Genomic DNA, 144,179 nt, shown 5'->3' on the forward strand with positions numbered 1-144,179 from the left:
GGGTTGGCAGTTTGGCAGAAATGCGGGCCGTAAAATCAGTGTCTGAGGTACACTCAGTGGTCACCAAGCGGTTAGCTGGAAAGGCACTGGGTGGGTTTCTACCCCATCTGTAGCTACTTGCAGGGTCGCTACAGATGGTATCAGAGCGTTGGTTGTAGGGATTTAGAGTTCATTAGTGTCAACCCCGAGTCATAGGGTACATTGATGAGTCTAGACTACAACCGGCATATAGACTTGAAGTAGGAATTACTTGACTACTTGTGCATTTATACTCGAACGCTTCTACTCATATCTACTCTTAGTTCATCTTAATCTCACGTTGTTTAATTTGATTGACACGCCACCTTGACTATATGAAATGATGTCGAATGCACATATGAATCAGGGTAATATAATTTCCGGGATTATATTACGGTGACTCATATGAACGTTCCGACATTATGGCATAAAGAATTTAAGGCGAGTCGAGGAAAAACTTCTCTTTATCTTTATTCTATATCACGGTTAGTATTATTGAGAATACTAATCAATGATATTCTTGTGTCTTGAAGGAACAATGGCTCCTCGTCGTGTACGCCGCAATGAAACTCCCGAACAAGCTCTCGAACGGATGATAGCTACCGCCGTAGATGCGGCCATGGCCGGTCACTCATCCAACAACAATAATAATAACAACCACAACAACAACAACAACAACAACAATGGAGCCGGAAACTCAAACGAGGGATGCTCCTATAAAGCTTTCATGGGGTGCAAACCTCACACTTTTGATGGAACCGGGGGACCGGTCGTGCTCACCCGATGGTTTGAGCAAACGGAAGCCGTCTTTAGCATAAGCGGTTGTCGAGACCAAGACAAGGTCAAATACTCCACTCACACTTTCTCCGGAATTGCTCTAACATGGTGGAACACCTATGTTCAATCGGTGGGTACCGATGAAGCTCATGCCCTCTCTTGGACCGATCTAAAGGAAAAGATGATTGTTGAATATTTTCCGCGCGAAGAAACCCGAAAGCTTGAGGAAGAACTAAGAGCTTTGAAAGCGGTCGGAAACGATCTTAAAGCTTATAATCAACGCTTCGCCGAACTATCCTTGATGTGTCCTAATCTTGTTAACCCCGAATCTCAAAGGATTGAGCTCTACATGCTCGGTCTTCCAAAAAGCATCAAACAAGGGGTGATGTCATCCAAACCCACTACTCATCAAGCCGCTATGAACATGGCTCGCCAACTAATTGAAACGGTTGACGAAATCGTAATTCCGGCACCTAAGGCCGAGGATAAATCGGGCGGCAACAAAAGAAAGTGGGAACCCTCCCAATCAAGCAACAACAACTTTGCCAAGAAATCTTTCACTTCCGACGGCAAGAAGGGTTATGCCGGGAACCTACCTCTTTGCAACAAATGCAACAAACATCATTTTGGCGAATGTAGTAAGCTAATTTGCCATCGGTGCCAAGGAATTGGTCATAAGGCCAACGATTGTAAAAGTGCCACTCCCGTCGCTCGAAAGTGGCCCAATGCACCAAAGACGGGCACTTGTTACGAATGTGGCCAAACGGGTCATTATAGAAATGCATGCCCAAAGAAGAAAGATAACCCCAATACGCGCGGCCGAGCTTTCAACATCAACACCGAGGAAGCCCGGGATGACACTGAACTAGTCACGGGTACGTTTCTTCTCAACAATTCTTATGTCTCTTGCTTATTCGATTCGGGTGCCGATAAATGCTTTGTATCCAAGGCTTTGACTCATTCTTTTAGCACTCCACCTCTTCCATTAGATACCACTTATACCATTGAAGTGGCTAACGGGAAACTATTAAGTGCCGACACATATTACCGGGGGTGTACGTTAAACATTTTGGGTAAGGAATTTGAAATTGACTTGATACCCATGGAACTAGGAAGCTTTGATGTAATAATCGGTATGAATTGGTTAGTCAAAACGAAATCTCACATTCTTTGTGATCTTAACGCAATCCGAATTCCTATCGAAAATGGTGAACCTTTGATTGTTTATGGCGATAAGAGTTGCACCAGACTCAACCTCGTTTCGTGCCTTAAAGTTAGAAAACTGCTCCGTAAGGGTTGTTTTGCGATCCTTGCCCACGTTAAGAAAGTCGAGTCCGATGAGAAGCACATCGATGATGTGCCAATTGTTAGTGACTATTCCGATGTATTTCCCGACGAATTGCCGGGTCTTCCGCCTCATCGACCGGTTGAATTCCAAATCTACCTTATCCCGGGAGCCGCACCCGTAGCACGTGCACCATATAGACTCGCTCCATCTGAAATGCAAGAATTGCAAAGTCAAATCCAAGAACTACTTGATCGTGGTTTTATCCAACCTAGCCATTCACCTTGGGGCGCTCCGATTTTGTTTGTTAAAAAGAAAGACGGATCCCTACGAATGTGCATTGATTATCGTGAACTAAATAAATTGACGGTTAAGAACCGATATCCTCTTCCTCGCATCGATGACCTCTTTGATCAACTACAAGGGTCTTGTGTATATTCGAAAATCGATCTCCGCTCGGGTTATCATCAATTAAGGGTTAAGGGGGAAGATGTCTCCAAAACCGCTTTCCGAACTCGTTATGGTAGTTATGAATTCCTTGTCATGCCATTTGGTCTCACTAACGCACCGGCGGTGTTCATGGATCTTATGAACCGCGTGTGCAAACCGTATCTTGACAAGTTCGTTATCGTGTTCATCGATGATATTTTAGTCTATTCAAAAAGCGAAGAAGAACACGAGGAACACCTCCGACTTGTGCTTGAACTTTTAAGACAAGAACAACTCTATGCCAAATTCTCCAAGTGTGAATTTTGGTTAAAGGAAGTTCAATTTCTTGGTCATGTTGTAAGTGATCAAGGCATTAAAGTCGATCCCACAAAAATCGAAGCCATTAGTAAATGGGAGACTCCTACTACTCCTACTCACATTCGTCAATTTTTGGGTCTCGCCGGGTACTACCGTAGATTCATCGAAAATTTCTCTTTGGTTGCACGTCCTCTAACCGCATTGACTCACAAGGGAAAGAAATTCATTTGGGCGACCGAACATGAATCCGCATTCCAAATCTTGAAAACGAAGCTAACCACCGCCCCTATCTTGTCACTTCCCGAAGGCAATGATGACCTTGTTGTATATTGCGACGCCTCGAAACATGGTTTTGGGTGTGTATTGATGCAACGAACGAAAGTCATTGCTTATGCTTCTCGACAACTCAAAATTCATGAACGAAACTATACGACACATGATCTCGAACTCGGAGCCGTTGTCTTTGCACTTAAAATGTGGAGACACTATCTTTATGGAACCAAGAGTACTATCTTCACTGATCACAAAAGCCTTCAACACATTTTCGATCAAAAGCAACTAAACATGAGACAACGAAGGTGGATTGAAACCTTAAACGATTACGATTGCGAGCTTCGTTACCATCCCGGGAAGGCAAATGTAGTAGCCGATGCCTTAAGTCGAAAAGAAAGAGCGGTGCCTCTCCGTGTCCGAGCTTTAAACATCACCATTCACACCAACCTTAATAGCCAAATTCGGGTAGCCCAAGATGAGGCTCTCAAGGATGAAAACATCTCTCTCGAACACTTGAACGTCCTCACCTCTCGATTCGAAGTTAAAGAAACCGGACTCCGATATTTCGCCGGAAGGATTTGGGTGCCTAGTTATGGGGACCTACGAAGCCTTATTTTAGATGAAGCCCATAAGTCACGATACTCGATTCACCCCGGTGCTAATAAGATGTACCACGACCTTAAACAACTATATTGGTGGCCGAACATCAAAAAGGACGTAGCTACTTATGTTTCCAAGTGTTTGACATGTTCCAAAGTCAAAGCCGAACACCAAAGACCGTCCGGACTACTTCGACAACCCGAGATCCCGCAATGGAAGTGGGAAAGGATAACGATGGATTTTATCACCAAGCTACCAAAAACGACGGGCGGTTATGATACCATTTGGGTTATTGTTGACCGTCTCACCAAATCCGCACACTTCCTTGCCATGAAAGAAACGGACAAAATGGAGAAACTTGCACAACTTTACATTAAGGAGATCGTAGCCCGACACGGTGTACCTTTATCGATTATCTCCGACCGAGATGGCCGTTTCGTTTCTAGATTTTGGCGTACATTGCAAGAAGCGTTGGGAACGCGTTTAGATATGAGCACCGCATATCATCCTCAAACCGATGGACAAAGCGAACGTACAATTCAAACTTTAGAGGACATGTTACGAGCTTGCGTGGTTGATTTCGGAAAAGCTTGGGACAAGCACTTACCTCTCGCCGAGTTCTCTTACAATAATAGTTATCACGCGAGTATAAAGGCAGCACCTTTTGAAGCGCTATATGGCCGCAAATGTCGTTCACCTCTTTGTTGGGCCGAGGTAGGCGACGTGCAAATCACCGGACCCGAACTCATTCACGAAACCACCGAGAAAATCGTTCAAATCCGAGATAGGCTTAGGACGGCCCGAAGTCGTCAAAAGAGCTATACCGACAAACGACGCAACGATCTCGAATTTCAAGTCGGTGACCGAGTAATGTTAAAAGTCGCACCTTGGAAGGGTGTAATCCGTTTTGGAAAACGCGGGAAGCTAAATCCGCGGTATATTGGTCCTTTCGAAATCTTGGAGCGTATTGGAACCGTTGCTTATCGTTTAAATCTTCCGCCTCAATTGAACTCCGTTCATCCTACCTTCCATGTATCCAACTTGAAAAAGTGTCTTGCCGAACCCGATATCGTCATTCCTCTAGAGGAGCTTACCATTGATGACAAACTTCATTTTGTGGAGGAACCGGTTGAAATTGTGGACACCTCCGTCAAGACATTGAAACAAAGCCGAATCCCGATTATTAAAGTCCGTTGGAACGCCAAAAGGGGACCCGAGTTTACTTGGGAAAGACAAGATCAAATGCAAAGGAAGTATCCTCATCTATTCGTGAATTCGGAAACGCAAGATCTCGAGGAAGAAACAACGACTACTACGCCTACTTAAATTTCGGGACGAAATTTCTTTTAAGGTGTAGGTAATGTAACATCCCGCCTTTTTCTGTCAACTTTTCCGTTTAACTATTTAAGTTCCGTTAGATGTTTATAACACATCTCGTTAATATGCGTTTGAATTATCTTGTTAGGTAATTCCCGCACCCGATTTAAGTTGAGGGACCAATCTTGCCAAATGTTGAAACTTGTGACTAGGTCAAAGAGTCAAACTCTCATTCTATCCATTCATTCATCTCTTCCAATTTCTTAATACTTCAACTTTTCCTCTCAACTTCAAGAACAAAGATTCATCATCCAAAACCGAGCTAGTGATCTTCTTGCCAAACAAAATACATATTTGAACTCCTCGTGATCTCCTCTTCGATTTCATACCGGTTTCATCAATTTTGGGTAACTTTCTAAATCACTAATCTTTGTGTTCTTGAGATTTTTAAGTTATAAGTTTGTTAATTAGTATCTATGGCTCAAGTCTAGTTTGTTTATGTGTTTTGTATGCTCGTTTTTGATATTTTGGAGTAACTAGTTCATATGGAAAGTTAACATGCTTAATCTTGAGTTTTAAGTGTTCATGTGTTGTTAGATGCTAAGACTTCATGTTTTAATCTTGTTCCTAGTGTTACTAGCTTCATTATGATGTAAAGATTGATCAAAGAAACCTCTTAAACTTGATTATGAAATTTGGTAACTTTTGGTTAGGGTTTCATGAACTAGGAATGGATATTGAAGCATTAAATGACATGAAGTGTTAATTATAAGTGTTAGGTTGTGTTGTATGCTTAATTACCTTCGAAACGGCATATTGTTCATGTCTTTTGATTACCGAATCATTAAATAGCATTTATGACTTATATGCATTGAATGAGGGTCACTAAATGCGGTTTTTGGTTGTTGTATGCGAAAGTTTGATTGATGATAAGTGCATAGTTGTGTTCCTCGTCAAAATACCTTTCCGGTGATATAAAATACATGTCTTGAATGTTTGCGGGTTGTAATTTGTGTTGGTTTATGTTTGGACTCGTGCACTTAGGAGCTTCAGCAACCAGGGTCTGGAAACAAGCCAAGACGCCGTCCCAATACCCAGGACGACGTCCTGACTTTCAAACCTAGACGCCGTCTAGGGGTCCAAGACGCCGTCTTGCCCTTCAAAGTGGGACGCCGTCTAGGCCTTTTGGGACGCCGTCCCATAAGCCTAAAGTGGGCTGTTTTGGTTATTATTTAACGAAAAATGTTTGGGACGTTCTAGACCTCCGTTTCACATGAGACTTGTTCCAACATGCTTATATATGATTAAAAACTTCAGAAAATTCGTTCGAGGCCCGACCCGAACGTGTTGACTTTTTCGTTGACTTTGACCCGACCAAGTTTGACTTTTAATCAAACTTGACCAATTACTTATGTAATCTTTCTAACTTGTTTCTATACGTGTACCTTGCATGAAACTTGACTATTTGCTTCACAGGCTTCGTAATCGAGTCGTATTGAGCCATAGGACTAATTGAACAACTTTGACCCCTCGTGACTTTCGTTATTGATACAACCTATTTGTTTAGGTCAAGACTAGCATTGTTACTGCACGTTTACTTGTCGAAGTACTTTTTGGTTCGTGCATACAAGGTGAGATCATAGTCCCACTTTTACTCTTTTTGAACTTACATTTGGGATGAGAAAACATAAACATTTCTTCTACTAAGTGAACACAAGTACAGGAAAACAAACATTCTACATACGAGTTTAGAACAAAATCCTCAATTCGATTATCATTAGTTACACTTGCCGGGTGTAAGCGAGAACTTATGTTGTATGGATCCATATGGGTTTGACAAACCCTCATTCAAACGGTTCGCTACCGTTTACGAATGAAATATATTTTCGAGAAACAGTGTATGTTCTAGCACTAAGTGATGGGGTTCAATGGAAGGAAATGTTAAGCATTGATAATTGGGTGCTCGTGAAACAAACTTTTGGAATGTATTACTATTATTTCATTGATGCAAATCTTGTGGTTCACTTGTACTTACTTACTTAAACCTATGATTTCACCAACGTTTTCGTTGACAGATTTCTATGTTTTTCTCAGGTCCTTGAACGATACATGATACATGCTTCCGCTCATTATTTGATACTTGCATTGGATGTCGAGTATATGTGCATTTCATGGAGCGTCTTTTGACTTTACTTTAAACCGTGTCGCCTAGATTTCATTCGTATTATAACGTTGTAACTTAACTATTGGTTGAACAATTCTTGTAAACTTTGGGAACAATCTCTATTATGAAATGAAGGCGACATATTTTGGTCAAACTTTGTCTTAAAGACTTATGACCACGTAACGGGACCTAAGTAGACGGCGCCGTCAAACAGGATTTGGTCGGGTCGCTACATTGTGGATGTAGGTATAAACCCTCGGTTGAGGGTGTTGAAGTCGAATTCTCTTGTAGAGAGTGTATGTTGATTGTGTGTATATCTATATGCGTGTTATAGGTAAAAGCTTGCTCGGTTGTGTTTAGAGACGACTTACATGTATGACTTATGCGGGCATCCCAAGGTGAGTGGAATGATTATACATGTGTGTATATAATGTATTTACTTGTACGAGGTTCGATGTGGGTTTAAGTTCGGGCGTTCGATACCACATCGGGTCGATATATGATATGGGTTTAAGTTCGGGCGTTCGATGCCATGTCATATATGTGTGTGTGGGCGTGTAGTATGGGATTAAAGTTTGGGCGTTCGATACCACATTACGCGTGACGGGTGGGTTTAAAGTTTGAGCGTTCGATACTACCCAGGGGTTAGTGATATAATTCGTTGTACACTAACGGTTGTTGGGAACACAGATGGGAAATTCGAAGTACCATTCCCTTGTACGATTGGTTAACCATGGTTGTGTGTTGTAGTGTAGCATATTATATTATTCGAGTTATATATGCTATTGTTGTGCTAGCTCGTGATCTTGAAGACTTAGCGTTATACCTTGCATTGGTGTGCTATATATATATATATATATATTGCTAGCGTGTATGCGGTAATTGAGTAAGTGTTTGCAAGTAGGTATATTATATATGTATATGTATAATTATTGCATTCACTAAGCCTAGGCTTACCCCTCTCGTTGTTTACCTTTTTACAGGTATTGTGGTTGAAGCTAGCTAGTTTGTTAAGCTAGATGCTTAGGAGCGCTTGGGCTCGATGGGGTAGCTTTTGGACGTTTGGACGCGGATTGGGGATTTGGTAGTCCCCGGGATTATGCTCTTGGTATTGGGTTGGGTTATAGTGTCCTAATCCGTCTAAAGAGTTAAATGGGTCGAAATCGCCATATTATTTGTAAAACGGGTCATTGTGGGCCCGGTGTTGTAAAACTTATTTTTATTGTGGAAATCTCTTAGTTTTACTTAATATGATGTGCTGTGAAAGTCGTTTCGTTTTAAAAGTGTCGGGAAGCGGGTTTTCCGCTTGCGTGAAATTGAAATACTGATCAGTCCACTTTAGTTCATTTGGACGCCGTCCAAATGACTGGGACGCCGTCCTGGTCTTCGATACTGGACGCCGTCCAAATACGTGGGACGACGTCCAGATGCACTGTACTACAAATTTTTTTAGGCGTATTTTTGGTAAAACGATGTCGGGTTGTTACACATGCATAGAGACAAAAATAATCATTCATATGGATTGAACACCTGGTAACCGATATTAACAAGATGCATATAAGAATATCCCCTATCATTCCGGGAAATCCTTCGGACATGATAAAAACAACATCGAAGTACTAAAGCATCCGGTACTTTGGATGGGGTTTGTTAGGCCCAATAGATCTATCTTTAGGATTTGCGTCAATTAGTAGACTGGTTTACTAATTCTTAGGTTACCAAGTAAAAAGGGCATATTCGGCTTCAATCATTCAACCATATAATGTAGTTTCGATTACTTGTGTCTATTTCGTAAAACATTTATAAAAATTGCGCATGTATTCTCAGCCCAAAAATATAAAGGGTAAAAAGGCAAATGAAACTCACCATATTGTATTTTGTAGTAAAAATACATATGACAATTTTGAACAAGTGTAGGGTTGGCATTCGATTCACGAACCTATATCATTTGTATATCTATTAAAACATATAATCGTAATCGAACAAGTTTAATAATTCGTAATCGAACAAGTTTATATATATTAATATTAATAATATACTTGTTATCTCATATGTTATATATATATATCGATAAATTTAATTTATTTAGTTTATATATTTATATAGCTAATATAACAATTTATTTTAGGGTTTATACATGATAAAAATATATATTTATCTATAAAATGTTAATATGTAGTTATATGAGATGTTAATATCGTTATAGTATATGTACTAAATATATTTTGTATAAAAATATTTATTTGTTAAAAATGATAGTTTTTTTATATTAATGAGTTACTAATAATAATAACCTTATTAATAATGATAATACTAATAATAATAACGATATCGTTAATAATGATAATAATAATCCTAACCATGTTAATAATAATAACACACATATTAGTAATGATATTAATTTTAGTAATAACAATATATATCATCATTGTAGTTATAATCGTATTAACAATAATTTATATTTACTACTTGTATTAGTAATGCTAATAATAATAGTAATAATTTTAATACTTATACAAGTGATAATAATAATAATCTTTATAACACTAATAATAACAATAATAACAACACTAACAACAACAACAACAACAACAACAACAATAATAATAATAATAATAATAATAATAATAATAATAATAATAATAATAATAATAATAATAATAATAATAATAATAGAAATGGAAATAAAAATATATATACCCTTTTAAAACTTCCACCAAAAAGAAAAGCCCACGACGAGACTCGAACCCGCGACCTCCCGCTCACCCGTCAATCCCCTTAACCACTCTTCTGTTTCGTTTATTTCTGATTAAATGTTACATATATTTTTATTTAAACCGTGAACTCATCAGTTCTTCTTCTTCCTCCTAAGCTCAAACAGACAACCCATTTCGTTACTAAATCAATTATATGATTTTTATCTTTTAAAAACAGAACTGAGCATAACTCAAGGAGTAATTGAGTTTATTAAAACAGATAATAAAAATTTAAATAAAACTGATATCAGACCGCTGAGTTGATTTATGAACTACAAATTCATTCTCGAATTCTAGATCGTTTCTGATAAAAATTTTAACATGAAAGAGGTACTAAATCATCCTTAGAAACTTTCTAAACCCTTAATTGGTCCAGAAACATTCCAACAAATTCGAATTTTACAATGATCAAAAGCTTTGAATTTTTTAAAACGAACTTTGACTCCCAAAATTCGCAATGAATAGCAGGAATTAGAACTTGTAAATTTGTAAAAAGTTTAAGTAAAGGAATCCTAACAAAACTACATTTCTACTTTTTAGAATTCGTTGAATAATCAAGCTTTTTGAAATTTGGAACCATGAACAGGGGTAGCGAAGCAGAAGATGATTTTCTTGATAAATTTTTGATAATTAGGATGCTGTAAAGGGTGTTTGTGATTGATAAAAACTGTAGTAAGTTGAATGATTTAAACATTAACAGAAATTGATTGACATTTGTTTGTATCCTGATTTTCGTCGACATAATTTTTCACGGGTAAACAGAATAAGAGATTCTGAAAGTGATATCAAAATAATTACGCGTAGGTATCAGCTTTTATATAAAATATAATTAGTCTTTGATATCTTTATATATATATATATATATATATATATATATATATATATATATATATATTTGTATTTATATATATTTGTATTATATACGGGTATAACTGTATCTATATATTTATATCTCAGTATTTTTACTTATGTACATATATTCTGTATTCTGTATCTGTATATAACTATATATACAGAGTATAACTGTTTTAAATTTTTATACGGAGTATATATGTATTTATATAACTGTTATATTAAATAAATTACTGATATTAATTTATTAATAAAATCCATTAATATTAATAATTTTAATAAGAATACTAATATTAATAATAATAAAATACTAATATTAATAATGGTAATAATAATTCTATTAACAATAATTATATTAATAATAATAATAGTACTAACATTATTATTACTAATGCTAATGATAATAATTATTATGAAGTATATAACACTAATAATTTTAGTAATATTTATAATAGTTATAAATCTAAGTATGATAATAATAATAATAATAATAATAATAATAATAATAATAATAATAATAATAATAATTGTAATGATATTAATAATACTAATATTGATAAGGATAATAATAATAATCAATATTCATTAATAATAACTAAAATTTGTAATTTAACTACTAATTATGATATGAATGATGATAACAATAACACTAATGAAAATAGTAATACCACAAATCGATTGTATTAAATTTCTTAATTAGGTATTATACATATCAATAATAATACCGTTATTAATATTTAATACTTATTCTAATAATATTAATGAAAGTAATAATAATAATATTAAAAAATATGACTAATTAACTGCGTTAAGTTTCATATATATATTATCTATAATTATATAACTAATACAGAGATATATTATTAATATTATTTTTAGTATTAATAGAAATGAAGAAAGTAATAATAATAATACTATAACAACTATCTTTTAACTTGTTAATAATCTATTACTAGTTATGTAATATTTAATAATCATATAATAACATAGATTTAATATTTATTATTTATACATTTTAATATATTACAATATATATATCCTTATCAATTATATAAAAAAATCATATATTTTTATATATAGACTTATTTTAAGTTACACCTAATTAGTTGGTATCTTATTTTACATATTTAATTCAATGCTTAAATTATATTTTATAGTTTCAAATTTATATACATATACTTACATTTACATATACATATTTATTTACAAACAATTGTTCGTGAATTGTCGGGAATGGTCAAAAGAGCACTTGAATATATGAAACAGTTCAAACTTTTTGAGACTCATCCTTACAGGCTTTGCTTATCATATCGAAACATATAAAGATTAAGTTTAAATTTAGTCGGAAATTCCCAGGTCGTCACAGTACCTACCCGTTAAAGAAATTTCGTCCCGAAATTTGAGTGAGGTGGTCATGGCTAACAATGAGAATGTTATTATGACGATTATAGAGTTTTATTATGTTTTAAGAAGTATGGATATAATAATTCGATTACTTGAAGCGTATAAGTGAAGTTATCGTAAATGAGTGAAATGTGATAACAGTGATTCGTCATATCTTTTGACGTAGATAAAATTGATTTCCATGTTCAAGAGATTTGGAGGAAAATCTTCATAATAAGATTTGATTCTTCGGTAATCGAGGAAATTAGAGTCCGCTTTAAATGCGATAACCCATTTTGATTGCTCTGTCGAATATTTTACTATAAATCCACCCCCTTCATTTCCTTTTTACTCACACCTTCTATTCTTTCTCCCTCAATCCTTACTTTAAAATTATTCGTCAATATGCTTCGTCCAGTGCTGATTCTCGATATACTCCTCACTTTCATATCTGTCGTCCTTCTTTTTCATCTACCTCCGGAAGAATCTATTTACTTCTATTATACTCTTGGTTTTATAGTGTTTTTAGATCTCCTGTGTCTTTATATTGCTATATGCATCGATATGTACGGTTTATAGTTTCTGGGTTGTTGTTGAGTTTTATATCTTCCCTTATATTTTGGATCTCTTTGCCTTTTTATTATCCTCTCGACCTCTAGTAAAGCGAGTAACGGTCCAGAATTCGTAAGTATGGAATTTCGAATGAACTTAATGTTCTAAACAAGAAAGAACGAAATCGCACGATTTGATTTGTCAAATTACCTGAATCACTGAGAATAGAACTATCAAGAATATACCTTCTTGATATGTTCAGAAGTTAAGCAGAATGAAAGAGTTATGTAACATGGCACATAATGACGTTATGATCTGTGAATCATCACGTTCCATTAGAAACTCAGCATGACTTACTGTAATATAATCACGTTGATCAAGTGTTATTATAGTATACTAACTCATGCTTCAATTCCCAACACTTCTCCAGAATTCATTCATAATTTATACTTAGATGTTACAGAATATTGAAAACTAAAACAGTTTTCAATATGATGTAATACAGATAGCACGAAGAGATATATAATTCCGGACGAGAATATTTATGAAAATATCCTCAGAAATATCGAAGATATTTATGATGATATTTTGGAACTTCCAAGTTCGAAGGTTGATGAAGAAAAATTTTCCGCAAGATTTTAACATGACTTCGGAGCAAGATATTCTCTAAAGATTTCAACGGATCCAGAATTACCTGAATTCTTTGAATATAGGGTATGGTCCTTGTATTTGTCCTTGGTCTCCTTCGTGATTAGCTCAATCCGTTTTCCAGTTCCAACTTTTCTGAGCTTTTCCAACATACTATTCTTTATCATCAAACTTCCGACGATTAAGGTCGTTTACGGTTGCCTATAGTTTCTGTTGCTTCATTCAGCTTTTTCAAAGTTCAATGTATTGATTTGTAGGCTGGGTGTTCAAAATTTTAGAATGAAAGGTCATAATTCTAAAAGATAAAGGTTATACATATAACTGTTGATGTAGAAATGCTGCGAGATTCAAATACTGATTGCTGATTCCCGGTAATTGGCATGGCAGTTCTCGTTACAAGATGCGGGTGAGTATATTGTAGGGTTTTAATGAACAAATATAATGGTTTTTCGAAGAGACTTAAGCCAATGAGTAATGAAGTTGCTGGTAAGTTTACTGCTAATATGGTGGAATATAAAAGGTTCCCCAGTAACGATGATGAAGGGAATCTTATATATCAAAGTTATAATAAGGCTAGTCCGACTGAAAAGTCAAAGTTGTCTTGTTCGAGCTGTGACAAAATTTGCTATTTTGAAAAGGGGATTGCAAAGTTATTTTCGGTAATGACAATGCCAAAGGAGCTAGCACAGATACGTGTTAAACGTTTGCTCAGGTTCTGAGAGTTTTTTAGATGCATAACTATATGCATAAATCTTTTCTTCCGTAGATGAAGTGCGGTAGATTCATCCTCTCGATTGAAGTATTTTCAAGAATCATGAAAGATTTGCATGCAGATCGTAATCGTCAAGATACAAATGAGGTTTAAGATAAAATTAAGTGGCAAACTTGAAGAATTGTTTAGTTTCATATGTTATAATCAATATTTTAATTCATTTTAATTGTCCAATGTTATTAGTCCACAGTCGATAGTCCACAGTTAACAGTCCAATAATTCATATATAGTTTAATATATAATATTCGAATTAATTAATACGTATCGTGGCCCGTGTACATGTCTCAGACTCGATCACAACTCAAACTATATATATTATTGTAGAATTAACCTCAACCCTGTATAGCTAACTCCAGCATTACTGCATATAGAGTGTCTATGGTTATTCCAAATAATATATATAGATGAGTCGATATGATATGTCAAAACCTTGTATACATGTCCCGATATTTAAATGCGTAAATAACAGTATTTAAATGACGATAAATAAAGTGCGTAAAATAAATAACAGAAATTAAATGACGATAAATAAAATTGCGAGAATATAAATTGCGATAAATAAACTGCGATAAATAAATTGCGATAAATAAATTGTGATAAATAAAATGTAACCAGTTAGCTAGGAACAGTTAGCTAGGATTTTGTTAGCGTGGATTCTTAACAAAATTTCTCATAGTTAATTTGTTTGTTTTTAACAAATTTTATTTTGTCCAATGTTTTCTTCATTATGCCACTTGTTGGAGTCTGATAAGTCAAAATCCAAATATGAAATTGAATGAAAATGGTTATTCTGTGGTGAACGGATTCGTATATCTGTGGATGTAAACAGGATAATAAATGGCTGTTGAATCAGATTCGAAGAATGTACAATGTAACTTATTAATGTGAAATCTAAATATTCCTCGGGTATTACCTACCCGTTAAAATATTTTCACCATTAATAGTTTGTACAAAATAATTTTTAATTACAATCTTTATGAAAACATATATACATATATATTTTCTTCAGATGTAATCATGAATTTAATGAGTCAATATGATATTAAACTCATTTGATTTATCGTTAGAACAAGAATATATAATCTCTAAAACATTAGAGATTACATAATCATCATGAAGAATGAAGATAATTGATGTAGAATGATACGTAGAACGATGATTATAGTCGAGGTACAGAATGAGATGTTGAGGCATGGTTTGTTGATGGTACTGGTGCTGTCTGTACCGATGTTGGTGGTACTGTTGGTGCCGGTGATGTTGCTGAAGTTGGTAAATTTTACACCATATTCTCCAAATTGATTACTCGAGCGCGAAGTTCGTTGACTTCTTATATTATTCCGGGATGATTGTCAATCGGAACGAGTGGATGAATAAGGTTTAGAATTGTGGATAGAATATAATTGTGTTGAGATATTCGGGAAATGAGGGTGAAAATGGAGTTTCAGACTACTTCGTCGGTAAGTGCTTCAGGTTCATTGCCAAGAGATAAATAAAGTTGGTTGAAAGGATCGCCTTCTTCGCGTCTCCATTGATTAAATCGACTACGAACCCATTAGATGAATTGGGGATGGCTGATTGATTGATTCATTCTGGTGACACCGCTTTCGGAGCTTAGGTGAATATCTATGTCGGATAGCTGTCGGAATAACTATCGGAATAGCTATCGAAATCTGAGGGACTCGAACTGGTGGAGGGGTTCATCTCGTACGATCAGAAGAAGGATTTTCGATAAGAATAGATTATAGGATGTAGATTAGTACCCTGCAATACATAATTTACATATGCATATATAATACTAAAATCCCATAACAGGTAAAGGTAACAATAACAGATACGCTAAGATATGAATTTATCTATACACTGTCTATGCAATAGAGGCAGTAAGACATGTCTAGACTAAGAATGATAAGCAGGTAATTTCCTAAGGATGATAAGCAGATGATTTCTGACTAGAAATGATAAGCAAAACTTTTGACATGCAGACACGGTCGAAGTCCAGACCCACTAATGCATCTAAACAGGTATTAGTTAGACACACTAATGCAAGACCTGGTTCGCTAAGACCACCGCTCTGATACCAACTGAAGCTCAGTTGGGGACACCACACATCCCACCCAGTGCCTTCCTAGCTAACCGCCTGGTGACCACTGAGTGTACCTCAGATACTGATTTTAGGGCCTGTCTCTCGGCTACTGCCAACCCTCGTAAGGGATCGCAAGGAGTAAGAGCCAATGCTTCGTCACAGGTAACACTGTGAGAACCTCCTTTACGACTAACCCGCCACACATGGACGGCGTTATACCAGCTCTGATACCAACTGAAGCGACCCGTCCTAATCCATTCAGACAAAGTCCATATCGATTACAAATAATTCACAATAGTTGGTTACATCGCGAGGTATTTGACCTCTATATGATACATTTTACAAACATTGCATTCGTTTTTAAAAGAAAAACTTTCTTTACATCGAAAATTGATAGGCATGCATGTCATTTCATAATATATCTAAAATATAAATGACTTGATAATATTCTTGATTGAACTCAATGACTCGAATGCAACGTCTTTTGAAATATGTCATGAATGACTCCAAATAATATCTCTAAGATGAGCAAATGCACAGTGGAAGATTTCTTTCATACCTGAGAATAAACATGCTTTCAAGTGTCAACCAAAATGTTGGTGAGTTCATTAGTTTAACATAAATAATCATTTCCATCATTTTAATAGACCACAAGATTTTCATTTCTCATATATATACGTCCCATGCATAGAGACAAAAATAATCATTCATATGGATTGAACACCTGGTAACCGACATTAACAAGATGAATATAAGAATATCCCCTATCATTCCAGAAAATCCTTCGGACATGATAAAAACAACATCGAAGTACTAAAGCATCCGGTACTTTGGATGGGGTTTGTTAGGCCCAGTAGATCTATCTTTAGGATTCGCGTCAATTAGTAGACTGGTTTACTAATTCTTAGGTTACCAAGTAAAAAGGGGCATATTCGGCTTCGATCATTCAACCATATAATGTAGTTTTGATTACTTGTGTCTATTTCGTAAAACATTTATAAAAATTGCGCATGTATTCTCAGCCCAAAAATATAAAGGGTAAAAAGGCAAATGAAACTCACCATATTTTATTTTGTAGTAAAAATACATATGACGATATTGAACAAGTGTAGGGTTGGCCTTCGATTCACGAACCTATATCATTTGTATATCTATTAAAACATATAATCGTAATCGAACAAGTTTAATAATTCATAATCGAACAAGTTTATATATATTATTATTAATAATATACTTATTATCTCATATGTTATATAGATATCGATAAATTTAATATATTTAGTTTATATATTTATATAGCTAATATAACAATTTATTTTAGGGTTTATACATGATAAAAATATATATTTATCTATAAAATGTTAATATGTAGTTATATGAGATGTTAATATCGTTATAGTATATGTACTAAATATATTTTATATAAAAATATTTATTTGTTAAAAATGATAGTTTTTATATTAATGAGTTACTAATAATAATAACTTTATTAATAATGATAATACTAATAATAATAATGATATCGTTAATAATGATAATAATAATCCTAACCATGTTAATAATAATAACACACATATTAGTAATGATATTAATTTTAGTAATAACAATATATATCATCATTGTAATTATAATCGTATTAACAATAATTTATATTTACTACTTGTATTAGTAATGCTAATAATAATAGTAATAATTTTAATACTTATACAAGTGATAATAATAATAATCTTTATAACACTAATAATAACAATAATAACAACACTAACAACAACAACAACAACAATAATAATAATAATAATAATAATAATAATAATAATAATAATAATAATAATAATAATAATAATAATAATAATAATAATAATAATAATAATAATAATAGAAATGGAAATAAAAATATATATACCCTTTTAAAACTTCCACCAAAAAGAAAAGCCCAAGACGGGACTCGAACCGGCGACCTCCCGCTCACCCGTCAATCCCCTTAACCACTCTTCTGTTTCGTTTATTTCTGATTAAATGTTACAAATATTTTTATTTAAACCGTGAACTCGTCAGTTCTTCTTCTTCCTCCTAAGCTCAAACAGACAACCCATTTCGTTACTAAATCAATTATATGATTTTTTATCTTTTAAAAACAGAACTGAGCATAACTCAAGGAGTAATTGAGTTTATTAAAACAGATAATAAAAATTTAAATAAAACTGAAATCAGACCGCTGAGTTCATTTATGAACCACAAATTCATTCTCGAATTCTAGATCGTTTCTGATAAAAATTTTAACATGAAAGAGGTACTAAATCATCCTTAGAAACTTTCTAAACCCTTAATTGGTCCAGAAACATTCCAACAAATTCGAATTTTACAATGATCAAAAGCTTTGACTTTTTAAAACGAACTTTGACTCCCAAAATTCGCAATGAATAACAGGAATTAGAACTTGTAAATTTGTAGAAAGTTTAAGTAAAGGAATCCTAACAAAACTACATTTCTACTTTTTAGAATTCGTTGAATAATCAAGCTTTTTGAAATTTGGAACCATGAACAGGGGTAGCGAAGCAGAAGATGATTTTCTTGATAAATTTTTGATAATTAGGATGCTGTAAAGGGTGTTTGTGATTGATAAAAACTGTAGTAAGTTGAATGATTTAAACATTAACAGAAATTGATTGACATTTGTTTGTATCCTGATTTTAGTCGACAAAATTTTTCACGGGTAAACAGAATAAGAGATTCTGAAAGTGATATCAAAATAATTACACGTAGGTATCATCTTTTATATAAAATATAATTAGTCTTTGATATCTTTATATATATATATATATATATATATATATATATATATATATATATATATATATATATATATATATATATATATATATATATATATATATATATATATATATATATATATATATATATATATATATATTTTTGTATTTATCTATATTTGTATTGTATACGGGTATAACTGTAACTATATGTTTATATCTCAGTATTTGTACTTATGTACATATATTCTGTATTCTGTATCTGTATATAACTATATATACGGAGTATAACTGTTTTACCTTTTTATACGGAGTATATATGTATTTATATAAATGTTATATTAAATAAATTAATGATATTAATTTATTAATAAAATCCATTAATATTAATAAATTTAATAAGAATACTAATATTAATAATAATAAAAATACTAATATTAATAATGGTAATAATAGTTCTATTAACAATAATTATATTAATAATAATAATAGTACTAACATTTTTATTACTAATGATAATGATAATAATTATTATGAAGTATATAACACTAATAATTTTAGTAATGTTTTTAATAGTTATAAATCTAAGTATGATAATAATAATAATAATAATAATTGTAATGATATTAATAATACTAATATTGATAAGGATAATAATAATAATAATCAATATTCATTAATAACAACTAAAATTTGTAATTTTACTACTAATTATGATTATGATATGAATGATGATAACAATAACACTAATGAAAATAGTAATACCACAAATCGATTGTATTAAATTTCTTAATTAGGTATTATACATATCAATAATAATACCGTAATTAATATTAAATACTTATTCTAATAATATTAATCAAAGTAATAATAATAATATTAATAAAGATGACTAATTAACTGCGTTAAATTTCATATATATATTATCTATAATTATATAACTAATACAGAGATTTATTATTAATATTATTTTTAGTATTAATAGAAATGAAGAAAGTAATAATAATAATACTATAACAACTATCTTTTAACTTGTTAATAATCTATTACTAGTTATGTAATATTTAATAATCATATAATAACATAGATTTAATATTTATTATTTATACATTTTAATATATTACAATATATATATCCTTATCAATTATATATAAAAAATCATATATTTTTATATATAGACTTATTTTAAGTTACACCTAATTAGTTGGTATCTTATTTTACATATTTATTATTTATACATTTACATATACATATACATATTTATTTACAAATAATTGTTCGTGAATCGTCGAGAATGGTCAAAAGGGCAATTGAATATATGAAACAGTTCACACTTTTTGAGACTCATCCTTATAGGCTTTGCTTATCATATCGAAACATATAAAGATTAAGTTTAAATTTAGTCGGAAATTCTCGGGTCGTCACACAATAGATCTATCTTTAGGATTCGCGTCAATTAGTAGACTGGTTTACTAATTCTTAGGCTACCAAGCAAAAGGGGCATATTCGGCTTCGATCATTCAACCATATAATGTAGTTTCGATTACTTGTGTCTATTTTGTAAAACATTTATAAAAGCGTATGTATTCTCAGTCCCAAAAATATATATTGCAAAAGCATTTAAAAAGGGAGTAAATGAAACTCACAATACTGTATTTTGTAGTAAAAATACATATGACAGCATTGAACAACTGAACAATGCAGGGTTGACCTTGGATTCATGAACCTATATCATTTATATATTTATTAACACATATAATCGTAATCGAACAATTTGATATATTCTAACTTAAGTTATATATTTTATATTTAATTTGTGTATATAATTTAAATGATTTATAGTTATATTATTATCTATAAATGATTAGTATTATATTAAAAAAATACCTAATTTGTTATATATGAATATTTATATAAAAATGTTAATATGAATAATACATACTTGTATGTAATATTAATAAAAGTATATTTTCATATATAAAATATTCATTTGATGACCTAATATCAATATTAGTAATAAAAGTTATATTTTCTTATGATGATAATATTAATTATAAAAATACTGATAATATTTATAGTAATAATAATAATTATAATAATAACAATAATGATTTTAATACTAATGATATTAATAATAACTTAAATGATAATGCTAATAATAATATTTATATAATTACAATAATAATAATAATAATAATAATAATAATAATAATAATAATAATAATAATAATAATAATAATAATAATAATAATAATAATAATAATAATAATAATACTACTACTAGTAATAAACATAATAGTAATAAAAGTAATAAGTTTTCTACCTTCAACAGTTTTTCAAAAAGAAAAATGCCACAAACCGGACTCGAACCTGCAACCTCACACTGCCCCACTAACACCCTTAACCATTCCGCTGTCCGTTTTTCTCTACTCTAAATACGATTTTTATTTTATGTAACTCGTTTTTCAGTTTTCCCATTTTCTTCAAAGACTAAAAATAGAACCCAATTATTAAAATGTTTTCTCGGCTCCACAATGAATTTAAAGCCCACGTTCAACATATTAATCTAATAGCAATAGTTTGTGGTTTTATATCGACATCCCAGCTTCTTCCTCATTCTCGTTTATCACCTTCGCTCATTCATTTTCATCTTAATCGTCATCTCTAATCATTATCATTATGATATCATTGTCATCATAATACATACATAGTCATCATCATCTTCGTCATACCATCCCATATTCACCCTCACATACTCCTCAAATAAGAAGCACGATAGTTACAGTAGGAAATCGAAAACCATATCTAGCCTAAGTGGAGTGTTGGGCCGATTAACTTCCAATTTAAGTGATTAATGGGCTTCGGCCCAGACTGCCACAACAACCCATTAACCAATTTCGATCCATGGTTCATTTATTTTTTTTTGTTTCGGTACAGGCGGCATCAGGAATTGGAAACAGGAAAATCTCGAACATGTCTGTATCAGACAACATTCCATCATCATCTATGTGATCATTCCATATCATGATCATTTCTCATCTTCATCATAAGTGGACGTATGCATGTAGTGATAATCTTTAATCTTAACAGATAATTAAATAGCTGGTACCTAATATTGCTAAATAATATATTTATAACTTTTAAAGACACAATATAGTGGGTGTTGTTTATGCGACCCACCTCAAATTGGCATGAACAATTACTAGCTTCTTTTGCTTTTATGCGTCATCAATTTCAAAGAATATTTGCATTTGGCTTTTCATATTTTATGTGTTAGTGGAGGTTGCCACATCATAAGGTGTTTAAGCACTCCATAAACTTTAATCAATTTGTCTCCTTAAGTGGGTCTTGTGATGGCTTTCGGTCCAAAAGGAAACAAACAACCATATATATCATTGATTAAACAACCATATATATCATTGATTGGAGTGTTTGTTCGAGAGGAAAAAAAATAAGCAGCAATAATAAGAGCTTAATGGTGATGGTGTTTAGTTCAGTTGGGTTGGCTAATCGAAGAACACAAAGTGATAATAAAGGTGTGGTGGTGGTGTTGCGAGTTTGATGTGGGTGTTGCTATTTATCTAACAGAAAAAGTCACGAAGGTGAAAGTGTTCGAAATAGATAGAAAACAGAAAGTAGCTGCAGCAGTGGTTAATGGTGGCCTGTAACAGAAGATGATTTGCAGAAACTCAAGTGGGTTGGTGAATGATGATATTGATCAAAGAAGATGGTGGTTCTTCGGCTGCTAAAACAGTAGCGAGAACAGTTTCAAAAGATGCTCGTTGATGACAATAAAAGATGGTTTGATTTGGTCGTTTTTCAAGAGATAATGGTGGTGATATGGGTTCTTATGGAGATGATTTCGAGGATAAAATGGGTTGGTTGTGTGGTGATTATCAATCAACAAAAATAGAACCGAGGTAATAGCAAATTGTCGAATGGTTCTTGTTAGGTGTGGTTTCACGAATAGAAACAGAAATACAGTGAACTTTCATCAGCAAGTATCAAATGATGATGATAGTATTCAGTTTAGTGTGGTGAAGGTGGTTTGTATTTGATAATGATAATGGGTTTGTAAATGGGTTTCGATTGTGATCAATGAATGGTTGGTGATTCTGGTGGAGAATGGCTTGGGTTGTTGACTAGTTGAAGAAAAAGAAGAAGAAGAAGAAGAAGAAGAAGAAGAAGAAGAAGAAGAAGATCAGTGTGGTATTCCCTCCAAGGTGATATGGGTTGATCGATTGTTATAATCCATTGAAGGAGTCGACAGCAATATTCGAGACAAGGAGGAACAAAAAAAAAATATAAAGTAGATAATGATGTGCAACTGAATTCATTTGTTAATGTGATTTGATTTCGTTATGTGCCAAGATTAAAGATAGGAATCAATCAAGAAAAGAGAAGAAACAAAATAATAGAAAGAAGATAGTGAAGGTTGTCGATGATATATATTTATATATATCTTGTATCATGTAATATGTATGATATTCCATTATTAAAGTAAGTTATTTGAATGATGTAGATTGTGATAGGAAAAAGAATATTGACAGAAGGAAAGGTGGTGATTTGTATTTCATTATGTAAGTCTATATTTCATATGCCTTTTATTTTTTATATATATTAGACTTAGATGAAAACTGAAATCGATCACAGTAAGCCTGTTTAAAAGTGAACTGCAATTGATGGAGTTCTTGTGTTGTGTGTAATGATATATGATGATATTAATGTATATATTTAGGTGTAATATATTCAAGTGTAAGTAAGTATCATGTATATGTAAATATTTGGAGATATGCATATATGTTGTGAGACTTGCCGAGTATGAAAACAAGGAACAAGGAACAAGTGGTTTGCTTTAAGCTTTTTGTTTGCATATATAAAAAGTTGACAGGAAACTATATAGAAGAAAAAGAAAGAAACGAACAAACTAAAAAATATATTATTTAATTCAAATCTTTAACAAATAAAACGTGTGATATGACTTGTAACAACCCAACCCGATAACCGACCATAAGCAGTCCCAAAAAAAAAAAATTAAAAGCTGCTGGACAGGGGAGTGCGCGGCGCGCATCCCCTGTAGTGCGCGGCGCGCACAGAGCACTTCAGCTTCTGTCCGAACTGTTTTTAACACACAAAAAGATGGACCACTTCCCGACATTTTTAGACCGAACGCTTTTCACAACAAACTTATATATGTAAAACTAACACGAATCAAACATAAAAATGATGTTTTACAAGCGGGGCCCACACGACCCAAAATACAAGTTTAATACAAGTTTAGAGTTTCGACTACCAAAAAGTTTAAGTTCCAAACTACACAATGAGCATGGCGTTTGGGATTAAACTACCCAACTACCGGTCAAACTCCAAGAGCTACTAAAGCCAAAAGCGTCCCCTAGCATCAAGCGGGATCTCTAGTCCAATATGATGTCCTTACCCTTGTCCAAAACCGAACCTATAAAATGGTAAACAACGAGAGGGTAAGCAAAGCTTAGTGAATGCAATAATTATACGAATACATATATAATTATACCTACTTGCATACACTTACACAAACCGCAAACATGCTAGCAACACAATTAGCTTATCGTCACATTAACAAGCTATAATCTCCAATACCACGAGCTAGCAACAACCGCATAATAATATAACTCGAAATGATATAATATGCTTACAACACAAGTAACCATGGTCGTCCAATAGTACAAGGGAACGGCGCTCGCGAAAGCGCCATCTGTGTTCATAACATCCATTAGGGCACTTAACACCTCGCACCACTAACCCCTAGGGTGGCACCTTAACACCTCGGCACATCACCCCGAGTGGCATCTTAACACCTCGATGCAACACTCATTATTTTACGGAGTGGTGTCTTAACACCTCGACACTACACTCCTAGGTGGCATCTTAACACCTCGATGCTACACCCGAGTGGCATCTTAACACCTCGATGCTACACTCTTCACGTGAAACATGGTGTCTTAGCACCTCGACACTACACATTTCACGCTACAACAAATAGATACATTATATACATACGCATATAATTATTCCACTCACCTTAACAATTAGATGACGATTTCAACCTCCACAAGCTTCTAAGCAAAGTACCTAATATAATAAGTACTTGAACAACACACAAGCTAAGTGGACTCAATACTAACACTTACACATGAGCATTTAATGACTTAATGTATTAAATCGCCCATTTATACCAAAATCGCCCAATTAAAGTCAAGACCACCACTAATCACTTAAAAGCTAGTGATTAAGGTCCAACAACACCAACTAATACATAATTAGGGTAATTCATACCCATCTTTCCAAACTAGGTCAATTTATTACCCAAATAACCATTTTAAGACAACACACCCATTTCGGGTCATCCACTAACTAACCAACACCCATTTACTAAATAACTAGGTGTGTTAGCAATTAACTCACCAATTAGGGTTCATAAACATCATTTAATACTTTGAAACCCTAGACTAGTCACCAATTAGTATTCAAGACTCAATTTTACCCAAGAACACCCAAAATCACCAATAATGGGTTTTGTGTTCATCATTTACTCAAACCCTAACCCTTACACTAAATCAAAGTAAGGAAAATAAAATTAGAACATACCACAACTACCACAACGAAGCTAGAGATAAGATGAACGACTTTAATGCTTGAACTTTAACCCAAAACAAGCTCCTTCCTCTTGGATTTAAGCTTTCTCTCTCAAAAATCACAATCTCTCTCTAGAATTAAAGTTAAAGTGATAAGGTTGTTGATAATGGAGTAATGGTGCTCCACAAACTGACCTATCTATCTTTAACCCGTCCATAAGTGAATTTACCAAAATGCCCATCAAAATATCTGATTTAAAAAGCTGGAACCCGGCTACAGTAAGGGTGCGCGGCGCGCTCCCTTTAGTGTGCGCGGCGCGCACTAGGCTCAGCTCACTCAGTGACTTCTGTTTAACTGCACAACATCACCCACACTCTATGTAACATATTTACACTGCTGTACAAACTGATTAGGGTCTTACAACTCTCCCCCACTTATTCGGATTGTGTCCTCGCAATCCAAGCCGCATGACAAGAGGGCTCCCAAATAAACTCGGAACCTATACTTCGACGCCATTGGACTTTAAAAGTCCTCACCTCTTTATTTCTCAATTTCTTAACCTTTTCATCGAGTATAGCAACGGGCTCCTCAACATACTCCAACTTGTTATTTAGCTCAATATCGTCTAACGACACCCAAGATGAATCATCTGCAAGACACTTACGGAGATGGGAAACATGAAAGGTATTATGGATCCCCGCAAGTTCTTCGGGTAATTCCAAACGATACGTGACTTCACCAACACGAGCTAAAACTTTAAAGGGACCAATAAACCGAGGAGCTAACTTTCCTCGTTTTCGAAATCGAATAATACCCTTCCATGGCGAAACCTTAAGCATCACCATATCGCCTTCTTGAAATTCGATCATTCGTCTACGTTTGTCGGCATACGACTTTTGTCTATCTTGAGCCTTTCTCAAATGTTCCCGAATAATATCAATCTTGTTATTCGTCTCTAAAACCAAATCGGTACTCCCGATTTCTCTTTGACCCACTTCTCCCCAACAAATGGGAGTTCGACACCTCCGCCCATATAGCATCTCATAAGGTGGCATCCCGATACTAGTGTGATAACTATTATTGTACGAGAATTCCACCAAAGGCAAATGCTCGTCCCAACTACCACCGAAATCAATAATGCACGCCCGTAACATATCTTCCAAAGTTTGGTTCGTACGTTCGGTTTGACCGTCCGTTTGAGGATGATACGCCGTGCTCAACTTCAATTGTGTACCCATATCCTCATGAAACTTTTCCCAAAATCGAGATGTAAAACGGGTATCTCGATCCGAAATAATAGATATAGGAACCCCATGTCGAGCGACCACTTCCTTGATAAACAACTTAGCCAAGGTCTCCGACGATATCGCTTCTTTAATGGGAAGAAACAAAGCGCTTTTTGTCAATCGGTCAACTATAACCCAAATCGAATCGAATTGGGTTCTCGCCGTCTTAGGTAACTTCGTGATGAAATCCATGGTAATGTGCTCCCATTTCCATTTCGGGATTTCTAACGGTTGCAACTTACCATACGGCTTTTGGTGCTCGCCTTTAACTTGCAAACAAGTAACACATTGTTCAACATATTTTACAACATCATGCTTCATGCCCGGCCACCAATAATCTTTCTTCAAGTCAAGATACATTTTCGTCGCGCCCGGATGAATGGAATATTTTGACTTATGTGCTTCATCAAGTAGCACTCGTCAGTAATCACCCATCTTAGGCACCCACACCCTTCCTTGGAAAGACAACAAACCACGCGGACCCATAGTAATAAACTTCGATTGGCCCACGATTCGCTCCGTATGCTTGTTGTGAACATAAGCCTCTATTTGAATCTCACCAAGCTTTTCAAGAAAATCGTTGGTAATAATCAAACGTAACGATCCAACTCGTATCGCCGGATGTTGACTCTTTCAACTCAACGCATCCGCGACCACATTCGCCTTGCCCGGATGATAAAGTATTTCACAATCATAATCTTTCACCACATCCATCCATCTACGTTGCCGATAATTCAAATCTCATTGAGTGAAAAGATGTTTCAAGTTCTTGTGATCCGAATAAATCGTACATTTGACACCATACAAGTAGTGGCGCCAAATTTTCAACGCATGCACAACCGCCGCCATTTCAAGATCATGAGTTGGGTACCTCGTTTCGTGTTCCTTTAATTGTCGAGAGGCATAAGCGATGACTTTACCCCTTTGATAAGAACACACCCGAGCCCATTTAAGGAGGCATCACAATAAACCACCATGTCTTCAACACCTTCCGGTAACACTAACACCGGAGCTTGACACAACTTCTCTTTTAACAATTGAAAAGCAATTTCTTGCTCGTTCTCCCAAACAAACCTCGCATTCTTCCTTGTCAATTTCGTCAACGAAGAAGCGATCTTAGAAAAATCTTGGATAAACCGACGATAATAACCGGCCAATCCCAGAAAACTTCGGATTTCTGTAGGCGTAGTTGGTTGCTTCCAATCCTTCACCGTCTCGATCTTCCCCGGATCTACTTGGATACCGCTTTCATTCACAATATGACCAAGGAATTGAACTTCCCTTAGCCAAAACTCACATTTGGAGAACTTTGCATACAACTTCTCCTTTCTTAACGTCTTCAAAACTTCACGCAAATGACGTTCATGTTCGTTCATACTTTTCGAGTAGACTAGTATGTCGTCGATGAACACTATTACCGACTTGTCCAACATAGGTTGGCACACTCGGTTCATAAGATCCATGAATGCCGTCGGTGCATTCGTAAGACCAAAGGGCATAACTACAAACTCATAATGCCCGTAACGTGTTCGAAAAGCCGTTTTCTCTATGTCTTCCTCACGGACCCGCATTTGGTGATAGCCGTACCGTAGGTCGATTTTGGAGAAATAGGTCGCACCTTGAAGTTGATCAAATAAATCGTCAATCCTAGGTAATGGATAACGATTCTTGATCGTCACTTTATTCAACTCACGGTAATCAATGCACATACGCATACTACCATCTTTCTTCTTCACAAATAACACCGGAGCGCCCCATGGCGAATCACTCGGTCAAATAAAACCCTTCTCGAGCAACTCTTGGGTTTGATTTAACAACTCTTGCATCTCCGTTGGTGCTAAACGATAAGGAGTTTTAGCAATGGGAGTAGCTCCCGGAACCAACTCAATACGAAACTCAACTTGTCTTTCTGCCGGAACACCCGGTAATTCGTCCGGAAAAACGTCTTCGAATTCACTAACAACCGGAATTTCACGAATAGGTGGTGGCTCATTACGAGTATCAACAACATGAGCAAGGAAAGCCATGCCACCACTAACAACAAAACGACGTGCCCGTGCAAAAGTGCATATCGGCACCGGTCTCCTTCGCTTATCACCATGAATAATTAACTCTCCCCCACTTAGGGTCTTCACACGGATAAACTTATCATGGCATGAAATATCGGCTCTATAACGATCGAGCCAATCCATACCAACGACAATATCAAAGTCGCCCAAAGTCATTGGAATAAGATCAATTTTAAAGGTTTCGGCACCAAAAACAACATCACAATTTTCACACACATTAACCACTAGCACCGTCTTGCCGTCCGCTATTTCGACTTCTATCGGACGACTTAACTTAGCTAACGGTCTATTAAGTTTAGGCACGAATTTAGGAGACACAAACGACAAATTTGCACCGCTATCGAAAAGAATCCTTGCCGGATTAGAATTAACCATGTAAGTACCTGAGACAACTTCGTGCGATTGTTTGGCTTCATCATTGGTCATCAAATAGTTGCGACCCCTAGCCGTACCCGCCGCCCTCTCTAACCGCTTCACATTGTCGTTTCGCAAGTCGGGACACTCCGGCTTCTTATGCCCCTCTTTGCCGCAATTAAAACAAGTGACCTTGTTTCCGGAAGATGGTTTCGGACACTCACGAGCCATGTGACCCGGTTGCCCACAATTGTAGCACGTATAAGAAAACCCACCGGTAGTGCCCTTCTTTGCACTATTGACACTTTCGGCCCCCCTCTTGCTCTTGCTCTTCTTGTTTGAGGCGTTAGAGTAACTAAAACCTTCAAACTTTCTTTTGGAAAACATGAAATCACTCTTTCTTGGAACCTCCGGCTCAAAACCCCGAGCCAACTCAAACAATTCATCAAAAGTCTTAGCCATACCCCGACTAATCTTCCCCTTGTACTCATCATTCAAAGTACGGTAGAAATCCTTCATGAGCTTATGATCATCACCAACATATTCCGGGCAAAAACGAGTCTTTGCCAAGAATGTAGACTTGAGGGTAACCAAATCCATGGAACCTTGTTGCAAATGGTGCAACTCGTCCCGGATTCTATCGAGGTCGGAAGAAGTTCGGTATCCTTTGAAAAACGCTTTCTTGAAGTCTTCCCAAGTCAAACCCATACATTGTTCTTCACCATACAAGTTGATTTTATCATCCCACCACAACTTAGCTTCTTCGCGTAACATGCTAGAACCATACCTTGTCTTCTTTTCGGGAGGACATTCCGCGGTACGGAAAGCTCCCTCAATATCGGAGATCCAACATGTACTTTTTAAAGGATCCTGCACCCCATTAAACATCGGGGGTTGAGCATCCTTGAAGTTCTTGTAGTGGAAGTCCCGCCTTCCTTCACCTCCTTTACCGCGAGGATAGATATTCCTAGCGTCAAGGGCCTCTTCGATAGTGGCCTTCATTCGTTCATTAATTAGATTGGTTATTTGCTCATCAACCGAATCTTGGAAGACCTTTCGAACGTCTGCAAGAAAATCCGCTTTTAACTTCTTAAAGACGGCCTCGACCTTGGTTGAGAACTCGGCGTCCCCGCTTGTACTTCCGTTATCATGTTCGGGACCGTTTCTCGTCTTCATTCTATAAAACGAATTAGGTTAAACCACGAAACGAAAGGACAATTTATATATATATACATACACATACGCCACACTACTCCATCTCGCTCAACAATCGTCGTACATTACTTGTTTGACACGATTTGCGCTCGTAACAATGGTAGCTAATCATTGTTACGCGAGCACGTCGCATTAACTTGCTAGTACAACGTCCATCTCGCTCGATGATTGCTAAACACAACGCAAACAAATAGCGCATGATTAGTTCACATAAACCTATGCACTAACCATCCCGATCCGACCCAAAGTCCTACAAGTCCCGCATACACGCGCACACAAAAGTCTAAGTCTAGGCGCCTATCTCAAGTCACCTAAATCCCTTAGACCATGCTCTGATACCACTTGTAATAACCCAACCCGATAACCGACCATAAACAGTCCCAAAAAAAAAAAAAATTTAAAAGCTGCTGGACAGGGGAGTGCACGGCGCGCATCCCCTGTAGTGCGCGGCGCGCACAGAGCACTCCAGCTTCTGTCCGAACTGTTTTTAACACACAAAAAGATGGACCACTTCCCGACATTTTTAGACCGAACGCTTTTCACAATAAACTTATATATGTAAAACTAACACGAATCAAACATAAAAATGATGTTTTACAAGCGGGGCCCACACGACCCAAAATACAAGTTTAATACAAGTTTAGAGTTTCGACCACCAAAAAGTTTAAGTTCCAAACTACACAATGAGCATGGCGTTTGGGATTAAACTACCCAACTACCGGTCAAACTCCAAGAGCTACTAAAGCCAAAAGCGTCCCCTACATCAAGTGAGATCTCTAGTCCAATACGATGCCCTTACCCTTGTCCAAAACCGAACCTATAAAATGGTAAACAACGAGAGGGTAAGCAAAGCTTAGTGAATGCAATAATTATACGAATACATATATAATTATACCTACTTGCATACACTTACACAAACCGCAAACATGCTAGCAACACAATTAGCTTATCGTCACATTAACAAGCTATAATCTCCAATACCACGAGCTAGCAACAACCGCATAATAATATAACTCGAAATGATATAATATGCTTACAACACAAGTAACCATGGTCGACCAATAGTACAAGGGAACGGCGCTCGCGAAAACGCCATCGGTGTTCATAACATCCATTAGGGCACTTAACACCTCGCACTACTAACCCCTAGGGTGGCACCTTAACACCTCGGCACATCACCCCGAGTGGCATCTTAACACCTCGATGCAACACTCATTATTTTACAGAGTGGTGTCTTAACACCTCGACACTACACTCCTAGGTGGCATCTTAACACCTCGATGCTACACCCGAGTGGCATCTTAACACCTCGAAGCTACACTCTTCACGTGAAACATGGTGTCTTAGCACCTCGACACTACACATTTCACGCTACAACAAATAGATACATTATATACATACGCATATAATTATTCCATTCACCTTAACAATTAGATGACGATTTCAACCTCCACAAGCTTCAAAGCAAAGTACCTAATATAATAAGTACTTGATCAACACACAAGCTAAGTGGACTCAATACTAACACTTACACATGAGCATTTAATGACTTAATGTATTAAATCGCCCATTTATACCAAAACCGCCCAATTAAAGTCAAGACCACCACTAATCACTTAAAAGCTAGTGATTAAGGTCCAACAACACCAACTAATACATAATTAGGGTAATTCATACCCATCTTTCCAAACTAGGTCAATTTATTACCCAAATAACCATTTTGAGACAACACACCTATTTCGGGTCATCCATGAACTAACCAACACCCATTTACTAAATAACTAGGTGTGTTAGCAATTAACTCACCAATTAGGGTTCATAAACATCATTTAATACTTTGAAACCCTAGACTAGTCACCAATTAGTATTCAAGACTCAATTTTACCCAAGAACACCCAAAATCACCAATAATGGGTTTTGTGTTCATCATTTACTCAAACTCTAACCCTTACACTAAATCAAAGTAAGGAAAATAAAATTAGAACATACCACAACTACCACAACGAAGCTAGAGATAAGATGAACGACTTTAATGCTTGAACTTTAACCCAAAACAAGCTCCTTCCTCTTGGATTTAAGCTTTCTCTCTCAAAAATCACAATCTCTCTCTAGAATTAAAGTTAAAGTGATAAGGTTGTTGATAATGGAGTAATGGTGCTCCACAAACTGACCTATCTGTCTTTAACCCGTCCATAAGTGAATTTACCAAAATTCCCATCAAAATATCTGATTTAAAAAGCTGGAACCCGGCTACAGTAAGGGTGCGCGGCGAACTCCCTTTAGTGTGCGCGGCGCGCACTAGGCTCAGCTCACTCAGTGACTTCTGTTTAACTGCACAACATCACCCACACTCTATGTAACATATTTACACTGCTGTACAAACTGGTTAGGGTCTTACATGACTTTTACAGCTCTCATATTTGTAATATTCTACCGACAGTTTTCACGAAATGCTATATCACCCTCCGCGATTAATTCAGTGACGGACAAAAGTATTCGGAAAAATATGTTCATTTATTTTAGTCATTAAGTGTGTAAAATGTGATTAAAAGGTTTGTCCATTATTTGTTTTAATACACTCACGAGTTCGCATCTTACTTGTTTAATATCAATCGAAATGACTAATGGTTATTACAATCATTCAATATTTATATACTATATGCATTATTTATTTATAAATATATAGATTTATTTTAATAATATATTTTATCATCTTATATTATTTTATTTTACAAAATTAATTGTAATAACTAAATAATATAATATTATATTTTGAATTATTATTATTATTATATATATATATATATATATATATATATATATATATATATATATATATATATATATATATATATATATATATATATATATATATATATATATATATATCTATTTACAATTAATTGTTCGTGAATCATCGAGAACAGTCGAAGGTCAATTGCATATATGAAAACAGTTCAAAATTTTTGAGACTCAACCTAACAAACTTTGCTTATCGAGTCAAAAGTATTAAATCGTATCGAAAGTTTGGTTCAAAATTGGTCGAAATTTTCCGGGTCATCACAGTACCTACCCGTTAAAGAAATTTCGTCCCGAAATTTGAGTGTGGTTGTCATGGCTAACAATAAAAATGTTTTCATGACAAATATGAGTTGATAGATAGAGTTTTATCATTATTGACTAATATAGATAAAATGATTCGATTATGTGAAGCGTACGAATGAAATTATCACAAAAGAGTGAAATGAGAAAATAAAAATTCACCTTAGCTTTTGATGTAGTCACGTTTGAATTTAGAAAATAAGGTGCATCTTAACTTTTGACGTTGTCTTGGTTAAATTTCGAAATTCAAGGGATTTAAAAGAAAATCTTCGAAATCTATAAGATTTGATTCTTCAGTGAATAAATAAATTAGGATCTCTATAATTAAATGCGATCATCTGCCTCGATTGCTTTGTCTGATATTTTCACTATAAATTTACCTTTTCTGTTCCATTACTTTCACCACTTTAATACTTTCTTTCTTAATTCATAATTCTAAGAATTGTGAAAATGCTTAATCCAGTTCTAGTCCTTGATATTTTCTTGATTATCGCATCAATCTCTCTTCTTTTTCAACTACCACCAGAGGAATCTGTTTATGTCTACTATGCTCTAGGGATTATTATATTTCTCATTCTCCCGTGTCTTTATATTGCTATCCGCATTGATATACACGGTTTGTAATTTATGTGTTTGTGATCGGCTTTATATTTTCCTTTATATTTCGGAGCTCTATGCTTTTGTTTTCTCTTCCCGACTTTAAATCAAGCGAATAATGATCCAGAATTCGTAGGTATGAAGTTTCGAATGATCATAATATACTATACAGAAAGGAAATGTAATAGCACGATTTGATTTGTCGAATTACCAGAATCCCTGAGGATAGAATTATCAAGAATATATTTTCTTGATTTGTTCAGAGGTTAAGTAGAATGAAAGAGTTATGTAACATGTCACATGATGACGTTGTGATCTGTGAATCATCATGTTTCATTAGAACTTTCAGCATGACTTACTGTAATATAATCACGTTGGCCAAGTGTCATTATATTATACTAACTCATGCTCAAATTCTTAACACTTCTCCAAAATTCATTCATAATTTATACTTAGATGTTACAGAATATTGAAAACTAAAACAGTTTTCAATATGATGTAATACAGATAGCATGAAGAGGTATATAATTTCGGACAAGAATATCTATGAAAATATTCTCAGAAATATCGAAGATATTTATGATGATATTTTGGAATTTCTATGTTCAAAAGTTGATGAAGAAAAATTTTCCGCAAGATTTTAACATGACTTCAGAGCAAGATATTTTCCAAAGATTTCATCGGATACAGAATTATCTAGATTCTTAGAATACAGGGTTTGGTCCTTGTATTTGTCCTGGTCTCCTTCATGGTTAGCTCAATCTGTTTTTCAATACAAATTTTCTATCGAGCGTTCCCTATATTCCATTCTTTATTGTCAAACTTTTGACCATTTAGACCATCTACTATTTTGCTGTTTCCTCTGTATTTAATGCTACCATATCTGAATCATCGGTTATCAATTCAAGAGGTTTCAAGAATATTGTGTTTTTAGATTATTAAACGCTGATGGTAATCGTCAAGATACAAGGATGTTTAAGATGAAGTCAAGTGGCAAACTTGAGGAATTATTTACTGTAGTCGATGTAATTTATTAACGATATTTTAAGTTAAAATGTGTTGTAATTAATATTTCCTACTCTTTTAATACTTTTTAATTGTCCAATGATAGTAGTCCAATGTTAGTAGTCCAATAGTCTCATTGTTCAACCAAGGCTAGTATATTATAAGTAAATAGTCATAAAGGATATAGGAATAATTAACTAGGAACAGTTTTCTAGGATTTGATTAGTATAGGTTTAAAGTTTTTTTGTAGTTAATTAATTGGTTACTAATCAATTTTATTTGGTTCATTATTTTCTTCATTATGCCACTTGTCGAATCTTGACTTAAATTTTGTTCAGCAGAAACTCATATATGAAATTGAATTGGAATGAAAATGGTTATCCTTTGATGAACGAATACGTATATCTGGGGTTGTATGTAGGATAGTAAATGACTGTTGAATCGGATTTGAAGAAGGTACAGGGTAACATGTTAATGTGAAATCTAAATATTTCTAGGGTATTACCTACCCGTTAAAATATTTTCACCATTAACAGTTTGTACATAAGAATTTTTAATTACAATCTTTATGAAAATATAACTACATATATATTTTTTTTAGATGTAATCATGGATTTAATGAGTCAATAAGATATTAATCTCATTTCATTTACCATTAGAACTAGAATACATAATCTCTAAAATATTAGAGATTACATAATCATCATGTCAAACGGAGATAAATGATGTAGATCGATTCGTAGAACGATGATTATGATTGAGGTACCTAATGAGATGTTGAGGCATGTGATGTTGAAACTTGGGTTGTTGGTGGTACTGGTATCAATGTTGGTGGTACTGTTGGTGCCGGTGATGTTGCTGAAGCTGGTACGTTTTGCACCATATTTTCCAAGGCTACAACTCGGGCGCGAAGCTCGTTGACTTCTTCTATTACTCCGGGATGATTGGCGGTTGGAGCGATCGGATGAATAAGATTCAGAATTTGAGATAATATATAATCATGGTGAGATATCCGGAAAATGAGGGTGAAAATGGTGTTTCGAATTGGTTCGCCGGTGAGTGCTTCAGGTTCTTCACCAAGAGGTGAATTCGGTTGGTGGAAGGGATCGCCTTCTTCGCGTCTCCATTGATTAAGTTGACTACGAACCCATCAGATGAATTGGAGATGGCTGATTGGTTGATTCATTCTGGTGACGCTGCTTCCGGAGCTTAGGTGAACATCCATGTCGGAATAGCTGTCGGGTTCCAAAGAACTTGAACTAGTAACGAGTTCCATTTCGTACGATCAGATGAAGGATTTTCGATAAGAAATAGATTATAGGATGTAGATTAGTACCCTGCAATACATAATTTACATATGTATATATAATACTAAAATCCCATAAGTTACGGAGGAATCTACGGAAGCTGTCAGGCAAAGGTAACAGTAACAGATACGCTAAGATATGAATTAGCAGATATGCTAAGATTTGAGTTTTGTCTATACACTATCTAGGCAATAGAGGCAGTAAGATGTGTCTAGACTTTAAGGATGATAAGCAATTAATTTTCGACACTAAGTGATAAGCAAAACTTTTGACATGCAGACACGGTCGAAGTCCAGACCCACTAATGCATCTAAACAACTATCAGTTAGACACACTAATGCAAGACCTGGTTCGCTAAGACCACCGCTCTGATACCACCTATAAAGACCAGTCCTAATCTATCTGGACGAATACATTACATTTGGTTACATCGCGAGGTACTTGACCTCTATAGGATACATTTTACAAACATTGCATTCGTTTTTAAAAGATAATCTTTCATTACATCGAAAATTGATGGCATGCCTACCATTTCATAATATATCCAACTATAATTGACTTAATAATAATCTTGATGAACTTAACGACTCGAATGCAACGTCTTTTGAAATATGTCATGAATGACTCCAAGTAATATCTCTAAAATGAGCAAATGCACAGCGGAAGATTTCTTTCGTACCTGAGAATAAACATGCTTTCAAGTGTCAACCAAAAAGGTTAGTGAGTTCATTATTTTATCATAAATAATCATTTCATAATTTTAATAGACCACAAGATTTCATATTTCCATTTCTCATAAACATACGTCCCATGCATAGAGACAAAAATCATTCATATGGATTGAACACCTGGTAACCGACATTAACAAGATGCATATAAGAATATCCCCTATCATTCTGGGACATCCATCGGACATGATAAAAAAACATCGAAGTACTAAAGCATCCGCTACAACGGATGGGGTTTGTTAGGCCCAATAGATCTATCTTTAGGATTCGTGTCAATTAGTAGACTGGTTTACTAATTCTTACGCTACCAAGCAAAAGGGGCATATTCGGCTTCGATCATTCAACCATATAATGTAGTTTCGATTACTTGTGTCTATTTCATAAAACATTTATAAAAGCGCATGTATTCTCAGTCCCAAAAATATATATTGCAAAAGCATTTAAAAAGGGAGCAAATGAAACTCACAATACTGTATTTTGTAGTAAAAATACATATGACGGCATTGAACAACTGAACAATGCAGGATTGACCTTGGATTCACGAACCTATATCATTTATATATTTATTAACACATATAATCGTAATCGAACAATTTGATATATTCTAACTTAAGTTATATATTTTATATTTAATTTGTGTATATATTTTAAATGATTTATAGTTATATTATTATCTATAAATGAATAGTATTATATTAAAAAAATACCTAATTTGTTATATATGAATATTTATATAAAAATGTTAATATGAATAATACATACTTGTATGTAATATTAATAAAAGTATATTTTCATATATAAAATATTCATTTGATGACCTAATATCAATATTAGTAATAAAAGTTATATTTTCTTATGATGATAATATTAATTATAAAAATACTGATAATATTTATAGTAATAATAATAATTATAATAATAACAATAATGATTTTAATACTAATGATATTAATAATAACTTAAATGATAATGCTAATAATAATATTTATATAATTACAATAATAATAATAATAATAATAATAATAATAATAATAATAATAATAATAATAATAATAATAATAATAATAATAATACTAGTAATAAAAATAATAGTAATAAAAGTAATAAATTTTCTACCTTCAACAGTTTTTCAAAAAGAAAAATGCCACAAACCGGACTCGAACCCGCAACCTCACGCTACCCCACTAACACCCTTAACCATTCCGCTGTCCGTTCTTTTCTACTCTAAATACGATTTTTATTTTATGTAACTCGTTTTTCAGTTTTCCCATTTTCTTCAAAGTCTAAAAATAGAACCCAATTATTAAAAAGTTCTCTCGGCTCCACAATGAATTTAAAGCCCACGTTCAACATATTAATCCAATAGCAATAGTTTGTGGTTTTATATCGACATCCCAGCTTCTTCCTCATTCTCGTTTATCACCTTCGCTCATCCATTTTCATCTTAATCGTCATCTCTAATCATTATCATTATGATATCATTATCATCATAATACATACATAGTCATCATCATCTTTGTCATACCATCCCATATTCACCCTCACATACTCCTCAAATAAGAAGCACGATAGCTACAGCAGGAAATCGAAAACCATATCTAGCCCAAGAGGAGTGTTGGGCCGATTAACTTCCAATTTAAGTGATTAATGAGCTTCAGCCCAGACTTCCACAACAACCCATTAACCAATTTCGATCCATGGTTCATTTATTTTGTTTTGTTTCGGTACAGGCGGCAGCAGGAATTGGAACCTGGAAAATCTCGAACATGTCTTTATCAGACAACATTCCATCATCATCTATGTGATCATTCCATATCATGATCATTTCTCATCTTCATCATAAGTGGACGTATGCATGTAGTGATAATATTTAATCCTAACAGATAATTAAATAGCTGGTACCTAATATTGCTAAATAATATATTTATAACTTTTAAAGACACAATATAGTGGGTGTTGTTTATGCGGCCCACCTCAAATTGGCATGAACAATTACTAGCTTCTTTTGCTTTTATACGTCATCAATTTCAACGAATATTTGCATTTGGCTTTTCATATTTTATGTGTTAGTGGAGGTTGCCACATCATAAGGTGTTTAAGCACTCCATAAACTTTAATCAATTTGTCTCCTTAAGTGGGTCTTGTGGTGGCTTACGGTCCAAAAGGAAACAAACAACCATATATATCATTGATTAAACAACCATATATATCATTGATTGGAGTGTTTGTTCGAGAGGAAAAAAAATAAGCAGCAATAATAAAAGCTTAATGGTGATGGTGTTTAGTTCAGTTGGGTTGGCTAATCGAAGAACACAAAGTGATACTAAAGGTGTGGTGGTGGTGTTGTGAGTTTGATGTGGGTGTTGCTATTTATCTAATAGAAAAAGTCACGAAGGTGAAAATGTTCGAAATAGATAGAAAACAAAAAGTAGCTGCAGCAGTGGTTAATGGTGGCCTGTAACAGAAGATGATTTTCAGAAACTCAAGTGGGTTGGTGAATGATGATATTGATCAAAGAAGATGGTGGTTCTCCGGCTGCTAAAACATCAGCGAAAATAGTTTCAAAAGATGCTCGTTGATGACGATAAAAGATGGTTTGATTTGGTCGTTTTTCAAGAGATAATGGTGGTGATATGGGTTCTTATGGAGATGGTTTCGAGGATGAAATGGGTTGGTTGTGTGGTGATTATCAATCAACAAAAATAGAACCGAGGTAATAGAAAATTGTCGAATGGTTCTTGTTAGGTGTGGTTTCACAAATAGAAACAGAAATACAGTGAACTTTCATCTGCAAGTATCAAACGATGATGATAGTATTCGGTTTAGGGTGGTGAAGGTGGTTTGTATTTGATAATGATAATTGGTTTGTAAATGGGTTTTGATTGTGATCAATGAATGGTAGGTAATTCCGGTGGAGAATGGCTTGGGTTGTCGACTAGTTGAAGAAAAAGAAGAAGAAGAATGAGATCAGTATGGTATTCCCTCCAAGGTGATATGGGTTGGTCGATTGTTATAATCCATTGAAGGAGTCGACAGCAATATTTGAGACAAGGAGGAACAAAAAAAAATATAAAGTAGATAATGATGTGCAACTGAATTCGTTTGTTAATGTGATTTGATTTCGTTATGTGCCAAGATTAAAGATAGGAATCAATCAAGAAAAGAGAAGAAACAAAATAATAGAAAGTAGATAGTGAAGGTTGTCGATGATATATATTTATGTATATCTTGTATCATGTAATATGTATGATATTCCATTATTAAAGTAAGTTATTTGAATGATATAGATTGTGATAAGAAACAGAAAATTGACAGAAGGAAAGGTGGTGATTTGTATTTCATTGTGTAAGTCTATATTTCATATGCCTTTTATTTTTTATATATATTAGACTTAGATTAAAACTGAAATCGATCACAGTAAGCCTGTTTAAAAGTGAACTACAATTGATGGAGTTCTTGTGTTGTGTGTAATGATATATGATGATATTAATGTATATATTTAGTTGTAATATATTCAAGTGTAAGTAAGTATCATGTATATGTAAATATTTGGAGATATGCATATATGTTGTGAGACTTGCCGAGTATGAAAACAAGGAACAAGGAACAAGTGGTTTGCTTTAAGCTTTTTGTTTGCATATATAAAAAGTTGACAGGAAACTATATAGAAGAAAAAGAAAGAAACGAACAAAGTAAAAATATATTATTTTATTCAAATCTTTAACAAATAAAACGTGTGATATGACTTTTACAGCTCTCATATTTGTAATATTCTACCGACGATTTTCACGAAATGCTATATCGCCCTCCGCGATTAATTCAGTTGCGGACAAAAGTATTCGGAAAAATATGTTCATTTATTTTAGTCATTAAGTGTGTAAAATGTGATTAAAAGGTTTGTCCATTATTTGTTTTAATACACTCACGAGTTCGCGTCTTACTTGTTTAATATCAATCGAAATGACTAATGGTTATTGTGACGACCCGACAATTTCCAAAAAATTTAAACTTAATCTTTATATGATTTCGACACGATAAGCAAAGTCTGTAATGTGGAGTCTCAAAATTTTTGGAAACTATATGCATGTAATCAATTACCTTTGACTATTCCCGACGATTCACGATCCTTTAAATTGTAAACAGAAAGATAGATATAAATAATTATATATAATAAATTAAATAAATTAATGAACTAATAAGTGATTTAGTTATTGGAAAAATAACTTAAAATAAATAAAACTTGATATATAGGATAAATTGAATATAAATGATTTTGAACATAACTTGTCAACATTAAATGGGTACCTTAAGTTTATATTATATATATATATATATATATATATATATATATATATATATATATATATATATATATATATATATATATATATATATATATATATATATATATATATATATATATATATATATATATATATATATATAATATAGTTATCTATTTAATACTTGAAAACATAATTGAATATATAGTGGTTAAAATATATAGGTATATATATAAATATAAAAATGATATGATTGTAATTACAAATTTAAAAATGTAATTGTTATATTAATATTGTTATCATTAATTTTATTACTACTAGTATAGATATTAATATTTGTATAATTAAATCTAGTATAAAAGATATAAAATTTAAGATGACATTAGATACATTTAATTTGGATATTATTATTAAATCTTATTATTATTATTATTATTATTTTATTACATATAAAATTTACATACAGATACAAAATTGGTTATAAGTAACTATCTGTTTAATTTTTTATTCATTTGATCAATAGTGTAGGTACTTCTTGTCTATAATTTATTAGACGTCTGTTTCATAAATCAATTATGTTCAATTATAATTGTTACAACATGTGATAAATTCCATTATATATATTAAACCCTGCAATTACTGAATTAAACAAAAGAGAGGAAGTAGAAATACTCTGTACGTGTTTACTCTTTTTCAAAGCTCGATTTCGAATCAATTAGCAAAATGTAAAATGCAGAAGAGTTAGGAATCTTTTATTAAAACTTTCTGCAAAGTATCAAACCTCAATTCATTACATCGATCACGAATTTTGGAGTCAAAGTTTTGAAGCAAAAAGTCAACTGAATTGTTCATGGTAAAATTCGAACTCCTTGTTATGTTTTAAGTTAAAATAATGATTCAGATAGTTTTTAGTAATCATTTACAACTTATTTCATGTTGTAATCATAACCTATAACACTCTTAATCTAAAAATCAATTTTTGAGTTCTTGAGTTCTTCACAGTAATATACACTAACGTAAATTCGAAACAAATTTCAAAAACTAAAAATGCAGAGTTGTTAGGAATCATTCACTTAAACTTCCTGAAAAATCTCAAGTTCCAATTCTTAATAACGAATTCGAATTTGCGAGTCAAAGTTAAATTGTCAAAAGTCAACTGTTTTGTTCTTGGAGAAATTAGAGCGTGTTTTGATGTTTTAAGTTCAATTGATGATTTAGATAGATTTTAGGAATGATTTGAAACATGTTTCATGTTGTAAAGATTGTCCAAAACGAACTCAAAATTGAAAATAATTTTTTTTTTCTTGGCTACGAGCAAGCAGTAGGATTTTTTTTTATTTTTTTCTCGTTTTTTTATATCATGAACACACTTTTATTTTTTGTTTCATGTTGTTTACAAATCATAAATGAAAACCTGAATGCGTTATTTTGATTTTTTGAAGTTCCATGGTTGAATTGATTTAAGGTAGAAGATGAAGAAGATGATTTAAGTTGAAATAGATATTAGATATATATATTTGGGTTGCATAATAAATAAGAAAGATATGAATGGCAGAATGGTTAAGGGTGTTTGTCGGTGAGCGAGAGGTCTCGGGTTCAAATCCTGTTTGGGACATATTTTTTTAGAAAGGTTTTGAAGGTATATTTCATTACCAAAATTATTATTATTATTAGTATTGTTATTGTTACTAAAATTATAATCTTTATCATTATTACTAATATATGTATTATTACTATTATTATGATTAGGATTATTATTATTATCAAAATAACACAAACTATTTTTATTATTATTAATATTAGTATTAGTATCATTATGTACTTAATAGTATTATTAGAATCATTATTAACATATGTACTATCATTATTATCATTATCATTCTTATTATTAGTATTATTATCATTAATAAAGTTATTATTAGTAGACTATTATTAGTAAAATCATTAATATCAAAACTATCATTTTTAACAAATAGATATTTGGTACATAAAACCTACTTATTATATATACTACAACTATATTAATAATCCATATAACTATATACAAGACATATTAACATTTCTTATATAAATACCGACATACAACAAATTCGATATTTTTAATATAATACTAAATATATACATGGATATATTAATATAACTAAATGTATAGATTCTAATCATTTTAAATATATATACAATAAATATATATAACGTATACTTTAAGATATAATATAAGTATATATTTTTAAATGGAATTTAATATACATTATATAAACTACAAACACATAAATAATATATAATTAATAAAGGAAATTATGCGATTTCCATTATATGTTTTAATAGATATATAATTGATATAGGTTCGTGAATCTGAGGCCAACCCTATACTTTTTCAATGCTGTTACATGTATTTTTACTACAAAATACAGTATGGTGAGTTTCATTAATCCCTATTTAAATGCTTTTGCAATATATATTTTTGGGACTGAGAATACATGCGCTGTTTTTATAACTGTTTTACGAAATAGACACAAGTAATTGAAACTACATTATATGGTTGAATTATCGAAATCGAATATGCCCCTTTGTATTAAGTCTGGTAATCTAAGAATTAGGGAACAGACACCCTAATTGACGCGAACTCTAAAGATAGATCTATCGGGCCCAACAAGCCCCATCCAAAGTACCGGACGCTTTAGTACTTCGAAATTTATATCATGTCCGAAGGAGGATCCAGGAATGATGGGGATATTCTTATAGGCATATTGTGAATGTCGGTTACCAGGTGTTCAATCCATATGAATGATATTTTTGTCTCTATGCATGGGACGTATATTTATGAGAAATGGAAATATGAAATCTTGTGGTCTATTAAAATTATGAAATGATTGTTTATGATAAACTAATGAACTCACTAACCTTTTGGTTGACACTTGAAAGCATGTTTATTCTCAGGTTTCAAAGAAATCTTCCACTGTGCATTAGCTCATTTTAAGGATATTATTTGGAGTCATTCATGACATATTTCAAAAGACGTTGCATTCGAGTCGTGAAGTTCATTAGAGATTATTATTAAGTAAATGACAGATTAGGTCATTTATAGTTTGGATATTATGAAATGGTATGCATACCTGTCAACTTCCGATGTAATGAAAGTTTGTCTTTTAAAAACGAATGCAATGTTTGTAAATTGTATCATTTAGAGGTCAAGTACCTCGCGATGTAATCAACTATTATGAACCGTTTATAAGCGATATGGACTTCGTCCGGATGGATTAGGACGGGGCGTTAAAGTTGGTATTAGAGCGGTGGTCTTAGCGAACCAGGTCTGCATTAGTGTGTCTAACTGATAAGTCGTTAGGATGCATTAGTGAGTCTGGACTTCGACCGTGTCTGCATGTCAAAAGTTTTGCTTATCATTTAGTGTCGAAAATTATTTGCTTATCATCCTTAAAGTCTAGACACGTCTTACTGCCTCTATTGCATAGACAGTGTATAAATAAGTTCATATCTTAGCGTATATGTTATTGTTACCTTTGCCTGACAGCTTACGTAGATTCCTCCATAATTTATGGGATTTTAGTAGTATATATGCATATGTAAATTATGTATTGTAGGGTACTAATCTACATCCTATAATCTATTTCTTATTGAAAATCCTTCATCTGATCATACGAGATGAATCCCTCACGCAGTTTGAATTCCTCGGATTCTGATGGCTATTCCGATATGGAGTTTCACCTATCAGCGTCACCGGAATGAATCAATCAATCAGTCATCCCCAATTCATCTGATGGGTTCATAGTCGACTTAATCAATGGAGACGCGAAGAAGGCGATCCCTTCCATCAAACGAATTCACCTCTTAACAATGAACCTGAAGCGTTTACCGGCGAATCTGTTCGAGACACCATTTTCTCTCTCATTTCCAGAGTATCTCATCACGATCATATACTATCTTAGATTATAAACCTCATTCATCCGCTCGTTCGAACCGACAATCATCTTAGTATAATAGAAGAAGTCAACGAGCTTCACGCCCGAGTTGTAGCCTTGGAAAAGATAGTGCAAAATTTACCAGCTTCAGCAACATCACCGGCATTAATAGTACCATCAATAACAGTACCAGTACCATCAACAATCCATGCCTCAACATCTCACTTTGTACCTCAAGTATAATCATCGTTCTACGTATCGTTCTACATCATTTATCTTCGTTCGACATGGCGATTATGTAATCTCTAATGTTTTAGAGATTATATATTCTTGTTCCAACGGTAAATCAAATGAGTTTAATATCATATTGACTCATTAAATTCATGATTACAACTGAAGAAAATATATATTTCATAAAGATTGTAATTAAAAATTCTTGTGTATAAACTGTTATTGGTGAAAATATTTTAACGGGTAGGTAATACCCGAGGAATATTTAGATTTCATATTAATAAGTTACACTGTACATTCTTCGAATCTAATTCAACAGTCGTTTACTATCCTACTTACGTCCACTGATATACAAATTCGTTCACCACAGAATAACCATATTCATCCAATTTCATATTTGGATTTTGATTTATCAAAAATCAAGTGGCATAATGAAGGAAACATTTGACAAAATAAAATTTGTTAGAAACAAACAAATTAACTATGAGAAATTTTGTTAAGAATCCACGCTAACTGTTCCTAACTAATTATTCCCAGCTAACTGATTACACTTTATTTATCGCAATTTAATTATCGCAATTTACATTCTCGCAATTTTATTTATCGTCATTTAATTTCTGTTATTTACTTTACGCACTTTATTTATCGTCATTTAATTTCTGTTATTTATTTTTACGCACTTTAAATATCGGGACACGTATGCAAGGTTTTGACATATCATATCGACCCATCTATATATATTATTTGGAATAACCATAGACACTCTATATGCAGTAATGCGGGAGTTAGCTATACAGGGTTGAGGTTGATTCTATTATAATATATATACTTTGAGTTGTGATCGAGTCTGAGACGTATACGGGTCACGACACGTATTAATTAATTCAAATATTATATATTAAACTATATATGAATTATTGGACTGTCAATGTGGACTATCAACTGTGGACTACCAACATTGGACAATTAAAATGAATTAAAATATTGACTATAACATATGAAACTAAACAATTCTTCAAGTTGCCACTTGATTTCATCTTAAACCTCATTTGTATCTTGGCGATTCCAAACTGCGTTCAAACATTTCATGATTCTTGAAAACACCTCAAACGAGAGGATGAACCAACCACACTTCATCTACGGAAGAAAAGATTTATACATATAGTTATGCACCTGAGAAACTCTCGGAAACTGAGTAAAAGTTTAACATGTAGCCGCGTCAGATCTTTTGGCATTTATTAGCAAAAATAACTTTACGATCCCTTTTCAAAGTAGCCAATTTTGTCACAGCTCCAGCAAGACAACTTCAACTTTTCATTCAAAACAACCTTATTATAACCTTGATATATATATGCGTGCTCATTTATTGTTACCAGAGAACCTTTTATATTCTACCATATTACCCTCGGCGTTTAATCATCTAAAAACACAATTCTCTTGAAACCACCACGGATTGATAATCGATGACTCAGATATATTTGCATTAAATACAGAGAAAGCAGAAAAATTATAGATGGTCTAAACGACAAAAAGTTTGATGATAAAGAAGGGAGTGTTAGGAACGTTCGATATAAAATTTGGTACTGAAAAACAGATTGAGCAAACCACGAAGGAGTCTCTGAACGAATCACAAGGACTAAACTTGTACATTAAGAATCCTGATGATTCTGTTTCTGATGAAATCTTTAATGAATACCTTGCCTCTGACTCCAAACGCTGGCGGACAAATTTTCTTCACCATTCTTCGATATTAGAAATTCCAAGATATCATCGTATTTTTCATTATAAATATCCTCCATATTTCTGAAGATATTTTTATAACTATTCTTATCTGAAATCATTAATCTCTTCGTGCTATCAGTATTACATCATATAGAAACTGTTAGTTTCTATATTCTGTAAACTTCGAGCTTAAAATACGAATGTTATTGAAGTAATGTTGGGAACTGATGCATGAGTTAGTATAATATAATGACACTTGATCAACGTGATTATATTACAGTAAGTCATACTGAGTTTCTAATGGAACATGATGATTCACAGATCATAACGTCATCATGTGCCATGTTACATAACTCTTTCATTCTGCTTAACTTCTGAACATATCAAGAAAATATATTCTTGATAGTTCTATCTTTCCCGGATATTCCGGTAATTTGACAAATCAAGATCGTGCTATTACCATTTCTTTCTTAGAACATTAACTATATTCATTCCGAAATTCATATCTACGAATTCTGGACCATTATTCGCCTGGTTTAAAGTCGGGGAAAAGAAAAACAAAAGAATGAATCTCCGAAATAGAAATGAGGGGTATAAATCACAGCAAATAGGAGAGAGTATTAACTTAGATAACAATGATTATTGAAGACAGAAGTAGGGACTTTGAAATATAAGGAAGAATATAAAGCCCAACAACAACACCGAAATTATAAACCGTGGATATCAGTGCGTATAGCAATATAAAGACACGGGAGGATTATAAATACAATAATCCCTAGAGCATAGTAGAAATAAACAGATTCATCCTGTGGAAGTTGGAAAAGGAGAATGATTGTTACGATAGTAAGAGTAAGGATGAGGATTAGAACTGGATTAAGCATTATCACAATCTTTTGGATGTATGAACAAAGAAAGAAAATATAAGAATGGTGAGAATAATGGAACGGAAGAGTTAATTTATAATGGAAATATCAGTCAGAGTAATCGAGACAGATCACCGTATTTAATTATAGAGATCTTAATTCCCTTACTCGCAGAAGAATCAAATCTTTTAGATTTCAAAGATTTTCTTTAAATCTCTTGAATTCCGGAATTCAACCCTGACTCTATCAAAAGTTAAGATGAATCTTTACTTTCCTATTTCACTCTTTGGTAATAGCTTCATTCGTACTCTTCGAATAATCGAATTATTTTTATCCATATTACTCAATGATGATAAAACTCAATTTATCAACTCATATTCGTCATGAAAACATTTTTATTGTTAGCCATGACCACCTCACCCAAATTTTGGGACGAAATTTCTTTAACGGGTAGGTACTGTGACGACCCGGCAATTTCCGACCAAATTTAAACTTAATCTTTATATGATTTCGACACGATAAGCAAAGTCTGTAATGTGGAGTCTCAAAATTTTTGGAAACTATATGCATGTAATCAATTACCTTTGACTATTCCCGACGATTCACGATCCTTTAAATTGTAAATAGAAAGATAGATATAAATAATTATATATAATAAATTAAATAAATTAATGAACTAATAAGTGATTTAGTTATTGGAAAAATAACTTAAAATAAATAAAACTTGATATATAGGATAAATTGAATATAAATGATTTTGAACATAACTTGTCAACATTAAATGGGTACCTTAAGTTTATATATATATATATATATATATATATATATATATATATATATATATATATATATATATATATATATATATATATATATATATATATATATATATATATATATATATATATATATATATATATATATATATATATATATATATATATATATATATATATATATATATATATATATATGTATATATATATAATATAGTTATCTATTTAATACTTGAAAACATAATTGAATATATAGTGGTTAAAATATATAGGTATATATATAAATATAAAAATGATATGATTGTAATTACAAATTTAAAAATGTAATTGTTATATTAATATTGTTATCATTAATTTTATTACTACTAGTATAGATATTAATATTTGTATAATTAAATCTTGTATAAAAGATATAAAATTTAAGATGACATTAGATACATTTAATTTGGATATTATTATTAAATCTTATTATTATTATTATTATTTTATTACATATAAAATTTACATATACATACAAAATTGGTTATAAGTAACTATCTGTTTAATTTTTTATTCATTTGATCAATAGTGTAGGTACTTCTTGTCTATAATTTGTTAGACGTCTGTTTCATAAATCAATTATGTTCAATTATAATTGTTACAACATGTGATAAATTCCATTATATATATTAAACCCTGCAATTACTGAATTAAACAAAAGAGAGGAAGTAGAAATACTCTGTACGTGTTTACTCTTTTTCAAAGCTCGATTTCAAATCAATTAGCAAAATGTAAAAATGCAGAAGTGTTAGGAATCTTTTATTAAAACTTTCTGCAAAGTATCAAACCTCAATTCATTACATCGATCACGAATTTTGGAGTCAAAGTTTTGAAGCAAAAAGTCAACTGAATTGTTCATGGTAAAATTCGAACTCCTTGTTATGTTTTAAGTTAAAATAATGATTCAGATAGTTTTTAGTAATCATTTACAACTTATTTCATGTTGTAATCATAACCTATAACACTCTTAATCTAAAAATCAATTTTTGAGTTCTTGAGTTCTTCACAGTAATATACACTAACGTAAATTCGAAACAAATTTCAAAAACTAAAAATGCAGAGTTGTTAGGAATCATTCACTTAAACTTCCTGAAAAATCTCAAGTTCCAATTCTTAATAACGAATTCGAATTTGCAAGTCAAAGTTAAATTGTCAAAAGTCAACTGTTTTTTTCTTGGAGAAATTAGAGATTGTTTTGATATTTTAAGTTCAATTGATGATTTAGATAGATTTTAGGAATGATTTGAAACATGTTTCATGTTGTAAAGATTGTCCAAAACGAACTCAAAATTGAAAACAAATTTTTTTTTTCTTGGCTACTAGCAAGCAGTAGGATTTTTTTTGTTTTTTTTTTCTCATTTTCTTTTTATATCATGAACACACTTTTATTTTTTGTTTCATGTTGTTTACAAATCATAAATGAAAACCCGAATGCGTTATTTTGATTTTTTGAAGTTCCATGGTTGAATTGATTTAAGGTAGAAGATGAAGAAGATGATTCAAGTTGAAATAGATATTAGATATATATATATGGGTTGCATAATAAATAAGAAAGACATGAATGGCAGAATGGTTACGGGTGTTTGTGGGTGAGTGGGAGGTCTCGGGTTCAAATCCTGTTCGGGACATATTTTTTTAGAAAGGCTTTTGAAGATATATTTCATTACCAAAATTATTATTATTATTAGTATTGTTATTGTTACTAAAATTATAATCTTTATCATTATCATTATTACTAATATATGTATTATTACTATTATTATGATTAGGATTATTATTATTATCAAAATAACACAAACTATTATTATTATTATTAATATTAGTATTAGTATCATTATGTACTTAATAGTATTATTAGAATCATTATTAACATATGTACTATCATTATTATCATTATCATTCTTATTATTAGTATTATCATCATTAATAAAGTTATTATTAGTAGACTATTATTAGTAAAATCATTAATATCAAAACTATCATTTTTAACAAATAGATATTTGGTACATAAAACCTACTTATTATATATACTACAACTATATTAATAATCTATATAACTATATACAAGACATATTAACATTTCTTATATAAATACCGACATACAACAAATTCGATATTTTTAATATAAGACTAAATATATACATGGATATATTAATATAACTAAATGTATAGATTCTAATCATTTTAAATATATATACAATAAATATATATAACGTATACTTTAAGATATAATATAAGTATATATTTTTAAATGGAATTTAATATACATTATATAAACTACAAACACATAAATAATATATAATTAATAAAGGAAATTATGCGATTTCCATTATATGTTTTAATAGATATACAATTGATATAGGTTCGTGAATCTGAGGCCAACCCTATACTTGTTCAATGCTGTTACATGTATTTTTACTACAAGATACAGTATAGTGAGTTTCATTAATCCCTTTTTAAATGCTTTTGCAATATATATTTTTGGGACTGAGAATACATGCACTGTTTTTATAACTGTTTTACGAAATAGACACAAGTAATTGAAATTACATTATATGGTTGAATTATCGAAATTTAATATGCCCCTTTGTATTAAGTCTGGTAATCTAAGAATTAGGGAACAGACACCCTAATTGACGCGAACTCTAAGATAGATCTATCGGGCCCAACAAGCCCCATCCAAAGTACCGGATGCTTTAGTACTTCAAAATTTATATCATGTCCGAAGGAGGATCCCGGAATGATGGGGATATTCTTATATGCATATTGTGAATGTCGGTTACCAGGTGTTCAATCCATATGAATGATATTTTTGTCTCTATGCATGAGACGTATATTTATGAGAAATGGAAATATGAAATCTTGTGGTCTATTAAAATTATGAAATGATTGTTTATGATAAACTAATGAACTCACTAACCTTTTGGTTGACACTTGAAAGCATGTTTATTCTCAGGTTTGAAAGAAATCTTCCGCTGTGCATTAGCTCATTTTAAGGATATTATTTGGAGTCATTCATGACATATTTCAAAAGACGTTGCATTTGAGTCGTGAAGTTCATTAGAGATTATTATTAAGTAAATGACAGATTAGGTCATTTATAGTTTGGATATTATGAAATGGTATGCATACCTGTCAACTTCCGATGTAATGAAAGTTTGTCTTTTAAAAACGAATGCAATGTTTGTAAAATGTATCATTTAGAGGTCAAGTACCTCGCGATGTAATCAACTATTATGAACCGTTTATAATCGATATGGACTTCGTCCGGATGGATTAGGACGGGGTGTTAAAGTTATTACAATCATTCAATATTTATATAGTATATGCATTATTTATTTATAAATATATAGATTTATTTTAATAATAGATTTTATTATCTTATATTATTTTATTTTATAAAATTAATTCTAATAACTAAATAATATAATATTATATGTCGAATTATTATTATATATATATATATATATATATATATATATATATATATATATATATATATATATATATATATATATATATATATATATCTTTAAATATTTATATATCTATTTACAATTAATTGTTCGTGAATCCTCGAGAACAGTCGAAGGTCAATTGCATATATGAAAACAGTTCAAAATTTTTGAAACTCAACCTAACAAACTTTGCTTATCGAGTCAAAAGTATTAAATCATATCGAGAGTTTGGTTCAAAATTGGTCGAAATTTTCCGGGTCGTCACATTTCTTGATCTTAAATGATTACTTGGAATGGATTAGAAATCTTGGAAGTAGACTTGTTGAAAGGACCGCAACTAATCCATCCGGACGAAGTCTTCAACAGTTGGTCCCATTGCGATGATCGACTCCAAATAATATCTTTAATATGAGTTAATGCACAGCGGAAGACTTAATTCGTACCTGAGAATAACATGCTTTAAAACGTCAACATAAAGTTGGTGAGATATATAGGTTTGATGCTAGCAGCGTTATAACTATGGACCACAAGATTTCATATATTTAAACATAATACACTCGCAAGTGTATGTAAAAGTAGTTGAGCACTTGGTAACCATACTTAACATTTAAATCATCGCAGCATATTCTTTAATAATCACTACACCGTACCAAGTGTAGTATACAGAAACGAAGTACTGTGCAACCGTTGAAAACTGATCGTCCAGCCCGGTTGGGGTTGTCAGGCCCGATAGATCTATCAACAGGATTCGCGTTTACATTCCTCATGTAAATATTAGCTACCAAGTATAAAGAAATATGCCATGGTACAACTCAACGTAGAATTTATTTTTGATCACTTGTGTCCATAACGTAAATCATAAAATGCATGTATTCTCATCCCAAAATATTTAGAGTTTAAAAGGGACTATATACTCACCATACTGTATTTTGTAGTAAAAATACATATATCATCATTGAACAAGTGTAAGGTTGGCCTCGGATTCACGAACCTATATTATTTGCATATTTATTAATATAAATCCTTGTAATCGAACAAATATATACATTATTATTCATGATATACTTTTTATACTATTAATTTGTGCATTCCATTATTATTATGTAAAAATATAACTTTTGTTAGATTATATGTATCAAATATTTTGTACGTATATATTTCATTTGTTTGTTAAAATTGTAATTATATCAATACTAAACTAATATTAATAGCGATTAGAATACTGATAATAATAATACTAGTGTTAATATTAAGGGTAATAATATTAATGACAGTTTTTAATGACAAATCTTACAACTATGATAATGACAGTAGTTTTTAATAATAATAATAATTATATTAAATTTTGTAATCATAATACTAATACTACTTTCAAAATATATTAATGATAATAATAATAGAAATCATAATTTTTTAGTAATAACATAACAATAATAATAGTAATAGTAATAATAATAATAATAATAATAATAATAATAATAAAAATAATAATAATAATAATAATAATAATAATAATAATAATAATAATAATAATAATAATAATAATAATAATAATAATAATAATAATAATAATAATTTTTAGTGTGCAAACTACCTTAAAATCCCATGTTAAAAAGAAGATGCACCAAGCAAGGATCGAACTCGAGACCTCCTGTAAACCCGACTCCACACTAAACCATTCAGCTATTCCGTTTTTCTGTTTTTATATGCGATTCAATGTTATTTACCCGTATCTCAGTGTTCTTATTACTTCATCCCCTTCATCAGTTTAAATCGACCCAAACTTATTCCTTATGACAAATGAATTTTTGTTTTTGGTTCCGGAATCTCAGAAAAATATATTAACAATTATGTTGTGGTTTTAAAATAAATCCAACGCGAGAAAAACAATTGAAGGATCATCACAGCAGTAACCCGTTAAACACTTTTTAAAACCCAAAATCAATTTCGAGTCTAGAGGCTGTTACAAACCAAGGTTACTTCACGAAAAAGTTTTCAATTCATTGTAAGAAACTATCTAAATTGTTAATTTAACTTAAAATGTAAAAACGGACTCAAATTTCCCTATGAACAATCTGTTTGACTTTTGACTTATATTCTTTGACTCCAAAATTATAATTCGATATGAGGAATTGGAACACGAATTTTTGCAGAAACAATCACTAGAGTATTCCTAACGTAATTGCATTTATAGATTTTGAGGTTTAATTCGAAATTGAATTATGAGTAAAAAGTTTAAGCGTACAGATATGTTCTTGGTGTTTTTAAGTTTTTAATCTGATTAAAAATCACATATGGTAGTATACATATATAAACCGACTGATTTCTATTGTATATGGTGATTGAAGTCGATATTTTAACAGATTATGGACAAGAATCAGACAGGAAATATTATATTCGATTGGATAAACAGATAAATACAAAATTTAAATAAAGTTTGATAAAGATGTAAATCTAAATCTGTTCTCTATCTGATATATATATTTTATATTATTTAATAAATATATTAATAATAATAATAAATATAAGATTAATAGTAATAATAATTAATAATAATGATAATGATAATAATAATAATAAGAATGATAATAATAATATTGCTAATGATAAAAATAATGATAAAAATAATAGTAGTCATAATTTTTAAATAACATGATATTTAATAATAAAATTTATAATAATAATATTGTTCTGTTTATTATTTTATATTTTTAAATTTCAAATTGATTAAAGTGTGTTTTATTAATTCAAAATATTATATATATACTTATATTTACATATGTACTTACATATATGTTATACACAATTGTTCGTGAATCGTTGAGCACGGTCAAGGGTAATTGGATACATGAACATAGTTTCAACTTTTCAAGACTCAATAGTACAGATTTTGCTTATCGTGTCGGAAACATACAAAGATTAAGGTTTAAATTTGGTCGGAAATTTCCGGGTCATTACAGTACCTACCCGTTAAAGAAATTTCATCCCCGAAATTTGATAGAGGTTGTCATGGATAACAATAGGAATGTTTTCATGACGAATATGAGGTAATAATGGAGTTTTATCGTTATTGAGAGATATAGATAAAATGATTCGATCATGTGAAGCGTACGAGTGAAGCTATCACAAAAGAATGAAATGAGTAAATAAATATATTCGTTTCAACCAATGACGTAGTTACTATTGACTTCCAGGATTTAAGGGATTTAAAGAAAATCTTACGTAATAAGATTTGGTTCTTCGGCGATTTAGGAAATCAGAATCTTCTTTGATTAAATGAAATAATCTTTTTCGATTGCTCTGTCGGATATTTCACTATAAATCTACCCCTTTTGTTTCCTTATCTTCCACAATCCACACTTTCTATTCTTTCTCCCTTAATTCATATTCGTTAGTATACTCCATCCCGTTCTGATTCTTGTTATACTTCTAAGTTTCATATCTTTTATTCTTCTCTTTCATCTGCCGCCAGAAGACTCTATTTACTTCTATCATTTCCTTGGAATTATAATGTTTTTAATTCTCCCGTATCTTTACGTTACAATACGTATTGATATACACGGTTTGAAATTTCTAGGTGGTTGTTGGGTTTTATATCTTCCCTTATACTTCGATGTCCCTGCTTCTGTCTTCTATAATCATTGTCATCCACAGTTAATATTTTCTCTTATTTGCTGTGGTTTATGCTCCAATTTCTATTTTGGAGCTTCATTCATTCGTTTTCTCTTCCCGACATCGAGTTAAGCGAGCAATGATCCAGAATTCGTAGATATGAAATTTGGAATGAACATAGCTAATGCTCTTAGAAAGAAATGGTAATGGAACAATTTTGATTTGTCAAATTACTAAAATATCCTGAAAAAGACAGAACTATCAAGATGATATGTTTCTAATATGTTTGGAGATTGGATAAAATGTAAGAGTCGTGTAACATGGCACATGATGATGGTACTGTGAATCATCACATTCCATTAGAAACTCAACATAACTTACTGTAATATAATGACGTTGATCAAGTGTCATTATATTATATTAATTCATGTATCAGTTCCCAACACTACTTTAAAACATTCATATTTGAATTTTTCAGAATTTAGAAACTAACACAGTTTCTTTTATGTTGTATTGCAGATATTTGAAGAGATAACTGATCTCAGATAAGATTAGGTGTGAAAATATCTCCAGAAATATGGAGAATATGTATGATGAAATATACGAAGATATCTCTTAATATCTAAGATAAGGTGATGATGAAGAATATCATCTGGAAAGGTTTAGAATAAGGAGTAGGGTTCTTACTAACGGTTTCAGTAGGCACTAAATTATTTGGATCCTTTGAAGTCAAACTTATTCTTTGTGATTTATCTACGGTTTCCTTCATAGTTTCTCATAATCCACTTTTCGGTGCTAATTTTTCTATTAAGAGTTCCCCAACACTTCCTTCTTTATCATCCACTTTTGACCATTAAGATCATCTACAATAGGCTGCTTCGTCAGCATTTTCAAAGTTAACGGACCTGGGTAATCGGTTATTAAACTGAGATGATTTCAGGAGAATTGTGTTTTTAGATGATTAAACGCTGATGGTAATATGGTGGAATATAAAAGGTTCCCCGGTAATAATAAAGCGTACGCATATATATCAAGGTTATAATAAGGTTATTTTGAATGAAAAGTCGAAGTTGACTTGCTGGATCTGTGACAAAATTTGCTACTTTGAAAGGGATTACCAAATCATTTTGGGTAATAATAACACTAAAGGAATTAGCACAGCTACGTGTTAAACGTTTACTCAGTTTCCGAGGGTTTTCAGGTGTATAACTATATGCATCAATCTTTTCTTCCGTAGATGAAGTGTGGCTGGTTCATCCTCTCGATCGAGGTGTTTTCAAGAATCGTGAAAGGTTTGAACGCAGATTGTAATTGTCAAGATACGAATGAGGTTTAAGATGAAATCAAGTGGCAAACTTGAAGAATTATTTAGTTTCATCTGTTATAATCAGTATTTTAATTTATTTTAATTGTCCAATATTATTCGTCCACAGTCTATAGTCCACATTTAACAGTCCAATATTTCATATATAGTTTAATATATAACATTCGAATTAATTAATACGTATCGTGACCCGTGTACCGGTCTCAGTATTGATCACAACTCAAACTATATATATATTTTGGAATCAACCTCAACCCTGTATAGCTAACTCCATCATTTGCATATAGAGTGTCTATGGTTGTTCCAAGATAAATATATAGATGGGTCAATATGATATGTCGAAACCTTGTATACGTGTCCCGTTATTTAAAGTGCGTAAAATAAATACAGAAATTAAATGACGATAAATAAAAGTGCGATAATTAAATTGCGATAAATAAACTGCGATAAATAAAATGTAATCAGTTAGCTAGGAACAGTTAGCTGGAACAGTTAGCGTGGATTCTTAACAAAATTTTTCATAGTTAATTTGTTTGTTTCTAACAGATTTTATTTTGTCATATATTTTCTTCATATGTCACTTGTTGGATTCTGGGAAGTCAAAATCCAAATATGAAATTGAATGAAAATGGTTATTCTGCGGTGAACGGATACGTATATCGGTGGTTGTAAGTAGGATAGTAAATGACTGTTGAATCAGTTTCGACGAATGTACAATGTAACTTATTAAGATGAAATCTAATTATTCCTCGGGTATTACCTACCCGTTAAAAAAAATTTTCACCATTAATATTTTGTACAAAAGAACTTTTAATTACAATCTTTATGAAAACATATATACATATATATTTTCTTCAGATGAAATCATGAATTTAATGAGTTAATATGATATTAATCTCATTTGCTTTTCGGTTTGAGCTAGAATAAGAAATCTCTAAAACTTTTTGAAACCACATATTCTTCGCAGAATATCAATGAAGTTATGGATCAATACTTCATCGTTCATTATTGTTGGTACTCCTTGGTATCTATGGTGCGTATGATGTTGATGTTTGTGGGACGGATTATGATGTCGAGACGTGTGATGCGGATGTTGTTTGTTAGTGGTGATGATGGTATTGTTGATGTTATTGATGGTGGTGCTGATTATGCTGCTGGTGCTGCTGCTGGTGTTTGCAACCTTCGCACCATGTTCTCCAAAGCCGTCACACGAGCGCGAAGTTCGTTAACTTCTGCTAGTACACCGGGATGATTGGCGGTTGGAGCGAGCGAATGAACAAGATTTGTAATATGGGATAGTATATAATCGTGACGAGATACTCTAGAAATGAGAGAGAAAATGGTGTTTCGAATAGGTTCGCCGGTAAGTGCTTCAGGTTCATCGCCAAGAGGGCAATTTGGTGGATGGAATGGATCACCTTCTTCTTGTCTTCAGTGATTTAGTATATTACGAACCCATCCCCAATTCATCCAGAATAGATGATGGAAAATTGGTTGATCCATTCCGGTGACGCTGCTTTCGGAGCCCGAATGGAAATCCATATCGGCATAACTGTCGGAATCTGAAGAATTCGAACTAGATGCGGAATCCATCTTGTATAATGGGGAAAATTAATTTTTGTTATGGAATAGATTATAGGAGTTAGATTTGGTACTCTTCAATACATAATTTACATATGTATATATAATACCAAAATCCCGTAAATTACGGAGAATCTTTGAAAAGATATCAGTCAAAGTTCGCAATAACAGATATGCTAAGATAAGAATTCGTCTATACACTATCAATGCAGTAAAACGTGTCTAGACTTATGAATGATAATCAGGTAATTTCCTAAGGATGATAAGCAGATGATTTCCGACTAGAAATGATAAGCAAAACTTTTGACATGTAGACACGGTCGAAGTCCAGACTCATTAATGCATCCTAACAACTACTAGTTAGACACACTAATGCAAGAGCTGGTTCGCTACGACCACCGCTCTGATACCAACTGAAAGGACCGCAACTAATCCATCCGGACGAAGTCTTCAACAGTTGGTCCCATTGCGATGATCGACTCCAAATAATATCTTTAATATGAGTTAATGCACAGCGGAAGACTTAATTCGTACCTGAGAATAACATGCTTTAAAACGTCAACATAAAGTTGGTGAGATATATAGGTTTGATGCTAGCAGCGTTATAACTATGGACCACAAGATTTCATATATTTAAACATAATACACTCGCAAGTGTATGTAAAAGTAGTTGAGCACTTGGTAACCATACTTAACATTTAAATCATCGCAGCATATTCTTTATTAATCACTACACCGTACCAAGTGTAGTATACAGAAACGAAGTACTGTGCAACCGTTGAAAACTGGTCGTCCAGCCCGGTTGGGGTTGTCAGGCCCGATAGATCTATCAACAGGATTCGCGTTTACATTCCTCATGTAAATATTAGCTACCAAGTATAAAGAAATATGCCATGGTACAACTCAACGTAGAATTTATTTTTGTTCACTTGTGTCCATAACGTAAATCATAAAATGCATGTATTCTCATCCCAAAATATTTAGAGTTTAAAAAGGACTATATACTCACCATACTGTATTTTGTAGTAAAAATACATATATCATCATTGAACAAGTGTAAGGTTGGCCTCGGATTCACGAACCTATATTATTTGCATATTTATTAATATATATCCTTGTAATCGAACAAATATATACATTATTATTCATGATATACTTTTTATACTATTAATTTGTGCATTCCATTATTATTATGTAAAAATATAACTTTTGTTAGATTATATGTATCAAATATTTTGTACGTATATATTTCATTTGTTTGTTAAAATTGTAATTATATCAATACTAAACTAATATTAATAGCGATTAGAATACTGATAATAATAATACTAGTGTTAATATTAAGGGTAATAATATTAATGATAGTTTTTAATGACAAATCTTACAATTATGATAATGACAGTAGTTTTTAATTATAATAATAATTATATTAAATTTTGTAATCATAATACTAATACTACTTTCAAAATATATTAATGACAATAATAATAGAAATCATAATTTTTTAGTAATAACATAACAATAATAATAGTAATAGTAATAATAATAATAATAATAATAATAATAATAATAATAATAATAATAATAATAATAATAATAATAATAATAATAATAATAATAATAATAATAATAATAATTTTTAGTGTGCAAACTACCTTAAAATCCCAAGTTAAAAAGAAGATGCACCAAGCAAGGATCGAACTCGAGACCTCCTGTAAACCCGACTCCACACTAAACCATTCAGCTATTCCGTTTTTCTGTTTTTAAATGCGATTCAATGTTATTTACCCGTATCTCAGTGTTCTTATTACTTCATCCCCTTCATCAGTTTAAATCGACCCAAACTTATTCCTTATGACAAATGAATTTTTGTTTTTGGTTCCGAAATCTCAGAAAAATATATTAACAATTATGTTGTGGTTTTAAAATAAATCCAACGCGAGAAAAACAATTGAAGGATCATCACAGCAGTAACCCGTTAAACACTTTTTGAAACCCAAAATCAATTTCGAGTCTAGAGGCTGTTACAGACCAAGGTTACTTCACGAAAAAGTTTTCAATTCATTGTTAGAAACTATCTAAATTGTTAATTTAACTTAAAATGTAAAAACAGACTCAAATTTCCCTATGAACAATCTGTTTGACTTTTGACTTATATTCTTTGACTCCAAAATTATAATTCGATATGAGGAATTGGAACACGAATTTTTGCAGAAACAATCACTAGAGTATTCCTAACGTAATTGCATTTATAGATTTTGAGGTTTAATTCGAAATTGAATTATGAGTAAAAAGTTTAAGCGTACAGATATGTTCTTGGTGTTTTTGAGTTTTTAATCTGATTAAAAATCACATATGGTAGTATACATATATAAACCGACTGATTTCTATTGTATATGGTGATTGAAGTCGATATTTTAACAGATTATGGACAAGAATCAGACAGGAAATATTATATTCGATTGGATAAACAGATAAATACAAAATTTAAATAAAGTTTGATAAAGATGTAAATCTAAATCTGTTCTCTATCTGATATATATATTTTATATTATTTAATAAATATATTAATAATAATAATAATAATAAGATTAATAGTAATAATAATTAATAATAATGATAATGATAATAATAATAATAAGAATGATAATAATAATATTCCTAATGATAAAAATAATGATAAAAATAATAGTAGTCATAATTTTTAAATAACATGATATTTAATAATAAAATTTATAATAATAATAGAAATAATAAAAATATTAATGATAATAGAAATTTTATTAATGATACTAATAATAATACTAATATTAATAATAATAATTCTATAATAACTTATATATTAAATTCGTATCTATAAATTATATATTTAAAATAATATTAATAACGTTTGTATTGATATTAATATTAAAAGTGATTATTATTACAACATCTATATTTATATTTAAATTTAATATAATAGTATTACATATCATTAGTTATGCAATATAACTATATATTATATAATAACTTATTTTGAGTATTAAATTTTTAGTTAAATTAACAAATATTAATATACATATAATTATAATTATGTATAGTTATCATATATGTTTATATATAAATTCTTTTTAATAATAACTTAATTGTTCTGTTTATTATTTTATATTTTTAAATTTCAAATTGATTAAAGTGTGTTTTATTAATTCAAAATATTATATATATACTTATATTTACATATGTACTTACATATATGTTATACACAATTGTTCGTGAATCGTTGAGCACGGTCAAGGGTAATTGGATACATGTACATAGTTTCAACTTTTCAAGACTCAATAGTACAGATTTTGCTTATCGTGTCGGAAACATACAAAGATTAAGGTTAAAATTTGGTCGAAAATTTTCGGGTCATTACAGCACCTACCCATTAAAGAAATTTCGTAATCGAAATTTGATAGAGGTTGTCATGGATAACAATAGGAATGTTTTCATGACGAATATGAGGTAATAATGGAGTTTTATTGTTATTGAGAGATATAGATAAAATGATTCGATCATGTGAAGCGTACGAGTGAAGCTATCACAAAAGAATGAAATGAGTAAATAAATATATTCGTTTCAACCGATGACGTAGTTACTATTGACTTCCAGGATTTAAGGGATTTAAAGAAAATCTTACGTAATAAGATTTGGTTCTTCGGCGATTTAGGAAATCAGAATCTTCTTTGATTAAATGAAATAATCTTTTTCGATTGCTCTGTCGGATATTTCACTATAAATCTACCCCTTTTGTTTCCTTATCTTCCACAATTCACACTTTATATTCTTTCTCCCTTAATTCATATTCGTTAGTATACTCCATCCCGTTCTGATTCTTGTTATACTTCTAACTTTCATATCTTTTATTCTCCTCTTTCATCTACCGCCAGAAGACTCTATTTACTTCTATCATTTCCTTGGAATTATAATGTTTTTAATTCTCCCGTGTCTTTACGTTGCAATACGTATTGATATACACGGTTTGAAATTTCTAGGTGGTTGTTGAGTTTTATATCTTCCCTTATACTTCCATGTCCCTGCTTCTGTCTTCTATAATCATTGTCATCCACAGTTAATATTTTCTCTTATTTGCTGCGGTTTATGCTCCAATTTCTATTTTGGAGCTTCATTCATTCGTTTTCTCTTCCCGACATCGAGTCAAGCGAGCAATGATCCAGAATTCGTAGATATGAAATTTGGAATGAACATAGCTAATGCTCTTAGAAAGAAATGGTAATGGAACAATTTTGATTTGTCAAATTACCAAAATATCCTGGAAAAGACAGAACTATCAAGATGATATGTTCCTAATATGTTTGGAGATTGAATAAAATGTAAGAGTCGTGTAACATGGCACATGATGATGATACTGTGAATCATCACATTCCATTAGAAACTCAACATAACTTACTGTAATATAATGACATTGATCAAGTGTCATTATATTATACTAATTCATGTATCAGTTCCCAACACTACTTTAAAACATTCATATTTGAATTTTTCAGAATTTAGAAACTAACACAGTTTCTTTTATGTTGTATTGCAGATATTTGAAGAGATAACTGATCTCAGATAAGATTAGGTGTGAAAATATCTCCAGAAATATGGAGAATATGTATGATGAAATATACGAAGATATCTCTTAATATCTAAGATAAGGTGATGATGAAGAATATCATCTGGAAAGGTTTAGAATAAGGAGTAGGGTTCTTACTAACGGTTTCAGTAGGCACTAAATTATTTGGATCCTTTGAAGTCAAACTTATTCTTTGTGATTTATCTACGGTTTCCTTCATAGTTTCTCATAATCCACTTTTCGGTGCTAATTTTTCTATTAAGAGTTCCCCAACACTTCCTTCTTTATCATCCACTTTTGACCATTAAGATCATCTACAATAGGCTGCTTCGTCAGCATTTTCAAAGTTAACGGACCTGGGTAATCGGTTATTAAACTGAGATGATTTCAGGAGAATTGTGTTTTTAGATGATTAAACGCTGATGGTAATATGGTGGAATATAAAAGGTTCCCCGATAATAATAAAGCGTACGCATATATATCAAGGTTATAATAAGGTTATTTTGAATGAAAAGTCGGAGTTGACTTGCTGGAGCTGTGACAAAATTTGCTACTTTGAAAGGGATTACCAAATCATTTTGGGTAATAATAACACTAAAGGAATTAGCACAGCTACGTGTTAAACGTTTACTCAGTTTCCGAGGGTTTTTCAGGTGTATAACTATATGCATCAATCTTTTCTTCCGTAGATGAAGTGTGGCTGGTTCATCCTCTCGGTCGAGGTGTTTTCAAGAATCGTGAAAGGTTTGAACGCAGATTGTAATTGTCAAGATACGAATGAGTTTTAAGATGAAATCAAGTGGCAAACTTGAAGAATTATTTAGTTTCATCTGTTATAATCAGTATTTTAATTTATTTTAATTGTCCAATATTATTCGTCCACAGTCTATAGTCCACATTTAACAGTCCAATATTTCATATATAGTTTAATATATAACATTCGAATTAATTAATACGTATCGTGACCCGTGTACCGGTCTCAGTATTGATCACAACTCAAACTATATATATATTTTGGAATCAACCTCAACCCTGTATAGCTAACTCTGTCATTTGCATATAGAGTGTCTATGGTTGTTCCAAGATAAATATATAGATGGGTCAATATGATATGTCGAAACCTTGTATACGTGTCCCGTTATTTAAAGTGCGTAAAATAAATACAGAAATTAAATGACGATAAATAAAAGTGCGATAATTAAATTGCGATAAATAAACTGCGATAAATAAAATGTAATCAGTTAGCTAGGAACAGTTAGCGTGGATTCCTAACAAAATTTTTCATAGTTAATTTGTTTGTTTCTAACAGATTTTATTTTGTCATATGTTTTCTTCATATGCCACTTGTTGGATTCTGGGAAGTCAAAATCCAAATATGAAATTGAATGAAAATGGTTATTCTGCGGTGAACGGATACGTATATCGGTGGTTGTAAGTAGGATAGTAAATGACTGTTGAATCAGTTTCGACGAATGTACAATGTAACTTATTAAGATGAAATCTAATTATTCCTCGGGTATTACCTACCCGTTAAAAAAATTTTTCACCATTAATATTTTGTACAAAAGAACTTTTAATTACAATCTTTATGAAAACATATATACATATATATTTTCTTCAGATGAAATCATGAATTTAATGAGTTAATATGATATTAATCTCATTTGCTTTTCGGTTTGAGCTAGAATAAGAAATCTCTAAAACTTTTTGAAACCACATATTCTTCGCAGAATATCAATGAAGTTATGGATCAATACTTCATCGTTCATTATTGTTGGTACTCCTTGGTATCTATGGTGCGTATGATGTTGATGTTTGTGGGATAGATTATGATGTCGAGACGTGTGATGCGGATGTTGTTTGTTAGTGGTGATGATGGTATTGTTGATGTTATTGATGGTGGTGCTGATTATGCTGCTGGTGCTGCTGCTGGTGTTTGCAACCTTCGCACCATGTTCTCCAAAGCCGTCACGCGAGCGCGAAGTTCGTTAACTTCTGCTAGTACACCGGGATGATTGGCGGTTGGAGCGAGCGAATTAACAAGATTTGTAATATGGGATAGTATATAATCGTGACGAGATACTCTAGAAATGAGAGAGAAAATGGTGTTTCGAATAGGTTCGCCGGTAAGTGCTTCAGGTTCATCGCCAAGAGGGAAATTTGGTGGATGGAATGGATCACCTTCTTCTTGTCTTCAGTGATTTAGTATATTACGAACCCATCCCCAATTCATCCAGAATAGATGATGGAAAATTGGTTGATCCATTCCGGTGACGCTGCTTTCGGAGCCCGAATGGAAATCCATATCGGCATAACTGTCGGAATCTGAAGAATTCGAACTAGATGCGGAATCCATCTTGTATAATGGGGAAAATGAATTTTTGTTATGGAATAGATTATAGGAGTTAGATTTGGTACTCTTCAATACATAATTTACATATGTATATATAATACCAAAATCCCGTAAATTACGGAGAATCTTTGAAAAGATATCAGTCAAAGTTCGCAATAACAGATATGCTAAGATAAGAATTCGTCTATACACTATCAATGCAGTAAATGCAGTAAAACGTGTCTAGACTTATGAATGATAATCAGGTAATTTCCTAAGGATGATAAGCAGATGATTTCCGACTAGAAATGATAAGCAAAACTTTTGACATGTAGACACGGTCGAAGTCCAGACTCATTAATGCATCCTAACAACTACTAGTTAGACACACTAATGCAAGACCTGGTTCGCTACGACCACCGCTCTGATACCAACTGAAAGGACCGCAACTAATCCATCCGGACGAAGTCTTCAACAGTTGGTCCCATTGCGATGATCGACTCCAAATAATATCTTTAATATGAGTTAATGCACAGCGGAAGACTTAATTCGTACCTGAGAATAACATGCTTTAAAATGTCAACATAAAGTTGGTGAGATATATAGGTTTGATGCTTGCAGCGTTATAACTATGGACCACAAGATTTCATATATTTAAACATAATACACTCGCAAGTGTATGTAAAAGTAGTTGAGCACTTGGTAACCATACTTAACATTTAAATCATCGCAGCATATTCTTTAATAATCACTACACCGTACCAAGTGTAGTATACAGAAACGAAGTACTGTGCAACCGTTGAAAACTGGTCGTCCAGCCCGGTTGGGGTTGTCAGGCCCGATAGATCTATCAACAGGATTCGCGTTTACATTCCTCATGTAAATATTAGCTACCAAGTATAAAGAAATATGCCATGGTACAACTCAACGTAGAATTTATTTTTGATCACTTGTGTCCATAACGTAAATCATAAAATGCATGTATTCTAATCCCAAAATATTTAGAGTTTAAAAGGGACTATATACTCACCATACTGTATTTTGTAGTAAAAATACATATATCATCATTGAACAAGTGTAAGGTTGGCCTCGGATTCACGAACGTATATTATTTGCATATTTATTAATATATATCCTTGTAATCGAACAAATATATACATTATTATTCATGATATACTTTTTATACTATTAATTTGTGCATTCCATTATTATTATGTAAAAATATAACTTTTGTTAGATTATATGTATCAAATATTTTGTACGTATATGTTTCATTTGTTTGTTAAAATTGTAATTATATCAATACTAAACTAATATTAATAGCGATTAGAATACTGATAATAATAATACTAGTGTTAATATTAAGGGTAATAATATTAATGACAGTTTTTAATGACAAATCTTACAATTATGATAATGACAGTAGTTTTTAATAATAATAATAATAATTATATTAAATTTTGTAATCATAATACTAATACTACTTTCAAAATATATTAATGATAATAATAATAGAAATCATAATTTTTTAGTAATAACATAACAATAATAATAGTAATAGTAATAATAATAATAATAATAATAATAATAATAATAATAATAATAATAATAATAATAATAATAATAATAATAATAATAATAATAATAATAATAATAATTTTTAGTGTGCAAACTACCTTAAAATCCCATGTTAAAAAGAAGATGCACCAAGCAAGGATCGAACTCGAGACCTCCTGTAAACCCGACTCCACACTAAACCATTCAGCTATTCCATTTTTCTGTTTTTAAATGCGATTCAATGTTATTTACCCGTATCTCAGTGTTCTTATTACTTCATCCCCTTCATCAGTTTAAATCGACCCAAACTTATTCCTTATGACAAATGAATTTTTGTTTTTGGTTCCGAAATCTCAGAAAAATATATTAACAATTATGTTGTGGTTTTAAAATAAATCCAACGCGAGAAAAACAATTGAAGGATCATCACAGCAGTAACCCGTTAAACACTTTTTGAAACCCAAAATCAATTTCGAGTCTAGAGGCTGTTACAGACCAAGGTTACTTCACGAAAAAGTTTTCAATTCATTGTTAGAAACTATCTAAATTGTTAATTTAACTTAAAATGTAAAAACGGACTCAAATTTCCCTATGAACAATCTGTTTGACTTTTGACTTATATTCTTTGACTCCAAAATTATAATTCGATATGAGGAATTGGAACACGAATTTTTGCAGAAACAATCACTAGAGTATTCCTAACGTAATTGCATTTATAGATTTTGAGGTTTAATTCGAAATTGAATTATGAGTAAAAAGTTTAAGCGTACAGATATGTTCTTGGTGTTTTTGAGTTTTTAATCTGATTAAAAATCACATATGGTAGTATACATATATAAACCGACTGATTTCTATTGTATATGGTGATTGAAGTCGATATTTTAACAGATTATGGACAAGAATCAGACAGGAAATATTATATTCGATTGGATAAACAGATAAATACAAAATTTAAATAAAGTTTGATAAAGATGTAAATCTAAATCTGTTCTCTATCTGATATATATATTTTATATTATTTAATAAATATATTAATAATAATAATAATAATAAGATTAATAGTAATAATAATTAATAATAATGATAATGATAATAATAATAATAAGAATGATAATAATAATATTGCTAATGATAAAAATAATGATAAAAATAATAGTAGTCATAATTTTTAAATAACATGATATTTAATAATAAAATTTATAATAATAATAGAAATAATAAAAATATTAATGATAATAAAAATTTTATTAATGATACTAATAATAATACTAATATTAATAATAATAATTCTATAATAACTTATATATTAAATTCGTATCTATAAATTATATATTTAAAATAATATTAATAACGTTTGTATTGATATTAATATTAAAAGTGATTATTATTACAACATCTATATTTATATTTAAATTTAATATAATAGTATTACATATCATTAGTTATGCAATATAACTATATATTATATAATAACTTATTTTGAGTATTAAATTTTTAGTTAAATTAACAAATATTAATATACATATAATTATAATTATGTATAGTTATCATATATGTTTATATATAAATTCTTTTTAATAATAACTTAATTGTTCTGTTTATTATTTTATATTTTTAAATTTCAAATTGATTAAAGTGTGTTTTATTAATTCAAAATATTATATATATACTTATATTTACATATGTACTTACATATATGTTATACACAATTGTTCGTGAATCGTTGAGCACGGTCAAGGGTAATTGGATACATGAACATAGTTTCAACTTTTCAAGACTCAATAGTACAGATTTTGCTTATCGTGTCGGAAACATACAAAGATTAAGGTTTAAATTTGGTCGGAAATTTCTGGGTCATTACACTTGTAAACTTGAAAGTGTTCTTGAAGTGTTCTTGAGCAGTTGTTTTGTAAGTTGGTTTATGTATGGATTTAAGAGCTAGGTTGATGTAGATTTTGAAGTAGATGATGAAGAACACTTAGAACATCAAGAGAGAGTTTGAGAGAGATCAATTTGATGCATAAAAATTGGAAAATGAAAGTGATATGGTTGGTGAAGAATTTCGTGAACCATGGCTTGTCATATAGCGTCCATTACTTTGTATTTTTGTGAGATATTTCATGCTAGTTTCCAAATGATGGTTCCCACATGTCTTGGTGAATCACAAGGGCTGCTAAGGGCTGATCATTAAAGTGTATATACCAATAGTATGTACATCTAGGAGCTATGTATTGTACGAGTACGAATACGGGTGCATACGAGTAGAATTGTTGATGAAAATGAATGAGAATGCAATTGTAGGCATTTTTGTTAAGTAGAAGTACTTTGATATATGTCTTGAAGTCTTTAAAAAGTGTACTAATACATCTTAATATACTACATGTATATACATTTTAACTGAGTCGTTAAGTCATCGTTAGTCGTTACATGTAAGTATTGTTTTGAAACCTTTAAGTTAACGATCTCATTTAATATTATTAACCCAATGTTTATTATATCTAATGAGATGTTAAATTATTTCATTATCATGATATTATGATGTATGAATATATCTTAATATGATATATATACATTAAAATGTCGTTACGACAATAATCGTTACATATATGTCTTGTTTCGCAATTCTTAAGTTAGTAGTCTTATTTTTACATATGTAGTTCATTGTTAACATACTTAATGATATATATAATTATCATTTTATAATGTTAAATATAGTGTAACAATATCTTAATATGATACATATGTATTTAGTAAGACGTTGTTATAACGATAATCGTTATAAATATCGTTTCGAATTTCTTGACTTATTAATCTCATTTTTATGTATATAACCCATTGTTAATATACCTAGTGAGATACTTACATATACTAATATCATGTTAACTATATATATATATATATATATATATATATATATATATATATATATATATATATATATATATATATATATATATATATATATCATCATATAGTTTTTACAAGTTTTTAACGTCCGTGAATCACCGGTCAACTTGGGTGGTCAATTGTCTTCATGAAACCTATTTCAAATAATCAAGTCTTAACAAGTTTGATTGCTTAACATGTTGGAAACATTTAATCACATAATTATCAATTTCATTAAATGTAAACATGAAAAGTTCGGGTCACTACAGTACCTACCCGTTAAATAAATTTCGTCCCGAAATTTTAAGCAGTTGGAGGTGTTGACGTGTCTTCTGGAAATAGGTGCGGGTATTTCTTCTTCATCTGATCTTCACATTCCCAGGTGAACTCGGGTCCTCTACGAGCATTCCATTGAACCATAACAATTGGTATTTTATTTTACTTAAGTCTTTTAACCTCACGATCCATTATTTCGACAGGTTCTTCGATGAATTGAAGTTTTTCATTGATTTGGATTTTGTCTAATGGAATAGTGAGATCTTCTTTAGCAAAACATTTCTATAATCTTGAAAAGTATTATGTACGTCGGCGAGTTGTTGAGGTAATTCAAGTCGGTAAGCTACTGGTCCGACACGATCTATAATCTTGAATGGCCCAATGTACCTTGGATTTAGTTTCCCCCGTTTACCAAATCGAACAATGCCTTTTCAAGGTGAAACCTTAAGCATGACCATTTCTCCAATTTCAAATTCTATATCTTTTCTTTTAAGGTCCGCGTAACTCTTTTGTCGACTTTGGGCGGCTTTCAATCGTTGTTGAATTTGAATGATTTTCTCGGTAGTTTCTTGGATTATCTCTGGACCGGTAATTTGTCTATCCCCAACTTCACTCCAACAAATCAGAGACCTGCACTTTCTACCATAAAGTGCCTCAAACGGTGCCATCTCAATACTCGAGTGGTAACTGTTGTTGTAGGAAAACTCTGCTAACGGTAGATGTCGCTCCCAACTGTTTCCAAAATCAAAAACACATGCTCGTAGCATGTCTTCAAGTGTTTGTATCGTCTTTTCACTCTGCCCATTAGTTTGTGGGTGATAGGCAGTACTCACGTCTAGACGAGTTCCCAATGCTTGTTGTAACGTTTGCCAAAATCTTGAAACAAATCTACCATCCCAATCAGAGATAATAGAGACTGGTACTCCATGTATGGAGACTACTACTTTTAAGTATAGTAGTGCCAAATTCTCCATTTTATCATCTTCTCTCATTGGCAGAAAGTGCACTGATTTGGTGAGATGATCGACTATTACCCAAATAGTGTCATAACCACTTGCAGTCCTTGGCAATTTAGTAATGAAATCCATGGTAATGTTTTCCCATTTCCATTTAGGAATTTCAGGTTGTTGAAGTAGACCTGATAGTTTCTGATGTTCAACTTTGACCTTAGAACACATCAAACATTCTCCTACATATTTAGCAATATCAGCTTTCATACGCGGCCACCAAAAGTGTTTCTTGAGATCTTTGTACATCTTTCCCGCTCCAGGATGTATTGAGTATCTGGTTTTATGTGCTTCCTTAAGTACCATTTCTCTTACATCTCTAAACTTTGGTACCCAAATTCTTTCAGCCCTATACCGGGTTTCGTCTTCCCTAATATTAAGATATTTCTCCGAACCTTTTGGTATTTCATCCTTCAAATTTCCCTCTTTTGAAACTCCCTTTTGTGCCTCCTTTATTTGAGTAGTAAGGTTAGTACGAATAATTATATTCATAGCTTTTACCCGTATAGGTTCTCTGTCCTTTCTACTCAAAGCGTCAGCTACCACATTCGCCTTCCCCGGGTGGTAACGAATCTCAAATTCGTAATCATTCAACAACTCAATCCACCTACGCTGCCTCATGTTCAGTTGTTTCTGATTAAATGTATGTTGGAGACTTTTGTAGTCGGTATATATAATACTTTTGACCCCATATAAATAGTGCCTCCAAGTCTTTAATGCAAAAATAACAGCGCCCAATTCCAAATCGTGAGTCGTATAATTTTGTTCGTGAATCTTCAATTGTCTGGACGCATAAGCAATTACCTTCGTTCGTTGCATTAATACACAACTGAGGCCTTACTTTGAAGCGTCACAATAAATCACAAAATCATCATTCCCTTCAGGCAATGATAATATAGGTGCCGTAGTTAACTTTTTCTTCAACAATTGAAATGCTTTCTCTTGCTCATCCTTCCATTCAAATTTCTTCCCTTTATGCGTTAATGCAGTTAAGGGTTTTGCTACTTTGGAAAAATCTTGGATGAATCTTCTGTAGTAACCAGCCAATCCTAAAAATTGGCGTATATGCTTCGGAGTTTTTGGGGTTTCCCACTTTTCAACGGTTTCAATCTTTGCCGGATCCACCTGAATACCTTCTTTGTTCACTATGTGACCGAGGAATTGAACTTCTTCCAATCAAAATGCACACTTTGAAAACTTAGCATACAGTTTTTCTTTCCTCAACAACTCTAGCACTTTTCTCAAATGCTTTTCGTGCTCTTGATCATTCTTTGAGTAAATAAGTATGTCATCGATGAAAACAATGAAAACTTGCTAAGGTATGGTCCACACACTCTGTTCATGAGGTCCATGAACACAGCTGGTGCATTAGTTAAACCAAAGGGCATAACTATAAACTCGTAATGACCGTAACGCATCCTAAAAGCAGTCTTCGGAATATCATCCTCCTTCACCCGCATTTGATGATACCCAGAACGTAAATCAATCTTCGAATAAACTGACGAACCTTGGAGTTGATCAAACAAGTCGTCGATTCTTGGCAGTGGATAACGGTTCTTGATGGTAAGTTCGTTCAACTCTCAATAGTCGATACACAACCTGAATGTACCATCCTTCTTTTTGACAAACAAAACAGGAGCTCCCCACAGTGATGTGCTTGGTCGTATGAAACCATGCTCTAAAAGTTATTGTAATTGACTTTAGAGTTCCTTCATTTCACTGGGTGCGAGTCTGTATGGAGCACGACCTATTGGTGCAGCTCCTGGTACAAGATCTATTTGAAATTCAACAGATCGGTGTGGAGGTAGTCCCGGTAATTCTTTCGGAAATACATCGGGAAATTCTTTTACGATGGGAACATCATTGATGTTCTTTTTTTCAGTTTGTACCTTCTCGACGTGTGCTAGAATGGCATAGCAACCTTTTCTTATTAGTTTTTTTGCCTTCAAATTACTAATAAGATTTAGCTTCGCGTTGCTCTTTTCTCCGTACACCATTAAGGGTTTCCCTTTTTCTCGTACAATGCGAATTGCATTCTTGTAACAGACGATCTCTACTTTCACCTCTTTCAACCAGTCCATGCCGATTATCACATCAAAACTCCCTAACTCTACTGGTATCAAATCAATCTTAAATGTTTCGCTAACCAGTTTAATTTCTTGATTCTGACATATTTTATCTACTGTAATTAATTTACCGTTTGCTAATTCGAGTAAAAACTTATTCTCCAATGGCGTTAATGGGCAACTTAATTTAGCACAAAAATCTCTACTCATATAGCTTCTATCCGCACTCAAATCAAATAAAACATAAGCAGGTTTATCGTCAATAATAAACGTACCCGTAACAAGCTCCGGGTCTTCCTACGCTTCAACCGCATTAATGTTGAAGACTCTTCCACAGTTTTGGACATTATTATTTACTTCTTCTGGGCATGCAGTTTTGTAATGGCCCATCTTTCCGAACCCAAAACAAGTAATGGCGGCATTAAATGTTCCGACGTTATTTGTTCCTTTAATCCTGTTAATCTTCGGTCCATAGATTCCACACTTTGTAGCACTGTGACCCGTTCTTTTGCATTTTGTGCATAACTCTCTACAGTAATTATCCTGATGGTATTTCTCACACCTTAAGCACCTGGTTTTCTGCCTCATGTTGTCATTATTGTTGTTGTTGGGACGATTGTTGTTGTTGTTGTTGGGACGGTTGTTGTTGTTGTTGGGACGGTTGTTGTTATTATTGGGATGGTTGCTGTTGCGATTGATGTTGCAGTTGTTGGGATAGTGGTTGCGATTGTGGTTGTAATTTTTGTTGTTGTTGTTGTTGTATTGGTGACCCTTGTCACTGTTTTCCTCCCACTTTCTCTTGACTTGTTTCATGTTGGCTTCTTCGACTGCCGATTCTTTAATCCTTCCCTCAATCTGATTTATGAGTTTGAGAGCCATTCGACTTGCCTTTTGTATAGAGGCGGGCTCGTGTGAACTCACATCTTCTTGAATCCTTTCGGTAACCCTTTTACAAATGCGTCGATTTTCTCTTCTTCATCTTTGAATGCTCCTGGCCACAATAGGCACAACTCTGTGAATCGCCGTTCGTACGTGGTAATATCAAAACCTTGCGTTCGTAATCCTCTAAGCTCTACCTTGAGCTTATTGATCTCGTTTCTGGGACGGTACTGCTCGTTCATCAAGTGCTTGAATGCTGACTACGGTAATGCGTAAGCAGCATCTTGTCCCACCTACTCGAGATAGGTGTTCCACCATGTTAACGCAGTACCTGTGAAGGAATGCGTAGCGTACTTTACTTTGTCTTCTTTAGTACATTTACTTATGGCAAACACTGATTCAACCTTTTCAGTCCACCGTTTTAATCCGATTAGACCCTCGGTTCCATCGAATTCCAAATGTTTACAGGCAGTGAATTCTTTGTAGGAGCATCCTACACAATTTCTTGTGGAATTAGTTCCACTGCTAGAACCAGAGTTATTGTTGTTATTTTGCAATGCGGCCTACACTGCGGCTATGTTCGCAGCAAGGAAAACACGGAAGTCTTCCTCGCTCATGTTCAAGTTCTGACGAGTAGTCGGTGCCATTTCCTTCAAAAATAGCCAAAAGAATTAAGTTAATCATATAGAATATTAAGAGTAGTTAATAGTATTTCGTAGCATAATATGAACTTATTTATAAAAGATTTTTCTTCATATTAGCGTTTTATAATTTTCCATTCGGGTAGTACCTACCCGTTAAGTTCATACTTAGTAGCTAATATACAATTCAACTACTACAATTCTACAAGTTCATATGATGAACACCTGGTAACCGACATTAACAAATGCATCTAGAATATCCCCAAATATACAGGTACACTCATCTGTATATAAAATCGAAGTACTAAAGCATCCATAACTTGGATGGGGTTTGTTAGGCCCATAGATCTATCTTCAGGATTCGCGTCAATTAGGGGGTCTGTTCCCTAATTCTTAGGCTACCAAGCTGAAAGGGTGATATCCGGTATAATGATTCAATCATAGAATATAGTTTCAAGTACTTGTGTCTATTTTGTAAAACATTTATAAAACTGCAAGTTTTCTCATCCCAAAAATATTAGATTTTAAAAGTGGGACTATAACTCACTTTCACAGATTTTCTTTCGTCGGAAATAAGACTTGGCCACGGGTCGATTCACGAACCTATAACAAATATATACATATATATCAAAGTATGATCGAAATATATTCACAATATGTTTTATTATGTGTTAACGATTTAAGTTTTGTTAAGTTAATAGTTCAACGTTCGTAGTCCAAAGTTAGTTGTCCACAGTTAGTAGTACAGAAATAAATCAATATCTATTATCTCGAATCAATCCATGACCCAGTGTATACGAGTCTCAGACTCGATCACTACTCAAAGTATATATATTATTTTGGAATCAACCTCAACCCTGTATAGCTAACTCGAACATTACCGCATATAGAGTGTTTATGGTTGTTCCAAATAATATATATAGATGACGTCGATATGATATGTCAAAACATAGTATACGTGTCTATGGTCTATCAATATTACATAATATATGTTAGAATACATGTATAATACAATATAAGTTAGTTAGGATATGGTTAGTATAGATTTTTGTCAAATCATCCCGTAGTCAAATTAACCATTTTTAACCAATTTTGTTTTACCCATAACTTCTTCGTTTTAAATCCGTTTTGAGTGAATCAGCATGCTATGGTTTCATATTGAACTGTATTTTATGAAACTCAACAGAAAAAGTATAGGTTTATAGTCAAAAATACAGGTTACAAGTCATTTTTGTAAAGGCAGTCATTTCAGTCGAAAAAACGACGTCTTGATGACCATTTTGAAAAACATATTTCCACTTTGAGTTTAACCATGATTTTTGGATATAGTTTTATGTTCATAAGAAAAATTATTTTTCCAGAAGAACAACTTTTAAATCAAAGTTTATCATAGTTTTTAATTATCTAACCCAAAACAGCCCCAGGTTTTACTATGACGCGTATGTCCGGTTTTACGGTGTTCTTCGTGTTTCCAGGTTTTAAATCATTAAGTTAGCATATCATATAGATGTAGAACATGTTTATAGTTGATTTTAAAAGTCAATTTAGAAGGATTAACTTTATTTGCGAACAAGTTTAGAATTAACTAAACTATGTTCTAGTTATTACAAGTTTAAATCTTCGAATAAGATAGTTATATATATATGAATCGAATGATGTTATGAACAACATTACTACCTCAAGTTTAGTAGGTAAACCTACTAGAAGTGACAAGAAATGATCTAGCTTCAAAGGATCTTGGATGGCTTGAAAGTTCTTGCAGTAGAATCATGACACGAAAACAAGTTCAAGTAAGATTTTTACTCGAATTAAGATAGTTTATAGTTATAGAAATCGAATCAAAGTTTGGATATGAATTATACCTTGAATTATAATGATAACTTACTATAAATATCAGAGGTTTCTTGATCTTAAATGGTTACTTGGAATGGATTAGAAAGCTTGGAAGTAGACTTGTAAACTTGAAAGTGTTCTTGAAATGTTCTTGAGTAGTTGTTTTGTAAGTTGGTTTATGTAACATCCCGCATTTTTCCGTTAAAATTATTTTAACGCCCATCTTTTTATTTTAATAACATCTTTCGTATTTAGATTCGTACCCGCCGTTAGCTAATGTTCTTAATATTTCCGTTATTGAATTTTAACATCTCCCATTTACTCTCGCGTATTTAAAATAATTCGTTCGGTTAATTCACGCACCCGCTTTAAAACTTGAGGGACTAAACTTGCCAAGTGGGCAAAGAATTGACTAGGTCAACTAGTCAAAGTGCTTCTCCTCCACTCAGCCATTCACCTCCCATCTCATCTCATACTTTCAATTTTTCTCTCGATTCACTCAATACAAATTCATCATCTATTCAAGATCTAGCAAGCATCAATTCAAACAAATTACATATTTGGAATCCCCTCTTCATCCTCTACAACTTGATACCAATTTCATCTCATTTGGGTAACTTTCTAAAATCACTAGATTCTCTGTTCTTGATGTTTTTGACTTATAAAAGTGTTAATAAGTGTCTATGGCTCAAGTCTAACATGAATATATGATTTGTATGCTCGATCTTATTGTTTTGAGTAACTAGCTTGAATTTGAAATTTGGTGTGTTTGATCTAGAGTTTTGGATGATTAAATGTTGTTGTTATGTTAAAGTTCATGTATTAAATGTGTTACTAGCATCATTAGCTTCATTTTGATGTGTAGGTTGATTTAAAAAAGCTCCATTTACAAAATGATTGAATTCTTGATTTTGATTAGGGTTTGATGAACTTTGAAATGAACTTTTGATATATTGAATTCTATGACATGTTGTTAGTAAGTGTTTAGTTACAATGTATGTTTAATTACCTTTGAAACGGTGTATCGTATGTGTAAATTGGATTTCCGAATCACCGTTTGCATTTTTGAGCTTGAAACGTTAAATAATGATCATTTATTGAGGTTTTCATTGTTGTTAATGACGGATTTGATTGATGAAATGTCTTTAGTTGTATTCCTCGTTAAATTACCTTTCCAACGATATAAGATACGTGTTTTGAATGTTTACAGTTCATTAGTTATGGTTGTTTGAAGTTGGATTCGTGCTTAAGTGTTCAAACTGCCCAGATTGCTGAACAGACACATGGAGCGGCGCTCCAATACCTTGAGCGGCGCTCCAAACCCGGCTGTCCAAATTTTTACTTTTTCGTTTAATTCTAACTATGCTACGCACCTCCGATTAACATGAAACTTGGCCAACATGCTTATATATGATTAAAAACCTCAGAAAAATAGTTCGGGACCCGACCCGAATGTGTTGACTTTTTCGTTGACTTTGACTTGACCAAAGTTTACTTTTGAAACACCCCGTCCTAATCCATCTGGACAAAGTCTTCAACAGTTGGTCCCATTGTGTGGTTCTGACCTCTATATGCCATAAACGACTCCATGTAATATGAACAAATGCACATCGGAAGATTTCTTTCATACCTGAGAATAAACATGCTTTCAAGTATCAACAAAAAGGTTGGTGAGTTCATTAGTTTAACATTAATAATTATTTCCATCATTTTAATAGACCACAAGATTTTCATTTTTAGTTCTCATAAATATACGTCCCATGCATAGAGACAAAAATATCATTCATATGGTGAACACCTGATAACCGACATTCACAATATGCATATAAGAATATCCCCATCATTCCGGGATCCTCCTTCGGACATGATATAAATTTCGAAGTACTAAAGCATCCGGTACTTTGGATGGGGCTTGTTGGGCCCGATAGATCTATCTTTAGAGTTCGCGTTAATTAGGGTGTCTGTTCCCCAATTCTTAGATTACCAGACTAAAAAGGGGAATATTCGGTTTAATAATCCAACCATAGAATGTAGTTTCGATCACTTGTTTCTATTTCGTAAAGCATTTATAAAAGAAACGCATGTATTCTCAGTCCCAAAAATATATATTGCAAAAGCATTTAAAAAGGGATTAATGAAACTCACATACTGTATTTTGTAGTAAAAATACATATGACGGCATTAAACAAGTGTAGGGTTGGCCTCGGATTCATGAACCTATATCATGTATATAAATATTAACACATATAATTAACATGTAATAATAATCGAACCCGTTTGTATATATTAATTATATATTACTTATTTAAAATAGTAATGTAATAGTTATATAGTTATTATATATGTATTTGATATATTTTATATAAATAACTTTTGGTTTGTTTAAATAATGACTTTAGTAATACTAAAATAGTATTGGTAATAACAATAATTAGATTTAATAATAACAATATTAATTTTTGATAATAATACTAGTCATTTTATTTGTAGTAATAACAATTAATAATAAAGATAATAATAATATATTAGAAATGATGATACTTATAATAATGATAATACTAGTAATGAAAATAATGATAATGATAATAATAATAATAAAATAAAATCATGTTTAATGATAGTAATAATAATAATGATAAAAATAATAATAATAATGATACTCTTAATAATATGATACTTTTAATGGTAATTTTAATTAAAATGATAATTTTAATTATAATGATAACTTTAATAATAATGTCACTTTTAATAATAATAATAATAATAACAATAAATGGTAATAATAAAACATAATAATAATAATTTTAGAATACAACCTTTGAAGAAACAAGCATTTAAAAAGTAACGCCGCTGCCCGGGTTTGAACCCAAGACCTTCCGCTAAACCAATAACAACACAAACCACTCAACCATAACTGTTTTTCGTGATAAATATCATACTGATATTTATTTAACCCATTAACCTCGGACTAATAAAAGAACTCGGCCCAAGTCTAGAATAAAGTTCACGGCCCAACACTTTGTCAAAGCTCAATTAATAAAAATCGGCCCAATATAAATAGAAACTAGACCAGGCCTAAGTATCAAATAAATGGCTCATAACAAAATCACAAGTCAAATTCTCAGTCCAGTATCATGTTTTAATAAATTGCTCGTTGGTTTTTTTTGTGTGGGTGGGGTCGTCTGGAAACAGGAACAACAAACATCTCATCATCTCTTAACGACTTCTAATCATCATCGTTAACAACACTGTTTATCATCATCATCATCGATGAATCATTTCTATCTTCAACAACATATTATCATTATTTAGTTTTCTGTATATCATCATCAACCTTCATCGTGTATCACGATCCTATCTTCATCATCATAATAATCTTTTCCGTCATCCTCACAGCTCATCATAATCATCGTATATAATCATCATCATCTTTGCATCACCTTGGTTTTCATTATACATGAAATCACAATTATAATTATCCAACTACAATTGTGTTTCGATGCAACTTATAAATCCAAATACGTGGCCTAACAGAAAACCAAAAGGGTTTCCAGTTTCTCCACAAACGGTAACTTGTTTGCAGGTTTTGTTCAAGTTGTTTCATGATAATTGCAAACAGAAGATGGTGATATTAGACGAGATACACCAGGTAGCGATTTTTGGGATCTAGAAACAATTCTTATTGCAGTAGCCCAACAGAATCAATCTCGGCCCATATAATTAGAACTTGCCCAAGTTAACTCACTAGTCCATTTAGCGATGGATGACTCATTAGCAATTTAATAAGTCGGAACAACAACAAAAAAATATGTAGTGGCTGCAAGGAGCTCGACAGGAAAAAATAAAGGAGTGGGGTCTTTAGAAATGAAACAAACTGTAGGAAAAATATATTGCTATCATCTCATCTTTCCAGCTCATTATTCCATTGAATTCTTTTTAACATCCTCCAATTTATAAAGTGCCTTAATCCATAATCATGATTTTAGGAAATCGAGTGGGTGTGGGGGAGTTGTCGGCCTAAACACATTATTATAATAACATTCACATTCTCTACCTTGTTCAATATAAAAGTATCCCATTTATGATCTTGCGTCTAGTTTGTGTAGTACCATCGAGTAAAAAAAAATAGCAACGATTCAATAGCAGTAGCTACTTACCTTAATCGGTGGTTTTTGGTTTGTATTTATTCGAACAAGGCAGAAAAGTTTCAAGTAGAAGCCGTTTATTTCATCGGTGTGTTAAATCAAAGAAAAGAAATGATATCGGTAAATAGGGTGGGAGCATGGGAGTTATATTGATAGATGATCGTGGGTGGTCGTGACCGATCACAAGCATAAAGAAAAAAAATATTATGTTTGATTCAATAGAAGTAAGATAACAATTGGTAGAAGTTGATGACCGGTTTGGTTTGATAAATAAACGAAACATGAAATAATTGCAAATCAGTGACTATGATTGAGAGTGATTATGATAATCGAATTTGGTTGTTTGTGGTGGTGAAACTTGGTAATTGTTCTTGATGGTTTGAGGTGGTGGAGTGTGATCAATTTAAGTTAAGGGTTACTTGAGAGTTTGTGTTTTGAATGCTCATAAAAATGAATGATCTTAGATGATTGATTTATGGGTTGATGATGAATGATTGAGATAGACAAGAATCTTACAGGGAAGCAAGAAACAAATACAAAAAAATAACAATTGATGTCGATTAGTAACATATTTTGTATGTATGTGAAGTTTAATTCAACTGAATGTCAATCATGTAGACAAATTGAACAGAACAGAAAGCGATATGAAACAGATTTTTGTAGTATCTATGTTTAATTTGTATTAAATAGATATTAATAATAAAAGTATTAATATTAATATTAATAATAATACTAATAATAATTATTTTAATAATAATGAAAATAGAAATCAATAATAATAAGGATATGTAAAAATGATAATAATAATATTTTGTATTACTAAAAAAAATACAATAATACTAATCCTAATAATATTGCTAATAATAATAATACTAATCATATTAATAAAAGTAGTAATAATAACAATAATAATAATAATATAAAAATAATAATAATCATAATAATATAACAATACACATGTACCACAATTTCTATCTATACATTTATAATAATAGTTTTCATTACATCGCACATTTCTTTACATATTTATTTTCAACAATTACATTATATATAATTTCTAATAATATTTCTAAATTATTATATATACCTATTTACAAATAGTGGTTCGTGAATCGTCGGGAATAGTCGAAGTTAGATGAATACAAGAAAACAGTTTAAAAATTTTGAGACTTTATATTACAGACTTTGCTTATCGTGATGAAATCATATAAGATTAAGTTTAAATTTGGTCAGAATTTTCCGGGTCGTCACAGTACCTACCCGTTAAAGAAATTTCGTCTCGAAATTTGAGTGAGATCGTCATGGCTAACAATAAAAATATTTTCGTGACGAATGTGAGCTGATAAATAGAGTTTTATTACTATTGAGTAATATAGATAAGATAATTCAATTACTCGAAGAGTACGAGTGAAGCTATCACTAAATAGTGAAATGAGAAAGACATGTTTCATCATAACTTTTGTTTAGTCATGGTTAAATTCCGGAATTCAAGGGATTTAAAGAAAAACTAGGAAATCTATAAGATCTGATTCTTCGACGAATAAGGAAATTAAGATCTCTCTAATTAAATACGGTGATATGCCTTGATTACTCTGTCTGATATTTCCATTATAAATTAAACTCTTTCATTCCATTATTCTCATCATTCCTATACTTTCCTTCTTGTTTCATACATCCAAAAGATTCTGAAAATGCTTAATCCAGTTCTGATCCTTGTCCTCATCCTTACTATCGCAACAATCATTCTCCTTTTCCAACTTCCACCAGGAATCTGCTTTCTTCTACTTCGCCCTTGGGATTATAATATTTTTAATTCTCCCGTGTCTTTATGTTGCAATAAACATTGATATACACAGTTTGTAATTTATGTGTTGTTATCGGGCTTTATATTCTCCCTTAATTTCAAAGCTCTATGCTTTTGTTTTCTCTTTCCGACTTCAAGTCAAGTGAATAATGGTCCAGAATTTGTAGATATAGAGTTTTGAATGATTATAATGTCCTAAGTAGGAAGGAACGTGATAGCACGATTTGATTTTCAAATTTATCAACATCACGGAAGATAGAACCATCAAGAATACATTTTCTTGATTTGTTCAGGAGTTAAGTAGAATGAAAGAGTTATGTAACATGGCACATGATGACATTAGGGTCTGTGAATCATCACGTTCCATTAGAAATTCAGCATGACTTACTGTAATATAATCACATTGATCAAGTGTCATTGTATTATACTAACTCATGCTTCAATTCCGAACACTACTTCAAAATCATTCATAATTTAAACCTGAAGGTTTACAGAATATAGAAACTAAACAGTTTCCTTTATGGTGTAATATAGATAACGTGAAAAGATGACTGATTCTAGATAAGGATAGTTATGAAAATATCTTCAGAAATATCGAAGATATTTATGACGATATTTTGGAATTTCTAAGATCGAAGGTTGATGAAGAAAATCCTTTCGCAAGGATTTAGAATAAATAATGAGCAAGATATTCGCTAAAGATTTCATCAGAAACAGAATCATCAGGATTCTTTATGTACAAGTTTAGTCCTTGTGATTTGTTCAAAGCCTCCTTCATGGTTTGCTCAATCTATTTTTCAGTTTCAAACTTTTTTTGAGCTTTGCCACACACTATTCTTTATTATCAACTTTTAACTGTTACGGTTGTCTACAGTTTCTGCTGCTTCATTCAGTTTTTTTTCAACATTCAAAGTATTGATTTGTAGACTGAGTGCTTTTCAGAATTTCAGAGTGGAAGATCATAATTCTTAGAGATAAAGGTTATATATATATACATTTAACTGTTGATGTAGAAACGTTGCGAGACTCACAATACAGATTTGCTGATTCTCGATAATTGGTATGGCAATTCTTGTTACAAGATGCGGATGAGTACATGATGAGACTTCAATAGATAAATATAGTAATTTGTCGGAGAGATTTAAGCCAAGGAGTAATGAGGTTGCTGGTACGTCTGCTGGTAATATGGTGGAATATAAAAGGTTCCCCGGTAACGATAAAAGAGCACGCATATACATCAAGGTTATAATAAGGTTGTTTCGAACGAAAAGTTGAAGTTGACTTGTTGGAGCTGTGACAAAATTTGCTACTTTGAAAAGGGATTGCAAAGTTATTTTTGATAATAACAATGCTAAAGGAGTTAGCACAGACACGTGTTAAACGTTTACTCAGGTTTCGAGATCTTTTCAGGTGCATATCTATATCATCAATCTTTTCTTCTGTAAATGAAGTGCGGTTGGTTCATCCTCTCAATTGAGGTGTTTTCAAGAATCATGAAAGGTTTGAATGCAGATTAGAATTGTCAAGATACAAATGGCGTTTAAGATGAAATCAAGTGGCAACTTGAAGAATTATTTAGTTTCATATGTTATAATCAATATTTTAATTCATTTTAATTGTCCAATGTTTTTAGTCCACAGTCGATAGTCCACAGTTAACAGTCCAATAATTCATATATAATTTAATATATAATATTCGAATTAATTAATACGTATCGTGACCCGTGTACATGTCTCAGACTCGATCACAACTCAAAGTATATATATTATTGTAGAATCAACCTCAACCCTGTATAGAGAACTCGATCATTACTACATATAGAGTGTCTATGGTTATTCCAAATAATATATATATATATATATATATATATATATATATATATATATATATATATATATATATATATATATATATATATGCGTCGATATGATATGTCATAACCTTGTATACGTGTCCCGATACTTAAAGTGCGTAAAATAAATACAGAAATTAAATGACGATAAATAAAATGCGTAAAGTAAATAACAGAAATTAAATAACGATAAATAAAATTGCGAGAATGTAAATTGCGATAATTAAATTGCGATAAATAAAGTGTAATCAGTTAGCTGGGAACAATTAGCTAGGAACAGTTAGCGTGGGTTCTTAACAAAATTTCTCATAGTTAATTTGTTTGTTTCTAACAAATTTTATTTTGTCAAATGTTTCCTTCATTATGCCACTTGATTTTTGATAAATCAAAATCCAAATATGAAATTGAATGAAAATGGTTATTCTGTGGTGAACGGATTCGTATATCTGTGTATGTAAGTAGGATAGTAAATGATCGTTGAATCAGATTCGAAGAATGTACAGTGTAACTTCCTAATGTGAAAACTAAATATTCCTCAGGTATTACCTACCCGTTAAAATATTTTCACAATTAACAGTTTGTACAAAAGAATTTTTAATTACAGTCTTTATGAAAACATATATACATATATATATTCTTCAGATATAATCATGGATTTAATGAGTTAATATGATATTAAACTCATATGATTTTCGGTTTGAGCTAGAATAAGTAATCTCTAAAACTATTAGGAACCACATATTCTTCGCAGAATATTAATGAAGTTATGGATCAATACTTCATCGTTCATTGTTGTTGGTACTCCTTGGTATCTATGGTGCGTATGACGTTGATGTTCGTGGGACAGATTGTGATGTTGAGTTGTGGGATACGGATGTTGCTATTGGAGGTGGTACTGTTGGTTCCAGTGATGTTGCTGAAGCTGGTACGTTTTGTGCCATATTTTTCAAGACTACAACTCAAGTGAGAATCTCGTTGACTTATTACTGCGGGATGATTGTCTATAGGAACGAGTGGATGAATAAGGTTTAGAATTGTGGATAGAATATAATTGTGACGAGATACTCTGGAAATAAGAGAGAAAATGGTGTCTCGAACAGGTTCGCCGGTAAGTGCTTCAGGTTCATCGTCAAGAGGGTAATTTGGTTGGTGGAAAGGATCGCCTTCTTCGCACCTCCATTGATTAAGTCGACTACGAACCCATCTCCAATTCATCCAGAATAGATGATGGCTAATTGGTTGATTCATTCCGGTTACACTTCTTTCGGAGCTCGAGTGGAAATCCATATCGGAATAGTTGTCGGAATAACTATCGGAATAGCTATCGAAATCTGAGGGACTCGAATTGGTTGAGGGATTCATCTTGTACGATCAGATGAAGTATTTTCGATAAGAAATAGATTATAGGATGTAGATTAGTACCCTGCAATACATAATTTACATATGCATATATAATACTAAAATCCCATAAGTTACGGAGGAATCTACGGAAGCTGTCAGGTAAAGGTAATAATAACAGATACGCTAAGATATGAATTTATCTATACACTGTCTATGCAATAGAGGCAGTAAGACGTGTCTAGACTTTAAGGATGATAAGCAAATAATTTTTCGACACTAAATGATAAGCAAAACTTTTGACATGCAGACACGGTCAAAGTCCAGACTCACTAATGCATCCTCACGACTTATCAGTTAGACACACTAATGCAGACCTGATTCACTAAGACCACCGCTCTGATACCAAATGAAACACCCCGTCCTAATCCATCTAGATGAAGTCTTCAACAGTTGGTCCCATTGCGTGGTTCTGACCTCTATATGCCATAAAGGACTCCATGTAATATGAACAAATGCACAGCGGAAGATTTATTTCCTACCTGAGAATAAACATGCTTTCAAGTGTCAACCAAAAGGTTGGTGAGTTCATTAGTTTAACATTAATAATCATTTCCATCATTTTAATAGACCACAAGATTTTTATTTTCAGTTCTCATAAATATACGTCCCATGCATAGAGACAAAAATATCATTCATATGGTGAACACCTGGTAACCGACATTCACAATATGCATATAAGAATATCACCATCATTCCGAGATCCTCCTTCGGACATGATATAAATTTTGAAGTACTAAAGCATCCGGTACTTTGGATGGGGCTTGTTGGGCCCGATAGATCTATCTTTAGAGTTCGCGTCAATTAGGGTGTCTGTTCCCTAATTCTTAGATTACCAGACTAAAAAGGGGCATATTCGGTTTAATAATCCAACCATAGAATGTAGTTTCGATCACTTGTGTCTATTTCGTAAAGCATTTATAAAAGCAGCGCATGTATTCCCAGTCCCAAAAATATATATTGCAAAAGCATTTAAAAAGGGATTAATGAAACTCACATACTGTATTTTGTAGTAAAAATACATATGACGGCATTAAACAAGTGTAGGGTTGACCTCGGATTCACGAACCTATATCATGTATATAAATATTAACACATATAATTAACATGTAATAATAATCGAACCCGTTTGTATATATTAATTATATATTACTTATTTAAAATAGTAATGTAATAGTTATATAGTTATTATATATGTATTTGATATATTTTATATAAATAACTTTTGGTTTGTTTAAATAATGACTTTAGTAATACTAAAATAGTATTGGTAATAACAATAATTAGATTTAATAATAACAATATTAATTTTTGATAATAATACTAGTCATTTTATTTGTAGTAATAACAATTAATAATAAAGATAATAATAATATATTAGAAATGATGATACTTATAATAATGATAATACTAGTAATGAAAATAATGATAATGATAATAATAATAAAATAAAATCATGTTTAATGATAGTAATAATAATAATGATAAAAATAATAATAATAATGATACTCTTAATAATATGATACTTTTAATGGTAATTTTAATTAAAATGATAATTTTAATTATAATGATAACTTTAATAATAATGTCACTTTTAATAATAATAATAACAATAAATGGTAATAATAATAATAATAATAATAATAATAATAATAATAATAATAATAATAATAATAATAATAATAATAATAATAATAATAATAATAATAATAATAATTTTAGAAAACAACCTTTGAAGAAACAAGCATTTAAAAAGTAACGCTGCTGCCCGGGTTTGAACCCAAGACCTTCCGCTAATCCAATAACAACACAAACCACTCAACCATTACTGTTTTTCATGATAAATATCATACTGATATTTATTTAACCCATTAACCTCGGACTAATAAAAGAACTCGGCCCAAGTCTAGAATAAAGTTCACGGCCCAACACTTTGTCTAAGCTCAATTAATAAAAATCGGCCCAATATAAATAGAAACTAGACCAGGCCCAAGTATCAAATAAATGGCTCATAACAAAATCACAAGTCAAATTCTCAGTCCAGTATCAGGTTTTAATAAATTGCTCGTTGGTTTTTTTTTGTGGGTGGGGTCGTCTGGAAACAGGAACAACAAACATCTCATCATCTCTTAACGACTTCTAATCATCATCGTTAACAACACTGTTTATCATCATCATCATCGATGAATCATTTCTATCTTCAACAACATATTATCATTATTTAGTTTTCTGTATATCATCATCAACCTTCATCGTGTATCACGATCCTATCTTCATCATCGTAATAATCTTTTCCGTCATCCTCAGAGCTCATCATAATCATCGTATATAATCATCAACATCTTTGCATCACCTTGGTTTTCATTATACATGAAATCACAATTATAATTATCCAACTACAATTGTGTTTCGATGCAACTTATAAATCCAAATACGTGGCCTAACAGAAAACCAAAAGGGTTTCCAGTTTCTCCACAAACGGTAACTTGTTTGCAGGTTTTGTTCAAGTTGTTTCATGATAATTGCAAACAGAAGATGGTGATATTAGACGAGATACACCAGGTAGCGATTTTTGGGATCTAGAAACAATTATTATTGCAGTAGCCCAACAGAATCAATCTCGGCCCATATAATTAGAACTTACCCAAGTTGACTCACTAGTCCATTTAGTGATGGATGACTCATTAGCAATTTAATAAGTCGGAACAACAACAAAAAAATATGTAGTGGCTGCAAGGAGCTCGACAGGAAAAAATAAAGGAGTGGGGTTTAGAAATGAAACAAACTGTAGGAAAAATATATTGCTATCATCTCATCTTTCCAGCTCATTATTCCATTGAATTCCTTTTAACATCCTCCAATTTATAAAGTGCCTTAATCCATAATCATGATTTTAGGAAATCGAGTGGGTGTGGGGGAGTTTTCGGCCTAAACACATTATTATAATAACATTCACATTCTCCACCTTGTTCAATATAAAAGTATCCCATTTATGATCTTGCATCTAGTTTGTGTAGTACCATCGAGTAAAAAAAATAGCAACGATTCAATAGCAGTAGCTACTTACCTTAATCGGTGGTTTTTGGTTTGTAGTTATTCGAACAAGGCAGAAAAGTTTCAAGTAGAAGCCGTTTATTTCATCGGTGTGTTAAATCAAAGAAAAGAAATGATATCGGTAAATAGGGTGGGAGCATGGGAGTTATATTGATAGATGATCGTGGGTGGTCATGACCGATCACAAGCATAAAGAAAAAAATATTATGTTTGATTCGATAGAAGTAAGATAACAATTGGTAGAAGTTGATGACCGGTTTGGTTTGATAAATAAACGAAACATGAAATAATTGCAAATCAGTGACTATGATTGAGAGTGATTATGATAATCGAATTTGGTTGTTTGTGGTGGTGAAACTTGGTAATTGTTCTTGATGGTTTGAGGTGGTGGAGTGTGATCAATTTAAATTAAGGGTTACTTGAGAGTTTGTGTTTTGAATGCTCATAAAAATGAATGATCTTAGATGATTAATTTATGGGTTGATGATGAATGATTGGGATAGACAAGAATTTTACAGGGAAGCAAGAAACAAATACAAAAAAATAACAATTGATGTCGATCAGTAACATATTTTGTATGTATGTGAAGTTTAATTCAACTGAATGTCAATCATGTAGACAAATTGAACAGAACATAAAGCGATATGAAACAGATTTTTGTAGTATCTATGTTTAATTTGTATTAAATAGATATTAATAATAAAAGTATTAATATTAATATTAATAATAATACTAATAATAATTATTTTAATAATAATGAAAATAGAAATCAATAATAATAAGGATATGTAAAAATGATAATAATAATATTTTGTATTACTAAAAAAAAATACAATAATACTAATCCTAATAATATTGCTAATAATAATAATACTAATCATATTAATAAAAGTAGTAATAATAACAATAATAATAATAATATAAAAATAATAATAATCATAATAATATAACAATACACATGTACCACAATTTCTATCTATACATTTTTAATAATAGTTTTCATTACATTGCACATTTCTTTACATATTTATTTTCAACAATTACATTATATATAATTTCTAATAATATTTCTAAATTATTATATATATACCTATTTACAAATAGTGGTTCGTGAATCGTCGGGAATAGTCGAAGTTAGATGAATGCAAGAAAACAGTTTAAAAATTTTGAGACTTTTTATTACAGACTTTGCTTATCGTGACGAAATCATATAATATTAAGTTTAAATTTGGTCGGAATTTTCCGGGTCGTCACAACTTTTGTCCAAACTTAACCAATACTTGTTTAAACCGTTCTAATCTTCTTGTATACTTGATTCTTGCATGAAACTTGACAATTTGATTCACATGCTATATTAATCGAGTCGTAATGAACTATAGGACTAATTTAACAAATTTGATCAACCGTGTTTACCGTTATTGATACAACCTACTTGTTTAGGTCAAGACTAGGACTCGTTCTTGCACACGTTACTTTGTGAAGTACTTTATTTACTCGTGCACTCAAGGTGAGATCATAGTCCCACTTTTACTCTTTTAAACTTACATTTGGGATGAGAAAACATAAACGTTTCATTTTACAAAGTGAACACAAGTATGAAAACAAACATTCTACATACGAGTTAGAACAAAATCCTCAATTTGATTATCATTAGTTACACTTGCCGGGTGTAAGCGAGAACTTATGTTGTATGGCCATATGGGTTTGACAAACCCTCATTCGGACGGTTCGCTACCGTTACTTCGGATGAAATATATTTTTGAGAAATAGTGTATGTTCTAACACTATTGTGATGGGGTTCTATGGAAGGACAGTTAAGCCTTGATAATTGGGTGCTCGTGATAACAATTTTTGGAATGGTTTACTATTATTGAAATGTTATAAATCTTGTGGTTCATTTTACTTACTCACTTACTTAATTAAACCTATGATTTCACCAACGTTTTCGTTGACAGATTTCTATGTTTTTCTCAGGTCTTTGAATGATATGTGATACATGCTTCCGCTCATTAATTTGATACTTGCATTGGATGTCGAGTATATATGCATACATGGAGCGTCTTTTGACTTTATTTTAAACTGTGTCGCATAGGTTTCATTTGTACTTATAACATTGTAACACAACTTGTGGTTGAACTATTCTTGTAAAATTGAAACAATCTTTACATTTGAAATGAATGCGACATATTTTTTGGTCAAACGTTATTTTAAGGACTTATTTCCATGTAACGGGACCTAAGTAGACGGCGCCGTCAATGACAATTTTGTCGGGTCGTTACAGATGGTATCAGAGCGTTGGTTGTAGGGATTTAGAGTTCATTGGTGTCAACCCCGAGTCATAGGGTACATTAGTGAGTCTAGACTACAACCGGCATATAGACTTGAAGTAGGAATTACTTGACTACATGTGCATTTATACTCGAGCTCTTCTATTCATATCTAACTCTTATTCCATCTTAATCCCACGTTGTTTAAATTTGATTGACACGCCACATTGACTTAGTGAAATAATGTCGAATGCACATATGAATTAGGGTAATATAATTGCCGGGATTATATTACGGTGACTCATATGAACATTCTGACTTTATGACATAAAGAATTTAAGGCGAGTCAAGGAATTTTTTTTCTCTATCCTTTTTCCATATCACGGTTAGTATTATTGAGAATACTAATCAACGATATTCTTGTTTCATGAAGGAACAATGGCTCACCAAGGTCAACACAATACTCCTCCTGAAACTCTCGAACAAGCTCTTCAACGAATGATAGCCACCTCCGTGGATGTGGCCATGGCCGGTCACTCCTCCTCTGACAACAACAATGATGGAGCCGGTAATTCAAATGAGGGGTGTTCCTACAAAAACTTCATGGAGTACAAACCTCCCACTTTCGATGGAACCGGGGGACCGGTTGCTCTCACCCGATGGCTCGAACAAACGAAAGCCGTTTTTAGAATAAGCGGCTGTTGAGATCAAGATAAGGTCAAGTTTTCCACCCTCACTTTCGTCGATATTGCTCTCTCATGGTGGAATATGTATGTACAATTGGTGGGTACCGATGAAGCCCATACACTCTCTTGGACCGAATTAAGAGAAAGAATGATCACCGAATACTTCCCGCGCGAAGAGACGCGAAGGCTCGAACATGGGCCAAGAAATTTAAAAATGGCCCTAAATGACCTCGAAGCTTATAATCAACGGTTTGCTGAACTAGCCTCAATTTGTCCAAACCTCATGGCTCCCGAGCCCCAAGGAGTTGAATTTTACATGGATGGCCTCCCTAGGAGCATTCCACACGGGGTAATGCCATCAGACCCGCCAACCTACAAGAGGCTTTGACGATGGCCCGCCGATTTATAAAATAGGTGGATGAAATTGAAGCGCCGGCACCAACGGCCGAGGACCAACCGGGTAACAACAAAAGAAAACGAGAAGCCTCTCCATCAAGCAACCACAACCACAACTACTCCACCAAGAAGCCTTTCACCCCCGGCGGCAGGAAAAGTTATGCCGGAACTCGACCTTTTTGCAACAAGTGCCACAAACATCATTATGGTGAATGTCGCAAACCATTTTGCAACAAGTGCCGCAACCATCATTATGGAAAATGTGGCAAGCCATTTTGCATCAAGTGTCAAGGAAGTGGCCATGTGGCCCATGTTTGTAAGAGTACCGTTACTGTCGCTCAAAAGGGGCCCAATGCACCAAAAGCGGGTGTTTGTTTCGAATGTGGCCAACCGGGTCATTTTAGGAATGCGTGTCCAAAGAAGAAAGCAAACCCCAATGTACGCAGATGAGCCTTCAACATTAACACCTAGGATGCCAGGGATGACAACTAGCCACGGGTACGTTTCTTCTCAACAACTCTTATGTTTCTTGTTTAAATCAATTCAGGTGTCGATAAATGTGTTGTATCCAAGGCTTTAGAACCTACTCCTTGCACTCCACCACTTTTCCTAGACACTACTTACGCCATTCAAGTGACCAACGAAAAACTATTGTGTACCGACAAATTTTATCGGAGGGTGTACGTTAAACTTGTTGGGTAAAGAATTTGAAATTGACTTGATACCTATAGAACTAGGGAACTCAGAACCATCCGTTAAAAAGAAAATGTTTCCCCACAAATATGTATCGATTATCGTGAACTAAATAATTTTCGGTTAAGAACCGATATCCTCTTCCCCGTGTCAATGACCTCTTGATCAATTATAAGGATTCCGTGTGTATTCCAAAATCGACCTCCATTCCGGTTATCAACAATTGAGGGTTAAGGGAGAAGGTATCTCCAAAACCATTTTCCAAACTCGTTACGATAGTTATGAATTTCTTTTAGTGACTGTTCAGTTTAAATAAGTCTCCGCCCGTATTCATAGATCTCGTGAACCGCGTATGTAAACTATTCTAGACAAATCCATTATTTTATTCAAAGGTGATGACTTAACCTATTCAATTCAAGCGAAGAAGAAAACGAACAACGTCTGATCGGTTCATAAATACCGATTGTGTTTTGATATTAAAAGATGAATTTTATGTGTGCATTTGAGGTTGAAAAGGTTTTTTTATAAGGTTTTTATAATGGGTAACGAGTCAAGACGAAATGCGAAAACGAGGATTAAAACGAGAAAAAGGAGCCAAAAAAGTACCCAGCCGCAAATTGCGGCTGGTGAGAGTAAATTACGGCTGGCCTGAAATTAAAAGTTTGCTCAGGTCAGAAACGGGTATAAGGAGGCGCTTGGGTTTTTGCGGCTGGGCGTAAATTGTGGCTGGTGAGAGTAAATTGCGGCTGGGCGTATTTTTGGATAGAATTTAGAGCCGGATTTGAAGGATTTCAAGCTTGGGGAATACCCTACTTCATTCCTATATAAAGGAAACCCTAGGCTACGAATAATACATCTTTTCCATCAGTTTAAGGAACATCAAACACACAAAAACACACCATCAATCATCATCAAATCAAGATTCAAGCTAGGTTTCAAGGAGTGTTCATCATGCAACTTCAAGAAGCAACCATGATCATCATCACCAACATGCTTGGCTAGTTTCTTTTACTTTATTCCTTACATGAACAATTATTGTATGTTTAGTTCTTCATTTACTTATGTGATTCTTGATTTTGTAATCCTTATGTCTTTTGGTTTATAATTTCATTGAATCTTTTGAATTATCATTTAATGCAAGTTTGAAAGTTATTGATTGTTGCAAGACAAGTGATTGATATTTAACATCTTATGCTTAATCCAACCTAGTTACAATTTAGTATAGGGAAAAAGACAGTGTGTGTAAGTAGCATTGCTTGTGCCCAAGATAATCATAAATTGGAAAACTGAAGAAGTCTTGTCTATGAGATTCAGTTGATAATTTGATAGCATAAGAATTTTTTGAACTAGTACATGCATAATTGGGATTGCTAAGGAATAAAGGCTTCCATCCAATTGATTACAACCTTTTCGTTTAGTTCATTGTTTATGCTCTTAAATACTCAAAGTTTACATTTGCTTAGTAATTGTTAATCTAGTCTTTACTTTAGTTAATTTTAGTTAATCACAAATAAACCAATCTTGAAATTGCTTGCTAATTAACCATAACTTCCCGTGGAACGAATCCTGCTTACCCTATCTAAAGTAGAGTAATTAGGCTATTTTTGACCGGCCCTTCGACACCGATCAAATTTTGGCGCCGCTGCCGGGGAAGTGTGCACTTGATTGCAAGCTCTTATTTTATTGCTTTCGTGTTAAATTAGAAAAACCATAAAAATTATAAAACCAATAAAAATCTAAAAATAGTGTTTTGTTTATTTTGTTTTTGTCAGTTTTACGCTCGGTGTTCTTGTTTTTGTTGAAGTGCATGTTAGTGTATGCAAACTCGGAGTTTGGGAGATCAAAATCTTAAGCCTTTAGACCCGGAAATCGAATAATCCGCAAAAGCTAATCGAAAAGCTACAAGAATTTTAAAGGGCTCGACAGTGGCTTCAGCATCCACTCAACCACAGTTAGAGTCACATCCGATTGTTCCACCAAACTCTCCTAAATCAGATTCTGATATTAAAGAGGAAGTTTTTGATCAATGAGACGAGATGGCCAAACGACAGAGAGGAGTAGATACTTACTACCAACCGGGTGATTTTCAGGATCACTCACCCATTGTTTATCCTGCACCGGCAGGAGGAAACACACGACGATTTGAGGTCCGATCTCAACTCATTTCGATCTTGCCAACCTACCGAGGTATGGCTAATGAGGAACCATATGAACACATCACTGAGTTTAATGAGATATGTGCTACTAATTAGGTAAATGGTTTCACTGATGATGAGGTACGTCTGCGATTATTTCCTTATTCACTAAAAGATAAGGCAAAATGATGGTTTCTATCTTTACCTGCCCGGAGTATTAATACTTGGGGGGAGATGAAAAAACGGTTTTTAGAGGAGTTTTATCCCATAAGTAAAACTTCAGACATGCGTACGCAAATAAAATCTTTTAGACAACTACCCGGTGAACTATTTCATGAAGTGTACGAGCGTTTGAAGGAGTTACTTAGGGCATGCCCACACCATGAGATACCAAAGTGGGAATTGGTTAAAGTTTTCAATGATAGTTTGGATTCCCAAAATAGGCAATTCCTTTTGGCGGCTAGTGGTGGGGCGTTTTTAACTCGATCTAGTGATGACGAGTGGACCTTCTTTGAGCAATTAAGTAAGGGTTCAAAAACCTAAGCTTCGGTTAATCGTAAACAACCTAGTACCTCCCGGGTGAATCATGTTTCCTACTCGGGTGGTTCATCTAGGAACTTAGAGCAAGAATTAGGTGATTTGAAAATGCTTATATTTAACAACCCAAACCAGTGTCTTGCTTGTAATGTTTCGCAGGTTCAGGAAGTTTGTGAGATATGTGGAGATCCTTCTCATTTTGCAAATGGGTGTAGGAATGGGATTCCACCAGTGAATCAACAGATAATGGAAGAATAGGTTAACGAGGTTCAGGGAAGGAGATTTGATCCATACTCCAACACGCATAATCCGGGATGGAGAAATCATCCAAACTTTAGTTGGAGCAACAACAACGCTTTAAATGCTAACAATCAAGGAACCCAACCAAGACCTCAAAACAACTTCCAAAACCAAAACAACTTTCAAAATCAAGGGAACTACCAAAGAAATTACCAAAACTCTTATCCCAATAACCGAAACGAAAACCAAAACAATTACCAAAATCAAAGCCAAAACCAAAACCAAAATCAAAACATTTCTCCACCCAATCAACCATCAAGCTCGGATGCCAAGATGGACGCGTTTATTTTCGAAATGCGAAAAATAGTGGAGGTGCAAAACAAGTCTATTAGTGCATTAGCTAAAGAAATTGGTAATGTAGCAGAGAGTAAGGGAAATAGAGAGCCGGGTATCATTCCGAGTTATACAGTGTTGAATCCAAATCATAAGGAATCGGGCAAAGGACATAGTGTGAATATGGTAGGCACCTTGCGAAGTGGAAAGAAGTATGACAACAAGGTCGGTGAGAAAGAGGTAGTTCAACGCGATGCACGTAAGTCTCCTATCGTTCTTGATGAGGAGGATGAGGTAAGTAAAAATAATGACCTTGGGAAGGGGGTGGAAAATAAAGAACCCATCAATGAAGAAATTAGGAAATCGGGTAAGGAACCAAAAACCGTTCCATTTCCTAAGGCCTTAGAGTCCCCAAACCAATTCCCTTATAGGAAAAAGGGACCGAAAATGGATGATATGTGGGAAACATTTAAACAACTAAAAATAAATATTCCACTTATTGATGCAATCAAACAAATTCCTGCATATGCTAAGTTTTTAAAAGATTTGTGTGCTCAAAAGCGTAAACTCAACGCATCATTGCCCAAAAAGGTAAAATTAACTGAAAAATTGAGTGCTGTAATTTCGGGTTCACTTCCACCTAAGTTTAAGGACCCGGGGACACCTTTAATTTCCGTTACAGTTGGTAATGTTAATATTAAAAAGGCTTTGTTGGATTTGGGGGCTAGTATTAACATACTTCCATCGAACCTTGTTGACCGATACGAGTTGGGAACTTTAAAACATACAGATATTCTCGTCCAACTTGCGGATTGGTCAATAAGAACTCCACGGGGTATGTTGGAAAATGTGATTGTGAAAGTGGAAGACTTTTATTACCCGGTAGATTTTATAGTTATGGACACAGAGACCACTTTTAGGGAGACCCAACTGACGATCATTCTTGGTCGTCCATTTTTGGTCATAATTGATGCTCTTATCAATTGTAGAACTGGGGTTATGGACATTTCTTTTGGTAATAAGAGATCACGGATTAATATTTTTAATTCATTACATACACCAGATGTCCAGGATTGTTTTTTGTTGGATACTAACCTTGAACAGGTTCAAAAGTATGCACCGGATGTGAAAGAAAAAGAAGAGATAAAGAAATTTAGTGAAGAGGGTATGACGAGTGAATTAATGGAATCTCAAATAAGATCTAATGCGGAAATTTTGATGAGTCATCAAGTGTCGATAAAAAATCTTGAGCGATTTGAGTCAAGTTCTTGAAACCAAGTTGATTTCATCTATTAGCACCACTTGTTCATTACCGATGAAAGAAACCGTGATGGCAGTATCCACATTTGTTGGGGTAGATGAAAAAGTTTCTAAATGTGAAGAGGATGAATATTTGGTAACCCCAAACACGATTGAGCCTTATCGACCACCATCCATGAGAAAATCAAATGAAGATGTATCTAGTGATAACAAAATGGAGAATATGTATATTGGTAATGTGTCTGTTGATACACCTGAAAAGTCTGAAGAATTCGATGGGAATGTAGTCAAAGTAAATGGGGGAACCGTAGAAAAACTTGTTGAAAGGTTTGGAGGTCACAAGATCAAAGTGAATAAGAATGTGAAGGTGAATTCTCAAGTTAATTATGAGGTGTCTTCAAATTTAAAGGATCTTGAAGGGCCTAAGTGTGGGAGAAACGAGGACAATCCACCACGTATTTTTGTGAGATCGCATGATAAGGTAGAGGAAGATAAGGATGACCCAGTGATTGATCGTTCCATGAGGAAATTACATAGATGGGTCCATGATGCTAAAAGTAGAGGAGATGAAAGTTTGAGCAACCGTCTTGTGTGTAACTTGTCTCCTAAAGAAAAAGATAAAATTGTTTGAGTTAATGCATGTGGCTAAGGAGAATGATGTGTGGTTAGATTCTAAGTTGAGGAAAGTTAGAGATGGTGAAGGTTCTTATAAAGTGAGGGAAGGAGGAACCTTCTACAGTCCTGGAATTAGCTGAAGTGGCGAAAGAGTCGTGTGCACGACTCGAAAATAAAAACTGTACAAACTTGTGTAGAGTTTGTAAGTCTTCTTTGTTTTATTTTTAGTTTATTTATATTTTTTTATTTTTTAGATAAATGAACTTTGTGGGTATGTTCACTGCAAGTCCTCACGAGACAAAACTCGTCCACCCGAGGGAATCAGGTGGTTTAAAGCGGATCCCTCCGAAAGTGGGCTAGTTAGATTTTACACTTTTTCTTTTGTTTTTCTTTTCTAAGTTGTAATGGAAGGATAAACGTAATCGAATGGAATGTGTGATGATGAATCAAAATGATGTGCGATGGTTACTATTGGATGGTGAACTTGCGAGTATCTCGGTACTGTGTTAGATTTTCCCTTTTTATTTTTCACATAAATATTATAATACTCTACACATGCGTACGAGGGCGTAGCATAATTCAAGTGTGGGGAGAGGGGAAAATTAAAATTTTCTTTTTTGGGATACATTACTTGGGTTTGAAGCTTAAAATGAGTAAAACATTATGATTATTGCGATTGAACAAAATTTTTAATCATAATTTTATAACAAACTAAGTGTGATTTTTGTAAAAAAAAAAAAAAGGAGTTGAAAGAATAAGTGAAGTGGCATGGTATTAATGGGTATTAAGAAAAAGTTGGTTGTTAGCACCTAAATTAATAAAGATTTTTCAAGTGGTAAAGTTAAGAAGTAAAGTCTTCTTAGTTGTGTTATCAAGGTGTTTTCAAGAAGGATATGTTTCACAAGCACTTTTTTGTGCAGCTTTTTACCCATGAATTGACGAAAGTGAAAGGTACAAAATGTCATTTCCTGTTCATTCACATCTCGTTTCGATACCGGGAACAAATCCTAGTGCTTGGACTTGTTCTGTGTCGCTATTCAAAACCAGGATTAGCTGTGGATGACACTAGCCATACCCGCAGTTCGCTGCAAAACTGTAACAACCCAACCCGTTAACCAACCAATAACGCGGAATAAATTTTTTTTTTTGCTGGTACAGCACATGGCGCGGCGCGCCACCTTCCTGCGCGGCGCGCAGAATAGCCTGGACAGGCTGCTGCCCCAAAAAGTCCCAAATACGAAAATGTTTGACCACTTTTCGACACATTTAGACTAAACGGTTTTCACAACATATTATAATAGTTAAAACTAACACGTTCCATCAATAAAAAGGGTTTTACGACACCGGGCCTACATATGCCCAAATTACCCTTTAAGTACTAATTTCAAGTTTTCGACCACACGACTTTTAACACCAAATAAAGCCGAGCATGGCGATTGGGGATACGCTACCCAATCCTAATCAATCCAAAAGCAAGCCTTCTAAAGCAACTGTGCGAGTCCACTAGTCCCACGCTTACCCGAGCCACCGTATCCATGCAAATCTATAAAAAGGTAAACAACGAGAGGGTAAGCTAACGCTTAGTGAGTGAGAATATACTACATACATATATATGCATAAAATGGACACGCCACACAAAACGAAATACCGCATATCGGAGCATCCAAGCATAAAGGCAAGCTAGTCTAAGCATACCGTAAGATCACTAAGCAACGAGCTAAAGATATATCAACAAAATATAAATTCACCAACAACGATGTGAACAATGCCAATAAGCTACACCCGGAGGGTTAGCTACATCACGACAATACAACATTATATGTATACAATATATATATATATATATATATATATATATATATATATATATATATATATATATATATATATATATATATATATATATATATATATATATATATATATATATATATATATATATCGAATAACATAATTTACTTACGCTTACAACACAATAACCATGGTTAACTAAATCTTCGCAAGGGAATGACTTCGCAAAACAAGTCATCGATGTTCATAACAACCATTAGTGCACTTAACACTTCTTACACTAACCCCACGGGTGGCATCTTAACACATCGATACTTCACCCCGGGTGGCGTCTTAACACGTCAACACTTCACCCCGAGCGGTGTCTTAACACTTCGACACTTCACTCTTCATTTTACTTGAGGTGGCATCTTAACACGTCGATACTTCACCTCGAGTGGCGCCTTAACACGTCGGCACTTCACCCTTTAACTTACTTGGAGTGGCATCTTAGCACATCGATACTTCACTCCGGGTGGTGTCTTAACACATCGACACTTCACCCCGGGTGGCGTCTTAACACATCGACACTTCACCCGTCATATTACTTTGAGTGGTGTCTTAACACATCGACACTTCACTCGTCATGTGAAACGTGGTGTCTTAGCACATCGACACTTCACATCTCACGCTAAAACAAATAAATACATTATATACCTACGCATATAATTATTCCACTCACTATATTAACCCTTCGTCATTGGGGTTATATAAGTCCACATCACACGCCCATGTGATAACGTACACACAAAGTGTGCACCTCGCCAAGGTGGTCAACCAAAACGCACAACCGTGCCAATTGGACATATACACAAGTCCAATAATTTCACCTATACGAGAAGCGAGCTCTATAAGTGAGAACCCCTTCAAACGACCCGCACCCATCCTACACATACATATGCATATAGGATATTAACACCTTGTCGCCTTGAAGAATGCTACCGAATAATCCGCAATCGCCGATGGAATGTACCTAATCCATTTATCACAAGTAACACAATTAGGGTGACTTACAAACCAACCCAATTGACACTTAGTGCAATTTCGACCCAAATGCACTTCCAAGTATAAACCGCGCCCAAACTAACCAATAATCACTAATACAAGTGAGAATGGTCCTAATATGTCAATCAAACCCAATCATAGGTGTTAAACACCTATCTTGCCCAAAATGACACTTAAACCCTAATTTGACCCATAAGAAGTCAATATCACGCCATTAGCAAGTTTTGACACCAAAACATATTTAACTCGGTTCTATGCTTCAAATTAATCCATTTTAAGTTTATAAACCTTATTAAATCGGCAATTGAGTCATAATCATCAACAAACCCTAATTTTGACTCTAGTCAAAATTAGTCAACCATAAGAACCCTAATGGTTTCCAAAACACCAATAATCACTAACACTAGTGATTATACACCATTTACAAGTCTTAAACATGGTTAAATCATTAACCTACCCAAAACCCGCCAAATATCAAAATAACAAGTTTCCATAAACCCTCTTCATCAACCAAATGGGTTTTACAACTAACAATCTCAAACCCTAACTTGAATATCAAATCTAACAAATGAAATTCGGAGTTAGAACTTACCAATACTACCAAAACATAGCTAGGAGCGAGATGAACAACTTTAAAACCCGAGCTTTGGCGAGAATTCGACTCCTTCTTCTCCAAATCAAGCTCTCTCACTCTAGAACTCTTCCTCTCTCTCTAGATGTGGATGAGAGTGTTTGTATGGGTGAGAAATGAGCTCCAATGGAGTTCTAGATCAGTCTTGATGACCCCAAACCGACCCCAATTGAAAAGACCAAAGTACCCCTCATTTAAACCTTTTAAAAAGGCTAAAAATTGCTTCTGACGCGATCGAAGCGCCGCGCCAAATGGTGGAGCGCCGCTCCAACCTACAGGTCAGTTTTCAGTTTCTTGTTTTGGCCATAACTTTTTGACCGTAGCTCCGTTTTCGATGAATCAAATATCGTTGGAAACGTAATAAGATTTTATTTCCAATGGTAAGGCTTTGAAACATCAACACAAACTTTATTTGGGGTTAAAAAGATACGTACACACCTTGTCACTTCAGACAACGTCCAGTTTCCTTCGACGTTCGAGCAAGCAACACGTATGTGCTTCGTATACTTCATACACGCATCGTACACCATAAATACATTATGTACAATAAATATTTGGGTCTTACAACTCTCCTCCACTTAAACTCAATTACGTCCTCGTGATCTTCTCCACTTAACCAATCCGGACCTACTCAACGGTCCTAAATCATAAGTCCCAATCCGAACTTTCCTAGACAATTCTTTCCAATGAATCACCTTTAACAACTAAATCGTCACCCGTGATTTATCAAATCAACCAACCGAGCACTAAAACCTTGCTCAATCCCTCACATCGGGAAAAACTCGACCAATCTCGAACCAAGATATCAATTCCTTAGCGTACCTTTACCAAGGACCACGCTAAAAGCGACCAAGTCTCAACCTAAAGTCAACAATCCGAACGTTGAAGATCGAACCACATGAATCCTTACGGTTTACACTTACCACTAAACATCCTTTGTAGTGCGCAATACAACCAATACGCCAGTATCCTAACATCATAAGCAACTGCTAACACCAAAAGCGCCAAAAACGACTATGGTAACGCTAATCCTAAGGTGTACAAAATCGACTATTGTCACACCCGTAACAACATGTGAGCGAAACACGGCTATCGTAATCACTAATCACACAACATGGTCCTCACGATCCCACCATCGGTGTATAAAACAACCGATAGATCACACCACACGGTCCTTACGAACCCACCATCGGTGTATAAAATAACCGATAGATCACACCACACGGTCTTTACGAACCCACCATCGGTGTATAAAACAACCGATAGATCACTCAACACCGGATGAAGTCAGTGGACCCCGTCAACGGTCATGCTTCACCGATATAACACTACACCCATGATGAAGTCAGCGGACCCCGAAGGTCATGCTTCCCCAATCAACAATACCATGATGAAGTCAGCGGACCCCGAAGGTCATGCTTCACCAATCAACAATACCAGATGAAGTCAGCGGACCCCGAAGGTCATGCTTCATCAATCAACAATACCATGATGAAGTCAGCGGACCCCGAAGGTCATGCTTCAACAATCAACACCCTTTTGGCCTCGAACAACAAGTAACGTAACATCGCGCTCTGCTACGCCGTAGTGAATCCTAACGGATACCACTAACCATTCACACAATCGAGCAAGAACCACCTATATCGAACATAAGCACAAAACAAAAATTCTCTAAAAGATAATCCGCCACACACACATCCCTTAACCGAGGGATTTCACCTTGCTCGCCAAACACGTCCTTTATCTTTCAACGGGATTTACCACATTACCACCCCGGTGATAATTCAAATCCAAAATCATAAGTACAATTTAACCGAAATTGTACTCTACCACAAATCGAACAAACTAGGTCCCAACACAAGTTTCGGATCTACCATAAGCATTATTCAAATTCTCACCCTAAGGTCCCCTCGTGCGGGAGTATAACTCCCCCACTTGGAACTACGTTCCATATCCACAACTCGTACAATGCTACCAAAAGTAGACTTTAACAACAATTGGGTTCACACGACCCATCACCATATCTTGCTCTAATCTTGAGCACCCGAAGGATTTCAATCAATCCTTAAACACTTCAAACGAAAAGTGTAACACAATTACACAAACCATACCCCCGCAATCATCCAATTGCTTTAGTTTGCCAAATTCCACCTAGTCACTCATGTACCTATGGGTTTATCCTCGGTACCCTAAGTACAATGTAACCGCAACACAATCTGGTCGAAAACCACGCTAGTAGGTATTAAAGAGGCACCTAATGTCGCGTCGCGTAGACTCCTTTACCAACATACATCGAGATCAACACTCGATTTCTCTGGTTTCATCCCACCCGTCGAACTTCATGGTTCATCAACTTCAACACAAAAGCGAACACGCTCTAACATCCGAACATCAAAACTCATTTCCATGGCTTGGTTGAAACATTTCCCAAATACTAAGGAATGCTTGGTTACGCCAAGTCTTACGCCCTTCGCCCAACAATCAAAACGTCACCATAGGGTACTTCCATTAGGAGCGTCACCCATGACGATAACATGCACAAAACGATGCATTTAACATATTCCAACTCAAACGGCACATAATAAATAATCAAAGGACATATTTATTAAAACGAAACGTACCTTAACCTCTCCTTGCCGCCCCCGTCCCCACTAACTCGGGACATTCGGACTTACGATGTCCTTCTTCGTGGCATTTGAATCATACTGTGCCATCACCCTTTGGCACCGAACATTCCCAAGACTTGTGACCCCTTACGCCACAATTGTAACACCTAGACGCATTAGAATCCGATATACCCGTCCGTGTACCACCCGTGCTCACACTCGGACCCTTAGTCCTTTTACTTGGAGCACCAAAAGAAACAACCCTTCTCTCACTTGAAGGTTCACCAACCTTCGATCGCGAATACGACTCGAAACCTCTAGCCGCGGCGAATAACTCCGCAAACGATTTCGCCTGAACTCTACTAATCTTACTCTTCAAGTCATCATTCAAGGTTCGATAGAAATCCTGCATCAACAAATGATCATTCCCCAAATACTACGGGCAAAAACGAGCCTTCGCCATAAAGGTCGTCTTGAGAGTATTTAAATCCATAGTACCTTGTTGCAAATTTCGCAACTCATTACGCATTTCCGACAAATCGGCTGAAGTTCGGAATACTTCCTATCCATTTCTTCTCGAAACGCACTCATTTGCTCCGCAACGACGGCCGCAACTCTAGCGGTAAACTCAGCGTCGTTCATCTCGATCCCATTTCCCTTCGCCATTCTAAGGAATGCAAAGCGATTAGACCTCAAACGTATAAAATCACACGCACAACACCGCCCCATCTTGTTAAACATTCGTCGTACATCACTTGTTAGACACGATTTGCACCCGTAATAAGGTTAGCAAGTCCTTATTACGCATATACGCCGTATCGACTCGTTAGTACAACGACCGCCTCGCTTGATGATATATGCAAACACAAACAAAATTCTACGCGATATAAACACACGCGAGAATTATTATCACATCACAATATCATATTAATAATATCCACATTACTAATATAAACGTTAGTCAACCTATAAACAAGGCACTAGCTAGAACCCATTCCGACCCGTAATCCTACAAGTCCCGCAACAATTAAGCACACACAAAAGTCTAAGTCTAGGCACCTATCTCAAGTCAACTAAATCCCTTAGACCATGCTCTGATACCACTTGTAACAACCCAACCCGTTAACCAACCAATAACGCGGAATTAAAAAAAAATATTTTGCTGGTACAGCACATGGCGCGACGCGCCACCTTTTTGCACGGCGCGCAGAATAGCCTGGACAGGCTGTTGTGCCAAAAAGTCCCAAATGCAAAAATTGTTTGACCACTTCCCGACACATTTAGACTAAACGGTTTTCACAACATATTATAATAGTTAAAACTAACACGTTCCATCAATAAAAAGGGTTTTACGACACCGGGCCCACATATGCCCAAATTACCCTTTAAGTACAAATTTCAAGTTTTCGACCACACGACTTTTAACACCAAATAAATCCGAGCATGGTGATTGGGGATACGCTACCCAATCCTAATCAATTCAAAAGCAAGCCTTCTAAAGCAACTACGCGAGTTCACTAGTCCCACGCTTACCCGAGCCACCGCATCCATGCAAATCTATAAAAAGGTAAACAACGAGAGGGTAAGCTAACGCTTAGTGAGTGAGAATATACTACATACATATATATGCATAAAATGGACACGCCACACAAAACCAAATACCGCATACCGGAGCATCCAAGCATAAAGGCAAGCTAGTCTAAGCATACCGTAAGATCACTAAGCAACGAGCTAAAGATACATCAACAAAATATAAGTTCACCAACAACGATGGGAATAATGCCAATAAGCTACACCCAGAGGGTTAGCTACATCACGACAATACAACATTATATGTATACAATATGCTACACCCATAAGAAGTCAATATCACGCCATTAGCAAGTTTTGACACCAAAACATATTTAACTCGGTTCTATGCTTCAACTTAATCCATTTTAAGTTTATAAACCTTATTAAATCGGCAATTGAGTCATAATCATCAACAAACCCTAATTTTGACTCTAGTCAAAATTAGTCAACCATAAGAACCCTAATGGTTTCCAAAACACCAATAATCACTAACACTAGTGATTATACACCATTTACAAGTCTTAAACATGGTTAAATCATTAACCAACTCAAAATCCGCCAAATATCAAAATAGCAAGTTTTCGTAAACCCTCTTGATCAACCAAATGGGTTTTACAACTAACAATCTCAAACCCTAACTTGAATATCAAATCTAACAAATGAAATTCGGAGTTAGAACTTACCAATACTACCAAAACATAGCTAGGAGCGAGATGAACAACTTTAAAACCCGAGCTTTGGAGAGAATTCGACTCCTTCTTCTCCAAATCAAGCTCTCTCACTCTAGAACTCTTCCTCTCTCTCTAGATGTGGATGAGAGTGTTTGTGTGGGTGAGAAATGAGCTCCAATGGAGTTCTAGATCAGTCTTGATGACCCCAAACCGACCCCAATTGAAAAGACCAAAGTATCCCTCATTTAAACCTTTTAAAAAGGTTGAAAATTGCTTCTGACGCGATCGGAACGCCGCGCCAAATGGTGGAGCGCCGCTCCAACCTACAGGTCAGTTTTCAGTTTCTTGTTTTGGCCATAACTTTTTGACCGTAGCTCCGTTTTCGATGAATCAGATATTGTTGGAAACGTAATAAGATTTTATTTCCAATGGTAAGGCTTTGAAACATCGACACAAATTTTATTTGGGGTTGAAAAGATACGTACACACCTTGTCACTTCAGATAACGTCCAGTTTCCTTCGACGTTCGAGCAAGCAACACGTACGTGCTTCGTATACTTCATACACACATCGTACACCATAAATACTTTATGTACAATAAATATTTGGGTCTTACAAAAACAGCCAGTATAGGGGCTGGATAAATATTCCTACACGAGAGCCATACTTGGGGCTAAAACCACAAAACGAGAGCTCGATGGTGCCAAATCCATAAAACAACCAGTATAGGGGCTGGATAAATATTCCTACACGAGAGCCTTGTTGGGGCGTATAATACCGGTAAAAATAGAGCTAGATGGGGCTAAATCCACAAAAAACTATTTCTCATTATAAGTCACGTGGGACTTAAATTCCACGACCCTTCGTCAATTGTCCACCCTGCTCTGAGAGTCACCGGAGGAGTTGTTGGGGCATGAGATGAGTGCCGTGATCCTAAAACACCGGGAGAACCAAAAAGGGTGTCTTCGGACACTCTGGCACACCAACCTTTAAAACAAAATATGGAATTGACGGTATATGGTTCTTTTGTCTAGTTCATATGGAGGATGGCTCTCACTTGACTTAAGTTTTATTTGAAGATCACCAAGTTTGAAGTTTTGTTACATTTTTGAAGTATTTTCTCGAGACGAGATGTTCACATAATCGAGAAGTTAAAGTTGATTAAGTGAGAGCCATGTCGGAAGAATTTATGTTCCACATTGAGTTCAAGACATTGCGGTTTTATAAAATCCTTCGAAGATTTATCAGTTGTTAAAAGATCAATTAAAGGTTCGAGTCGAAGATTTGAGTTTGAGATTGTTTGAGGACAAACAATGTTAAGTGTGGGGGAGTTGATCGGTTCATAAATACCGATTGTGTTTTGATATTAAAAGATGAATTTTATGTGTGCATTTGAGGTTGAAAATGCTTTTTTAAAAGGTTTTTATAATGGGTAACGAGTCAAGACGAAATGCGAAAACGAGGATTAAAACGAGAAAAAGGCGCGAAAAAAGTACCCAGCCGCAAATTGTGGCTGGTGAGAGTAAATTGCGCCTGGCCTGAAATTAAAAGTTTGCTCAGGTCAGAAACGGGCATAAGGAGGCGCTTGGGTTTTTGCGGCTGGGCGTAAATTGCGACTGGTGAGAGTAAATTGCGGCTGGGCGTATTTTTGGATAGAATTTAGAGCCGGATTTGAGGGATTTCAAGCTTGGGGAATACCCTACTTCATTCCTATATAAAGGAAACCCTAGGCTACGAATAAGACATCTTTTCCATCAGTTTAAGGAGCATCAAACACACAAAAACACACCATCAATCATCATCAAATCAAGATTCAAGCTAGGTTTCAAGGAGTGTTCATCATGCAACTTCAAGAAGCAACCATAATCATCATCACCAACATGCTTGGCTAGTTTCTTTTACTTTATTCCTTGCATGAACAATTATTGTATGTTTAGTTCTTCATTTACTTATGTGATTCTTGATTTTGTAATCCTTATGTCTTTTGGTTTATAATTTTATTGAATCTTTTGAATTATCATTTAATGCAAGTTTGAAAGTTATTGATTGTTGCAAGACAAGTGATTGATATTTAACATCTTGTGCTTAATCCAACCTAGTTACAATTTAGTATAGGAAAAAGACAACGTGTGTAAGTAGCATTGATTGTGCCCAAGATAATCATAAATTGGAAAACTGAAGAAGTCTTGTCTATGAGATTTAGTTGATAATTTGATAGCATAAGAATTTGTTGAACTAGTACATGCATAATTGGGATTGCTAAGGAATAAAGGCTTCCATCCAATTGATTACAACCTTTTCGTTTAGTTCATTGTTTATGCTCTTAAATACTCAAAGTTTACATTTGCTTAGTAATTGTTAATCTAGTCTTTACTTTAGTTAATTTTAGTTAATCACAAACAAACCAATCTTGAAATTGCTTGCTAATTAACCATAACTTCCCGTGGAACGAATCCTGCTTACCCTATCTAAAGTAGAGTAATTAGACTATTTTTGACCGGCCCTTCGACACCGATCAACGTCTTCGTCCTATGCTCGAACTCTTGAGAAAAGAGCAACTCTATGCCGAATTCTCCAAGTGAGAATTTTGGTTAGACGAAGTCCAAATTCTAAACCATGTTGTTAGTGGTCAAGGTATTAAAGTAGATCTCGCGAAAATCAAAGTCACACGAAATCGGGAAACCCTCACTACTCCGACTTGTATTCGTAAAATCTTGGATCTCGCCGATTATTACCGAAGATTCATTTTTGACTTTCCCCGTATCGTTCGTCCTTAAATCTCTCCGTGTCCGAACCTCGAACGTGATTATCCACACCAACCTGACTAGCTAAATTCGTGTAGCACAAGATGGAACTCAAATATGGAAATATTTCTACGTGAACGCCTGAAAGGCATACTCTCTCGACTCGAAATTCAAGGTAACTGAAATTCGTTACTTTGCACGAAGAATTTGAATACTTAATTATGGACCCGATCAATTTTTCTCATCACCACGTACCACGTTACATAACTCTGTTATTTCACTATTACTGTCTGATATTACTGGGACCCAAGATAATACACAACCCAAGGATATCTCTTTCTTCTTTGACTTATCGTCCTCATGCTTCTGATATATGGCCAACTACTACTCAACTCCGGACTATACAACTACGTGTACTATCTCGTTCCCACCAAGTCTCAACGTTTGGCCACAAGATGCGCTATATGGCTACATCGGGGTGAAAACTCATCCTATTCTAAATCCTCATTTCACTCCTATCTTTTTCGCTCGTACTTCCGTATAAGGAAACCTTTTATCTAAATTCTCAATGGAGAGAGAGACTCTTCACGTATTACTAGTATTCACCATGAGGGTGAGTAGCCCTGACGAACATTTTCAGTAGCCGATGAGAAACTTGTCCAACAAACGTATTCGAGCCCTAACTAACTGCTCAAACATATCTTAAAAAATTCTATTCTAACACGGTGTACCATTATCAATTATCTCGGACCAAAATACTCGTTTCACTTCTAGTTTTACAAGAAGCCTTAGGAACACGTTTAAACATGAGTATCGCGTATCATCCACAAACTGACGGACCAAGCAAACGTACGATTTCGAATCTTGGAAAGACACGTTACAAACATGTATTGTCGCTTTTAGCCGATTCCTTTTACAACAGTAGTTACCACTAGTGTATTAACGCCGCACTTTTCGAAACCTTATATGACCGCAAATGTTGCTCTCCTACTCGTTGGACCGAAGTAGGTGACAAGCAAATCACCGGATCTGAAATCATGCAAGAAATAACCGTTAAGATCGTTCAAGTCCGAGAAGGGCTCAAGACAGCCCGTAGTCGCCAAAAGGGCTATGCTGATGTTAGAGGTAAACATCTCGAACTCCAAGTGAGTGACCGCGTAATATTGAGAAATCGCACCTTGGAAAGGTGTAATCCGTTTCGGGAACGTGGAAAGTTAACTCCGCGATATATTGATCCTTTTAAAATCTTGGGGCGTATTGGAACCGCTACATACCTTTTAGATCACCCAACTCAATTAAATTCCCGTTTATCCTACATTCCTGGTATCAAACTTTGAGAAGTGTCCTGCGGAATAGGAACTTGTTATTCTTTTAGATGAGCTTACCATTGATGACAAACTCTACTTCATAGGAGAACCGGTTGAAATTATGGATCGTAAAACCAAACCTTAAGACAACGTAAAATCCAAACTGTCAAAGTTCGTGGGAATGCCCAAGGACGTACCTTCACTCATTCGTAAATTTGACGACACTAGGTCTCTAGGAAAAGACATCAACTACTACTTCCAACTAAATTTCGGGACGAAATTCCTTTTAAGATGTGGGTAATGTAACATCCCGCATTTTCCGTTAAAATTATTTTAACGCCCGTCTTTTTATTTTGATAACATATTTCGTATCTAGATTCGTACCCTCCGTTAGCTAATGTTCTTAATATTTCCGTTATTGGATTTTAACATCTCCCGTTGACTCTCGCGTATTTAAAATAATTCGTTCGGTTAATTCACGCACCCGCTTTGAAACTTGAGGGACTAAACTTGCCAAGTGAGCAAAGAATTGACTAGGTCAACTAGTCAAAGTGCTTCTCCTCCACTCAACCATTCACCTCCCATCTCATCTCATACTTTCACTTTTTCTCTTAATTTACTCAACACAAATTCATCATCTATTCAAGATCTAGCAAGCATCAATTCAAATAAATTACATATTTGAAATCCTCTCTTCATCCTCTACAACTTGATACCAATTTCATCTCATTTGGGTAACTTTCTAAAATCACTAGATTCTTTGTTCTTGATATTTTTGACTTATAAAAGTGTTAATTAGTATCTATGGCTCAAGTCCAACATGAATATATGATTTGTATGCTCAATCTTGTTGTCTTGAGTAACTAGCTTGAATTTGAAATTTGGTATGTTTGATCTAGAGTTTTGGATGATTAAATGTTGTTGTTATGTTAAAGTTCATGTATTAAATGTGTTACTAGCATCATTAGCTTCATTTTGATATGTAGGTTGATTTAGAAAAGCTTCATTTACAAAATGATTGAATTCTTGATTTTGGTTAGGGTTTGATGAACTTTGAAATGAACTTTTGATAAATTGAATGCTATGACATGTTGTTAGTAAGTGTTTAGTTGCAATGTATGTTTAATTACCTTTGAAACGGTGTATCGTATGCGTAAATTGGATTCCCGAATCACCGTTTGCATTTTTGAGCTTGAAACGTTAAATAATAATCATTTATTGAGGTTTTCATTGTTGTTAATGATGGATTTGATTGATGAAATGTGTTTAGTTGTCTTCCTCGTTAAATTACCTTTCCAACGATATAAGATACTTGTTTTGAATGTTTACGGTTCATAAGTTATGGTTGTTTGAAGTTGAATTCGTGCTTAAGTGTTCAAACTGCCCAGATTGCTGAACAGACACATGGAGCGGCGCTCCAATACCTTGAGCGGCGCTCCAAACCCGGCTGTCCAAATTTTCACTTTTTCGTTTAGTTCTAACTATGCTACGCACCTCCGATTAACAAGAAACTTGGCCAACATGCTTATATATGATTAAAAACCTCAGAAAAATAGTTCGGGACCTGACCCGAACGTGTTGACTTTTTTGTTGACTTTGACTTGACCAAAGTTGACTTTTGTCCAAACTTAACCAATACTTGTTTAAACCGTTCTAATCTTCTTGTATACTTGATTCTTGCATGAAACTTGACAATTTGATTCACATGCTATATTAATCGAGTCGTAACGAGCCATAGGACTAATTGAACAACTTTGATCAACCGTGTTTACCGTTATTGATACAACCTACTTGTTTTGGTCAAGACTAGCACTCGTTCTTGCACACGTTATTTTGTGAAGTACTTTATTTACTCGTGCACTCAAGGTGAGATCATAGTCCCACTTTTACTATTTTAAACTCACATTTGAGATGAGAAAACATAAACGTTTCATTTTACAAAGTGAACACAAGTATGAAAACAAACATTCTACATACGAGTTAGAACAAAATCCTCAATTCGATTATCATTAGTTACACTTGTCGGATGTAAGTGAGAACTTATGTTGTATGGCCATATGGGTTTGACAAACCCTCATTCGGACGGTTCGCTACCGTTACTTCGGATGAAATATATTTTCGAGAAACAGTGTATGTTCTAACACTGTTGTGATGGGGTTCTATGAAAGGAAAGTTAAGCCTTGATAATTGGGTGCTCGTGATAACAATTTTTGGAATGGTTTACTATTATTGAAATGTTATAAATCTTGTGGTTCATTTTACTTACTCACTTACTTAGTTAAACCTATGATTTCACCAACGTTTTCGTTGACAGATTTCTATGTTTTTCTCAGGTCTTTGAACGATATGTGATACATGCTTCCGCTCATTATTTTGATACTTGCATTGGAGGTCAAGTATATATGCATACATGAAGCGTCTTTTGACTTTATTTTAAACTGTGTCGCATAGGTTTCATTTGTACTTATAACATTGTAACACAACTTGTGGTTGAACTATTCTTGTAAACTTGAAACAATCTTTATATTTGAAATGAATGCGACATATTTTTTGGTCAAACGTTATTTTAAGGACTTATGACCACGTAACGGGACCTAAGTAGACGGCGCCGTCAATGACGATTTTGTCGGGTCGCTACAATTTATGTATGGATTTAAGAGCTAGATTGATGTAGATTTTGATGAAGATGATGAAGAACACTTAGAATATGAAGAGACAGTTTGAGAGAGATCAATTTGATGCATAAAATTGGAAAATGAAAGTGATATGGTTGGTGAAGAATTTCGTGAACCATGGCTTATCATATAGCCTCCATTACTTTGTATTTTTGTGAGATATTTCATGCTAGTTGCCAAATGATGGTTCCCACATGTCTTGGTGACTCACAAGGGCTGCTAAGAGCAGATCATTAAAGTGTATATACCAATAGTATGTACATCTAGGAGCTGTGTATTGTACGAGTACGAATACGGGTGCATACGAGTAGAATTGTTGATGAAAATGAATGAGAATGCAATTGTAGGCATTTTTGTTAAGTAGAAGTACTTTGATATATGTCTTGAAGTCTTTCAAAAGTGTACTAATACATCTTAATATACTACATGTATATACATTTTAACTGAGTCGTTAAGTCATCGTTAGTCGTTACATGTAAGTGTTGTTTTGAAACCTTTAAGTTAACGATCTCATTTAATATTATTAACCCAATGTTTATTATATCTAATGAGATGTTAAATTATTACATTATCATGATATTATGATGTATGAATATATATTAATATGATATATATACATTAAATTGACGTTACGACGATAATCGTTACATATATGTCTTGTTTCGCAATTCTTAAGTTAGTAGTCTTGTTTTTACATATGTAGTTCATTGTTAACAAACTTAATGATATATATAATTATCATTTTATAATGTTAAATATAGTGTAACAATATCTTAATATGATACATATGTATTTAGTAAAACGTTGTTATAACGATAATCGTTATAAATATCGTTTCGAATTTCTTGACTTAGTAATCTCATTTTTATGTATATAACCCATTGTTAATATACCTAGTGAGATACTTACTTATCCTAATATTATGTTAACTATATATATATATCCATATATATATCATCATATAGTTTTTACAAGTTTTTAACTTTCGTGAATCACCGGTCAACTTGGGTGGTCAATTGTCTTCATGAAACCTATTTCAAATAATCAAGTCTTAACAAGTTTGATTGCTTAACATGTTGGAAACATTTAATCATGTAATTATCAATTTCATTAAATGTAAACATGAAAAAATTCGGGTCACTACATTCATCATAATAGGCAAACTCCGATCCCTCAAAATCAATTTATTGCCGTATTAAATCGAACAATGTGCCGGTTTCATATCCGGTAACATCAAAATCTTCTAAAAGCTTTTTTTTAACCACCGTGATATTTTTTTCTTGTCTTCGTCAAAAAAACCACCGTAACGAATGTCGAATGTGATGAAACACGGAGTCATGATGAAGGTTGAACGAAATTGAAATGAAGTTGATGAAGATAAAATGGTAATGAAATGGAATGAAGTATAAAATTTTTGATAGTTGAAAATGAAATGGATGAATTTATATTTATAATGGGGTAAATATTTATTTAAAAAAATAAAAATAAATAGATTAAAAATTCAACCATTGAAATTGAAATGTTTATTTCAAACGGTTAAAATTTGAATTTTCTTTTATTTAATTAAAACTACAAAGGTGAGTGCTAGAATGTGCTGAACAATGACTCCATGAACCATGCACTACAATGTGCAGCCCATCACCCCTGCTAGTATTGGCGCCGTTCAAACGGCGTGGTCAAGCGCACACTAATAATAGCAGTCTTAAATATTTCAATTGATAGATATAAGCTTACAAGATAACATATTCAAAAATAGTTTCAACTTTAGAAACAAAAAGGTGAATAAAAACATTTATATTTTTGTATTCTAATATTCGTTTATTATTTTGTGTTGAGAAAAACATTACGGAGTATTTAGTAGAGAAAATTCAAATATAATACTTTCAATTCAATTGTTCAAATACTAAATCTCGATCTCGTATTCTTATGTGGGGTCGAAGCTAGATTATCCGTAAATAATCTGGCATTTATTACCAAATTATTTGATGCTTCTCGGGCCTTCATTATAGCAATCCTTTTTTATCGTCTTCGTCCATATATTTTTCCATCAAGGTAGAAGACTTTTAGGGATTCATTCGGATTAAATATAATATATAATGATTGTGATAAAGTGCCATGAATCTAGCTATCGCAAATAATGAAGATGTGCACGTGAGTGAGGATGACAAGTACATTTCATTTGATTGGTAAGATATCTTAATCTCAAGTGGGGTTCTGGATTTCAATTCGTTTACATATCTGTTACAATCTCATTTTTAATAGTAATTATTTCAGAGTGGAGCTAAATAGGTATAACGAGTGGGATTAAGTCGGCGCATGATTTTTGAATATGTTTGTAATAATGTAGCGTGTTACATAATGTAGTAAAAATATGATCTTTAAGATTACTATTACAATATTTTTTACACTATAGAATACTCATACACCATAATTATAGTTATAGATGTAACTCAAAATTTTGTATATTTTTCACACAAATTGTCATTTCCTTAATGAGGATGATACTCACACACTCAATATTGATCCATACACACAGAATTGACTATTATGTCCTTACTTACAATAATAGAGGTTCAAGTCCCAAGATAAATTTAAGGTTATAATTGTAAGTTTTATGGTAAAAAGTGTGTGGATCAAAAATAGTGTGTGAGTATCACCTCTCTTTCCTTAATAAAAGAAGCCCCAATCTAGGTCGTTTGAATCACCGAACTATTGGTTGAGTGGTAAAAAGTCTCAGTTGTTTGTGGGTCTGTATCCTTGAAAAAATAGGCGCATGTTCAAATCCTTGGGGGGGGGGGGGGGAGTTTTCTCCAAAGGTTGTGCCTATGGTATCCTTCACTCTGTGCGGGCCAAGCAGTTAACCTAAAGCATTCCGGGTACGCTTTGCGCGATGGATGCGAGAAGTTTCTTCCTAACGGGTACGTGGGTGGCAAATGAGAGGATTCGATGCCGATATTGCCGTTCTAAAAAAAAAAAAAATCTAAAGCCGTTTGACAACTCAAAAACGACACCTCACCTCCAAAAATACAACTTCCCCCCTCAACTTACATCACTTCTCAATTACTTCAGTGGTCAAACCCGTAAATTTATTAAACTATTTAAAACATAAACTAACACCATCCAAATTTTTATCGGTCTGTATCTTCCTTCTCTAGGCAGGTTAAATTCCTCCACCATCACCGTACAACCAGAAATAATTTTACGAACACAATGCAACTTCGTATACGCGAAATGAACGCTTTTTAAAGAACGTCAAGTATTTTGAGCTATTCTAAATTTTTGGACCTTGAACGGTTGTCCATCTTGTTCGATTCGAAGACACCTCTAAAAATAGATCACAAAGATTCAAACTTTTTTAATAAGTTTATGAAATTTTTCAAAAATAATAATAAATATGGGTCGATGGACAATTGAGAAACGGTCAAATTGTAAAATGTTGAGATTAAAATGTGAAGCCTTGAACAAAATAAGGAAATTGGGCCCAAGAATTTTCCCGGTATTGAGGTCAAGATCCTGGACGAGAGGTTGATCGTGACGCCGACGGTTTGATCCCGGACGTGGAAGAGAGCATGGTAGGTTAGTTCAAGACTTGGAGGCTAGTTTACTTGAGGAACGTAATATGAAATTTTTGACATGTTTGTGGTAAATTAAAAACTAATTATAAAATATAAAGAGTTTATGTTCCATTAATAACTAGTGGATTCTTGTCATGTTCTTGTGAACCCCTTAACCTCATTATATACGTTGTACCAAATAATATTTTGTAGTACTACTACTATTATTAATTATGGTATACAACTAGTTACTATTACTATTACTATTACTATTACTATTACTATTATAGTACAATATATAATCTGAGTTTCGTGTTAAGTAGCACTTTGATTTTCTTAATGCTATAATTATTTTACCAAATCGAAAATCACTTGGTCAAAGAATGTTCGATCTCCCATGGTCAACGGATGTTTCTCTGTTTAAATCAACAATGTAATTTCGATATTTATCATGTAATATTGGTTTATCTTTGATTCATTTTGCTTATCTCTTCCGTCTGATTGATCTGAGCTCGTATATTGTTGTTAAAGATCCTTAATTGGATTAACATTGTAATTACAAGTTGGATACATCAGAATGTCGAATCCTAATCTTAATTTTTTTTTATAATTGAAACACTCGATAGTGTAAATATAACTGCGTATATATTATTGTAAATGATAATATACAATTGATTATAACATATATATTTTTATATAAAAGAAAAAATTACGTCGTTGGTACCTGTGGTTTGTGCACAATTTCATTAGGCAACCTTAACTTTGTTTTTTGCATCGTTGGTGCATGTGATTTGCTGAATTTTCTTGGATACCTACCCCATGGTAACGTCAATCACTTTTTAAACGATAACCTGTCACGACCTCGATTTTTCGGTTCAATATTTAACGATCGTCACTTAAATTCTATGATTTGCCATATTAGAAATTTTTTTCTTAAGAACATTTAAGAATATATTATTTTAAACATGTTACGTATTACATGATTGCATACTCCAGGTTAGAGTTATTTGATTTTTTTTTTTTCTGTTGAAAAATCACTTCGATTAGTGAAACCAGGAACTGTCATTTATCACTTACAAAATGCCCGACAATTAATTATATCAATTGGTTGTGTGCATCGTAGAATTCCTTGTATGTATAGAATTTCTACATCTAGGGTTTCTATATCATAAAGAATGTTAAAAATCGTGAATCGAGAAATCACTATAAATTGTATTGAGCAAGCGGGAGAGGTTACGTGTTGTTTAGTGAAAAATAAAAAGTTCAGAGAAGCCCTTAAGAACTTCCCCAAAACTGGGTCGTGTCCTCTCCCCATATATTTTTACGAGTTCCCTAAGTCACTAATTAATTAGGAAACTTAACCTAATTTGGTAACCAAATAACTTAAATCTAATTTCTTTTTATCATAAAAAAAACTCTCTCCTCTCTTCTCTTTTGCTCCCAAATGACGGTTCCCGATTTCACTAACCAAGGTGATTATTCTAAACAGTTTCAAATACTTCTAACCCGAAACATGTAATCATGTACAGTAATACGTAACACATATTAAAATAGTATATTCTTAGATGTTCTTAGAAACAAAATAAGAAAGTTCTAATATGGAAAATCATTGAATTTAAGAAACATCCGTCAAATATTTAACCGAAAATTCGAGGTCATTACAAGTTATCGTTTAAAAGTCACGGACGTTATCATGGAGTACCATTGTATCAACCACAAACATTCATCAAAACACGGATACCAATGATGCAAAAAACAAAGTTAAGGTTGCTTCGTGAAACTGTATACAACCTACAGGTATCAATGGCCTAATTTTTTTTAATTTAAAATAGCCAATTAATGAGTGTGCTTTATTGTTTTGGCTAGGAGAAGTATATTTGTGTGGGGTTTAATAGAATGTTGAAATGAATCTAAATAATTGTTGGACAGATACTACACGCACGAATGAAAACTGGCTGGCTCCAACTGTTACCTTTAATGCTCAACCTCCCCATCGATTTCTCCGGCTGTCTTTTTATATTAGAAGGTGAAATCCTCATTCCTCACACAATTTTAATCAATACACAGTACGGAGTATATAATACACGGAGTAGTTACTCCGTCCCAATTTAATAGTCAGAAATTTGTCATTGTTTTTAGAAATATATAGAATCCATATTTGAATATTAATAATATAATAATTATAATTATTATATTAAAAGTAAATAATGATAATAAAGTTCGCTTAAAGTTGAGTATTTATATTTTTAATAATAATAATAATTGTTAGTAATAATAATAATAATTGTTAGTAATAATAATAAATGTCTTTTAATTTTTTTTAGAAAAATTAAAATTACAATTTAAGAGAGATTAATATTTACTTTTATAAAAGATTTTGTATTAATTTTTTAATTAAATTATTATATAATTATAACATCATCATTATAAAAATTAAAAGGTAATTAGATTAATGGTGACATCATCATTTTAGAGTTTTATATGACTATATAGATATAGATTTGATTCGTAAGTACAAATAAATTTGTTTCATACATTCAAATGTGTTAGAAATTCCGAATAAAGTCTGATACCTTTTGCGGCCTTAATAATAATCTCGTGCCCACATTCATAACCATCATTTGCAAGCGATACGTCTGGTTAATATTAATATGTTTTTATAAAAAGTTTACTTTTTTAAATACAAAACTTAAATATAATTAATCTAAAGGAAAAATTGTACGAATTTTCAATAATACTAGTGAAATGACCCGTAGAACCACGAGTTTGTTGAAACGAAACAGTTTAATGATATGTTTTAGGTATTAAGTGAACGTAAATGCTAAAGTCATTTAGTTTAATGACCCGTGGAACCACAGAGTCCGACTAAGAAACTCGTCAGATGAACATTTCATCAAACACCTAAAATGCATATTAAACAATTCACATTCAATCATAAGAGATAATATTAGTTATAATTTTATTTTAAGTATATCTCCAGAATAATCTTTAGCTTTGGCTTAAGAAAACTTCAACCGTTGACTTCAGCAAATTTCAGAGTCTGCAACTTCAGACTCTAAATCTCCAGATTCTAAAATCTGCAAAGTACTTTTGACTCATCAGATTTTCATTTTCCCAGCAATCTCCCCCTATCTGATGATGTCAAAACAACATGTGCACCTAATTAACCACCTTAGCATATTCCTTTTCAATAAGCTTACACTTGCTCTTCATGTGAGGAATTTTCTTCAACATATTCAGCTTGCTATACAAGTGTTTCAACAATTGCACCCTAACAGGAAATGTTTGCTCTGTTTCACACCTGGACAAAAGATTAATCAACATATCAATGTTTGCTTCTTCAAACCGATCACATCTAATCAACATCTTTTGATTTTCAGTAGTCTTTATCATCAAGCCATCCAAGTATTCAACATATTTGTTATCAACAAACTCCAAATGCTCAGGAACAGCATATCTTTCAACATGTCCCTTAACTCTTCTCTTCTTCATTTCCAAGTTAAAAGTTTCACAAAACACTTCATAATCTTTAATACAGATGAATCCTTCTTCAAACACCAAGTGAACCAACATGCACACTCTCTTTAACACTTCATTCACAATAATTTGATCCCCTGCATACTCCTTGATACAAATAGCTATGTCTCTCCATTCACAAAAACCTAAACGAACAATTTGATTCATTTTAACTCTTAACCTTCTGTATGGAAAATGTGCCATTGTTAACAGCAAAATCACACCTTCAAACTCAGATTTTTCAACCTCAACTTTCACAACATCACCATCATATCTTCTGAATCTGAACCTCTTGTTCATCTGAGCCCTGAGATCACCATCTGCTCTTTGTGTAGCAGCAACCAAAACATTACTAGAATTACCCTGCTTGTCACCAGTACCCTTATCAACAACATTCTCCCCCTCAATTTGAGTCTTCTTAGATTTCTCCCCCTCAACACTTGCAATACCTGCATCTGCAATACCTGCATCATCTGATCTCTTTCTTTTCTCCCCCTTTTTGACATCATCTAAAGGCAGAGAAGATATGAACTTCCAAATTTCAGTCTGTTGATTCTTGAGGGAACAAATATCAGATGCAAACCCAGTAAAACATTGTCTCAATTCATCAACACCAACCATTCTTTTCTCCAGCTCAGTCAACCTTTGATTAATCTCTGTTACAGACCCTGAACCACCTGTACTAGTCAACCCCTGCATATCCCCAACCAACCTCCTCACCTCCATCAACTCATCTTTAGAAACAAAATTATTATTAAAGTTAAGATTATTAATCTTAGACTGCACAACAGAGAGTTTGTCATCAAACTCCTTAGTCAACTTGGTCAAAGCCTGATGTAGGCCAACCATGGTGACTGGTGCCTCAGTCTGAGAAGTAGTGCTAATGAATGAGGGTAAGGTTGGTATGTCCTCATAGCCTTCCTGTTGTAAAGAAAGCTGATCTTTGGACATAGAAGATTTTGAGGCCTATATCTCACCCTGTGACATGAGTGTGATATTGACAGCCTGTGCAAGAATGTGTAAGGATGGAACATTTTTGGTGGGTAGTGGCAGACTTAAGTCTGGGGTAAAAGTTGGCTTGGCCATTTCAGTTGGTTTTTGGATTTGGTTATTTGAGTCCAGGATTGGGACTTCTTCATGTAAGTCAACTGAGTGGGTTTTTTCAGTGACTGTAATGTGGGTATCCAAGTTAACTAACCTACCAGGTTCAGGTTGGGTTAAAGCACTCCTCTCACCAACCTCTAGCAGAGATGATGGAGCGGTACGTGCAGCACTCTTCCTAGTGAATTTTTGAGGTGAATCCACAAGTGCTATATTATCTAAGGTTTTAATTATGGTGGTATTCTCTGTATGAACTGGTGGGTTCATAAGGTGGGTTGAGTGGGAAATTTGCTCAGCAGCAGTGGGTGAAGATAGGTTAGAGTGAGGTGGGATTTCCTCACCCATGTCTTCAGCCTGCTCTGTTTGTGTAACAACATGGGGTGGAGTTTGCGTGGGGGTAGAATCTGATTGCTCAGATTCTAAAGATTGTTGACCATTGTTGTGACCTTCTGCAGACCCTGATTGCTCAGATTCGGAAGAAGATGCTCCTGCAGACTCTGATTGCTCAGAATCTGTAGGTTGGTCTGCACGGCCAAGATTGACCCAATGCATCATAGCAGGAGTAAGAGCAACTTCTTGATCATTCACAATGTGGCTGTGAAACATTCTGGAATAAATGTATACTCATACACACAAAGCACTTTAAGCCCATCATACAAAGCAGGAGTCGTAGCTTGTTCAAGCATTAAACTTAAGAACCTGATAAAAGGCACAATATGATCCCTTGGAGTTTTTCAGTGAGAACCAAGAGTTCATTAAAGAATAAACGTGCAAAATCAATATTCCTCTCTGTGACTATAGCATGAAACATATGTGCCTCAAAATCATTAATCTCAGTCAGACTACCACACTTGAAGCTCAAACTTCTAATGATATTCGATAACAAAAACATCCACCTTGGAGAAAACATACTAATCTTAACAGATGAATCAGTTAAAGGTTGACCAACCATAGGAAAACAAGATCTTACAGCAGATCTTGACACAGTTCTAACAAAGTTATCTTGAACATGAAGATTCAAAGCAATTATTAAATGATTTTCAATAAGAGTTAAAGAATTGTTACCATCTCTATAAGTACCAGTGATAGTTCTAGCTTCTCTGTTCCCAACGCAAGTATACCAAAATTCTCCTAACATCTCTGAAAACATGATCGTTGTCTTGAAGAAAGCACCCTTCAAAGGGTGATTTCGCAAGAAAAATACCAGATCCTCATACCCTTCATTAGTAAAATTCGCAGGAATAGTATCACAAGCAACCCTATTGTTAGCCGAAACCTGCACATCCTTCTCTCCTCTGATTTCTTTAGCCCTAATCATATTATCGATGGGAGCAAGAACAAAATGAATGAACTTCGTATTTACCATTAGCTTCAATCAAAAACTTTCAAGAATACGAGTGAATTATGAAAATCGAGAGAGGTTTTGAAGAAGATGATGATCGAATGAGAGGAATTAGGGTTTATGTTTGAAGATTAATTTGAAGAAGATTTTGAAGAAGAAAAATTAGGAGAGATATAAATACCAGGGGTGTTCATTTTCGGATATCCGAAATTCGGATATCCGAAATTCGGATAGTGAAAAACCCCATCCGAAATCCGAATCCGAAATTTCGGATATCCGATTTTCGGATATCCGAAATTTCGGATTCGGATATCGGATTATCCGAATATCCGATATTTTTGAAGAACTTCGAATTTTTCGGATAATTTTCCGGATATTCGGATAATTTTCGGATATTTCGGATAATTTTCGGATATTTTTCGAATATTTCGGATATTTTTCGGATTTTTTAGAAATTTTCGGATATTCGGATATCCGAATATCCGAAAATTTTAAAAACTCCATCCGATATCCGAATCCGAAAAATCGGATATCCGATTTTCGGATATCCAAATTTTCTGATATCCGATTTTTCGGATATTTTCGGATTCGGATTTCGGATAATTCGGATTCGGATTTCGGATTCGGATATTTTGAACACCCCTAATAAATACCTCTGACACAAAAATTTCAAAAAGTTACCAAGAACCCCCTTCAAAATTTAACTTTTTACTTTAGAAACCCGAATATAGAAAACCTTTATTGACCAAATAAGGAAACAAGTTTACAGTAAAAATACACCAACAGAGTAAACCTTTTCAGACTTTAAATAACATGATGTCATCCATACTCTGAATATGACGTAATCCAGACTCTAATTTTTTTTTTTTTTTTTACAACAGTTTAGAGAGTATCATCATTGGATAACATTTCAATTGATGGATTTAACATTCTAAGTTGTCCAAGAAGATAAAAATGCCTTTCCTCAGGAAGTGCTTTAGTAAAAATATCTTCCAATTGATCTGTAACACCCCGTTTCTCAGTTACGCGTTATTTCGAACGTCATTCGAAATACGAGACAAGTAAGCGTATTTTTGGACCCCAAATAAAGTTTGAGTTGATGATTCAAAACCTTACCATTAGAAAGGAAATCTCATTACATTTCCAATGATATTTGGTTCATCGAAAACGGAGTTACGGTTTGAAAGTTATGACCAAAACAAGTTTCAGTTTCAGACTCAGTGCATTGGGACGCCGTCCAACCTTTTTGGACGCCGTCCAAAAGGCCTGACGGGCCAGCAGCTGTATTTTACTTAAAATTAAAGGGGTACTTTGGTCTTTTCACTTGAAGTCGGTTTAGGATCATCAAAACTGATCTAGAACTCATTTGAAGCTCATTTTTCACCCACACAAACACTCTCAACCTTATCTAGAGAGAGAGGAGGAGTTTTATTGAAAGAGAGCTTGATTTGGAGAGGAAGGAGTCGGGATTCTCATCAAAGCTCGGGTTTTAAAGTTGTTCATCTCGCTCCTAGCTACGTTGTGGTGGTATTGGTAAGCTCAAACTTCGAATTTTATTTGTTAGATTTGATATTCAAGTTAGGGTTTTGAGCTAGTTTGTTGTAAAACCCTTTTAGATGATGAAATGGGTTTATGGTGACTAGTTATTCTTGTCACGTGGCGGGTTTTGGGTAGTTTATCGATTTGGCCTTGATTAGGTTTTGATATTGGGTTTAATCACTAGGTTTAGTGATTATGGAAGTGTTGGAACCCTTTTGGGTGTGTGTAGTTGACTAATTTTGAAATGGGTCAAAATTAGGGTTTGGTGTCAAAATGGGTGAGACACGTGTTTAACACTTGTGTTCGGGTTTAATCGGTGTATTAGGACCATTGTCACTGTTGTTAGTGATTATTGGTTAGTTTGGGCGCGTTTTGTGCTCGAGAGTGCATTTGGGTCAAAATTGCACCAAGTGTCAAATGAGTTGGGTTGTACGTCAACCCTAATTGTGTTGTGTATTTGTGATAATGGAGTAGGTACATTCTATCGGCGCGTTGCGGATTATTTTGGTAGCATTCATCAAGGCGACAAGGTGAGTGTTAATATCCTATATGCATATGTATGTGTAGGATGGGTGCGGGTCGGGTGAAGTGGTTCTCGGTTATAGAGCTCACTTCACATATAGGTGGATTTGATGGACTTGTGTACATGTCCAATTGGCACGGTTGTGCGTTTTGGTTGACCACCTTTGGCGAGGTGCACACTTCGTGTGTACATTATCACATGGGCTTGTGAGTGGAATAATTATATATGTATGTATATGATTTATTTACTTGTGGGGTAAGGGTTTAAAGTTTGATGTTGACGATACCATACCCTAGAGTATATTGTGGTGTTGATGAGGGCTTAAAGTTTGATGTTGACGAATCCTCATGTATGGAATTTAAGTTCGATGTTGACGATGCCATACGACTATTGTAGTGACGTTGATGAGGGTTTAAAGTTCGTTGTTGACGATACCTCATATGTAGGTTTTAAGTTCGATGTTGACGATACCACATTAATTCATTCGATGAAGGTTTTAAGTTCGATGTTGACGATACCTCATACGTGGGTTTTAAGTTCGATGCTGACGATAACACGTTAATTGGGACGAATGAGATTTATGTTCGATGTTGACGATACCATTCGTAGAGCTAGCCTTGAGATCTCGAATACATTTGGACGTTGTGAACATCGATGTTTGTCGTATTATTGTGATATATATATATATATATTGTCGTATTGTTGTGATGTAGCTAACCCTCTGGGTGTAGCTTAATGGCGTTGTTCACATCGTCGTTGGTGAACTTACCTTATTGTTGACATTGTTAGCTTGTTGCTTAGTGATCGTACGGTATGTTTAGACTAGCTTGCCTTTATGCTTGGATGCTCCAGTATGCGGTATTTGATTATTTTTGTGGCGTGTCCATTTTATGCATATATATGCATGTAGTATATTTTCACTCACTAAGCTTTAGCTTACCCTCTCGTTGTTTACATTTTTATAGATTGCATGGATGAGATGGCTCAGGTAAGCGTGAGAACTAGTGGACCTGCGTAGTTTGCTTTAGAAGACATGCTTTTGGATTTGATTAGGATTGGGTAGCGTATCCCCAATCCCATGCTCGGTCTATGTTTTCTATAAACTAATGGGTCGAAGTGGTCACTTGTGGTATTTTGGTTCGTTGTGGGCCCAGTGTCGTAAAACTCGATTTTATTATGGAAAACTCTTAGTTTAATTAACATTAACATATTGTGAAAGTGTTTTGGTTTAAAAGTGTCGGGAAGCGGGTTTTTCGCCCGTGTGTAATCGTTAAGCAAATCAGAATCTGGCAGGCCATCGGGACGCCGTCCAAAAGGCTTGGACGCCGTCCAGTCCTTCAAAGCTGGACGCCGTCCATATGTGCTGTTCCAGAAATTTTTTTATGGCATGTTTTCGGATGGTTAACGGGTTGGGTTGTTACAAGTGGTATCAGAGCATGGTCTAAGGGATTTAGGTGACTTGAGATAGGTGCCTAGACTTAGACTTTTGTGCGTGCTTAATGTGTTGCGGGACTTGTAGGATTACGGGTCGGAATGGGTTATAGTTAGTGCCTTGTTTGTAAGAGGACTAACGTTTATATTAGTAATGCGGATATTATTGATATATTATTGTGATGTGATAATAATTCTCGCGTGCGTTTATATCACGTAGAATTTTGTTTGTGTTTGAATATATCATCGAGCGAGGCGGTCGTTGTACTAACAAGTTGATACGGCGTGTGTGCGTAATAAGGACTTGCAAACCTTATTACGGGTGCAAATCGTGTCTAGTAAGTGATGTACGACGAGTGTTTAGCAAGATGGGGCGGTGTTGTGTGTGTGGTTTTATACGTTCGTGATCTAATCGCTTTGCATTCCTTAGAATGGCGACGGGAAATGGGATCGAGACGAACGACGCTGAGTTTAACGCGGAGAAAATGAGTGCGTTTTGAGAAGAAATGGATAGGAAGTATTTCGAATTTCGGGGTAGTAGTGAAATGGAGCGTTGTGTTAAGAGCTTCATGAGGACTTAACCCCCGATGTATGACGGGAAACCGGATCCTTTGGTGAGCACAACTTGGATCTCGGATGTCGAAGGTTGTTTTCGTACTATTGATTGCCCTCCCGAGAAAAAGACGAGACTCGCTACTAGTTTGTTGCGGGGTAGGGCGAGGGATTGGTTGAATGGTAAGATTGATCTTCTCGGTGGTGAAATGTTTATGGCGTTATCGTGGGACGAGTTTAAGAGGGAATTTTTTGAGGAGTTTCGAACTTCAGCCGATTTTTCGAAAATGCGAAATGAGTTGCGAAATTTGCAACAAGGTTCTATGGATTTGAATACTCTCAAGACGACCTTTATGGCGAAGGCTCGTTTTTGCCCGGAGTATTTAGGGAATGAACGGTTGTTGATGGAGAATTTCTATCGAACTTTGAATAATGACTTGAAGAACAAGATTAATCGGGGTTACGCGAAGTCGTTTGCCAAGTTATTCGCGGTGGCTAGGGGTTTCGAGTCGTATTCGCAATCGATAGTTAGTGAACCTTCAAGTAAGAGAAGGGTTATTTCGTATGGTGCTCCAAGTAAGAGGACTAAGGGTCCGAGTGTGAGCACGGGTGGTACGCGGACGGGTATATCGGATTCTAGTACGTCTAGATGTTACAATTATGGTGTGAGGGGTCACAAGTCTTGGGAATGTTCGGTGCCAAAGGGTGATGGCATGGTGTGCTTCTATTGCCAAGAAGAAGGACATCGTAAGTCGGAATGTCCCGAGTTAGCGGGGACGGGTGAGGAAGGGAGACGTTAAGGTATGTTTCGTTTTAATAAATATGTCCTTCGATTATTTATTATGTGCCGTTGAGTTCGGGTTTGTTGAATGCATTGTGTCGTGCATGTTATTGTTATGGGTGACGTTCCTAATGGAAGTACCCTATGGTGGACGTTTGAATGATGGGTGAAGGGCGTAAGACTTGGTGCAACCAAGCATTCCTTAGTATTTGGGAAATGTTTCTACCAAGCCATGTGTGTGGGCTTTGGTGTTCGGAGGTAAGCGCGTGTTCGCTTTGGTGTTGAAGTTGATGAACCATGAGGTTTGACGGGTGGGATGAAACCCGAGAAATCGAGTGTTGATCTCGATGTATGTTGGTAAAGGAGTCTACGCCACGCTACATTAGGTGCCTCTTTCATACCTACTAGCATAGTGTTCGACTCTGATTGTGTGGCGGTTACATTGTACTTAGGGTACCGGAGAGAAACCCTTAGGTACATGAGTGACTAGATGGGATATTGACAAACTATAGCAATTGGATGATTGCGGGAGTAGAGTTTGTGTATTTTGTGGTACACTTTTCGTTCAAAGTGTTTAAGGATAGGTTAAGATCCTTAGTATGCTCAAGGTTGGAGCAAGTTATGGTGATGGGTCGTGTAAACCCAATTGTGGTAAAGTCTACCTTTGGTAGCATGGTACGGTTGTACAAGATGCGGTTATTGTAAAGACCCGTCCTAATCCTCCTGGACGAAGTCATTAACATTTGGTTCCATTGCGATGATCGACTCCAAGTAATGTCCTTAACATGAGCAAATGCACAGCGGAAGACTTAATTCGTACCTGAGAATAACATGCTTTAAAAATGTCAACATAAAGTTGGTGAGATATATAGGTTTGATGCTAGCAGCGTTATAACAATGGAACACAAGATTTCATATATAAACATTTTAATAAAAATATTCTAAGTGGTTGAGCACTTGGTAACCATACTTAACATTTTCACGTCGCATATTCCCTTTAATATGAAATCTTACTACACCGTACCAAGTGTAGTCACAAAACGAAGTACTGTGCAACCGTTGAATACTGGTCGTCCAGTCCGGTTGGAGTTGTCAGGCCCGATAGATCTATCAACAGGATTCGCGTTTACAATACCGCTGTAAATATTAGTTACCAAGCTACAGGGAAGTATGCCAGTGGTACAACTCAACGTAGAACATATTTTTCAGTTACTTGTGTCCATATCGTAAAACATAAAATACATGTATTCTCATCCCGAAATATTTAGAGTTTAAAAGTGGGACTATATACTCACCTAATGTATTTTGTAGTAAAAATACATATAACATCATCGATCAAGTATAAGGTTGGCCTCGGATTCACGAATCTATATCATTAATACCTATAATAGTAGTCGAACAAGTTTATATATTGTTAGTAATCTAATTATGTTATATGTAGCAAATATGATTTTATATAATTAATAGTTATTTGATGAAATAATTTTGATAAATAAAAAGCTGTTTTATTTTACACTATTAATAACAATATTGATACTAGTATTAATAATAACAATAGTAATACAAATTAATAATATTGTTGTCAAAATAATAATGATGATATTAATAATAATAACTTCGATAAAAATGATAATTTTTCTATTAGTGATAGTAATAATTCTTTTAATAAAATTGATATATTTAATAAAAATAATAATAATATTAATAGTAATTTTTAATACTAAACTAATAATGTTAATATTTATACTAACACATATTATTAATAACAATAATAACTCTAGTATTTGTATATATATATATATGATAGTTAATAATAATAATAATCCTAATAACTAATAAATGTTCTAATAATAATAACAATTAGAAATCTACCTTTTATAAATGGGGTTTAAAAAGAAATGCCTCCAATGGGTCTGGAACCCTCAACCTCTCACTAACTCAAACACACTCATAACCATCTGGGCTATGCCCGTTTATCTGATAAGACCTCAACCCATTTAATTTTATACCCTCTTGTCAGGTTCTTATTTCATCTTCTTCATTCAGTGATTTAATCGACCAAAGATACCAAAAACGAATTTCTGTTTTCAATTCAGACTTATAATAACAGAAAACGACTTGTATTTTAGTTGTAACATTAACAGAAAACAGAAAAAAATATAACAAGTTCATACCAGACCCGTCACTTCTTCATTTGAACTCAAACCGGGATTTCAATTTCAAGGAAGTTTTAGATCATGGTTTCTTGACTTTAAAAATTAAAATCGAATAAGAAGGATTGAAATATGAACTTTTGGATATCGATTAAATGAAGGATTCTCAGCGTGTCTGCGTTAACAAATTTGGAGTTTTATTGCAAAATCGAGCTGTGGGTTTAAGGTTACAACGAACAGGATGTTCGTTTTCAGTTTCTAACCTATCTGTTTCAATTCACTCGATATCTTGCTGTTTTAAATTGATAAAAAGTGATTACCCAATTGTTTTATAGCAGATATACTGGCCGACAGCTAGATTCGATCCTCCAAGAATAAAACAAATATGATATAATTTGATTAAGATAGATCTGTTTTCATATAGATGTTATTTATTTTATATTAATAATACAATTAATAATAATCTTGATAATAATACTAATAATACTTTATTAATAAATATCTTAATAATAATAATAATAATACTATTAAATAAAATAACAATAATATTGTAAAATAAGAATAATGATAATATTAGTATTGATATATCGAATTAATATTATTAACTAATTACGGAATATTATATACTTCTGTTACAATATTCGTTCAAATAATTATGTGTAGAAGTTATAAATTTGAAGTTGATTAATTTATTATCACATAACATTTACATTTAAAATAATATGTGTATATATATATATATATATATATATATATATATATTCACAAGTTTGATACTTATAATACAAAGTGTTAATTAAGTTCTCCTAATTTATATATCTAAACAAATTATTTATTTTTTTTTTTTTACAAAATGTTTTAATATCTCAATTCTGGAAAACGTTTTAGAAAGTAATATCATATATAAATTATGACGAGTTTCAAGTTTCTAAATTATAGTTCGATCGTGAATCGTCAGACATGGTCAACAGGGTTACTAATTATCCAAATATAGATTTTAGACTTTCTAGACTCAACATTGAGGTTTTTGCTTATCGTGTCGGAAACATATAAAGCTTAAAGTTTAAATTTGGTCGGAAATTTCCGGGTCGTTACAGTACCCACCCGTTAAAGAAATTTCGTCCCCGAAATTTGGTAGAGGTTGTCATAAATAACAATAGGAATGTTTTCATAACAAATATGAGTTAATAATAGAGTTTTATCATTATTGGAAGATATGGATAAAACGATTCGATCATGTGAAGCGTACAAGTGAAGTTATCACAAAAGAGCGAAATGTGTAAATAAATATATTTGTTTCAACCGATGACGTAGTTACTGTTGATTTCCGGGATTTAAGGGATTTAAAGAAAATCTTACGTAATAAGATTTGGTTCTTCGGCGATTTAGAAAATCAAAATCTTCTTTAATTAATGCAATAATCTGTTCCTGATTTCTCTGTCGGATATATTGCTATAAATCCACCCCCTTCGTTTTCCTTATTCTCCACACCTTTTATTCTTTCTTCCTCTACTCTTTCTTAATATGTTCCATCCAATCCTGATTCTTATTATACTTCTAACCTTCATATCTTTCATTCTTCTTTTTCATTTGCCGCCAGAAGAATCTATTTACTTTTATGATTTTCTTGGAATTATAATGTTTCTTATTCTCCCGTGTCTTTACGTCGCATTACGTATTGATATACACGGTTTGTAGTTTCTGGGTGATTATTGGGTTTTATATCTTCCCTTATACTTCGATGTCCTTGCTTTTGTTTTCTATAATCATTATCATCCACAGTTAATACTCTCTTCCATTTACTGCGATTTATACTCCAATTTCTATTTCGGAGCTTCATTCTTTTTCTTTTCCTCCTTTTCTACTAAGCATCTTTTGTAATGGTCCGGAATTTGTAGGTATGAAATTCGAGATGAATATAGTTAATGTCCTAAGAGAGAATTGGTAATGGCACGATTTTTGATTTGTCAACTTACCAGAATATCCTGAAAAAGACTGAATCATCAAGAGAATATTTTCTTGATATGTTTAGAGATTGGATAGATTGTAAGAGCCGTGTAACATGGCACATGATGACGGTACTGTGAATCATCACATTCCATTAGAAACTCAACATAACTTACTGTAATATAATGAAGTTGATCAAGTTTCATTATATTATACTAATTCACGCATCAGTTCCCAACACTGCTTCAAAACATTCATATTTTAAACTTGAAGATTTCAGAATTTAGAAACTAACACAGTTTCTTTTATGTTGTAATGCATATATTACGGGGAGATAGATGATTGCAGATAGGAATAGTTGTGAAAATATATCTTTAGAAATATGGAGAATATGTATAGCGGAAAATATGAAGATATCTTATAATATCTAAGATAAGATGATGATGAATGATATCATCTGGAAAAAAAAAAAAAATTTAGAATAAGGAGTAGGGTTCATACTGACGGTTTCAACAGACACTGAATCATTTGCATTATTTGAAGGCAGGTTCATTCCTTGTATTTGTTCTTTGTTTCCTTCACAGTTAGCCCAATCCATTTTTCAGCACTAAATTTTCTATCGAGCGTTCCTAACATTCCCTTCTTTATCATCAAACTTTTGGCCATTTAGGCCATCTAAAATTTTACTGTTTCCTCTGCATTTAATGCAGTCATATCTGAATCGTCGATTATCAATCCGAGGTGTTTTTGGGCGAATTGTGTTTTTAGATGATTAAATGCTGATGATAAAATGGCGGAGTATGAAAGGTTTCCCGGTAACGATGAGGAAAACCAATCGTATATATCAAAGTTATAATAAGAGTTTTTCGAATGAAAGGTCGAAGTTGTTCTGCTGAAGCTGTGACAAAATTAGTTTCTTGAAAAGGAATCGTATGGTTGGTTTTGGCTAATGAATGATAAAGAACTCAACGCGGATATGTTTTAACTATAACTTCAGTTTCGAAAGTTTTTCAGGTGCATAACTGTATGCATAAATCTTTCTTCCGTAGACGAGGTGCGGCTGGTTCAACTTCTCGATCGAGACGTTTTCAAGAATCATGAAAAGTTGTGAATGCGAATTGTAATCGTCAAGATACGAATGAGGTTTAAAATAGAATCAAGTGGCAAACTTGAAGAATTGTTTAGTTTCATATATATATAATCAGCATTTTAACTCATTTTAATTGTCCAAAATTAACAGTCCAACAGTCCAATAGTTCAACATATTCATATATAATTTATTATATAATATTAATACGTATCGTGACCCGTGTACCGGTCTCGGTGTCGATCACAACTCAAAGTATATATATATTTTGGAATCAACTCCGACCCTGTATAGCCAACTCCCACCTTCACATATAGAGTGTCTATGGTTGTTCCGAAATATATATATAGATGGGTCGATATGATAAGTCGAAACCTTGCATACGTGTCCCGTTATTTAAAGTGCGTAAAAGTAAATAACAGAAATTAAATGACGATAAATAAAATTGCGAGAATGTAAATTGCGATAAATTAAATGGTAATCAGTTAGCTGGGAACAGTTAGCCGGAACAGTTAGCGTGAAATCCTATCACAATTTCAATTAATTAATTCGTTTGTTTCTAACACTTTTTATTTTTTTGTCCAATGTTTTCTTCGTTATGCCACTTGTTGGATTCTGATAGGTCAAAATCCAAATATGAAATTTGAATAGAAATGGTTATTCTGGGGTGAGCGGATATGAATATCGGTGGTTGTAAGTAGGATAATAAATGACCGTTGAATCAGATTCGAAGAATGTACATTGTAACTTGTTAATGTGAATTTTAAATATTCATTAGGTACTACCCACCCGTCAAAATATTTTCATCATTAACAGTTTGTACAAAAAAAAAAAAAAATTTTAATTACAATCTTTATGAAAATATACTTGCATATATATTTTTATCGGATGTAATCATGGATTTAATGAGTCAAAAACTCATCTGATTTACCGTTAATACTAGATTACATAATCTCTAAAACATTAAAGATTACATAATTACCATGTCGAACGAAGATAAATGAGATAGAACGATAAGTAAAGCGAAGATAATCAATATAGAATGATATGTAAAACGAAGATCATACTCGAAGTACAGATAGTGATATTGAGGTGTGTGATGTTGATATCCGAGGTACAAATTGTGATGTTGAGGTTTACGACGCGGTTGTGGTTGAGGGTGATATGGGTACTGTCGGTGTTGATGATGGTGGTACGGATTATGCTGCTGGTGCTGCTGCTGGTGTTTGTAACCTTCGCACCATATTCTCCAAAGCCGTCACGCGAGCGCGAAGTTCGTTAACTTCTGCTAGTACACCGGGATGATTGGTGGTTGGAGTGAGCGAATGAACAAGATCTGAAATATGGGATAGTATATAATCGTGACGAGATACTCTAGAAATGAGAGAGAAAATAGTTTTTCGAACAGGTTCGCCGGTAAGTGCTTCAGGTTCATCGCCAAGAGGGCAATTTGGTGGATGGAGGGGATCACCCTCTTCATGTCTCCAGTGACTTAGTATATTACGATCCCACCCCCAATTCATCCAGAATAGATGATGGGAGATTGGTTGATCCATTCCGGTGATGCTGCCTTCGGAGCTTGAATGAAAATCCATATCGGCATAGCCGTCATAATCTGAGGAATTCGAACTAGATGCGGAATCCATCTTGTATAATCGGAAAAATGAATTTTTGGTATGAAATAGATTATAGAAGTTAGATTTGGTACTCTTCTATACATACTTTACATATGTATATATAATACCAAAATCCCGTAAATTACGGAGAATCTTTGAAAAGATGTCAACTAAAGTCCAAAGTAACAGATATGCTAAGATATGAATTTTGTCTATACACTATCGATGCACTAAATGCAGTAAGACGTGTCTAGACTTATGAATGATAGGCAGGCAATTTCCTAAGGATGATAAGCAGATGATTTCCGACTAGAAATGATAAGCAAAACTTTTGACAGGCAGACACGGTCAAAGTCCAGACTCACTAATGTATCCTAACAACTACCAGTTAGACACACCAATGCAAGGCCTGGTTCGCTAAGACCAACGCTCTGATACCAACTGTAAAGACCCGTCCTAATCCTCCTGGACGAAGTCATTAACATTTGGTTCCATTGCGATGATCGACTCCAAGTAATGTCCTTAACATGAGCAAATGCACAGCGGAAGACTTAATTCGTACCTGAGAATAACATGCTTTAAAAATGTCAACATAAAGTTGGTGAGATATATAGGTTTGATGCTAGCAGCGTTATAACAATGGAACACAAGATTTCATATATAAACATTTTAATAAAAATATTCTAAGTGGTTGAGCACTTGGTAACCATACTTAACATTTTCACGTCGCATATTCCCTTTAATATGAAATCTTACTACACCGTACCAAGTGTAGTCACAAAACGAAGTACTGTGCAACCGTTGAATACTGGTCGTCCAGTCCGGTTGGAGTTGTCAGGCCCGATAGATCTATCAACAGGATTCGCGTTTACAATACCGCTGTAAATATTAGTTACCAAGCTACAGGGAAGTATGCCAGTGGTACAACTCAACGTAGAACATATTTTTCAGTTACTTGTGTCCATATCGTAAAACATAAAATACATGTATTCTCATCCCGAAATATTTAGAGTTTAAAAGTGGGACTATATACTCACCTAATGTATTTTGTAGTAAAAATACATATAACATCATCGATCAAGTATAAGGTTGGCCTCGGATTCACGAATCTATATCATTAATACCTATAATAGTAGTCGAACAAGTTTATATATTGTTAGTAATCTAATTATGTTATATGTAGCAAATATGATTTTATATAATTAATAGTTATTTGATGAAATAATTTTGATAAATAAAAAGCTGTTTTATTTTACACTATTAATAACAATATTGATACTAGTATTAATAATAACAATAGTAATACAAATTAATAATATTGTTGTCAAAATAATAATGATGATATTAATAATAATAACTTCGATAAAAATGATAATTTTTCTATTAGTGATAGTAATAATTCTTTTAATAAAATTGATATATTTAATAAAAATAATAATAATATTAATAGTAATTTTTAATACTAAACTAATAATGTTAATATTTATACTAACACATATTATTAATAACAATAATAACTCTAGTATTTGTATATATATATATATGATAGTTAATAATAATAATAATCCTAATAACTAATAAATGTTCTAATAATAATAACAATTAGAAATCTACCTTTTATAAATGGGGTTTAAAAAGAAATGCCTCCAATGGGTCTGGAACCCTCAACCTCTCACTAACTCAAACACACTCATAACCATCTGGGCTATGCCCGTTTATCTGATAAGACCTCAACCCATTTAATTTTATACCCTCTTGTCAGGTTCTTATTTCATCTTCTTCATTCAGTGATTTAATCGACCAAAGATACCAAAAACGAATTTCTGTTTTCAATTCAGACTTATAATAACAGAAAACGACTTGTATTTTAGTTGTAACATTAACAGAAAACAGAAAAAAATATAACAAGTTCATACCAGACCCGTCACTTCTTCATTTGAACTCAAACCGGGATTTCAATTTCAAGGAAGTTTTAGATCATGGTTTCTTGACTTTAAAAATTAAAATCGAATAAGAAGGATTGAAATATGAACTTTTGGATATCGATTAAATGAAGGATTCTCAGCGTGTCTGCGTTAACAAATTTGGAGTTTTATTGCAAAATCGAGCTGTGGGTTTAAGGTTACAACGAACAGGATGTTCGTTTTCAGTTTCTAACCTATCTGTTTCAATTCACTCGATATCTTGCTGTTTTAAATTGATAAAAAGTGATTACCCAATTGTTTTATAGCAGATATACTGGCCGACAGCTAGATTCGATCCTCCAAGAATAAAACAAATATGATATAATTTGATTAAGATAGATCTGTTTTCATATAGATGTTATTTATTTTATATTAATAATACAATTAATAATAATCTTGATAATAATACTAATAATACTTTATTAATAAATATCTTAATAATAATAATAATAATACTATTAAATAAAATAACAATAATATTGTAAAATAAGAATAATGATAATATTAGTATTGATATATCGAATTAATATTATTAACTAATTACGGAATATTATATACTTCTGTTACAATATTCGTTCAAATAATTATGTGTAGAAGTTATAAATTTGAAGTTGATTAATTTATTATCACATAACATTTACATTTAAAATAATATGTGTATATATATATATATATATATATATATATATTCACAAGTTTGATACTTATAATACAAAGTGTTAATTAAGTTCTCCTAATTTATATATCTAAACAAATTATTTATTTTTTTTTTTTTACAAAATGTTTTAATATCTCAATTCTGGAAAACGTTTTAGAAAGTAATATCATATATAAATTATGACGAGTTTCAAGTTTCTAAATTATAGTTCGATCGTGAATCGTCAGACATGGTCAACAGGGTTACTAATTATCCAAATATAGATTTTAGACTTTCTAGACTCAACATTGAGGTTTTTGCTTATCGTGTCGGAAACATATAAAGCTTAAAGTTTAAATTTGGTCGGAAATTTCCGGGTCGTTACAGTTATGGATCGTGGTTCCAAGTGGGGGAGTTACACTCCCGCACGAGAAGGTTTTAGTGTGAGATTTCAGATGATGCTCTTAGTAGATCCGAAATTTGTGTCGGGACCTAGATTTGGTCGATTCGTGGTAGAGTACAATTTCGGTTAAATTGTACTTATGATTTGGATTTAAATTATCATCGAGGTGGTGATGTGGTAAACCTCGTTGAGAGATAATGGATGTGTTTGACGAGCAAGGTGAAATCCCTCGGTTAAGGGATGTGCGTGGTGGATTCTCTTTTAGAGAATTATGGTTCTGTGCCTATGTTCGATATAGGTGGTTCTTGCTCGATGGTGTTGGCGTGGTGTACGCGTACGTATGGTAAATGGTTAGTGTAATCTGTTTGGATTCACTATGGTGTGTGCAGTGCGCGATGCCACACTACTCATTGATTGAGGCCAAAAGAGCGTGTGTTGATGGTTAGTGCATTCCTTTAGGATTCACTATAGTGTAGCAGGGCGCGATGTTACGCTACTCGTGGTTCGAGGCCAAAAGAGCGTGTGTGGATGGTTAGTGGTATCCGTTAGGGTTCACTATAGTGTAGCAGTGCGCGATGTTACACTACTCGTTGTGATTGAGGCCAAAAGAGCGTGTGTGATGGGTGGGTTTAAAGTTCGGGCAACGATACCACCCAAGGTACTAGTGATGCATACTAGTTGCGTCTGCGTGGCTAACGGTCCATTCGCGAGAATCGTTCCCTTTGAATTTTGGTTATGTGTTGGGAATATTGTTATATCATCATGGTATAACATTATCGGGAAATGCGAGTACCGGTGGGAAATGAGAGTACCATTCCTTGTGTTGTGATTTGGGACGTGAACCATTAGTTGTGTTATACGCCGATGGTGGGGTCGTGATGACCATGTTGTGGGATTAGTGATGCGATAGCTGTGTTTCGCTCACATGTTGTTACGGGTGTGACAATAGTCGATTTTGTACACCTTGGTTTTAGCGTTGCCGTTTTCTTATGATGTACGATAGTTGCGTATTGGTCGTATTGCGCACTACAAGGGATGTTGTGTGGTAAGCGTATCCGTAAGGATTCGTTTTGTTCGGTCTTCATCATTTCGGGTTGTTGACCTTAGGTTGAGACTTGGTTGCTATTAGCATTGTACTTGGTGAGGGTATGCTAAGGGATTGATATCTCGGTACGAGATTGGATGAGTTTTTCCCGATGTAAGGGATTGAGCAAGATTTGTGCTCGAATTTGTGGATTCGATAAATCGCGAGTGACTATTTAATTGTTAAAGGTGACTCTTTGAGAAGAATCTCCTAGAGGAGTAGAAGAATACATGGTGTTTTCGCGTATTCTAAGTGATCGTTATAGACTTCGGATGTTGTGTGTATTGCACGTCTCGGAATGAGTGCAAGTGTGTTTTTTTAGCTATTGGATTAATCTTCGGATTAATGTGTACTATGGTGGAAGTCGGATTGTAACGTTTGTAGAGGACCGTTGAGTGTACGTCCGTTTGGTTAAGTGGCGCAGATCGCGAGGACGCGATCATGTTTAAGTGGGGGAGAGTTGTAACACCCCGTTTCTCAGTTACGCGTTATTTCGAACGTCATTCGAAATACGAGACAAGTAAGCGTATTTTTGGACCCCAAATAAAGTTTGAGTTGATGATTCAAAACCTTACCATTGGAAAGGAAATCTCATTACGTTTCCAACGATATTTGGTTCATCGAAAACGGAGTTACGATTTGAAAGTTACGACCAAAACAAGTTTCAGTTTCAGACTCAGTGCATTGGGACGCCGTCCAACCTTTTTGGACGCCGTCCAAAAGGCCTGACGGTCCAGCAGCTATATTTTACTTAAAATTAAAGGGGTACTTTGGTCTTTTCACTTGGGGTCGGTTTGGGATCATCAAAACTGATCTAGAACTCATTTGGAGCTCATTTTTCACCCACACAAACACTCTCAACCTTATCTAGAGAGAGATGAGGAGTTTTAGTGAGAGAGAGCTTGATTTGGAGAGGAAGGAGTCAGATTCTTGCCAAAGCTCGTGTTTTAAAGTTGTTCATCTCGCTCCTAGCTACGTTGTGGTGGTATTGGTAAGCTCAAACTCCGAATTTTATTTGTTAGATTTGATATTCAAGTTAGGGTTTTGAGCTAGTTTGTTGTAAAACCCTTTTAGATGATGAAATGGGTTTATGGTGACCAGTTATTCTTGTCACTTGGCGGTTTTTGGGTTGGTTGTCGATTTGGCCTTGATTAGGTTTTGATATTGGGTTTAATCACTAGGTTTAGTGATTATGGAAGTGTTGGAACCCTTTTGGGTGTGTGTAGTTGACTAATTTTGAAATGGGTCAAAATTAGGGTTTGGTGTCAAAATGGGTGAGACACGTGTTTAACACTTGTGTTCGGGTTTAATCGGTGTATTAGGACCATTGTCACTATTGTTAGTGGTTATTGGTTAGTTTGGGCGCGTTTTGTGCTCGAGAGTGCATTTGGGTCGAAATTGCACCAAGTGTCAAATGGGTTGGGTTGTACGTCAACCCTAATTGTGTTGTGTATTTGTGATAATAGAGTAGGTACATTCCATCAGCGCGTTGCGGATTATTTTGGTAGCATTCATCAAGGCGACAATGTGAGTGTTAATATCCTATATGCATATGTATGTGTAGGATGGGTTCGGGTCGGGTGAAGTGGTTCTCGGTTATAGAGCTCACTTCACATATAGGTGGATTTGATAGACTTTTGTACATGTCCAATTGGCACGGTTGTACGTTTTGGTTGACCACCTTTGGCGAGGTGCACACTTCGTGTGTACATTATCACATGGGCTTGTGAGTGGAATAATTATATATGTATGTATATGATTTATTTACTTGTGGGGTAAGGGATTAAAGTTCGATGTTGACGATACCATACCCTAGAGTATATTGTGGTGTTAATGAGGGCTTAAAGTTCGATGTTGACGATACCTCATGTATGGAATTTAAGTTCGATGTTGACGATGTCATACGACTATTGTAGTGACGTTGATGAGGGTTTAAAGTTCGTTGTTGACGATACCTCATATGTAGGTTTTAAGTTCGATGTTGACGATACCACATTAATTCATTCGATGAGGGTTTTAAGTTCGATGTTGACGATACCTCATACGTGGGTTTTAAGTTTGATGTTGACGATACCACATTAATTGAGACGAATGGGATTTAAGTTCGATGTTGACGATACCATTCGTAGAGCTAGCCTTGAGATCTTGAATACATTTAGATGTTGTGAACATCGATGTTTGTCGTATTATTGTGATATATATATATATATATATATATATATATATATATATATATATATATATATATATATATATATATTGTCGTATTGTTGTGATGTAGCTAGCCCTCTGGGTGTAGCTTAATGGCGTTGTTCACATCGTCGTTGGTGAGCTTACCTTATTGTTGACATTGTTAGCTTGTTGCTTAGTGATCGTATGGTATGTTTAGACTAGCTTGCCTTTATGCTTGGATGCTCCGGTATGCGGTATTTGATTATTTGTGTGGCGTGTCCATTTTATGCATATATATGTATGTAGTATGCTTTCACTCACTAAGCGTTAGCTTACCCTCTCGTTGTTTACATTTTTATAGATTGCATGGATGAGGTGGCTCGGGTAAGCGTGAGAACTAGTGGACCTGCGTAGTTTGCTTTAGAAGACTTGCTTTTGGATTTGATTAGGATTGGGTAGCGTATCCCTAATCCCATGCTCGGTCTATGTTTTCTATAAACTAATGGGTCGAAGTGGTCACTTGTGGTATCTTGGTTCATTGTGGGCCCGGTGTCGTAAAACTCGATTTTATTATGGAAAACTCTTAGTTTAATTAATATTAACATATTGTGAAAGTGTTTTGGTTTAAAAGTGTCGGGAAGCGGGTTTTTCGCCCGTGTGTAATCGTTAAGCAAATCAGAATCTGGCAGGCCATCGGGACGCCGTCCAAAAGGCTTGGATGCCGTCCTGTCCTTCATAGCTGGACGCCGTCCAGAAATTTGGACTCCGTCCAGATGTGCTGTTCCAGAAAAATTTTTAATGGCACGTTTTCGGATGGTTAACTGGTTGGGTTGTTACATGATCCTTAGTGCCAATATGCTTTAAAAACACTTTGCCCTTTTCAACATAATCCCTTATAAAATGATGCCTGATTTCAATATGCTTGGTTCTTGAGTGAAACACTGGATTCTCAGTAATAGTAATTGCACTTTCATTGTCACATATTATTGGAGTATTGGTCAATGTTAACCCAAAATCCAGAAGTTGATGTTGCATCCAAAGTAACTGAGCACAACAACTTCCTGCAGCAACATATTCAGCTTCTGCTGTGGAAATGGCCACAGAATTCTGCTTTTTACTAGACCAGCTGACCAATTTTCCACCTAGCAATTGACATCCACCAGAAGTACTTTTTCTGTCTAATTTGCAACCTGCATAGTCTGCATTTGTGTAACCAATTAGATCAAACCCTGAGTCTTTAGAATACCAAAGACCCAGGTTAGGGGTACCTTTTAAGTACCTAAAAATTCTTTTCACAGCTTTATAATGAGACTCCCTAGGATCAGATTGGTAACGTGCACAATGACATGTAGCAAACATTATACCAGGTCTACTTGCAGTTAAATATATCAAAGATCCAATCATACCTCTATAGGTTGATTGACAAGTGAGTTTCCCAGATTCAACTTTATCAAGTTTTTCAGAAACACTCATTGGAGTTCTTAAAGAAGAACAATTTTTAAAACCATATTTAGTTAACATGTCAGAAATGTAGTTACTTTGATTAATAAAAATGCCCTCAGAACTCTGTTTTATTTGCAACCTAAGAAAATAGTTTAAAGTACATAAATTACTCATTCTATACTCTTCAGACATAATGTCAGAAAACTATTTTCTTAAGTGTGGATTTGTAGACCCAAAAATAATGTCATCAACATAAATTTGAACAAGTAACACATCACCTTTGTCCTTTTTGATAAACAAAGTCTTGTCAATGGCTCCTCTGGAAAAATTCTTTTCTAGAAGAAATGTTGACAATGTATTATACCAGGCTCTGAGAGTTTGCTTCAGACCATACAATGTTTTCTTCAGTTTGTAGACATGCTTAGGAAATTTCTTATTTACAAAACCAGGAGGTTGTTTCACATAAATCTCTTCTTGCAATTTACCATTCAGGAAAGCACTCTTCACATCCATTTGAAACACCTTGAAATCTTTATGAGCAGCATATGCCAGAAATAGTCTAATAGCTTCAATTCTAGCAACAGGAGCAAAAGTCTCATCATAGTCTATTCCTTCTTCTTGTCTGTACCCTTGAGTAACCAACCTTGCTTTATTTCTGATTACAATACCATCTTTATCAACCTTGTTTCTAAAAACCCATTTTGTGCCTATTGCAGTTTTATCAGCAGGCTTTGGAACCAATTCCCAAACATCATTCCTTTCAAATTCTGTCAATTCTTCAGTCATAGCCTCAACCCAATCATTGTCAGCCAATGCTTCATCTACTTTTTTAGGCTCAATTAGTGAAAGAAAATAAGAAAAGATGCAGTAATTTGCTATAGCAAAATCAGACACAGGTGTCTGAGAAGAAGAACTAGGTTTAGGCAGACCTGTAGGATCCATAACATAATCCTCAAGATGCTTTGGAGGAACTATGTTTCTAGATGATTTTCTAGTAGGAACAATGAGATCCAAAGTGGTATTTGATGACTGATCACCACTTTCTTGATTGACAACAGATTCTTCTTCCTGTGAAGGTTCTTCTGTGTGAGTATTATCTGCAACTTCTTTTCTCAATCCAAACAAATTTGGTTCATCTGACTGAGACTCTGAATCTAGAGTCTGAACACTATTCCCTGAAATTAAATTAGATAATTCACTAAGTGCAGATAGCTCAGTACTACATGACTGATCCATTTCTAAAGAACTTTCATCAAAGGAAACATTAATGGATTCTTCAATCTTCATTCTCCTCTGATTATATGCTCTATAAGCTTTGGATACAGAAGAATATCCCATAAATATACCTTCATCAGACTTTGGCCTCATCTTATCAAGCTGATCTCTTTGATTTAAAATATAGCATTTACACCCAAATACATGGAAGTAATAAATAGCAGGCACTTTTTTATATATAACTCATAAGGAGTTTTACCATGTTTCTTCACAATCAAGGACCTATTTTGAGTGTAACATGATGTATTGACAGCTTCAGCCCAGAACCTTACGTTAACATTTGATTGACATAGCATGGTTCTGGCTGCTTCAATGAGTGTCCTATTTCTTCTTTCAGCAACTCCATTTTGTTGTGGAGTTCTAACAACAGAGAAATTTTGACTAATTCCAGACTCTGCACAAAAATCAATTAATGTGACATTTTTGAACTCAGTACCATGATCA

This window comes from Rutidosis leptorrhynchoides, chromosome 10 (genome assembly GCF_046630445.1).
Source record: "Rutidosis leptorrhynchoides isolate AG116_Rl617_1_P2 chromosome 10, CSIRO_AGI_Rlap_v1, whole genome shotgun sequence".
Classification (NCBI taxonomy): Eukaryota; Viridiplantae; Streptophyta; class Magnoliopsida; order Asterales; family Asteraceae; genus Rutidosis; species Rutidosis leptorrhynchoides.